Source organism: Chelonia mydas, chromosome 2 (genome assembly GCF_015237465.2).
Source record: "Chelonia mydas isolate rCheMyd1 chromosome 2, rCheMyd1.pri.v2, whole genome shotgun sequence".
NCBI lineage: Eukaryota > Metazoa > Chordata > Testudines > Cheloniidae > Chelonia > Chelonia mydas.
The window spans coordinates 136,805,443-136,927,338 of NC_057850.1; the positions used below are offsets into that span (position 1 = coordinate 136,805,443).

General features: G+C 44.2%; 1 protein-coding gene and 1 long non-coding RNA gene across 3 annotated transcripts; both read left to right on the forward strand.

Moving 5' to 3' along the window:
* The first annotated feature begins 14,059 nt into the window (after positions 1-14,059).
* LOC102942857 (death associated protein) lies at positions 14,060-103,105 on the forward strand. Of its 2 annotated transcripts, none has more exons than XM_037893333.2 (4): positions 14,060-14,225; positions 24,952-25,048; positions 94,673-94,715; positions 101,398-103,105. In XM_037893333.2, the coding sequence occupies exons 1-4, from the start codon at positions 14,171-14,173 to the stop codon at positions 101,515-101,517; spliced, it is 315 nt and encodes a 104-aa protein (XP_037749261.1). In that variant the 5' UTR covers positions 14,060-14,170; the 3' UTR covers positions 101,518-103,105. The 2 variants fall into 2 exon arrangements, with proteins under 2 accessions (XP_037749261.1, XP_043396192.1); XM_043540257.1 differs by lacking the exon at positions 14,060-14,225 and adding an exon at positions 24,044-24,125.
* LOC122464589 lies at positions 78,342-85,947 on the forward strand. Its single transcript, XR_006288770.1, has 2 exons — positions 78,342-78,732; positions 82,444-85,947. It is a non-coding gene; the product is annotated as an uncharacterized LOC122464589 (long non-coding RNA).
* Positions 103,106-121,896: the final 18,791 nt, after the last annotated feature.

Consider the following 121,896-nt stretch of genomic DNA (forward strand, 5'->3'; position numbering starts at 1 on the left):
CCTTGGGCTTCTGCTCTAGCCGCAGCTGTGAAGCTCTCCAAGGCTATTGTGTGCAGCACAATGACATATGGTGGTTCCAATGGACTCTGAGTAACCTCCCTGAGTTACTCCTTCGCCATCCCAGTGTGACCCGTTCAGTGCAGTGAAAAGGTTGTTACAGAATAGAACAGGGTCAAATAAAAGCTGGCCACTGTAATTTGCTCCATCACATAGCCCCACTTGTGCACCCCTTATTCTCCTAGTGCGTATGCTGACACACATAAGAAGGGCCATACTGAGTCAGACCAACGATCCATCTAGCCCAGTATCCTGTCTTCCGACAGTGGCTGATGCCAATTGCCCCAGAGGGAATGAACAGAACAGGTAATCATCAAGTGATCCATTCCTTCTTGCCCATTCCCAGCTTCTGGCAAACAGAGGCACCATCCCTGCCCATCCTAGCCAATAGCCATTGATGGACCTATCCTCCATGAATTCATCTAGTTCTTTTTTGAACTCTGTTTATAGTCTTGGCCTTCACAACATCCTCTGACAGGAGTTCCACAGGTTAACTGTGCATTGTGTTAAAAAATACTTCCATTTGTTTGTTTTAAACCTGCTGCCTATTAATTTCATTGGGTGACTCCTAGTTCTTGTGTTATGAGAAGGATTAAATAACACTTCCTTATTTACTTTCTCCACACCAGTCATGACTGTATAGACCTCTATCATATCCCCCCCTTAGTCGTCTCTTTTCAAAGCTGAAAAGTCCCAGTTTTATTAATCTGTCCTCATATGGCAGATGCTCCATGCCCCAAATCATTTGTGTTGCACTCATGTATCCCCTTCTCCCATAACCCAGGCTGTGCCTCATGTCCCTAGCCCCCTGCACACTCTCCCCTCATGGTACCCCCTGCCCTCCAGCCCATCTCCTATCTCCAGTGGCTGCACCTAGGTCCCTGGGAACCAGCTGTGCAGCCCTTCCTCCTTCTTCCCTTCCTATCAGCCAGCACTCAGAGTCCTGCCCACCTTCGCCTGTCGTCCTTGCACTGGGGAGAGCCTGCTCCAGCCAGAGTCACTGGACCCATGATCCAGTGAGGTGTGTGTGTGGGGGTGGTTCTAAGCACTTTGGGCTTTGGCTGACGCTTCTGGGCCCGATCCTGCAGGGGGGCTAATGCTGCTGGGCCTGATCCTGTGCAGCTCCATTTTTGTACCCCTGCCGGCTCTGTGCCCGGGGCAGCTGCCCCTCTTATCCCACCCTAGTTATGGCCCTGCTCTTCAACCTGAAATTATTAGCAGAGGAGCGAAGGGAGTTTAAAAGTCAAGACAGTCTTTAGAAAAAGTGTATGCGTTTGTTTTTTAAATCTCAAGGTTTTAGGGGAGGATTTTTGATCTCTTCAGTTTAGCAATATGGCAGCATGCTGTTGTCATATATGGAACAGACAGTGCTGCCTATTATGGTTGCCCAACACTTCCCATTATTTTTTCAATTTTCAGTTCCTTATAACTTACCTAGAACAGTTTAAGGTTGGCAGAACTTTTCCATGTCGGGTGTCTGCCTCGGACTGTGTATATTCAGCCTTTTCTGAAATGAGATTAGGGAAAAAAACATTGTTTTACCATGTTAAAAAAACTGCTGAAGTTTCTTTCAGACGCTCCAGTACCCTCACGCTTTGCCTGTGCAACCTGAATTTGGCCCCTTTGTGCCTATATGTTCAGACTTTAATTACATGATCACATACTATTTTTTTCTCACGGGAACCCTGCCTCATTCAGGATGGCCCTATTCTGGAAATGAACCAGGGCTGTGTAGTGATGAGGCAGGGATTCTACAAACAAAGCCTCTATTTGTTGCAGGAGTTGGAAGGTGTGCAGTGAATCAGACAAAGGACTGCAGGCAGAAGAAGGACAATCCTGGTTAAGGCAGTTGAATGCTACCTTGAACTTGAATCAACCCCTTCCTCTGTCCCAGAGTTCTTTTGTGATATCAGGCAAGTCATTTAAATCAAACTTTTCACATATGGGTCATTAATTGTGTTCTTAACTTTTTGGGTACTTGACTTCAGACCCTGGGATCAGTCTAATTTGCAGAAATGCTGACCACTCACCACTGCAAAGTGAGACTAATAGGAGCTGTGATTTAAATATATACAGCACTATATAATGTGAAGGACTGCAATGATCAACGTAGACAGCACCTTCACCAATACATAGTGCTATATCTTTACCTTAGTGCTAAATTGCTCTTTTTGTTTTATATTATGTTGTTATATCTGATGGGGGAAGTGGGAGGGTTGGGAGGAAATTTTGAATCCTGGCTATGTGTACTGGAGTTGTTACTTAGTGTCCCAATAAATCCTTTGATTTCTATGAGCGACTATTACAGTATTCTGAGAAATCGGGTCCTAGACATCTCAAACTGGGCAACCAAAATTAGTGGATAACTTTGACTTTAATCTCTCTTTGCCTCTGTTCTCCATCTATAAAATGGGAATAATAAGGTATTTCACTGGGGTATTGTGAAAACAAATTATTTGTGAATCACTCAGACACTATAGTGATGAGAAAAGCCTGTGAGGAAATGAATAATTCTGTCTTCAGAGCAGGGTTTGAATAATGTGCAGTAAATAAAGGATAGGGTCATGCATTGAACTATGAGGATTGCGGTGGGGTGTTCACCCCACACCAGTACTGAAGGGATTAAGGTGGCAAAAGAGGCCAATTAGCCATAGGCTGCACCTGCTGGGGATCTAAGGAGCAATGATGATAATTGAGAATGAAGTACACCAGGGGAGGAACAGGCAGGGCTTCTATAAAGCCTAGGAGTTGAGGCTAGGAAAAGCGTTGTAGTGAGGAAGTCTCACATTCTGGGAGAATAGATACCTGCAACAGGAGTATAGGAAGTAGCCCAGGGAAAGAGTAGTAAAGTCTGAGAGCATATAGACCTGCACAGCTGGTCTGAGGGTCCCTGAACTGGAACCCAGAATAGAGGGCAGACCTGGGTTCCCCTCCAGCCCACTAGAGGAGTGGAGTAGCCGGTGTAATAGATACAGAGATTGCCTGAGATTTTTCTGGAGAGAAAATCTGATGGGACCCTAGAAATGGAGGATGATTATGACTTGGCCAAAGGGGCTAAGCCCCAAAGGTGAGGTGCTGCATCTTCGGATTAGCAAAAGAGGGGAGGGACTGCAGAGTGGTTGACTCAGGTAATAGTCTACACAACCGCAGGTCAGAGTGCAGATAGCAGCAAGTTAATCCCCCAGATGCACTAAAAGAAGGTGCTGCCAAGCAGCGATTAGCAGACCCTGTTACAAGGATAAAACTCTGTTATTGAATAGTTGCTTCATTCAGTGAGCACGGTCCATTCTGTGCACTGAATGGAGCAGGGATCCTGTGGGAAAAAATAACATGTGATCATGTAATTAAAGCCTGCATCATAATGCATACGCACAAGGGGACCAAATTAAGGTTGCACTTGCGTCTTTAATTCTGCTACTTCCTAATTTTTTGAGAGCTCAACTTTGCAACCTTAATGTTTTTTTAATGAAGTGTTGTGTGTAAATTTCTCAGTTTTTTTTTTTTTTTTTTTAAAAAGCCAACTGAAATACCAGACATCCCATTTATATGGCGTCCTCTTGACACCCACATGGTTAATTAGCAGGGTCCACTGCATAGAGGTTTGATAGTTGAGGTAATGGAGAAACTGATAGCAGTAGTAGTTGTTATCCTCTGTGGACCAGCACTAAAGCAGGATGAAACACTACTAGTGAGTTTCACAGGTATTTGTTGATGATAGAGGCACGGTGAGACTGTAGAACAGGGGTGGCCAAAACTTACTGACCTTCAGAGCTGCAGATGACAATCTTCAGAAGCTCAAGAGCTGAGGCATGCCTGCTGGAGCTCTGGGCTTCAGCTCTGCAGGGAGGGAGAAGATCTCAGGGTTTCAGCCCTGCAGGAGGTGCCTGCCTGGGTTTAGGGCTTCAGCCCTGCTCCTGCTGAAGTGCCAAGCCCCAGCAGGCATGACCTGAGGGGCTGAAGCCCTGAGTCCCCTCTCCCCCCTGCTGGGCAGAAGCCAGCTTTGACGTATGGGGTCATGTCTTTCTCTTCCCCCCCCCCCCCCGATTTTTGCAGGATTTGCTGGCCCTACTCCAGTCCCGCTGCCTCCCCCCCCACCCCCCGCGGTGGCAGCTGCTGGAGCTGGCAAGCTGGGAGCTGTGGCCATGGGGAGAGGCAGCAGCAAACAGCTGGGAGCTGCAGGGAGGGGTCACTGAGGGTAGGAGTGTGTGCCAGGGGGGCAAAGCTTTAAATTTTGATGGGGGTGAAGCTTTGGTGGGCAGAGAATGGAGGGTGGGGGGGCTCTGCAAGCTGTACTTTATTATTATTATTATTTTATTTTTAAACACACAATTAAAGAGCTGCAGTTTGTCTATCCCTTGCTCTAGAATCTTACGTTCCATTCTAAGCTCTGGAGGGGAGTGTTCTCTTGTGGTCACAGACCCTTCTGCCCCATCCCCTTCAACCTGTCCTTGTTGTAGTCTGGTCCTAATCTCCACCCTTGGGCTTCCCATCAGAGTCCCAGTCTTCCCTTCCTAGCTCCTTCTCTGATCTTTCTCTCCATCCTCACAGTCAGTCACCCTCCACTGGCTCCTCTTCCCATCTCTTTACACCTCTGTTCCTTGTCCCAGTTTTTGCACAGCTAGTTCTAATTGTCATCCTGGTTCCTCATCTTTCTCCCCTCCCTGCAGCTTGTTCACCGCCACTCCTCTTCTTCTGTCCTCCCTGGTTTAGTCCCTCTGCATTAAATTCAGAAGGCTTTCTATTCCATGCTGCTGTGGCCAACCAGTGGGAAGACTGAGAGTACAGGGGGAGACAGTTTTCTTGCTTTTGGCTCTGGTGCTCCATGCCATTTGACCTTTTTGGCACCTGTGTCCCTGTGCTGAAGCATGTTCATTGCAGATCATAATCTTCAGAAAGTTTAGTCAATGACACAGTTGGGTGAATAATGGTTTTTTGTTTGTTTGTTTGTTTGTTTGTTTTGGTCCACTGGCAGTTGAAATTAATTTTTGGTTTGACCCCAAACTAATACTTTTTATAAGTTGAGTTGAAACAAAATGGATCATAGACTAATCATTGGCCTAAGTCTGATAAGTGAGGTTCTCCTTCTCCCCTCCTCTCCACCCAGCATTTTATGAATCTAGTCTTCCTTTGCTCTTGTCAAAATGCCCAAAATTAAAACAAAAAATTGAGTCAGTACCGGCAATGAAACTTTGCTTTAATCAAACAAACAAAATCAAAACAGGTGAATTCAGAAATTTGGCAAATCTGAAAATCCATGAACTGTTTTAGGTCAACTGATACTGCTTTTTGGTGGAAAATAAACTATTTGCTGGGGGGAGAAATAACCAACCCAAGTTGTGAAGCTCCAACAAGTCTCTTCACAGCATGTATTAATTTTGTTTGTTCAAAGACTCAAATTGGCCAAATTTGGGTAGTTCCTCCAGAGGATAGTAAAAGGCACATCCTGACACATATGCTGCCCTTGCCAAATTTTAAGTGTTTTTGCACCAAGGCATTAGAGAGGGGTGGAAGTGGCTACAACTTCTCAAAGAAAAGCTCACAATCTTTTTAATATGGTAAACTGTTAAATCATTATTGGACATAGCTGAATGGTTTTGTCTGAAACTTTCAAAGAAATTCAGCCTGAGGCAGACATCCAGAATGGAAAACTTCAACCCAAACGGTTAATTTGGTAAAGTTATAAGTGACCGAAAACACGTTCTTACCATGTGAACTGTCAGGCAGTCTTAATAGGCAGTGCTATCAGCTCTGCCTATACTAAGAGACAGTCCTAGTCTTGAAGAGCTCTTATAATCTAAATCAGTGGTTCTCAAACTGGGTCAGGACACCAAAGTGGGTCCTGACCCCATTTTAACGGGGTTGCCAAGGGCTGGCATTAGCCTTGCTGGGCCCAGGGCCGAAGCCCGAGCCCCATTGCCTGGGGCCAAAGGCTTCAGCCCTGAGTGTGTGTGGGGGCTCAGGTTACAGACCTCCTGCCTGGGGCTGAAGCCCTTGGAATTCAGCTTTCCCCCCCCCTTTTCCCGCCCCTCATCCTCGCCAAGAGCGGCGGGCCTCTGGCTTTGTCCCTGGTGTCCCTGCCTGGGGTGGCAGGGCTCAAATGGGCTCAGGCTTCGGTCCCCGCTCCTGGGGTCATGTAGCAATTTTTGTTGTCAGAAGGGGGTCACAGTGCAAAGAAGTTTGAGAACCCCTGATCTAAATAAACAAGACATACGGTGGGAGGGGAAGCAGAGGCCTAGAGAGTTAAAGTGACTACTTGCTCAAGGTCATACACAAGGTAAGTGGCAAAGATGGGTATAGAACCCCAGCTCTCCAGTAGCTTAGCTTGTTAAACCATGTCACCCTTTTTTAAAATCAAAACAAAAAAACCCCTGTATATATGAATTTGGATCTGCATAGTGGCCAAAGGCTAAACTTTAGTATAGTGTATTTGTATTTTCTTTCCCAAGTAAAATGTTATAGACAACTTTATTATAGTTATTAACATTTTGGTCTTTCACAAATTGTGACCATGTTTATTGTCAGAAATGTGGTATCACATGGATGCATGAAATCGCTTGTGATGTAACTTTAATGATACATGTGTTTTTGAATTACATTTGTAACTAGTATACCTTTACCTTTTGGTCAAGTGCTGGCCTTTCTCTGTGTCAAAATGTGAAAAGAAAACAGTATTTTGTAACCTTTTGTCCTGATACTGGTAATATCATTGAGCAAAATGTTAAAATTAATACAATGCATATTTTGTTCCTGTATTTTTCAAAAACACAAATTTGAAAAATCACTCTTAAAACTGATTATGTCAGCACTCTGTCTTCACGGGAAAAGTAAGCAAGGTGAGCATTGTATATATATCTTCCTAGAAGAGGGGTGGGCAAACTACGGCCCATGGACCGCATCCAGCCCTTCAGACGTTTTAATCCGGGGCTTGCCCCATTTCACATGTGCTGTGGGTCTGCGCAGATCCTGAAACCAGCAGCATGTCCCCCCTCCAGTTCCTATGCATAGGGGCAGAGAGGGGGCTCCACACACTTCCCCAACCCCAAGCACAGCCCCTGGAGCTCCCATTGGCCAGCAATTGTGGCCAATGGGAGATGCAGGGGTGGCGCCTGCAGACAGGGCAGTGCACAGAGCTGCCTTGCCGTGCCTCTGCATAGGAGCCAGAAGTGGACATGCTGCTGCCTCCGGGAGCAGCCCTTATCTGCCCTCCAAACCTCTCAGTCCCACCCTCCTGCACCTCAGAGCCCGCACCCCCAGCTGGAGCCCTCAGCCCCTCCACCCCCACCGCAACCCCCAGCCTGGAGCCACCTCCCACACCCCAATTTCGTGAGCATTCTTGGCCCGCCATACAATTTCCATACCCAGATGTGGCCCTTGGGCCAAAAAGTTTGCCCACCCCTGTTCTAGAAGAATGTGGGCGGTTTGGCAGAACAAAATAAAGCCAGAGTTGTGAATTGGCAATTAGATGTTAATGAAAGGTAATATCTGAATTATACAGGCACATGATTCAGAATCACATAACGGTGTACACAATTTTACTGTAACAGTTCCGTAAAGGCTTAGGCTGCATGCTATCCAAACATGATATCATACCAAATGAAGAAAAACAGTATTTTATAATTTTGGCTTGGCAGAATTCAATTTTTATTTTTTCTTGATGGAGAATATCTATCTTTTGAGAAGATAACTGACTTCCTAGACAAACGAAATACCGGTAGATCTAATCTACCTGGATTTCAGTAAAGCATTTGATACAGTTCTAGATGGGGAAATTATTGAATTGGAGAAAATGATGATTAATATGAGAATTGAAAGTTGGGTAAAGAACTGGTTGGGGGCTACAATGGGTCATGCTGAAAGGTGAACTGTCAGTTCCTCAAGGATCAATCTTGGGACCAATCTGATCAGTGTCTTTAATGGCCTTCACACAAAAAGTGGAAGTGTGCTAATAAAATGTGCAGATGACTATGTTGGGAGATTTCAGAGTAACAGCCGTGTTAGTCTGTATTCGCAAAAAGAAAAGGAGTACTTGTGGCACCTTAGAGACTAACCAATTTATTTGAGCATAAGCTTTCGTGAGCTACAGCTCACTTCATCGGATGCATACTGTGGAAAGTGTAGAAGATCTTTTTATACACACAAAGCATGAAAAAATACCCCCCCCCTCCTGCTGGTAATAGCTTATCTAAAGTGATCACTCTCCTTACAATGTATATGATAATCAGGGTGGGCCATTTCCAGCACAAATCCAGGGTTTAACAAGAACGTCTGGGGAGGTAGGAAAAAACAAGGGGAAATAGGTTACCTTGCATAATGACTTAGCCACTCCCAGTCTCTATTCAAGCCTAAGTTAATTGTATCCAATTTGCAAATGAATTCCAATTCAACAGTCTCTCGCTGGAGTCTGGTTTTGAAGTTTTTTTGTTATAATATCGCAACTTTCATGTCTGTAATCGCGTGACCAGAGAGATTGAAGTGTTCTCCGACTGGTTTATGAAAGTTATAATTCTTGACATCTGATTTCTGTCCATTTATTCTTTTACGTAGAGACTGTCCAGTTTGACCAATGTACATGGCAGAGGGGCATTGCTAGCACATGATGGCATATATCACATTGGTGGATGTGCAGGTGAACGAGCCTCTGATAGTGTGGCTGATGTTATTAGGCCCTGTGATGGTGTCCCCTGAATAGATATGTGGGCACAGCTGGCAACGGGCTTTGTTGCAAGGATAGGTTCCTGGGTTAGTGGTTCTGTTGTGTGGTATGTGGTTGCTGGTGAGTATTTGCTTCAGGTTGGGGGGCTGTCTGTAGGCAAGGACTGGCCTGTCTCCCAAGATTTTGAGACGTTCTTGTTAAACCCTGGATTTGTGCTGGAAATGGCCCACCTTGATTATCATACACATTGTAAGGAGAGTGATTCGCGGATGATACTAAACTAGAAGGAGTGGTAGATATGCTGGAGGGCAGAGATAGGATATAGAGGGACCTAGACAAGTTGGAGGATTGGGCCAAAAGAAATCTGATGAGGTTCAACAAGGATAAGTGCAGGGTCCTGCACTTAGGACGGAAGAACCCAATGCACCGCTACAGACTAGGGACTGAATGGCTAGGCAGCAGTTCTGCGGAAAAGAACCTAGGGGTGACAGTGGACGAGAAGCTGGATATGAGTCAACAGTGTGCCCTTGTTGCCAAGAAGGCCAATGGCATTTTGGGAGGTATAAATAGGGGCATAGCCAGCAGATCGAGGGATGTGATCGTTCCCCTCTATTCGACATTGGTGAGGCCTCATCTGGAGTACTGTGTCCAGTGTTGGGCCCCGCACTACAAGAAGGATGTGGATAAATTGGAGAGAGTCCAGCGAAGGGCAACAAAAATGATTAGGGGTCTGGAACACATGACTTATGAGGAGAGGCTGAGGGAACTGGGATTGTTTAGTCTGCAGAAGAGAAGAATGAGGGGGGGATTTGATAGCTGTTCTCAACTACCTGAGAGGTGGTTCCAAAGAGGATGGTTCTAGACCATTCTCAGTGGTAGAAGAGGACAGGACAAGGAATAATGGTCTCAAGTTGCAGTGGGGGAGGTTTAGGTTGGATATTAGGAAAAACTTTTTCACTAGGAGGGTGGTGAAACACTGGAATGCGTTACCTAGGGAGGTGGTAGAATCTCCTTCCTTAGAAGTTTTTAAGGTCAGGCTTGACAAAGCCCTGGCTGGGATGATTTAATTGGGGATTGGTCCTGCTTTGAGCAGGGGGTTGGACTAGATGACCTCCTGAGGTCCCTTCCAACCCTGATATTCTATGATTCTATGATCACTTTAGATAAGCTATTACCAACAGGAGAGTGGGTTTTGGGTGGGGGTGGGGGAGAAAACCTGGATTTGTGCTGGAAATGGCCCAACTTGATTATCATACACATTGTAAGGAGAGTGATCACTTTAGATAAGCTATTACCAGCCGGAGAGTGGGGTGGGGGCAGGTATTTTTTCATGCTTTGTGTGTATAAAGAGATCTTCTACACTTTCCACAGTATGCATCCGATGAAGTGAGCTGTAGCTCATGAAAGCTTATGCTCAAATAAACTGGTTAGTCTCTAAGGTGCCACAAGTACTCCTTTTCTTTTTATGTTGGGAGATATTGCCAATACAGAACAGGACCAGAATACCATACAAGAAGATTGGACAGCCTTGAAAACTGGATGGGGATGAAATTTAACAGTGCAGGTAATGCACAAAGGGACAAACAAAAATTTTTGCTATAAGCTGGGGAGGTATCAGTTGGAAGGGACAGGAGGAGAAAGACCTGGCTGTATTGGTCAATAGCAGGATGACTCTGAGCTGCCAGTATGATGTAGCTGTGAAAAAGGCTATTGCAATCCATGGGTGCATGGGGTGAGCTATTCACTATCTCTACTAGGAAAGTGTTATTACCATTATACAAGGCACTGGTGAGATCTCATTTGGAATAGTGTGTGCAATTCTGGTTTCCCATGTTTAAGATTGATTGATTCAGACAGGAACAGGTGCAGAGAAGGGCTACAAGGGTAAGAGGAATGGAGAAATTACCTTACAAGAGGAGACTTAAGGAGCTTGGCTTGCCTAACATATCAAAATGAAGGATGAGGGAAGATATGATTGATCTCTAAATACAACAGAGGGATAAACACCATGGAAGGAGAAGAGTTATTTAATGTTGGCACAAAACCAAAGGGATATAAACTGGCCATCAATACATTTAGACTTGAAATTAGACAAATTTTTCTAACCATCAGAGCACTCAAGTTCTGAAACAGCCTTCCAAGGGGAGTAGAGGGTGCAAAAAACGTAACTTGTTTTAAGACTGAACTTGATAAGTTTATGGAGGGGATGGTATGATGAGATGCCCTATACCGGCATTTTGCCCACATGCTCAAGGTCTAAATGATTGCCATATTTGGGGTTGGGAAGGAATATTCCCAAGGTCTCTGCCAATCTGATTCTTTTTTTTTTTTTTTTTTTTTTTTGCCTTCCTCAGCAGTGTGGGGCACTGGTCACTTGCTGGCTTGAAACTAGAGGAAATGATGGATTGTCATGAAATCACGATTTGTGGATTTCAATAACTCAGCCAGAGGTTATGGGCCTATTACAGGTGTGGGTGGGTTCTGTGGTCTGCATTATGCAGGAGGTCAGACTAATGATCATTATGGTCCCTTCTGGCCTTAAAATATGAGATGTTTATTTCTAAGCATTATTTCTATTTATTTTAAATGTTCAATTATTGTCAGCTCCCCCTAATTGTTTACTGTCATTAAATGGTGAGACTCACCTAGTTAAAGGGGAGGGATAGCTCAGTGGTTTGAGCATTGGCCTGCTAAACCCAGGGTTGTGAGTTCAACCCTTGAGAGGGCCTTTTAGGGATCTGGGGCAAAAACTGGGGATTGGTTAAGCAGGGGGTTGGACTAAACAACCTCCTGAGGTCCCTTCCAACCCTGATATTCTATGATTCTATGAAAGCTTTATAACTGTTAAGAAAAATCTGCTTGAGAACTTAGTACATATCCTTGAAACAAACTATGTCAACAACTTTTTCTTACTTTGCCTATCTGCAAATTTCAGTTATCAATGGAAATATATTAGGTTGGTGAGTACAATGAAATTGATTGATAAATGTAATCCTTTCAAGCTTATTCATATTACATGTTGTTAGAAGGGAGAAAATGTAGTGGTCAGAATAGTTGTTTAGCAAAACAATTAACACTGATATATTGCTAACATTTGACACTGGCAAAAAGATCACTGTTAGAGAAGTGGGGGAATCAAAATTGTGAAAAATTCCAATCTAATCTGAAAGTCACAGACAGACCTTGGCAGCTTCATGGCCTTTGGATCAAACAAGGGAGGGCTTCAGAGCAAAATGTGTCTACTTCCTGCCTTTCAAAGGAAGTCTGGTGTACAGAAAGGTGACTTAAGTACTGGGATACTGCCCTGCCTCAGGTTTAGTTCCTGAGTTCAATCCCTGCTCTGCCACAGGCTTCCTGTGTTAGACTGGGTCCAATCTAGGTTGACCGAACTACATGGCTGAGGGCTGTGAAAAATGTCTCATCCTGTGCAATTACAGGTCAATCTAACCCCCACTGTAGTTGCAGCTAGGTGATGCCTCTCAAGGGGGTTAGATTTACTACCGTAATGGGAAAAATTACTTCTGTCCCTGTACTGTCTATGCTACAGCAGCACAGCTGGAGTGCTGCAAGAGTGCTTGTAGTGTAGACATACCCTTAGGCTATATCTATTACTTAACTGAAGCAGGTTTCAGAGTAACAGCCATGTTAGTCTGTATTCGCAAAAAGAAAAGGAGTACTTGTGGCACCTTAGAGACTAACCAATTTATTTGAGCATAGCCCAACTTGATTATCATACACATTGTAAGGAGAGCGATCACTTTAGATAAGCTATTACCAGCAGGAGAGTGGGGTAGGGGGAGAGAAAACCTTTTGTAGTGGTAAACACCCATTTTTTCATGCTTTGTGTATATAAAAAGATCTTGTGTACTTTCCACAGTATGGATCCGATGAAGTGAGCTGTAGCTCACGAAAGCTTATGCTCAAATAAATTGGTTAGTCTCTAAGGTGCCACAAGTACTCCTGTTCTTTTAACTGAAGCACGTCAGTGTAGCCATTCACTGCAGCTGCAGAAGGGGGTCTCTCCCATCCCTGTAGTTAATCCATCTCCCTAAGAGGCAGTAACTAGGCCAGTGATTCTCAAACTTTTGTACTGGTGACCCCTTTCACATAGCAAGCCTCTGTCTGACCCCCCCTTATAAATTTTAAACACTTTTTTTACATATTTAACACCATTATAAATGCTGAATGCAAAGCGGGGTTTGGGGTGGAGGCTGACAGCTCGTGACCCCCCCCCCCACGTAATAACCCTGAGGGGTCCCAACCCCCAGTTTGAGAACCCCTTAGCTAGGCTGACAGAAAAATTCTTTGTGAGCCAGTGTAACACTGACAGACTGCGGGGGGAGGGGGGGGAGGAATTGATTAGTTTGTGAGTCTCTACTGCATGAGCTAAATGCCACACGGCCCTTAGCTAAGGCTGCAGCAGACTCAATCTCTAAGTGGCCTCCGTGCTACCAGAGGGGACAGAACACCACACCGAGGAGGTGTGGTGGGTTACATTAGCATGTGAGGGTTAGGTTCACTTACCTACATTGCTTCACATGCCTGAGTGCTGCTACTGATTAGTTTCAGAGTAGCAGCCCTGTTAGTCTGTATTCGCAAAAAGAAAAGGAGGACTTGTGGCACCTTAGAGACTAACAAATAAATGCTCAAATAAATTTGTTAGTCTCTAAGGTGCCACGCGTCCTCCTTTTCTTTTTACTGATTAGCGTAGCCTTGGCCTCGGCCTGTCTTCTGTAGGGGCCTTGAGGAGAAATCACATTAGACTGTGAGGCGCTCAGGCACCATACTCAGGGCACAAATTCAGCTGGAACGGGCCTGAGAGGAGCGTCAGTAAATATTGTCAAACCTGCAGGAGCCCTGGCAGCCCGCCCTGTAGGACTGAAGCTTGGACTGACTCCTGAATGTGGGAGGTATGAGGGGCGCTGGCAAATCTCTAAGCATTTAAACCCTGATCATACTCGGGGGGGGGGGGGGGGGCGGAGAGGGCGGCGCAGCGCATCCAATTAAAGAAAAATGTCGATCTGAATTGATCCCTCTACACAGTGTAGACAACACGCTTGGATCAAAACCGTACCTCCTGCTATGTAATCTCCACAGGGAAAACACCCGGCCCCCCACTCCACGCCTACCACTTAACCGCGTGTAACCAAGCCGGGGGCAGCAGCAGCTCAGGTACAGGAGCCGAGGCGTTAGGTGTAATTCTGCTTTGGATCCCCCCCCCCGTCCAGTCCAACCCCGCCACGTTGCCCGGTTCCCTGGCCCCCGCTCGACCCCCGCTGCCCCGCCGCGGCCGGGAGGAGGGGCCGGCGCGTGGGCCCGCACGGAGCTGGGGCGCGAGCCTCGCCCCGGGCGTCCTGACATCAGCGCCCGGCCACGCTGGCAGCGCGGGCGGTGGAGGGGGCGGGGCCCGCGGCAGCCAGTCCCCGGCCCTGCGCAGCCGGACGCGGGGCGCCGAGCACCATGTCTTCGCCTGACCAGGAGCGAGCCGAGACCCGGGCCGGACACCCCCCTGCCGGTACTGCGCCCCCCCCACCCCGGCTGCGGGGGGCAGAGGGAGGCTCGCCAGGCTCGCGGCGCTTGGCGGGGGGGTCGGGGGCTTGCGCGGGGCCGGCGCACGCCAGGCTCCTGCTGCCCGGGCCAGGGCCGAACCCTCCCGCTCGCCCCCGGCCCGGCCATTAGGTGGTTTTGGCCCAGCCGCGCCAACAGCCCGGGCCGGGCGGAGCGTGCAGCGACTCGCTGCCTTGCGACCGAGCCCCGCGGCTGCGGCGGCGGCTGGTGTGGCCGAGGTGGGACGTGGTAACGCCCGCGGCCACGTCGGCGCCGCTTGCCACTCGCTGCAAATCTGAAGGCGGCGTTTGTTCAGGCGCCAGGCGGCTGGAGGCTCTTTTTGGCCTTTCCGTGGGGATAAACGTGCAACCGTGTCAGCATGTTGGTTACTGTCCGCACAGGGATTTGGCAAAGTAGAGCCCCGTGCGGGTGCGGAGCAGCGGCCTCAGGGCTGGCTGGCTGCCCTGGTCCCGAGCCGCGATATGGCCAGGTGTAGCCGCCGCCGCCTTCTTCTTTTTTAAACATTCTTATCAGACTTAAACACTTGCTGTTCAAAACAAAGTCTGAATCGACTCCTCTTGCTCAGTGCAATTACCGAGCAGACGTGCCCAACCCCCGTTCAGATCTTCAGTTCTAGCTTGTGCTCTCATTACACTTCTTTTTTTTTCCCTGAGCAGTCTGCGCTAGAAAAAAAACCCTACATTTCTGAGTCCAACGTGCCTCACTTTCTTCCCTTTTCCCAGATAAGTTTTGTACGGGCAGGTAATGCCTGGCTTGGTGCATGTTGTTTGGCTTTCCGGTTTAGTTGCTGAGCATGGATCAGCTTTATCTCTGTTTTTTCCTGTTGAGGACCCAAGAAACAGTCTTCGAGTGTTGCCCTCATCATGTGCCCCCTTCATGGGGAAGGGACAAAATGAGAAGCTGGAAACACAGGGCCTAATGCTTTTGCCATTCGCACCAGTGTGACTTGAATGTAAAACACTGCATTGTTGTGATTTAGTAGTGCTTTTACACATTTTTACACAGGTGTACATGACAATACAGATTTTAAGGCAGCAGAGAATCAGACCCAGTGTTTCTAGCCATAATAAATTGTGGAGATTAGAGGGGGGGAAAAGGGCTGTGATAATACACATTAAAAAAGGGCTGCTTTATTGCTAGGTCACAAGACTCTTCTATTGGTGTTGGCACAACAATGCCTGTTTGGGGATAAACGGGGCAGAAATTAAAATAATTTTTAGGAGCAGCATTAACCCCTACGCTACATGTCTGTGGGGTTCCTACACAATCATGCAGTGTGGCTACATCTGAGCACCATTGCATCCCCTGCAGAGCCCCACTCTGCGTAGTGGGCTTTTATTGTCACCCACAACAAGCAATTCTTCCTGCTGTCCTCACCGAGCTATCTCTCAAAGGGGTGCTTTGGATCCTAGGTGAGCAGCAACCTTAAGAACGACTTCTTCCTATGTCTTTTTTCAGAGGGAGAGGGTTTTGTGTTTTTGGTTTTTGGTTTTTTTTTTTTTAAGATGGTACTAAAGTTTCAGCTCTGTTCCTTTTATTCGCTGGGTTGGTTTAATAATTCTGTCTTCTAGCCAGTAGGAATAAAATTATAATTTTAGAGTCTTACAGCACCATTATTGCTATGGTTTAAGATTTTGTCACAGGAATTTTTTCATCAGAGTCACAGACTGGTTATGGGCAATAAACATTCATGGAATCCCATGACCTGGCCATAGAGACATCGCGGGGGGGCAGGACTGACAGTCCAAGCCCTGCTGCTGCGGGGAGCTGAAGCCGAAGAAGTCACAAAGGTCCATTAAAGTCACAGAGTCCATGATCTCAGTGACAAAATTGAATCCTTAATTATTGTATAAAGACATTATGTCTCATAGGTAAATGGCAATGAATTTAAGCAAATTTGGGTTCTATTTTGCAGCTTTATGATGTACACAGAGTCTGAAAAGTGAATGTTCATGTGTCATTTTTTTGTAAAATACAAACAAAACATCAGAAATTCAAATTATACATTGTATGGAAGATGCTGACTAGAGAATTAGTAAAATGAAAACATCAAGGAGCCAAGAGAGTAAAAAGTTGAACCGTGGAAGAAATTTTTGGTCAGACTGTTTGATGGTTTGGTTTTGCTAACACTGTGTCCAAGGTATTAATAAAAAAAAAAAAAAGTGGGGTGAAGGATAGGTTTTTCCAAAATTAGTTTTAAAAATCTATATTTAGGCATGTAAATAAGGGACCTGTTTTTCAGAAGTGTTAATTGAGCACCCAGCTACTCCCATTGGAAACAAGCAACGTATATGATACAATGACAAATTAAGTACAATACATGTTTCAGCTGACTGGCTGGCATTAAATGTTTTTACTGTAATACCTGTGGAAGGTGTGAGTGACAGCACAGAGACTTGACTTGTATTTTAACCTCTCTCTATCCCTAGGACAGCTACAACACAGACATTGGGAGTGTAAGCTTCCCCTGATCTTGCTGACATGGTGCTTTAACTTTTTTTGATTTGTTTTTTGAGGCACCTACTCTAGAGGTGAAGAGGCTGTTTAATCATTGTGCCTATTCAGATTATTGCAAATCTCAATAGAGATGCCAAAATGTAATTGCTATATGGACATCTGTCTACTGTGCCTTGGAATTAGACCACTGGTTCATTCTGTCTGAGCCCGTGAACAGTTGTCTGCTTACAGACTTAGAAGTGACTCAAACAGAGGATGCTTTTGAACCATTGACAGAGGTGAGAGGCTGCGAGCTGTATTTCCATCTCTTCTAACACTGGAGAAAATCCACAGTAATTCCATTGACTCTAGTGGACGTCCATTAGATTGTCAGTGGTGTACCTGATATCAGGACCTAATTCTCTAAATGCTGAGCTATCTAGTTTCATGATTAAAAAAAATATTTAAGTGGTAATTTACAAACTAACACTAATAAAATGGAGATTTGTGGTTTTAACAAGAGACTGTCAGAGACCAGGACATGGGTGGTCATGTCTAGTGCTGACATTACTCTGAAGTCTTTCATTTAAAAAAAAAAAAACAAAAACAAAAAAAAACCTGTTTAGATTTCAAGTTGAGGTCTCTATATATCTGGATATCTGTTGGTAAGTTTAGTGTATCTATATTATATTTGAAGCTGTGTTGGTTAGTACATCTAACACTCGCTGTAAAGAGCGTAATTATATTTACTCGGTTCTTTTAACATCGGCAGGGTGAGTGAAGAATTGTGGGTGTGTGGACAGTGTATTTTTGAAACTGCACTAAGACATTTTTTTAATTCCAACTGCCTGCTAGAATACTGACAGGAAAAAGTATATTTAGTCAACAATGAAGGAGTATCTAGTAACATTTTCATACGTTTCCAAACCTTTCATTTTTCTCTCAATATTAACTTAATAAATGCTGACCCAAAAACATACAAAGTAAGAGTATATTTAATGAACTTTTAATAGGATACATTTCTTTTCCTCATGTCGGTACAATTTAACATTGGGCTGGAATCATTACCATATAGTTTGTGTAAAATTAATTTTAAATACATAGCATAAATATTCAAGGTTACGTGCAAAGAAAACTGTCAAATGCTAAGACTTTGGGGCCTACATTAGAGTTCCTGGGCACGTAGTGACTTCATTCAGACTTGTGGGTGCCCGGTGAATACAAGATTAACCCCAGACTTGACATATCAACAATCTAAATGTACTAAGCTGTGAATAGTAATGGAGCTGAGATGACTGGGGAGCCTCTGGTAGATATCAAGAAGAAGAATCAAATATATTAGCATGATATCTCTCAGACTTCAACAAACGGCCTACAGCTACAAAACAAGCCCATCCACTGGTGAACAAAACTAGAATCTCTACTGGTTCCAGATCTCCAACTAGCATCCCTACTTTAGAGCAGTGCCTAAACAATCCAACAGGATATTTGGAACAATCTTGCTTGTCAAGGAACATACAACAGTCCTTGCCCTGTATTAAAAAAACATCTTTCCTGCCTTTCGGGGAGAGCACAAGGAATAGCAGTTAAAATCAAATCAGGCTCTTACTCCAGAACCTGAACAAATGAAACCCTGCTTTTTTTTTCTGAAGGCTTCATAAGGGGCTATTGGACTTTCCTAGCTTATGTCACACTAGAACTAGGTGGCCTCCCTTGCTGATCCTCTCTTTGCAGCTTGAGGCAGATTCCAAAAAAAGTAGTAATACAAGGAAACTGAGTTTAGAGATTGGGTCCGAAAGTTACGTAAGATTTTGGGACACAAAAAAATGACTGTTTTTAAACTTAAAATCTTGGAAGTACATAGAGAATCAAATGCCATAGTAGTTTCTTCCACACTGACAAAACTTACTACACTAGCGAGAACACAAAATGATGGGGGTTTTTTTTGTTTGTTTTTGTTGTCTGAATATTCCCAGTAATAAACCAGCAGAGAACAGTGACCAATAGCTTGACTGTGTAATAAAAGTGGAGCAAGACCCTGACCCAACCAAATTTAGGGGTAACTTGATCTTTTGTGTCCTATTTGGTGAAAAGAATGGTGTGGAAATAGACATCATAGTGAATGCTTGTAACCTGACAAGTAGGGAAGTGAGCCTTCCCTAAAAGTATAGTAACTTGAAATTGATCCTACTACAGCTTCTTTACACTTGTGAATTAAGGTAAATAAAAAAATTAAGTTCAATAGAGCTATTCATCTGAGTAAAGACTACTCATGTGAGTAAGAATTGTGGGACTGACCTTATATCTTTGTGCTATTTTCTTTCAGGTGGGGATTTAAAAAAAACATCTTTTAGTTTGTCCCAGTTTTTGCTGGTAGATATGTTTACTTTTGTGCTTCTACACTGTTATAGACAGAAAAAAACATACAAAGCAATAAGCTTTGATAATATTTGTTTTAATCTCAAATAAAAAAGTCATGCTTCCTGTTCTGTGGTTCCTCAAACAACTTATCTTCCATAACCTAGATTTTGTTTTTATTGCACCTTTTTTCTATCTGTATTGATTCCTACCTCCAAGCCCATTGTGGGAGGTATTAATGGGGCTAATTGTCTTTATAAGCAAAGGTAAATGGAGATATTAATGCTGGATGGTGTTTTGTAGGCCATGACGTTATTTGCTAATGCAAACAGTGTCTTTAATAGTTTGCATCATGAAAGATTAGCAGGAGTTTGTCATGACATTTCTTTGCACTCACTAGTAAAATCCTCTTTATATCTGATATAAACAGTGTTCACTATTGTAGGATTTTATGTTTTAAAGATAATCCAAGAATTCTTCATATAAATTTTGAGAAATAGTAAACTGCTAGATTTTTTTAAAAATATGTTGCCAAGCATGATTGCTTTAGTTTTGCCTTGTAACTGTCCCTGAAATTGTTCTCCATTGTTAAATTAGGGTACATTTTAAAGGTTTTGATTGTTTTAATATTTTAAGGAAAAAAATCTAGTTAAAAATCAACCAAATAAATCCTGTAATCAAACTGCTGTTGCCTTGTCAGGATAAATTTTTAAAAACTAACAATTTTGCATTGCTCTCCCAGACACATGGTCTATAGCAGAGGTGGGCAAACTATGGCCTGTGGGCCATATCCGGCCTGCGGGACCATTCTGCCTGGCCCCTGAGCTCCAGGCCGGGGAGCCTAGTCCCCAGCCCCTCCCCCGCTGTCCCCCCTTCCCTGCAGCCTCAGCTTGCTGCGATGCCTGCACTCTGGCCCACCGCTCTGGCAGCATGGCTGGCTCCAGCATGGAGCAGTGGCGTCCTGGGGGGCAGTCAGGGGATGGAGCAGGGGGCAGAGGTTGTGGGAGGTGGGACAGTCAGGAGATGGGGAACGGGGGGGTGGTTGGATAGGCGTGGGAGTCCCAGGGAGCCTGTCGGGGGGCAGGGGTGTGGATAGGGGGCGGGGCAGTCAAGGAGCGGGGGGGTTGGATAGGGTGTGTGGTCCTGGGGGGACAGTAGGGGTGGGGGTTCCTGGGAGTGGGGGGTTGGAACAAGGGGGGGGGTTGGAACAAGGGGGGGGGGGGTTGGATAGGTGTGGAAGTCCCAGGGAGCCTGTCGGGGGCAGGGGTGTGGATAAGGGGCGGGGCAGTCAAGGGGGGGGGGGGTTGGATAGGGTGTGTGGTCCTGGGGGGATAGTTAGGGGTGGGGGTTCTTGGGAGTGGGGGGTTGGAACAAGGAGCGGGGGGGGTTGGATGGGGAAGGTTCTGAGGGGGGCAGTTGGGGGTGGGGGGGCCAGGCTGTTTGGGGAGGTACAGCCTTCCCTACCCGGCCCTCCATACGGTTTTGCAACCTCGATGTGGCCCTTGGGCCAAAAAGTTTGCCCACCGCTGCTCTATAGGGACAACACGGAAATTTTTTTTTTTTTTTCCACAATTCTAACTTGTGAAAAGCTCTGTTCATCCACAGGCCCTTTGGTTTATTTCCAGAATTCAGAGATCAGCATTCCTTGCTATGATACAAACTTCTCCTTAACGTCCCTGTCCCCCAGAATAAATACAACATAGATATTAGCAGTGTGTACTTGTCTTCAGAATGTTGACAATCTCTCAGGTTGATGTGATTGTTCATTCATTTTGTTGTTCAGGTTGTGGCTTCTCTGAAACATCCAGTGAGCTCTTTCATAGTAGCAATATCAACTTGAAACACAAACGAAAAAGTTTGATGTGACTCTTTGTGCTTGCATAGAGTTTTGCATTCTCTGTCCCTTCAATGACTTTCTAATGGAACTACTGATTGTAACACAATTTGAAACCTGTTTCCTTCAGGGACATGGTTGCAATAAGGTACAAGAATTTTAAGGTGATGACCAAGTAGATTTTTACCAGTTATTAATGTCACCACACAATGGTAAAACTGAAAATTTAAAAAAAAAATAAAAATCAATTTTACTACTTTGTTCTTTTAGGCCCGAAGTCAGGGAACCACTTGAGTTGTCCTGATTATAGAACCAGAGTTTAGTTTCTGTCTTACAGTTCTCAAGATGAACAGTGAACTGAGTTTCACTTTCAAAGAGAATGTTTGGGTTGGTCTACACTGACCAGAGTTTCAGACCTGGCAGTTACAGTGCCGCTCAGAGAGCGCTGAAAAGAAACTGCTGTTGTGTGTTCACACTGTCAGCTGCCTGCCCAATAGCGTGTTCACACTTGCAGCACTTGCTGCGGTATTTGGAGCAGTGCACTCTGGAGAGCTATCCCACAGAGCATCTCTTCCTCTTCTGCTGCTAAGAGTTGCGGGAAGGCGGAGGGGGTCGCAGGGCATCCTAAGTCCTGTCCCAGTGCCCCATGATGCTTCACCAAAGGCAGGTCATGCCTGGCCAACGTTATTGCCTTCTCTGATGAGATAACTGGCTCTGTGGATATGGGGAAAGTGGTGGATGTGTTATATCTTGACTTTAGCAAAGCTTTTGATACGGTCTCCCACAGTATTATTGCCAGCAAGTTAAAGAGGTATGGATTGATGAATGGACTATAAGGTGGATAGAAAGTTGGCTAGATTGTTGGGCTCAATGGGTAGTGATCAATGGCTCCATGTCTAGTTGGCAGCCGGTATCAAGCGGAGTGCCCCAAGGGTTGGTCCTTGGGCCGGTTTTGTTCAATATCTTCATTAATGATCTGGAGGATGGCATGGACTGAACCCTCAACAAGTTTGCAGATGACACTAAGCTGGGGGGAGAGGTAGATACAATGGAGGGTAGGGATAGGGTCCAGAGTGACCTAGAAAAATTTGAGAATTGGACCAAAAGAAATATGCGGTTCCAACAAGGACAAGTGTAGAGTTCTGCACTTAGGAAGGAAGAATCCCATGCACCACTATATGCCTCTGGGCTAAGCATCAGTTCTGCGGAAAAGGACCTAGGGGTTACAGTGGACGAGAAGCTGGATATGAGTCAGCAGTGTGCCCTTGTTGCCAAGAAGCCAATGGCATATTAGGCTGTATTAGTAGGAGCATTGCCAGCAGATTGAGGGAAGTGATTATTCCCCTCTATTCGGCACTGGTGAGGCCACACCTGGAGTATTGTGTCCAGTTTTGGTCCCCCCACTACAGAAGGGATGTGGACAAATTGGAGAGAGTCCAGCGGAGGGCAACAAAAATGATTAGGGGGCTCGGGCACATGACTTATGAGGAGGGGCTGAGGGAACTGGGGTTATTTAGTCTGCAGAAGAGAAGAGTGAGAGGGGATTTGATAGCATCTTTCAATTACCTGAAGGGGAGTTCCAAAGAGGATGGAGCTAGGCTGTTCTCAGTGGTGGCATATGACAGAACAAGAAGAAATGGTCTCAAGTTGCAGTGGGGGAGGTCTAGGTTGGATATTAGGAAACTCTATTTCATTAGGAGAGTCGTGAAGCACTGGAATGGGTTACCTAGGGAGGTGGTGGAATCTCCATCCGTAGAGGTTTTTAAGGCCCGGGTTGACAAAGCCTTGGCTGGGATGATTTAGTTGGTGTTGGTCCAGCTTTGAGCAGGGGATTGGACTAAAGGACCTCCTGACGCCTTCCATCCCTAATATTCTGTGATTCTAAAGTTACTGTTAATGGGCCAAGAAACAAAGCAGGTCTGCCAAAGAACCTGTAGCAGCGGATTGTCCCGTGAATCTATGAGAGTTTCCTGGAGATCTCTGAGGCAGATTCCCGTGAAGTGAGGGAGTCAATCAACAGCCTGTTCCGCCGGTTAGACTAGGCATGTGGTGGTATGTGCATCATACAGACACAAGCATGCTTTCTGCAACCCTCCTGCCCCCAACCACTCACTTCAGCGATTCCCAAAATCAAATCCACTTACCAGAGGCTTCCTCTCCTGTTTGCGTTTCGCCAAGATCTGGCAGCTGTGACTGGCTAGCCTTCTCCGGGGTAGGAATGAACTGCTGGCTGCATGCATCTCTGACCTCTGAATTGTCCTCTGCCTCTGGGTCACCCTCCACATCCTCATCCAAGATTTCCTCCTCCTGGCTTGGTCCTCTCTTGACTGGCACGTGAGCCACTGAAGTATCCACGGTGGTCTTCACAGAGGAGGTGTGGTCGCCGCCGAGTATCGCGTCCAGCTCTTTGTAGAACTGGCAGCTTGTGGGCACAGCACCAGAGCAGCAGTTTGCCTCCCATAGCTTGTAGGCTTTACACAGCTCCTTCACTTTGACTCTGCACTGCAGTGTGTCCCGGTCATGGCCCCTTTCTGTCATGCATCGTGAAATCTGTGTGTAAGTATCATAATTCCTACAGCTGGAGCGCAGCTGGGACTGGACAGCCTCCTCTCCCCAAATGCTGATGAGGTCCAGTAGCTCAGCATTGCTCCAAGTGTGGAGTCACTTGGTGCATGGAGCAGGCCGGGCCATCTGGAAGGTTTTGCTGAGACCACTGCATGCATCACCGAGCAAACAGGAAGGGGACTTTCAAAATTCCAAAGGAATTTACGGGGTGAGGATGATAGCTGGTCACCTGAGGGCAGGGCAGTAGAGTTCAAAATGATGATTATAGAGGCGAGAACAGGCATTGTGGGACATGTCCTGGAGGCCAGTCGCAGCTCTGTAATTGCCCAGGGTGTCTACGCTGGCACCGTGACGCTGTACCCCCAGCGCAGAAAGCTGTATGCCTCTCATTGGGGTGTATGGGGTGGGTGTATGTGTGTGATGTTTTTGTTTTTTGTGTTACAGCGCTGTAAGTACACAGTTTCTGAGCACTAAATGGCTTGGCAGTGTGTACATCTCAGGAGCTACAATGCAGAAAGCTGCTTTACTGCGCAGAAACTTGCCAGTGTAGACAAGGCCTTTATTTCTATTTGGACTAAAAGTAAATCATGAGAGAACTTCTGTTGGGTTTGAGGTTTGGTAATCAGCATTGCCAACTTCAAGAGATCAAAAATTGTAAGTTTTTTTTTTTTAATTGTTTTTTAGGTCAGTCTCTTGTTTGTTTTTTTGTTTTGTGTTTTTGTTTTTTAACTCCTCCTGCCCATCCCCAGGGTGTGTGCATGTGACTATTAGTGTTGCCTACTCTCCCACATGTATTGACAGTGCTGTTGAGAGTTCTATTGCGAGATCATAAGTGAGGCTTAATTTTACTTAGATATCTCATCTCTCATGATAAATTTGTAAGAGTTGGTATGTCTGGGTAATGCTTGTATTTTACAAACACAAACGTTTGCACCAAAGGTGAATGGATAGTGTCTTTAAACTTTTTTTGGTAATGCTATTTTTAAAAAAAAAATTTTTTTTGAAGTTGATTTTTGTGTTTTACTAGTACTATAGTATTAGTAGTACTAGTACTATAGTTTCAGTATTTATTTACTGTTACTATTATACGAAAATAAACTTCTGTGTGTGCTGTTTTGCAAAAGAGACTGCTTTTATGTTACTCAGTTGGATAATCCCAGACTTCCTTGGTCTCCTCTCATTGCCAGAAATTAATGGAGACAGATGTTGAAGTAAGAGTCTAACATTCTAAGGAGATACGGAAATAATAAGATGTACATTGAGTGGCCAACTTGGAAGGCTATATAAGGCAGTATAACATGCCTAGGAGTGAGACGCAACAGCTACTGCTCAGATCTTCCACCTGCAAATATTCTCATGCTCTCACTGAGTTGTACAACCTGATTCTTAAATTTGGTTTTTGGAAATGGATCCTTGTTTTTACTAGTTTTCTCTCCTTTGGTTATATTGATTTGATTTGTTTTTCTTATTTTCATTCCAGTGAAAGCTGGTGGGATGAGGATTGTGCAGAAACACCCGCACACTCCAGATGCCAAAGAGGAGAAAGATAAGGATGACCAAGAGTGGGAAAGCAGCAGGTGAGCAGTCTGAAGTCTATACGTGATTTTATGCATATAGTACAGCTAATTCTATCTCTTTGAACATTAGCATGAGTTTGTTTACCTTGGTGATAAGTTTAGGTGAAACATGTTTATTTGGGTAAGGCCTTTATGCTGTCTGCAGTTGCTTGTAATCTGCCTTTGTTTTTGTATTCCAGCTCAAAATAGAAACACAGAATCAGATTATATATGAGGGTTGGGAAAATAGCAATTTACACCTTGCTGAGCTGTCTGTAAATCATCTTGCCAGGTGAATGCGGCCCCTTTCTGCTCTGATTCCCCTCTCTCCTTTCAAGTAAACCTGAGACAAGGCCCTTCTAATCCACTGTTTTCCTAAAATCTGTTGGAAAATCCTGCCAGCTGTGAGGTATCTGTAGAGGCCAGGGAAGTCTGGACTCAGGCCCACTGCTTCTGAATTGTTCCCCAGGTCACTAAGGGTATGTCTATAGTAGGTAGGCAGTTAAACCCCTGCAGCTGATTCGGGCTTATGGGGCTCGGGCTAAAGGGGCTGTTTACTTGGGGTGTAGATGTTTGGGCTCCAACTGAGCTCTGGGACCTTCCTACCTCACAGGGTCGTAGAGCCTGGGCGCCATCCCGAACTCTGTCTACATCATAATTAAACAGCCCCTTAGCCTGAATCAGTTAGCATGGGCCAGCCATGGGCTTTAATTGCAGTGTAAACATGCCCTCTGCCCCCAGAGTTCCAAGTTATGCTCTTGTGATTTCCTTCCATGTCTGGCCTATTCCACTCTCCCTTGCAGGGATTTGAGTGAGGAGCAAGGGGTCAATTTAAAATAATACAGACAATGTTTGCCTGGTTATTTTAGAAGGGGGAAACAGCTTGGATTTGGAGGGGGATTATGCCATACACTGCAGCTGTTTTCTGGTTCCTTTCCCCATCCACCCAGTTGCCAAAAACACAGAGCCCCAAATGTGAGAAAAAACAAACCTCTGGGCTTTTGTGATGTGAGTGATGCTGTACTGGTTCAAATTCCCTGCTTTTTAATTCAATGTACGCCAAGCCCACTGGTTTTGTGTTTTTTCATTCCTCCTTGGGACGATATGGCTGACAATACCACCTGTTTATTAGTGTCCTGGGCTGAGGGGGGAGAGACAGCAAATGTTTGAGGATGTGTGAGCTTCTGAATGACTTCTTGTTTTGAAGCTGGACTCACCTGCTGGGAGACTGTGCAAAACAGTAGTGTATTTTTCCATATTTACTGGACTCCTTGCCTCATTCTGCTGAAAAATCAGTAAAAAAGGTTTCATTATTGTATGTCAAAAATATTAAAAGTAACTTTAACACAAACAGTATTTAAGATTGATTTATTTTTATTTGGCATTCAAGTTTGAAAGCTGTAGTGGCTTCTTATGCTTGAAATATGTAAAATAAACATGTATGGTGCCAGCTGTTTCTCCTTTATAACTAAGCCCAATTTTACCCAAATCCTATTTATGCTGATTGACCTCACTGCTCCCAGTATTTAGTAAAGGCGCCAAAAAAAAAAAAAGGTGGAGAGCTACTTTCTTCTGTGCTGTTCTTAACACTGTTTTAGCTACAACAAGCTGCATTGTCTTCAGGAGTAAAAACAGCCATGAACTTTTTTCTTTCCACTGATCACTGCCACTTGAAATAAAGAATTTGTGTGTGGAGAAAGAGTTTTAATTAGTATGTCTGGATGAAAAGCTGGAAGAATTGAACAGCCCACCTTCTACCAGATTAGTCATCTCTAAAATCTGTCTGGAGAAAAGCAAGTTGGAGCAGAGAATTTTTTTTTTTTGGGGGGGGGGGGATTCTTTCATCCTCTTTGCCAAATGTTTATTGGCTTTGGAAGGCGTATACTTCCTTTGAGGTGCGTAACGTGCTGTTCATTTTACTTTATTCTCTGTACTGTGTCACCCTGAAACCATTGTAGGATGGTCCTGTCTGTTCCAGATCCAAATGAGAAGTTTTGCTGTGCCATTTTGATAATGGTGACCTCTGAGCCTCTGGTTTGATGTAGCTGTCTCTGATTTGTTGAAACAGGGTTGCCTCCAGTGTTTCCCTTTCATAGCAAAACAGTACTGTGAAAAGCAATAAATATAACTAGAATTATCTTACTATTGTAAAGCAGGGCACAAAGGAATTTTTTTTGACTTAGAGGATAAAAGTATAACAACCTATAGAACTTTCATCTTAAGTAAGGGGAGGAAAGCACTTATGTCTCGCAAGATCAGTTGTTTCAGCTTGCTGACCACTTTATCTCTGGAAGTACCCACTTGGTGCAGACTCTTCACGCTTGTCTTTCTGTAAACTATGTTGATCTTGTGCTTTTGACCTCACAGAGGTGTTGAGGTAAAGTTAGTTTCAAAATTGTTTTGGAATTCAATAAATATCCGTTTGAATTTCCTTTTAATCAGATAGAGCCCTACTGTGGTAACGCTAGCAGGAAGGGTATCGTTAAACAGGAAGCAATGTGAGTTAGTGTCTGGAATTGTATGGCATTAACCTGAGCGGGTAGGTGCTGTTCCTGGTTTGCTTGTCTGGAGAGGAAGGGAGAGAGGGAGGGGGAAAGAGCCGCCCCCTCCCCCAATCATAGGCTAGTAGTGCTGTAGCCCCTAGTGTAACAGGGCAGGGCATATGGACTCAAGCAGCAGGTCATTTAGCTGCAGCTGGGCAGGGTGGAGTTGATTTAAATCACTAGTCAGGAAGACTTGATTTAACCATGGATTTCGACATAAAAGTGCATTCTTGTTGGTTGTTATAGCCTTAGTACGTATTCTTCACAACTCAGAGATAGATGTAGGTTTCATTTTTAGAAGGTTCACACTATACATTTTTTAAGTGATTTGTTTTAAAAACTTTTCAGATTAGTTTTACGGCTATATCAGAAAATGAATGATTGGTTATTTCATTTACCAAAGGTAATTGAAGCAGATATTTATGAAGTCATTGGGAGGTGAACTATCTCCAATTCAACAGGTTAATCATTAATATTTGGAGGATTTTCTTGCCATGCTGTATAAGGAGGAGGACATCACCAGACAGACATTTAAATTGTTTTATTTAACTAAAACAACAACGTTATGTATTCAACAACAAACGTATTTTAACAAAACAAAACAAGCATATGAATTTTTGAATTTTTAGTTAAACATTTAAGTTTTCTAAAATCAGGTTTGTTTTTGTTAAAATTGTTTAACTAAAATAGTTAAATGAAATTAAAAAAAAAAAAAAGACTGTCAGCCAAGTCAACATGAGAAACTTAAAATATTGGCTTCTGCAACTAACTCAGTCGTCTTCACCTTCATTTTCCCGTTTGTTCATAATCTGGAAAAGAAAAACAAGCTTTCCTGCTTTTTCAGCTCCCAAATGATTTCTCACTTTGGAGTCAATTAGTTCAAAGGAAGAAAATATTCTTTCTACACCGGCAGAAGAAGCTACTGCTGTTAAGTGAGATTATCACTTCAGCAGTCTCTGAATCCAAGTGCTTAAGTGACTGGTGTGACTTTCTTTAAAACATCATCAGCAAACATATTTCTTGAATGCTTCACCCTTAGTTCTGAAGTTTATTATAGTTGGCATTATGGAGGGATGATTGTTGGATGTGCATGTCATAGCCAACTCCTCTTCTTCAGCCGTTAAGGTTTGACCCTGGTACCGAGTATTGAGAATATTTGCAAGAAAATAAGCTGGAGATAGTGCTTGTCCCATTCGTTTTTTTTAATGCTTGTAATTTAACTCTGTCATTGCATATTTCTCTCTTTAAGATCTCACTCAGTTCCTTGCAAATTTCAACAGCGTCAGCAATAAAACACCTATTTCCCTGCATTTTGCTCAAGGCTACAGAAATAGGCTTCAGGGTACTCGGCATGTGTTCAGTGTTTCTCTTAAGCTCAATGTTGAGAACTTTGGCTGTGACAGTGCCACCTATTTTTTCACAATTGTGTTCACAAACTGCCATCAGATTAGGCCAGTTCTTGACATAGTGCTCAAAACAGTCCACTACTGAGTTCCATCGCACGTCTTGTGGGAGAGTTAACTTGGTTCCTCCCACTTTTTTCAGAGCAGCTGCTGCGAAGTGGTTGTTCTGGAAGTATTTTGCAATTTCAACAACATTAGCCTTTATTTCTGGAACACTGAAGTCTTTGGCTAGGAGGTGCATCAAATGAGCACTGCAACCATATGTTATTTGCTTGGGACGCTCTTGTAAATTTTTTCTCACGTTGGATACATTTGCAGCATTGTCTGTGACCAGGCTGTGTACTAGACATTTGAATTTTTTTTCACAGTTTGTTATAGCTTTTACTGCTGCTACTTGTAAGTATTCTGCTATGTGTGCATTTCCTGATGTATCAATTGTTTCTGTAAGGAAGATGTTCCCTTCTTCTGTTGTCACACAAGCACATACAACAGGATCATTGTGGACATTGCTCCACCCATCAAGACTCAAGTTAACAATTTTACCCTGGGGTTGGCAACCTATGGCATACGTGCCAAAGATGGCACGCGAGCCGATTTTTAATGGCACGCTGCTGCCTGCCGGGCCCTTGGGGAAGGGGGGTGGAATCAGGGCATATCCCCTCCAGCCCCCTGCCGTGAGCCGCTCAGGGCAAGGGGCTGGGTGCACCCCCACGACCCCAGCCCACACCCCAAGCCCTCTGCCCTGACCCCTGCAGCCCCCTCACGACCCCAGCCCTCTGCCCTGACCCCTGCACCCCCCACACATACCAAGCCCCCCCATGCCCTGATTCCTGCACCCTCCTCACACACCCTGCCCTGATTCCTGCACCCTCCTCACACACCCCAGCCTCTTGCCCTGACCCCTCTATCCCCCCACAACCCCAGCCCTGACTCCTGCACCCTCCTCACACACCCCTAGCCCCCTTCCCTGACTCCTGCACCCCCACACATACCTAGCCCCCCCACACCCTGTGCCCTGACTCTTGCACCTCCCACATTCCCACCCTCAGCACCAAACGGGAGCTCCTGCACACCCATTCCCACCTGCACCCTCGCTCTAAATGGGAGCTGCCCAGGTAAGCACTCCACACCCAAACCTCCTCCCCCAACCCTAAGTCCCCTCCCTCATTCTAGCTCCTGGCCAGACTTTACCCCCCAACCCCAGCCTGCTCCTTCACCCCCAGCCCTGTGCTCAGTGCAGAGAGAGAGGAAGAGAATGGGCTAGAACCAGGGAGAAGGTAGTTACCCACTCTGTATGGGCAGGGCCGGGATCCCAGACTGGCAGCGGGCTGAGTGGGGCCAGTAGCTGGGACCCTGGCTGGCAGGAGCCAGCAGCCGGGACCACAGACGGGCAGCGGGCTGAGTGGGGCCGGTAGCTGGGACCCTGGCTGGCAGGAGCCAGCGGCCGGGACCACAGACGGGCAGTGGGCTGAGTGGCAACGGGCTGAGCCGCTCAGCCCGCTGCCGGTCTGGGGTCCCAGCCGCTGGCCCACGTTCGGCCCACGTTCAACCCACTGCCTGTCTGGGGTTCTGACTGCTGGCCCCTTGCCAGACCCCACTCAGCCTGCTGCCGGCCTAGGTGAACGGAACCCCAGGCTGGCAGCGGGCTGAGCGGGCCGGCGGTGTAAGATTAGCATTTTAATTTAATTTTAAATGAAGCTTCTTAAACATTTTGAAAACCTTGTTTACTTTACAAATGACAATAGTTTAGTTATATAATATATAGACTTTATAGAGAGAGACCTTCTAAAAAACTTTAAAATGTATTACTGACACGCAAAACCTTAAATTAAACTGAATAAATGAAGACTCGGCACACCACTTCTGAAAGGTTGCCAACCCCTGCTCTAGACCTTTTTCACACTGTCCAATTTCTCTTTCATACAGTTTATCCAGCAATTTGCCTTCGACATCTGCTATGTTGGGTGGACTATATCCTGGTCTTAATGACTGAACCATGTTAATGAAGTGTGGGTTCTTAATCATATGGAAAGGAGAGTTTGCTGCATAAACAAACCAGGCAATTTTTTCATCAATTACCTCTTTTTGTAATCTGCTGGTTCTTATCACAAATTTATCTATGGTTGTTTCTGGATGATGGAGATTTTTTTCTTTTTGCTACACGTGATAGCCACAGTATATGTGATCCACATGATTTGACTGAAACACTATCATTAGCAGATAACTCTGAAACTACAGAAAATGTTGGTGACCTTGAAGGTGGAGAGTCTTCAGAATCCTGTATGTTGAGGATGGATTCTCCTAAACAAAATAAGTCAATGCAGTTATTTAATTGTTAATTACCATATTGCTCATTTAGTATTATTCATTGCATTCACTAACACTCAGTACTATTTTAAAGGTGAAATTGTAAAAGGAAGATCTGCCTATTTCAGCTATTTATTTTTTATCCGAACTGCATTTAAAATGGTAGTACCATAGAGTAACAACTATATTTTTTTGCTCAAACATGAGAATTCAAGAATAGTCTAGAAGGACTTAATTAAAACTATCTTTAGGTAGGTTTTTTCCTCAGAAAGCATTTTATCAAAACTATCCAATTTAAATAAAAATAAATCTGACTTTTTTTTTTAATTTAATTGTATTTATTTATTTTTATCCACCCTGCAGCTGGGTAGCAAAAGCAGACATGACACTAGATGTAAAATTGTTGCTGCCTCAGTCAGAATTAAATTACCAGTTGTATATCTGCTAATTTGCTAGAGGATGCTGCTCCTTTGAGTGACTCGTCCCTCCATTCCAGCCAATCCATGCTCTCCTGCTAAAACTTGTGGGCTGCTGATGTCCATGTAGAGGGGCTTCCATGTGTTCAGGGGGGAGAGGAAATGATGCCACTGAAGCTGCTCTTCTCTCTTCCCCAGTCATCAATGTGCTTACCAATCCCTGCTGGTTGCCATTTTTGCTCTCCATATCTAGAAACTGAGGGGGATGTTTTTGCCCTGAATAAGCCCCATCACTTTTCTTCCGTTCAACTTAAGTTATTCTTCAGTCATCAGATGAGTGACTTGATTTACTTTTATTCATGGTTCACTGTCCTAGAACCATGTTATTAATGATGCTGAAATTAATAATGTTTCCATGAGCACTAGAGTCAGGTAGGCACTGATGAGCAAATATATGAGGAAGAATATGGAAAACTAATGTATTTTGCGGAAACATGAATTATGTATATAGTGAAGACTTTAATTTTAAAATCAGATTTGCATTTCAAAATAGACCTTAATATCTGTAACTGATCATGAACAGAATAAGAGCTATTAAGCATTTTTTAAAATGCAATTTTAATTTATAGGTAACTTTTAGGGTTTTTTTGCAAAGCAGAGAGACTTTGTTTAAGCTTTTCTTTTTATGTTTTTTGTTTTGGCCACATTGCCACCATAAACCGTCCTGACGTTCTTTATATGATATCTCTACTTTTTTGCATTCATAGTTAAACATTTCAGGGAACTTTGTCAGCTGACAATGGCAGCTGATAATGAAGTAAGGGAAAAATGATACAGAAAATATTAACTTCTGTGTATTTAAAAGGGCGGCCTGAAAGATCTGGTGTGCTGGTGACTTTATCATCTCATTTTAGGTCCAGTTTCACACAAAAATAGTGAGGGATAATACTGGAGCTGGTGATGGACACAGAACAAACCCACATGCAGTGTGTATTTCCTTCTGTTTTCAGAACTCTCCTAGGCTGGTGGTGGTAGAGTTGGTGGGATTGCACCACTGCAAGTAGCAAGGGTACAGTGTGTCCACATGGTATTTCAGGTGCAGTTTTAGCCTTTGCCTATACCACTTGCATTGTACTACACCATTACTGTTGCACTGCCATTTTAGATGTTTATTCCACAGTTTCTGGTATAGCTCTTTGAAGCAGTGATTTCTGGGAGATTTCAAAAGGGTGCTTGGAGCCCACTAGGATTGTCGCAGAAGTGGTCAAACTCCCATAATTAGAAATTCCAGAACATGTTCCATTTCTTAGACCTCTCCTCAAAATGACAGTAAGGCAAGATGAATGGCTGGCTTTTAATGCTCCTCAAGAAAGCTTTCTTCTAGAGTTCTTGCAAATAAGTTGAGGCATCTGAAGTAGCTGCAACGAGGCAGTGGGGTTGTTCCAGCAGCACCTGTAGAGGGCCAGACCCAAAACCAGGAGTTTAGTGTTATCACAACGATGCTGCTGCAGACAGGGGCCCTTGGAGTAGCCAGCTTTGTCCATTACTTACTCCTGGGGGACTTCTGCACCACTGCACATGTGTAGAATTTATGTACCCCGCAGATTTCTTTGCTTCCCTGCAGAAAAATGACTTTCTGACGGGAAAGCCATAAGAGCGGTCATGCAGCCCTCCCCAGTAGTATGTTTCGGATGCCCAGGGCAGCCGGCAGAGAGATAAATCACTGTCGGGCAGGAGCTGGGACTGGAGAAGACCCAGCTCATGCCTCCTACCCTGCAGCGGGCTCAGCTGCTAGTCCCGGCTGGACTAGGGAGGACGGGCGTTCCTCTTCCCCTGCACGGCATCCAGGGCCATGTTAGACCCACCCTCAGATTTCTCCCCCAGCTGTACGAAGCTCTGAACACTCTTTCTCCCCCCTACTTCCTGCACCCATTGGTTCTTCGCTTCGCTGGGAGGGATCACTGTATAAGGAGCTGCTTCCTCATCTACCCACCCCCTGTGCATCCAGACCTTCCCGCTGAGCCTCACCCCCCCATACTCAGAATCACCCCGTCCCCCCATGAGTCCCTCTCCCCCTGCACCTGGACTTCCCCAACAAGCCACCTGCACCTGGATCCCCACCCCAATGAATCACATTCCCCCAGCATCTGAACCCCCCTGCTGAGTCCCCCACACCTAGACTCCTCTGCCAAGCTCTATCCTCCCCACACCCAGCAACCCCCCCCCCCCCCCACTGGCCCCAACCACCTTCATCTGGACCCCCTGCAGAGTCCCATTACCACTGCACCCAGAACCCCCCAACAAGCTCCTGTGCATCCAGATCCGATCTCTTCCCATCCCCCTGGGCGCTCGGATCCCTCACTGAGCCACCCGTACCCAGATTGCCCCACACAGAACCCTTTCACCCCACATCTGGATTTTCCCACCCCCACACTAAGCCCCTTCACATTTGGATCCTGCTTTGCTGAGCCTGCCTGCCCACACAGAGGAGCAGGGCCCTGGAGTGTTCCTGGGGCAGGCCCGGTCCTTGCGCTGTGTCAGGGTTGGGTGCAGCCTCACTGCTGAATCTGTGTCCTGGGGGGAGCTGCATAGTGATCTCCCATCTCTGTGCAGCCAGCGGCCTATGCTCCCCAGTGCCATGCTGGAGCCTCCACATTTATATGACAAATAAACTTAGCAGAATTTTAAAACGTGTGCAGAATTTTTAATGTTTTGGTGCAAAATTTCCCTACTATTTCTTTCCCTTTCCCTCAAGGTAGCTCTTCAGTAACTTGATTCAGAGTGACAGCAGTGTTAGTCTGTATTCGCAAAAAGAAAAGGAGTACTTGAGGCACCTTAGAGACTAACCAATTTATTTGAGCATAAGCTTTCGTGAGCTACAGCTCACTTCATCGGATGCATACTGTGGAAAGTGTAGAAGATCTTTTTATACACACAAAGCATGAAAAAATACCTCCCCCCACCCCAGTCTCCTGCTGGTAATAGCTTATCTAAAGTGATCACTCTCCTTACAATGTGTATGATAATCAAGGTGGGCCATTTCCAGCACAAATCCAGGGTTTAACAAGAATGTCGGGTGGGGGGGTTAGAAAAAAACAAGGGGAAATAGGTTACCTTGCATAATAACTTAGCCACTCCCAGTCTCTATTCAAGCCTAAGTTAATTGTATCCAATTTGCAAATGAATTCCAATTCAACAGTCTCTCGCTGGAGTCCGGATTTGAAGTTTTTTGTTGTAATATCGCAACTTCCATGTCTGTAATCGCGTGACCAGAGAGATTGAAGTGTTCTCCGACTGGTTTATGAATGTTATAATTCTTGACATCTGATTTGTGTCCATTTATTCTTTTACGTAGAGACTGTCCAGTTTGACCAATGTACATGGCAGAGGGGCATTGCTGGCACATGATGGCATATATCACATTGGTGGATGTGCAGGTGAACGAGTCTCTGATAGTGTAGCTGATGTTATTAGGCCCTGTGATGGTGTCCCCTGAATAGATATGTGGGCACAGTTGGCAACAGGCTTTATTGCAAGGATAGGTTCCTGGGTTAGTGGTTCTGTGGTGTGGTATGTGGTTGCTGGTGAGTATTTGCTTCAGGTTGGGGGGCTGTCTGTAGGCAAGGACTGGCCTGTTTCCCAAGATTTGTGAGAGTGTTGGGTCATCCTTCAGGATAGGTTGTAGATCCTTAATAATGCGTTGGAGGGGTTTTAGTTGGGGGCTGAAGGTGACGGCTAGTGGCGTTCTGTTATTTTCTTTGTTAGGCCTGTCCTGTAGTAGGTGACTTCTGGGAACTCTTCTGGCTCTATCAATCTGTTTCTTCACTTCCGCAGGTGGGTATTGTAGTTGTAAGAATGCTTGATAGAGATCTTGTAGGTGTTTGTCTCTGTCTGAGGGGTTGGAGCAAATGCGGTTGTATCGCAGAGCTTGGCTGTAGACAATGGATCGTGTGATGTGGTCAGGGTGAAAGCTGGAGGCATGTAGGTAGGAATAGCGGTCAGTAGGTTTCCGGTATAGTGTGGTGTTTATGTGACCATCGTTTATTAGCACTGTAGTGTCCAGGAAGTGGATCTCTTGTGTGGACTGGACCAGGCTGAGGTTGATGGTGGGATGGAAATTGTTGAAATCACGGTGGAATTCCTCAAGGGCTTCTTTTCCATGGGTCCAGATGATGAAGATGTCATCAGCGTAGCGCAAGTAGAGTAGGTGCATTAGGGGACGAGAGCTGAGGAAGCGTTGTTCTAAGTCAGCCATAAAAATGTTGGCCTACTGTGGGGCCATGCGGGTACCCATAGCAGTGCCACTGATTTGAAGGTATACGTTGTCCCCAAAATGTAAAATAGTTATGGGTAAGGACAAAGTCACAAAGTTCAGCCACCAGGTTAGCCGTGACATTAGCGGGGATAGTGTTCTTGACGGCTTGTAGTCCATCTTTGTGTGGAATGTTGGTGTAGAGGGCTTCTACATCCATAGTGGCCAGGATGGTGTTATCAGGAAGATCACCGATGGATTGTAGTTTCCTCAGGAAGTCAGTGGTGTCTCGAAGGTAGCTGGGAGTGCTTGTAGCGTAGGGCCTGAGGAGGGAGTCTACATAGCCAGACAATCCTGCTGTCAGGGTGCCAATGCCTGAGATGATAGGGCGCCCAGGATTTCCAGGTTTATGGATCTTGGGTAGTAGATAGAATATCCCAGGTCGGGGTTCCAGGGGTGTGTCTGTACGGATTTGATCTTGTGCTTTTTCAGGGAGTTTCTTGAGCAAATGCTGTAGTTTCTTTTGGTAACTCTCAGTGGGATCAGAGGGTATGGCTTGTAGAAAGTGGTGTTGGAGAGCTGCCGAGCAGCCTCTTGTTCATATTCCGACCTATTCATGATGACAACAGCACCTCCTTTGTCAGCCTTTTTGATTATGATGTCAAAGTTGTTTCTGAGGCTGTGGATGGCATTGTGTTCCGCACGGCTGAGGTTATGGGGCAAGTGATGCTGCTTTTCCACTATTTCAGCCCATGCACGTCAGCGGAAGCACTCTGTGTAGAAGTCCAGTCTGCTGTCTCGACCTTCAGGAAGAGTCCACCTAGAATCCTTCTTTTTGTAGTGTTGGTAGGGAGATCTCTGTGGATTAGTATGTTGTTCAGAGGTATGTTGGAAAGGAGAGTGGAGTGGGGGGAGGTATTTTTTCATGCTTTGTGTGTATAAAAAGATCTTCTACACTTTCCACAGTATGCATCCGATGAAGTGAGCTGTAGCTCACAAAAGCTTATGCTCAGATAAATTGGTTAGTCTCTGAGGTGCCACAAGTACTCCTTTTCTTCAGTAACTTGTGATCCAATCTCGTTGGTTTTCTCTGGAAAGTTCATTGTGCAACATTACTCTTAAAATACAAAATATCAAGTGACAGAGGGTCCCCTCCCTTTGGCTGACAAGCAGTAAAAGTAATTTCTGTTCAGTTTAGAATTCCAGTGTTTTTCCTCCAAACCACTCAGTCCTGGGTATAGGAATGGTAGGGACATAACATTAGACAATAAGACTTAGAATTCAGTGGTTGGAATGGGTTATTGAGGGGAATGAGATCAGTGTAAGAGGAAGGAAGGATTTGTGTGGTTCAGTTAATTTGAATGCGCAAAGGTGTATGTATGTATGACTCGCAAAACCAGAGCCTGAATAACCTCTCTGTGCAGAGGTTCCTAGTAAGACACAAATCAATGAAAATATTTTAAATCCTTTGAGAAATAGTTATCTGATCTTACTTAATCAGATCTGCAGTACCAACACTTATTTCACGCATAAGATGTAGTATATCTAACATCAAGTGTAGCATATTATTGTAATAGCTGGTACATCCTGTAGTTTGCAGCTGAAGCTTGGAGTTGCCAGGAGTTGGACTCTCCCAAATTGGTCTTTTCCATCTCTAATTATTTGGATTCTGTATTAGTTGTCTTTGCACGTGAAAATAATTGCAATAATATTTTGATAAGTGATGCTTTCTATAATTCTACAGATTTCATTTGTTTCATCTTGCTGTATGGTTGAGGTTTTGATTGGAAATCATATCCATTGCTGCTGCCTGTTTTTTGTGGCATATTTAGGAAGACCAAGAGCTTTAATTATAACTTGGATTAGGAATTCCAGAGAGTGCAAGATGGTATATCGTAAACAGTTTTTGTTATCACAGAAACTACATGGTCTGGGTGGTATATTTTAAACTGCTTAGGAGAAAAGGTTCATAACCATGGCACTGAACCCCATACAAATGCATGCTTGGCTGAGGCATGGGATTTCACGCTAACTTACATGCCAACATCTTAAATTTTAATGCAATAAATGCTTCTGAAGGACAGACCATTTGAAATGATAGCAACTTGTTCAGTTTTGCCTAAGCGTTTCATTAGCTATTGTTGTAGGACACCAATAAGTGGAAACGACAATCAGATTTTGGTACTCGGTTCTTAGCAGTAACTGCTACGTTTTGTCCTTGAACCAAACAGAGTAAACAGTGAAGACTTCTGGGACTAAATACTCTGATTTGTTCTTTCTCCTTAGTTATATCTGCAGTAGGAAGGGGGCTATTGCAGAATTACCAAGCATTAATATGGGTAGTTTTTAGGTAGAGGGGTGTGTGTGTGTATATAAACAGATTTGATGGAAAAGTTCCCCCCAGTAGTATGTCAGATCAGTCCATTTTACATAGAATATTTTTGAGATACACAATCTCCATTGATTTAAGGGCAGACCTGCCTTGGAATTGTGACTCTAGTGTTTTCTTTAATTTCTCCTTGTGCATTAGAAAGTATGAATTGTGCAGCATTGATTTTAATTCAGTTTAAGATCTGGAAATTGGCCATGATTCTATTGATCTTGCAAAATGAAACTACTTCAAAGGATGGTTTAAAATCTGTCAGGTAGTGAATTAAAAGCATAGGCACACAATGAAGCATATGCCTGTCCATATGTCAGAAGTGCCTGGCACTGTGCTTGTTCAATTCTGGGGTGAGAGGAATTGCTTAAGGCACCCTGGCATCCTTCAGTTGTCTGTCAACAAAACTTGCTAAATCTCAATACTGTAATTATAGTACATCAGCTGTCGCGGTTCAGAAGCAGTGCAGAAAGCAGGTGTGATTTCCCTTCTCCCCTCCCCCCCTCCCTTTCAAAATGCAGAATATTCATGCACGTTCAGAAGTCAGTTTCTTTTTCTTCTCCCCCCTTCCCCTTCCTTCCACTTCAGTTCGTTAGAACTGGTAGGGAGTAAATGGAAGTAAAGCCAGCATCTTTTCTTTTGCTACTAGTGATTGCCAGATACCATTGCAGTGTATTCAGTTTCTGCATTCTAAAGTACCTTCTTGTTTTTTATCTCTGCTCAAGCGGTTGTGCTAGTGAGGTATTAGAATAAGTGTATGCATGTCAGTTTATTTCTGAACTACTTGTATCAGTATATAAATGTATATAGTATTAATTTAGTGGTTAAATCATTTGAAACTGTATGTATGTGGATAAACACTTTCAGTATTGCCACCACAAATGTTGAAAGTTGTGAAACTGTCTAATCATGAGTAAGGCTAAGTTTTTGTCACAGGTATTTTTAGTAAAACTCTTGGACAGGTCACAGGCAGTAAACAAAAATTCTGGCCTGTGACCTGTCCATGACTTGTACTATATACCTCTGACTAAATCTTGGGGGCAGGGGTGCTGTGGGGGTGGGGGCAGTTGGCGGGGCTGGCAAGCTCCCTCTCTGGCTCCGCACCTCCCCGGAAGCGATGGCATCCCCCTCCCTCAGCTCCTAGGTGGAGGTATGGCCAGGCAGCTCCACGCACTTCCTCTGCCCCGAGCCCTGGCTCCGCAGTTCCCATTGGCCTATAACCATGGTCAATGGGAGCTGCGGGGGCAGTGCCTGCAGGTGGAGGCAGTATGTGGAGCTGCCTGGCCACGCTTCTGCCTAGGAGCTGAGGGATGTTGCCGCTTCCAGGGAGCCCCCCTCCCCTGAGGTAAGTGCTGCCCTGAGCCCTCACCCTCTCCTGCTCCCAGCCCTGAGAGCTCCCCTCCTGTGGCATTATCACCCCATATTCTTCATAGTAATATTACTCTGATATGATTATGGCATAACAATGGTGTATTTTGTGAAAGATGAGGCATTTGAAGTATTGAAATGGTTATAATTTACTGAATATGATTATCCTATTTATATGCATGTATCTTTTTGGTATCTGAAATTAGGAATATTGTTTATTACAAAAGTGTTTACACCTGGGGAACGCCCACTGGGTAGAATGCAATCAGTCTACATGGCTGGCTTGGGAGGGCCAGTAGGGAGAACAATAGGTTTTAGAAGATGCTAATCTCCCACCAGGGAGCCTTCCTGAGGATGGTACAAACAGCCTCTGAGTCATGGCTGCTGAGTCCCTACTGGGGTCTGTTAGCAAGTCACCTGGTACTGGACTCCATCATAGAATACCAGTTTTTTTCCACTGAAAGGCATGAGAGCTAAAGTTGGAGACAAAGAGTTCCCGCCATATGCAAAAGCTATTTAAGGCAGGGGAGTGACATCATCGTGGTTCTTCATTGAATCCCTGTCCAAAGAAGATGCTTGGAAACACCTGAGAAACGCTGGACTAGGAGAGAAGGGCTGAACCCAGGCTAGAGAGATTTCTAGCTTGTGAAAGGAATACCTGGAGTTTTGAGCTGCAAGCAAGTGGAGCTTGCCCTTAAGAATCTCTGCAAACTGCCTAAAACAACAATTAGGGTGAGAATTTGCTACTCATATCCAATTTTTTTAGTATGTTAAGCTTCAATTGCGTTTTTGTTTTATTTGCTAGGTAATCTGCTTTGATCTGTGTGCTATACCTTATAACCACTTAACATCTATCTTTTGTAGTTAATAAACTTGTTTTTGTTTTGTCTAAAACCAGTGTGTGGAAATCATAACTGGGGGCAGAAAGCTGTTGCGTATTTTTTTCCACTTTGAGGGAGGGGGTGAATTTCATGAGCTTACGCTGTACAGTTCTCTGTGCAGTGCAGGATGGTATAATTTAGGACAGGGATCTCAAACTCAAATCACGACAAGGGCCAAATGAGGACTAGTACATTGGCCAGAGTACATTGACGAGTACATTAGCTGGCAGCGTTTTGCATCAACCAGAGCATCAGTGTTTGGTTTGGTTTCGTCTCAGGATATCAATCTCTGTGTTGCTTGCAAATGTTCATCAGTGAACCTTGACCTTAACACACATTTGTTAATCTTCAAGGAAGAGAAAAACTGTTCACATATATATGTACTTCCAAACATTACCATTTACCCTTGCAGAAGCAGAGAATAACATGGGAAATCTTTCTTGTGACAGAAACTGGTAGAATTCTGGAATTCCAACATCTGTATACTTCTGATTCAAAGTGGTATCACACTGAAGCTCCACTACTTCCATCTGCATTTCCTCTGCAACATTGTCAATTTCCACAGCAAATGGTGTGGAAAGAAGTTGAAAATGTGGTTCAAATACCTTGAAATTTTTAAACCGCACATCAAACTATTTGTGTAAGTTAGAAATGATAGTTGCATATTCTTTCAAGGATTTGGGTTCAACTTTTCCTAAGGAATTCAGAGTGGAGAAATGGACCAAATTGCCAGCAGTCAGCTGTTTTCCCCCACAAAGTAAGCTTGACTTTGAATGACTTAACACTGTCATATATCTGTGTTATCACGTGTTTTTTCTACCCTGAAGCTTCAAGTTCAGTGCGTTCAGGTGGTTAGTTACATTTGTTAGAAAAGCAAGATTGCAGATAAAAGTGGAATCAGCAAGCTGTGGAACCTCTTTGTTCTTCGAGTGATTGCTCATATGTATTCCACAATAGGTGTGCGTGCTCTCTACGTGCACCGGTGCTGGAAGTTTTTCCCCTAGCAGTACCTGTAGGGTGGGAATGCCCCCTGTGACTCCCGGAGTGGCGCCTGCCTGGCACGGTATAAGGTGAGCTGTGCGCTCCCCCCCACCCTCAGTTACTTCTTGCACAGTGCTGCTTCTGAACTGTGTACTGAAGTAACTACTTCACAGTTACTTCAGTGAAGGTGCGTTGGAATGACTCTGCTCCAGCTTTGCTGTAGCTCAATTTCCAGTACTGTTCGTTCGTTCAGTGTTAGTACCTGGAGTTAGTTAGCTGTTTAGTTAGTTTAGTTAGTGAGCCCGGGCCGGGGCATGCCCTGCGCCCTGGGGTTTAAGTTGTGCGGCTCTTGTAGGTGTTCTATGCCAAGAAGTGATCCGCACGCAGTCTTTGCGCTGTTTGGGAGAAACCCATATCAGCGAAAGGTGCAAGATTTGCAAGTCGTTTAAGCCTCGGACCAAAAGAGAAAGTGACAGGCTCCGGGCCATCCTGATGGAGTGGCACTGACCCTGACTCCGGCATGTTGCTCCGAACCAGTACCCGGCACCACGGTGTTGGTACACGGCGACCTTCTGGTGCCGTTGACCAGTTGGCACCGCTCCCCGTTCACGGGGCACACCAAGAGGGCCGGGAAGGCTCCCCCTTCGCAGCAGCACCGAGGGAAATCTGGGACAGAGGCTAGACCCATGTCGGGCAGTGCTTTCGTTCGTCGGTCCGGGACTCTCGGCACCGCTCGTCCTCAAGGAGCGATTATCGACGGGACCACAGCAGGCGCTGCCAATGGTCCTCATCTCGGAGGGGGTACCGCAGCCGGTCACAGCATGGTCGTCGACACCATTCCCGCTTGGACTCCTGCTCCACGTCTCTGCCAAGACATCGCAGCCCCGGTCATCGATCACCAGCGTCTCACCATTGTGGGTCCGCCTGTCGAGGCCGCTTGCGGAGCAGCTGCTACCGTTGGTACCAGGTCGCGGTCCTGTGGCCAACGGCGATCTCAGCACCGCCGCTCCTCCCAGTCCAGAGGCAGCAGCAGATCGTACGCCAGCCCGGCCTCCATTCGTAGCCGTCTTTCAATGGGCCAGGCCAGCCAAGCCGAACAGCTGGCCCTGCCAGTGCCGCAGCAGGTGCAGTGGCATCAAGGGTCGTGGCCAGCCCAATGGTACCAGTGGGCACCGAGGTCTCCCGCGCAGCCCCCAGTGGGGGCTCGCTCGGTGGCCGGAGCTTTAGAAGCACCATCAGCATCGCTCTCCAGACCCCCAAGGAAGGAGTCTGTGGGACATACATCCTTGGCACTGTTCCGGGGGTCCGACCAGGTGGAGGACCCTTTGGTGCTGGCTGATGCCCAGAGCACCACACTGGTCTCCTTGCCCCGCCCGGAGGAGGCGATTGCGGCCCCGCCCCGCAGGAGGACTTCAGGGCCCATCAAGAACTCTTAAAGAGGTGGCAGCAAGCCTCCATCTCCAGGCAGAGGAGATGGAGGAATCTTCAGACTCCCTGTTTTAACATGCTGTCCTCGTCAGTATCGGGTAGGGTAGCCTTGCCTCTCCATGAAGGGGTGGCTAAAATTTCAAATGCCCTATGGCAGACACTGGCCTTGTTGGCCCTTATCTCTAAGAAGGCGGAACGCAAGTACTTTGTACCCACCAAGGGGCATGAGTACTTGTATACCCACCCTTCGTTCAACTCCCTGGTGGTCAAGTTGGTCAACCACAGGGAACGGCAGGGTCAACCAGCCCCAACCCCAAAGAACAAAGACTCTTGGAGACTGGACTCTTTTTTGGAAGGAAAATGTATTAGTCTTCGAGCTTCCAGTTGCGAGTGGCAAATCATCAGGCTTTCCTGGGCCGGTATGAATTCAGTCTGTGGGGCTCCCTGCCCAAGTTTGAGGACTCCCTCAAGGAGCGCGATAGAAAGGAGTTCAAGGTGCTAGTGGAGGAGGGGGCAGCGGCCGCTAAAGCATCCCTGCAGGCAGCCTCGGATGCTGCGGATACGGCTGCATGATCCATGGCCTCCACGATGTCCATGAGACGGGCGGCATGGCTCCTGCTTTCTGGGCTTTCCAGTGAGGCACAGTCCTCCATGCAGGATCTCCCATTTGACAGGAAAGCCCTGTTTGCGGAGGAGACAGATACAAGGCTGCACGGCATGAAAGACTCTCCCCCACAACCCTCCAGGCTCTGGGCCTATATGTACCGGTTCCTGCAAGACCTAAGTTCAAACTGCAGCAGATTCCCACCCAGGCTGCCCTAGACGTATGAGGCCACCCACAAGAAACAGCAGGACTATAAGAGACGCCCTCAGAGGCAGTCTCCACCGGCCCCCCAGCCTGGCTCCTCTAAGGGCAAGCAGGCGGGGAAAAGGCACTTTTGACGGGATGCTTGGGGGCACCCTGCCAGTCCTCATCAGGGAGCCGCCCTCAGTGAAGCTCCCCTTTTGCAACCGGTTGTGTGCTTTCCTCCTGGAATGGTCGTGGCTAACCTTGGACCAGTGGGTCCTCAACACCATCTCTTGGGGTTACACCCTCCAGTTTACTTCCTCCCTGCCCAACCACCCCCCATATTTGTCCCTATTTGGGGACCCCTCGCACGAGGCTCTGCTTGAGCAGGAGGTGGGGCGGCTCCCAGGACTAGGAGCGGTATAGGCAGTGCCCGAGGAGTTCATGGGCAAGGGTTATTACTCCCGATACTTCCTTATCCCGAAGGCCAAAGAGGGGCTCAGACCCCTCCTGGACCTGAGGTCTGAACCAGTACATGGTGAAACTCAAGTTCCGCATGGTTTCCCTGGCCTTCATCATCCCCTCCCTGGATCCCAGGGACTGGTATGCTGCCCTCGATCTGCAGGACACGTACTTCCACATATTCGAGGGGCACATATGCTTCCTCCGTTTCGTGGTGGGACAAACTCACTACCAATTCACGGTCCTCCCGTTTGCTTTGCCTGATGACCCCAGGGTGTTTACAAAATGCATGACAGTGGTAGCGGCCTACCTCAGACAGCAGGGGGGTCCAGATTTTTCCCTATCTGGACAATTGGCTGGTCAAGGGCACCTCCTGGTTGCAGCTGAGGGATCACGTGGCGCATAAGAGTTTATCGGGGCTCTCCTGGACACAGCTTCGGCCACAGCCTCTCTCCTGCCAGACAGATTTGAGACCCCGAGAGGTCTCATCGACTCGGTCTCAAAGTTCCCGGTGACAACGGCCAGGGTTTTCCTGCAGCTCTTGGGTCACGTCGGCGTGCACGTAGGTGGTCCGTCACGCCAGACTCAGGACGAGGCCCTCCAACTCTGGTTGGCCTCTAAGTTCTCCCAGGCCACGGACAGGATGGACAAGGTCCTCACCGTGCGGGACTCTGTGATCACCTCCTTACGGTGGTGGTCCACCCCAAACAACATGCTGCAAGGAGTCCCCTTTCAGGGACAGGGCCGCATCGTTGGAGCTGGTGTCAGATGCATCGGACCTGGGTTGGGGGACCCATGTGGGGAACTTTCAGACCCAAGACCTGTGGTCCTCCCAAGACCTGACCCTACATATAAACGTCAAGGAACTCAGGGCACTGCGGCTGGCGTGAATGGCCTTCCGCTCGCACCTGGAGGGCAGGGTAGTCAGGGTCCTCACGGACAACACGGCCTCTACGTTCTATATCAAAAGGCAAGGCGGGGCCCGATCCTCTGCCATGAAGCCCTCAGGCTGTAGGACTTCTGTATCGCCTACGACATCCACCTGAAGGCCTTCCACCTACCGGGTGCCCAGAATGAGAGAGCGGATTGCTTGAGCAGGGACTTTTCCTCGCAACACGAGTGGTCCCTCCACCCGAAAGTGGCCCACCGGCTCTTCCGAAGGTGGGGAACTCCCCAGGTGGACCTATTCTATTCGCGACTCAGCAGAACCGGTGATGTCCCCGGTTCTGCTCCAGGGGGGGCCTGGGGAAGGGGCGCTATCTTCGATGCCTTTATCCTGTCCTGGTCAGGCTGGCAGCTCTATGCCTTTTCCCCTGTTCTCTCTAATCAGCAGGGTCCTGGAGAAGATGAAGACAGACAAGGCCTGGGTCATCCTGATTGCCTTGGCGTGGCCCAGGCAGCATTGGTATGGGACCCTCACGGGCCTGGTGGTAGCTCTGCCATGGCTGTTGCCGCTCCGCCTGGACCTGCTCTCTCAGGACTAGGGCTGCCTCCTCCATCCCAATCTAGAGGCTCTTCATCTCACGGCGTTGCTGCTCAGTGGTTAGGCGGAGAGGAGAGGACGTGCTCAGAACAGGTTCAGCGCATCCTCCTTGAAAGTAGACGGCCCTCCACTTGCCGTCCTTATTTGGCGAAGTCCCATTTTTCTAGATGGGCGGCGGACCACGGTGTCTCTCCCTTGACCGCCCTGATCCAGGTTATACTTGACTACCTCCTCCACCTGAGAGCCCAGGGCCTGGTGCCTTTGTCAGTCAAGGTGCACCTGGCAGCCATATCAGCCTTCTGTCCTGGTGCAGGGACACACGGTATTTTCCCATGCTATGACTGGCCGGTTCCTCAAGGGGTTGGACCATCTTTTTTTGTATTCTAGACCCCTAGTCCCACAATGGGACCTAAACCTGGTGTTGGCTCGTCTCATGGGGCCCCTGTTTGAATCACTGGCCACGTGCTCCTAGTTTCACCTCCCGTGGAAGGTGGCCTTTCTGGTTGCAATCACGTCGGCCAGGTGAGCCTTGGACCTCAGTGCCCTGACCTCCGAGCCACCGTACATGCTTTTTCATAAAGATAAGGTCCAGCTCTGCCCACACCCTGCATTCCTCCTGAAGGTGGTCTCTGGTTACCACATGGGTCAGGACATCTTTCTTCCGGTCCTCTGCCCCAAGTCCCACGCGTCCAGTGAGGAGCGCCGTCTCCACATGCTCGATGTGCGACGGGCTCCGGCTTTCTACCTCGAGCGTTCAGAAAGTCCTCGCAACTATTTGTCGCCTCGGCTGAGCACGTGAGGGGCCAGCCGATTTCCATTCAGCGGCTTTCCAATCAGATCACTTCATGCATCCATACCTGTTATGAGCTGGCGGGTGTTCCCCTGCCACTCATTGTGAGGGCACACTCGACTTGGGCGCAGGCCTCATTGGCTGCCTTCGTGGCTCACGTCCCCATTCAGGACATCTGTAGGGCCGCCACGTGGTCTTCGGTTCACACGTTCACCTCGCACTATGCGATCGTCTCCCAAACCAGGGATGACACCAGGTTCGGCAGGGCTGTTCTTCATCCTGGGAACTTGTGAACTCCCACCCACCTCCAACAGATATAGCTTGGAATCGCCTATTGTGGAATACACATGAGCAATTACTCGAAGAAAAAGAGACCGTTAACTTTTCCGTAACTGGTGTTCTTCGAGATGTGTTGCTCATGGCTATTCCACATCCCGCCCTCCTTCCCCTCTGTCGGAGTTGTCTGGCAAGAAGGACCTGAGGGTGGGAGGAGCGCGTAGCTCCCCTTATACCGCGCCAGGCAGGCGCCGCTCCTACAGGTACTGCTAGGGGAAAAGCTTCCGGTACCAGTGCACGTGACGAGCACATACACCTATTGTGAAATAGACATGAGCAACACATCTCGAAGAACACCAGTTACAGAAAAGGTAACTATCTGATTCCTTCATGAAAATGGAAAAAAAAAAAAAAATTTTCCTCTCTAAGTGCAAAAAAATGCTTCAAAACGTTTCCACAACTCAGCCATCTAACTTCAGTGTGATACAGAATTTCCCCGTATTCGCTGTCCATACTTGCTAAAAAGAAGTGAACTGTCTGTCATTCAGCCCTCGTGCACATATAAAACGGTTTTAACAACTACATCCATAACTTCCTTCATTTGTAGACTTTTACTACACAGGGCTTCTTGGTGCAAAATGCAATGTGTACTGGTGAAGCTAATTCCTGGTATATTGAGGCTGTTCAGTTTGGTCTTCAGTTATCCAACCACACCAACGTTTTCAGAGCACATTGATGGCGCACCATCTGTAGCCAAAGATACGAGTTTGTTTCATGGCAGCACAACTTTTTCAGTGCACTCTTCCAGCCCTTGAAATATGTCACGTCCTATTGTGTTACCCTTCAGTGGCATTAAGTCTAGCAATTCTTCAGTTATATTCAAATTACAATCCACACCTCTAACGAACACTGCACATTGTGCGGTATCTGATACATCTGGACTCTCATCAAGAGCAATTGAAAATTCTACAAAGTTTTTTGCCATTTGAATCAATTGTTTTTGCCCATTATCTGCTAAATCCGTTATCCTGCAGGCAAGTGTATTGGCAGAGAAGCTTGTGCCTTCAAAAACTTTCTTCTTATCAGGACATAAAATTTCGCTGGCCTTCACAAGACGTTCTTTTACAAATAGGCCTTCTATAGAAGGTCACAATGATTTCGCTATCATTTAGGTTATCACAAAACTTGTTCTTACTGAATCTTCGCTAGACTTGTTAATCTCTGAAAATAAATTTCTTTGCTTGGCAAATGCTGCTTTAAGTTGCCGAACTTTTTCCTCTCGGATTTTTCCGGTGAATGTATCTCATTTTTCACGGTGCATCGTGTTGTACTGCGGAGGCACGTTATGCTCCTTGGAAACAGCAATCATTTGCTGACAATAAGGCATTAAATTTTATCTTTTACCTCTGTGAAAAAAATATAAATTCTCCCTTTTGTCTTGAAAAAACTTTTTCTCTCTTCCATGAGTGTTTTCTTTTTTTGACGCCGAGGTCATTTCTGAGGGCTTTTAATAAAATATAAACAGTCAGTAATGCACCTCCACTCAAATGACAAAACATGCATTTACTTTTAGAATTACTTCAGTTAACCCCCCCCCCCCCCGACTATTCCCCCAGCCTTCCCTCACTCCACCCCTTCCATGAGGCCCCACCACTTCCCCGCCTTTTCCCACCCCTTCCCCACATCCTCACCCCGGCCTCGCCGCTTCCTCACCTCCTCCCCTAAGTGCGCCGCGTCCCCGCTCCTCCCCCCTCCCTTCTGGAAAGTCCTAAGCACTGCCAAACAGCTGTTTGGCAGCCGGAAGACTGGGAGGTACACAGAGAAGCGGGGATGCGGTGTGCTTGGGGGAGGGGGCAAAGGAGGAGGGGGTGAGGGGAGCTTGGCTGCCTGTGGGTGCAGAGCACCCACAAATTTTTCCCTGTGGGTGCTCCAGCCCCGGAGCACCCACGGAGTTGGCGCCGATGGCAGGCCGCAGGAAATAACTTCACGGGCCATGTGTTTGAGATCCCTGATTTAGGGCTTACCCTTCAGAAGGGGTGTGCACCTGTGAAGCTGGTTAGTGCCCTAGCTGTATAGCCTTCCTATGCAGGGGCTGGTCAGAAAACCTGTCTGCATGTTACAGCTGGGTGAGTCCCTACCTGTGTGGTGGTGAAAGTGAGGGACCGGGAGCATGTCTGCAGCTTGTCACAGCATTATAGGGTGAGTGGGAGCCCAGGCTGGTGGGTTGGCGGGCTCAATGGTATCCCAGTTCCAGGTGGCACCCTGGTGGGGGGGTACCCATCACTCCTCCCACACCCAAACTCCTGCTGCTGCTGGGTGTCCTGAGACCTCCCCAGCAGCAGCCAGCTACACCAACCGCTGCAGAAATCATGGAGGTCCCAGAAAGTCACGGAATCCGTGACACACTCTCAGCCTTAATCACAAGGTGTTAAATATTTATTTATAGCTCTTTTAAAGTTTTGTTTAGTTTTGCGTTTGGGTTTTTTTTCTTTTGTTTTGTTTTTTTTCCTTTAGAGAGAAGCTACCCACCCCAAAGTGTGAGATTTCCCAAGGCAAAATGCACATACAAATATGTGGACATTGGCACTCTCCCTCTGCACCCCCTCTGCTGACATTACTGTCTCTTTCCCCTTTCCATCTCCCTCTTAGCTCACCCAGTCTTCTGTATAGATAGAACTATAAAAAGAGCAGTGTTGGAAAAGTTACTGGACTTTGGATTAGACCCTTAAATGTTCAAGCTAAATAAAACACAGCTAGAGCGAACTTGGTTCCCACTTCCCCCAATTCAGAATCCAGCTGTCCCATTGGTGGATTTATGTCATTAGCTGTAATTGTCTAGTTTAACTTGCAAAAATGGTCATTTAATTATTCATGTGTTTGAGATTCACTTTTGTATATCTGAGCTCTGCTTTCTCCCTAGATTTATTTTTACACTTGGAATATTTTTGGATCAATCTCTCTTATTATTATTTATCTTTTAGAAAAGAATTGTTAATCAAAGCATAAGGATTGCCATACTAGGAATGTTGATCTGTTGTTCATCCAGTCAAATGTCCTGTTTCGGACAGTAGCTAATGTCATATTCTTAAAAGGGTGGAAACAGTCACATTCCATATTTAGCTGTGCCATTCTTTTTATATGATTTGATTTAAGTTTCTTTGGGTGAGGACCGTGTCTTGCTTTATGCATATAAAGCACCATGTACACTTACTCTATGGGACCATATAAATTTTGTAATATTGGGTATTTCCTTTGTTTCCCAGCTTGTGATCTGGTTATACCGTGAAACATAAGCCTTAATGAATGGCCTTTAAATAGCTTCCTGCTAGCTATAGAACAGCAGGTGCTACTCTTTTTATATAGTGTCATTTTTCCTAATGTACCTCATTATGGGAAACGTAGATTAAATAGGGTCTTCCAACCCTGGGTTTAAATAGTCAGAAAGGGAGGGTAACAGAAGGTTGGAAGACCCAAAACTGGATGGATGGATGTTCAACAAAAGGATTTCAGTAACTGGGGTTTACAAGGAACTGCTTTAAGACAGAATAGAATGGAAGAGAGAAACTCAGAGCTGACCCCAGATAGATGTCCTAAGACAGGAGTAGTCAATAGACTGACCACCAGAAGCTTTTGAATGGACTGCAAAAAATTTTATTTACTTGTTGTTGCCATGTATAGATTCCAGAGAAACATTTTTCACCTTGACCAAGAAATTTGGACCTTAACAAAAAATAGACCCCTGATCTAAGGCTAAGAAGAGTAGATTAAGAAGGAGAACTTGATCAGCATTCTTTATATTTACTCTCTCATATAACTTTTTTTCTAAACCAAATTGACTTTGATCATATTGAATATTTGTGTAGTGATTTGAAAGTGTAAACTGGATATGTAAATACTAAGCATGTAAATAATTCCTCCTGTAGAAGCCATAGTTGACTCACTGTTTCCCATCACTTTTTGTTCCTCCTCTTGGGACCGTTTCAATTTCTGTTATGTCTCTTTTGAGCTGAGTTAACCCAAAGTGAATGCAGAGTTCACAGTGGGGTGCATATTCCCATTATATGTTTGGCTCTATTAACACTGAAATTCTTAACTGAATGGGTATGATGAATATATACCCGGAGGGTTGACTCCAACGCTCTGCTCCTGCAGAGCCCAAAGTCCTTGGGAGCTAACTGGCCTTGGGGAAGATGGAGTTCTCTCTCATTGTGGGGAAGTAGCCTAGAAGGCTTTGAAGCCCATGCTTGGGTTTCCCTGGTAGGACTGCAGACTTTAAAGGCTACTGGACTGTCTCCCTCAGTTACCCCAACATTTTTGGAATTCTCTGAGACCTCTGAATAATTGGGATTATGAAGGTCTGTAATGGCATAGTATGTCCCCTATACCAAATCATGCACTTCTTACTTAAGCACAATTCCCATTGATTTCAAAGACAGTTCTGCTAGCCTAAGGACTGCAGGATTTTGTCTCATGTTATTCTGCATTCTGTAGTCTTAATACAGCCAAATGTCTTATGTTGTTTTTTTACCACAACTGCACACTGAGGTTTTCTGTGTGTACAATTAGCTGTAACTGTTTATACCTATCTGCATTACTTTGCACTTATGTTAATCTGTACAATTTCCCGTCAGACATTTTTCGTAGTCCTCCCTAACATATAACAACATAAAACATTGCCTCCTCACAGGTTTTCCCATCTCACTATTCATCGCCTCTTCAGAATCATTCATATATAGCTATTACATTAATAAACATAAAGATTAACTTTGTTATAATGATATTTTGAGTAATGACTATTGAGCTCAACTTTTTAGATAAGTGGGTCTGTAAATTAATTTTATCCCACTGATCAGAAAAAATGTAATCAGAATGTTAAGAGTGCAACCTTTGTGGGGAGGGATAGCTCAGTGGTTTGAGCATTGACCTAGGGTTGTGAGTTCAATCCTTGAGGGGGCCATTTAGGGATCTGGGGCAAAAATTGGGGCTTGGTCCTGCTTTGAGCAGGGGGTTGGACTAGATGACCTCCTGAGGTCCCTTCCAACCCTGATATTCTATGAATACCCTGACTTCCCCATAAAGTATAGCTCTACATAGAGAGTAACTTTAAGTAATTACTGTGACTTACAATTCAATCATAACAAATACTAATCTTGCTCTTGATCTATCCATAAGAAAAGGAAAGTAGACTGAAATATTGACTTAAATACAGAGCTTCTGTAAACCGAGAGTGAGGAAGTTATGAATAGGTGAGTTTAAAAGAGAGAATGTTCAGGAATGGATGTGAGACAGAGAGAAGATGTTTGCTAGAGGAAGCTTTTCAGAGAACTACCCACTATGACTCTAAGATCTCTTTTTTGGGAGGTAACAACTAATTTAAAACTCAGCAGTATGCATGTATAATCAGAATTATTTTTTCCAATTTCCATCACTTTGCACTTAATCAGTGCTGAATTTCATCTGCCATTTTGTTACCCAGTTACCCAATTTTGTGAGATCCCTCTAACTCCTTGCAGTCTACTTTGGATTTAACTATCTTGATAATTGTGTATTGTCTGCAAATTTTGCCACTTAATTGAACAGTACATGTCCCAGCACAGAGCCTTGAGGGACACCACCTCGCTCTAGTGTGAAAACTGTTTCCTATCTTCCAAGCAGTTACCAATCACTGAGTAGTACATACTTCCTTTCTTCCACCACTGAAGTGGGGAGGGCTTCAGTGTAAGCTGAAGAGTCTACACTGCAATTTTTAGCCCTGCAGCCCAAGCCAAGAGAGCCCAAGTCAACTGACCTGGGCTCTAAGACTTTGGTGCAGGTTTTTTGTTTTTTTTTTTAAATTGAAGTGTAGATGTACCCTCAGACCCAACTGCTCTAGGGCACCCTTCACAGGATTGTGTGTGGGGCAGAAGGGTAGAGCAGGGTTGGCACACCCAACCAAGCAGATACCCAGCAACCAGGGTGTAAGTACTGAGGGTCCTTTGCTGCCATTCCTGCTTCTCTCAGGCTCGGAAAAGGGAACCCTGCTGCTTGCAAGAGATTAGAGTGCATGGTCTGCAGAATATAATAGTAATGGGAATAGAAAGTTGTGTGCCTATTTTGTGCAGGATTGTCACAGTGATCTGTTACAATGATGAATCACTGAGTACCAGCTAGTGGGATGCGGGACTTTTTTAGCACCAATTCCCTGGATTACAATGGCACCTGAATGAACCACTTCCATTATCCCCAGCTGCTGTCTATCGTAAGAATTGGTGTCACTGGTTCAGTAAAGTGGGGATTTGGGAATCCGTTAGAAACTCTGGTTCTTTGAATTTATCAGTTATGGGAATGGAGAACAAAGAATGGGACACTGACTTCTGCCAGTGGATATGATAGGGTGATTTGAGGAGGGGTAACAGAAATGGGTTTTATATGAACACTGGTTCATTGAAGCATCTCTGTGCATACAGAGAGGAGTGTCGGTGAACAGGAGTGATTTAAAGGCTGGAGAAGAATTTCTGGGCAGGGGGATGGGCACGTGGGGGTGATGAGAGCCCCCACTTTAAGAACTGGCACTAGCTGCTGCAGTGCCTCCAAAGGGAAAGGAAAAACTAGCCCTAGGAAACAAAGGTAAACAAATAACTGAGCCAAATTGTTAGTTTGAAATTTGAAATAAAAAGTTGACATTTCCCTCAGAAAAATTTGCAGCACAGAGTTCTGGCTGAACTGCAAGCAGCTGTGGTGGCAGATCAAAATGGAGGAAATTTCTGGAGGCAGGGCATTTCCCTGCTGCCACTGAATGACGGGTCTGGTCCTTCTGCAAGCTCCAAGCAGCTGAAGTACCCATTGTAATGGATCTGGGGACCTTTAGCATGAGGAAGAAATAATTCTTTATAAAGATTTTTGTAAGAATGTAACAAAAGCTTAGAAAATGCTTCAACGTGGATATTTTGTTTAAACAAACCTAAGCTTGAGACATTTAAAAGTGCAAGTTTTGTTTCACTTGTTAAAAACATATGAAGTTATCCTTCTGGTATCTTTGAAACTTTTTGGCCATGTCATAAGCTAGAACACAGAAAAGGAACCATGGTGGTTTGTGATCATATGTTCATTTACTCAGAAAAGCTTAACCATAGGCAGAACAAAACTCAAAGATAACCAACACAGGTTTGAGACAGTTGTCTACACAGCCAGCACTTAATCCAGGATGATGTCTGAAGTCTTAACTTCATTAGAAACATTGACATTCAAAGCCCACATCACTCTGGTGTTCTGGCAGTCTTCATATTATCTTGCTCTGAACGCAGAGCATTCTGTTACTACTGAAGTACAGTAGTAACGTCTAAGATCACTAGTTTGAAGTGATATCAATGAAATTTAGATGATTCACAGAACTAGTCCTTGTTATCGGTGTCAACTTCCAATCAGTTCCCTTCAGCCTTTGCTTTGATCAAAAGAGGTGACCCTACTGTCCTTTTAATACCTAGTGCAAAATAAGCTTGCAATTAATACTTTAAAGTTCAAGTGATTCTGATACAATCTCATTTGACAAAACATATAAATTAATCCTTCAGTTCTAAATCTTGATCAGTTAGGGAGTTAGTACAGTTCTCTGTTGCAGATACATCACAGAAGCTAGAGTGTTTAACAAGGATGGAAGAATACATAAGCATGAACAGAATTTTAGTGGTAAGCATTCTATCACATCACTGTAAGTAACAATATTTGTATATTTGCAGAATTAACAAGGATTATAGAGTGCAAAAGTAGGCACTCGACTTCAGCCCTTTTTTAAAAATTCATTTGACAAAAAAAGCATAAAAAGCTCATTATTTCTACTTAAAAATAATTCAGGGCTGGTGGTTCTTAAAAAAAAGACTATTAGCATACACATCTCAGCACCCATCCACCATTAAATCAAACAACAGTAAGATATTTAGAGCAAGAATGACTTCTTCACCAATGTATTTATCAGCTTCCCAGTTCCCAGCCTGTCAGATGTAACAATTAGTTTCATGATTTCAAATTAGACCTGACAGGCAGTCCCTTGATAAAAGAACATGTTTTACAGACTCCTTTTTCTTCAAAAAACCCCTCTCACCAAGTACACACATGTTTCTAGCCTCCTACCCTTGCCAGCTGTTCATCTCTTCCTGTCTGTATAAGAATCTTTACTATGAACACAACCAATATGGATGATGATGAGACATGAGAAGAAATAAAAGATGCCTCCCCACCCCCGCCCCAAGTAGCTGTTAATCCTGTATTGCAATACAGAATGGAAGAAGCGAAGGAGTTGACAATTGCTGTCATGCAGATGAGAACAACGTCCTTTGAGAACATCTGGCATCTAACAAATATGATATTTGCTACCTCCACCACCATCCTGAGACACAGATTCCACACCCGCTCCATGCAGAATTATCAATATTTGCAACCCCTTTAGGTCTGTAGATTGCAGAGTGCCCATAGTACCAAATATCAATCACAGATGCTGCACGGCTAGGGCAGCCAATGTTCAATGTACCAAAAAATTCTCTTACACGTCTTCATGCTTCTAACCATTGCTGCAGGAAATTTCTTGCTAAGGGAAGGATAGCTGTCTTTCAGCAATCCATGTCCTTGAATGAAATGTCATTGTCAAAGAAATGCAGACAGATGTGGCTTGCACATCTAACTCCTCACTTTCACAGGAATTGCCATACTACATCAGGCCAGTGGTCCATCTTGTCGCATGTCTCTGATAGTGGCCAGCACAAGATGCCTCAAAGAAAGGTACAGGGAGCTCAGTAGTAATCAGTTGTGGAATAATCTGACGAGGGGAAATTTTTCCTGATCTGTCTGTTGGTGATTGGCTTATACCCTGAAGAGGAAGAGGGGTGGGATGTATGGGTGTGTGTTAGAAAAGTGAAATTATGGATATTATTATAATCTTGTAATCATTCTAAGATCTTCGACTCAACGATATCATGCCGTGATTAGTTCTCAGGTCACCTACGTTTTGTTTAAGTATTTTGTTTTTCTTTGATTTGCTGAAAATACAATCATCCAGTGGTTTGGATGCTTATCCAGTACATTTAAAAAACAACCATATAAACAAAGGGCTGCCCATAAACTCACTCTCTCTTCCTTTGCTTTAGAGAAGAAAGGGAAATGATGGGCCTTCCTGCACGTTTCAAAGATTAACAAATCTGGGCTCTGGCTGATCAAGGGAGAGGGAGCAAATTCCAAAACCAAAGCTGCTCAGAGTGCCCTTCTGGCAGCTCCCTCATTTATATTGAGGGATTTCCACCTCAAATGCCTCTGCTGCTGTCAAGTTTGGCAGTATGTCAGATAATCAAATGTCCAAAACCAGTTAGGGCTTTACAGGCTATAAACAAAACATGGAATTCCACGTGGAACCTTATAAGAAGCTAATGCAGATCACAGAGCACTGGTGTAATCGGGCTCCCAATACACAACTCCACTTAGCACCCTGCACTAGGTTCAGCCTCCAAATGGTCTCAAGGTGTAACCATAGGCGTGCGCAGCACATTTCATTAGGGTTTGCACCCAGGCAATTATTTTTTTTTTTAAAGGTGAACATTTATTGAATATTCAGCCATAAAGGACATTATTTTTATTCATCAAACAAAGTAAAAAAACTAAAACTTAACAATTTTTTTTTAATTAACAACTAAAACTTTACTTAAAAAATGAGACACAAAATACCAAATTTTTGCTGTAGTGATAACCAAGCATATACAAAGATACAGTCAATTTTCATGATCTTTATCTTTAACCAGATAATGAGCTAATCCCAATTGACCAAAACAGATTAAGGTTTCTTCATCTTCCTGTCCTAGAGAATGAGATGTCGCTCACCAGGTGTTATGGACTTAAATTCCTCAATCACATCATTGTAATTAACTGACAAAGCCAATTTTGTTCAATGTACAAAATCATAGACTATCAGGGTTGGAAGGGACCTCAGGAGGTCATCTAGTCCAACCCCCCCTGCTCAAAACAGGAGTAATCCCCAGTTTTTTCCCCAGATCGCTAAATAGCCCCGTCAAGGATTGAACTCACAACCCTGGGTTTAGCAGGCCAATGCTCAAACCACTGAGCTATTCCCTCCCCCCCCGAGCGAGTTGAGGCGCTGTTGGGACATTGTACTTCTTTGTTTGTTTTTTACATGTGCTAGTTTTGAAAAGGCTCTTTCACATAAACAGCTTGTAACAGGTAAGACTGGAAAGCATTGAATAGATTTGTAAAAGGCCTGGAACATGGAAGACCGATCCGATTTCTTTAGCCAATCAAGCCACTCTCTGGTGGTGTTCATAGTGCTACCTTTAGGAACAGATCCGTCATAACCCCTGTCAAGTTTCCTTCCCCACTCTGAACTCTAGTGTTCAGGTGTGGGCACCCGCATGAAAGACCCCCCCCAAGCTTATTCTTACCAGCTTAGGTTAAAACTTCCCCAAGGCACAGATTTCTTTCTTGCCTTGGGAACCAGCTTAGGTTAAAACCTGGTACATTGCTACCACCAAGCGCTTTAACGAAGAATTCGGGAAGAGACCACTTGGAGACGTCTTCCCCCAAAATATCCCCCCACGCCGTTACACCCCATTTCCTGGGGAGGCTTGACAACAAACAAGATGAGCACAAACCAGCCTTGGATTTTTAAGACCCCCAAAACCCAATCAGATTCTTAAAAAACAGAACTTTATTAGAAGAACAAAACAAAGATAAAAGAAACACTCTGTAAAATAAGAATGGAAGATAATCTCACGTGCAGTCAGATTCAAAACACAGAGAATCCCTCTAGGCAAAACCTTAAGTTACAAAAAGACACAAAAACAGGAATACACATTTCCTCCAGCACAGCAAATTTCACAAGCCAAAACAAAGAAAACCTAAAGCATTTTCTTGCTAGATTACTTACTAACTTTACAGGAGTTGGAGGGCTTGCATCCTTGATCTGCTCCCAGCAAAGGTAGCACACAGACAGACAAAAGCCTTTTTCCCCCCCTCCAGATTTGAAAGTATCTTGTCCCCTCTTTGGTTATTTTGGGTCAGGTGCCAGCGAGGTTCCCTTAGCTTCCTAACCCTTTACAGGTGAAAGGATTTTGCCTCTGACCAGGAGGGATTTTATAGCACTGTATACAGAAAGGTGGTTACCCTTCCCTTTATTTTTATGACGACCCCGAAGCAACCTGACTTCAGCTTCCAGCTCATCCAAGGACTCTTTAAATTTGTTGGCCATGATTCTCATAACGTACCTGCCAATGTCCAAGCTCAGCAGTTTTCCCATTGCAGTCACAATTTTACAAGTCTCCTGTTCAAATCGCTGGTCAATGCCAGTAATCATTGAGTCTAGGAGTGGAAAAATGAAGTTATGCTCCCCTGCTCCTCTTCTGTATGAAAGTGATGCTGGGACTCAAATGCGTCATCAATACAAGTGGACGTTTTTCTCTTCTTAACTGAAGGAATCGATATATCATTCTCTACACACATTTTCACACTGTCATTGAAAATAGATTGAAAATATTCTGGGCCACTTCTCATCGCAGCCAAAGAGTTACACAAGCTTTTCACCCCTGTCATTGCAGTAAGTAAATTAAGATCTGGAGCTTGAAGAGCCTTACTCACTTTTACCACCATCTGGAGAATAGGGTGCATCACGGGAAGGGCAAAGATGAAATTGAGTGAATTTAGTTCATGGATAAGGCCCCTGGCTTTTATTTTAGCATCAGTAAGGCGAGTTGTTTCAATAATCTCTTGTAAAGGTTGTAAAATGATAGAGTAGTTTTGTTTTACAGTAGCCACTGCTTCTGCTCTGCATGCCCATCTTGTGTTTGACAGGGACTTCAAGGTTTTCCTACTTCTTGTGAAATCTTCCCCATTACTGCATGTCGCACAGGACTGCCCTTCATGAAGGCATAAAGAGTCTGAATAACCCTAAAAAAAATCAAAGGAAGTTCTGTTTTGTTTACTTGAAGAGCATGCATCTACTAGGACGAGGTTCAAGCAATGCGCATAGCAGCGTACATAGAGAATTTCACTGATTCTTTCTTTACATTCCATTTGAACTCCTGTAGTACATCCAGACATAGTAGATGCGCCATCAAAACAGACAGACATCACTGATGACCAGTCAATTTTAAGAATGCCAAGGACATCATTTAACTGGTCAAAAATAGACTGAGCATCAACTGTTAATAGTCTCTGAACAGACACAAAATGTTCAACTGGACTATGTTTTTCATTGTCAAAATACCGCACCACAATGGACATCGTCGGCAATTATTAAGACCATTTTTCCATTTAGTGAAGACACAATCTTTTGTTGTACAACTTTGTGCAAGGCTACAATTAAATCATTTTGGATGCGATTACTCAGATAGGTAGCATTTCGAGGAGATTGTCGCACATGCTTTGCCATTATGGGATCATATTTTTGGAGCATATTGACAAGATTTAGAAATAAACCATTTTCAAAACTGTCAGCTTTTTCTTTGTGACCCCTGAATGGTCTCCCACCTTTCGCCAAACACAGAACAATCTCAGTCAGTCGCTCCATTACACTTTGGTTATGGCACTGTTCTTCTTCTTGTTTAGAGAGATAAGCCTGCTTGCCCTCATCCAACAATACATGAATAGATTTCCCTTCATTAAAATTTGACCATGAAGAACAGCTCAACACATAAGATTTTGACAGTTGGTGGTTTTCAAAACATTCGTTAGCCCTATGCCAGTTTCTGAATCCCTTATCAATAAATGCTGGATCAGTGTGACCTTTGTTTGCTGCATCATTAGAGGAGAAAAAATGGCAGTAAAAGCAAAATGCTACGACCTTTGATGGGCTATATTCTAACCACCTACACTGTTCATACCAATCGCACTGAAAACTTCTTTGTTTATTCCCTATTTTACTTCTAGGAAACATGCTCAATCTAGGCTGATAAGGACCTCTAGATCACCGAGACTGGCGTTCTAATCTATTTTTTGGAATATCACAGACTGGTCATCAGATGGAATGTTTGATGGCTTTGAATAGGAACTACACTGACCTGAACTAAGAAACAAAGTCTGTTTCTGTTGGTCATTACTCAGTTTATTGCAGGCACTGGAACTGGTGGTGGCATTATCTTCATGTAAGTTCTTAACTGAGGAGTCCGAGGTATTTGCACTACTATCAGCACATTCATTATAATTCAGTTTGTCTGCTCCTTTTCTTAACAACGAACCGATCCGTATTTTAAAATTAAAAGTGGGTATCATACGATTGAATTAAAACATAAAGCCATGGGCTTGTTATGCTATTTCAGTAGAGCACACGTGACAAAGATTACAAACACTGTAGACACTGCGCTGGGCACGCCTGATGCGTCTGCTTATATAGGTCAAAGAATTTTCTAGAATAGTAGTCAGAGGGGGAGGGGAGGACCAATGGTAATGCAGTACCGCAGTAGTGGGGACTCATGCTGCGAGTGAACGCGGGCTTTCTATACATTTCTACAACATCTATACTATGCAGTTCGGCACTTATTGCATAATACAACAATCCATACTTTAAAACTAAAAGAGGGAATCATACGATTAAATTAAAACGCGAAGCCACTTTTTTTTTTTTTTTTTTGAGACATTAGGGCAGGGGTCGGCAACCTTTCAGAAGTGGTGTGCTGAGTCTTCATTTATTCACTTTAATTTAAGGTTTTGCGTGCCAGTAATACATTTTAATGTTTTTTAGAAGCTCTCTCTCTGTAAGTCTATAGATTATATAATTAAACTATTATCGTATGTAAAGTAAACAAGGTTTTCAAAATGTTTAAGAAGCTTCATTTAAAATAAAATTAAAATGCTCATTTTATGCTGCCGGCCAGGGTCCCAGCTGCTGGCCCCGCTCAGCCCGCTGCCAGTCTGGGCTCCCGGCCCTGCCCACATAGAGTACCTACCTTCTCCCTGGTTCTAGCTCATTCTCTTCCTCTCTCTCTCTGCACTGAGCTGAGAGTGGGAGTGCACGGAGCACAGGGCTGGGGGTGAAGGAGCAGACTGGGGGTTGGGGTGTAGGGTCTGGCCAGGAGCTAGAATGAGGGAGGGGGCTCAGGGTTGGAGTTTGGGTGTGGAGTGTAGAGTGCTTACCTGGGGAGCTCCTATTTGGTGCGAGGGGTGCAGGTGGAATGGAGGGGGGTACAGGAGCTCCCGTTTGGTGCTCAGGGTGGGGGTGCGAATGTGGGGGGTGCAAGAATCAGGGCTTGGGGTGTGGGGAGGTGCAGGAGTCAGGGCAGAGGGCTGAGTGTGTGTGGGGGGGTGCAGGGTAGAGGGCTGGGAGTGTGGGCTAGGGTCGTGGGGGTGCTCCCAGCCCCCTGCCCAGAGCGCCTCACGGCAGGGGGCTGGTGGGGATATGCCCCGTCTCCACCTCTTCTCCGCCTCCTCCCTGGAGCAGCAAGTGTGCTGCGGCTCTGCTTCTCCCCCTCCCTCACAAAGGCCATCAGCTGATTGGCGGCAGGGAGGGAGAGGAGGAGGGGCAGGAACCCAGCATGCTGGGGGAAGAGGCAGGGGAGCCGGGGGAGCTTGCCTGCCCTGCAGCAGCTGGCAGGACCAAACTTTTTCACCCTGCCCCTGCGGGGAAGGGGGGAGGTGCAGCGCGGAGAAGAGCGGGCTGGGGCGGGCAGGATTTTTAATGGCACGCCGCTGCCTGCTGGGGGTCCCAGATGTCGGCTCCGCTCAGCTCACTGCTGGCCTGGGTTTGGCAGCGGGCTGAGCAGGGCCGGCAGCTGGGACCCCGGCAGGCAGCAGCGTGCCATTAAAAATCAGCTCACGTGCCGTCTTTGACACGTGTGCCATAGGTTGCTGACCCCCTGCTTTAGGGTGTGCCTGGGCACACCCGGCAGACCCTGTATGCACGCCTGTGGGTGTAACCCCGTGGGGAACACGGTACAGCAATCTAATCTTGTGGTGATTAAGGCATGGATATTTGTGGCAATGTCCCTTCATTGGGGAGAAAAGGAAACACTTGTCTTGCCAGACGCAGAGGGAATAAAAACACTCTTGGCTTCAGCAGCAACCAGGGCATCCAGGAGAAGCTCAGAATCTAATGCCACCAATACACAGACCTGTTTTATATATGGTCACACTCCCTGAATGAGGCACGCAGGTACAAGTCCCGGCAGCTCTTCTGGCTGCTTCCCTCAGCCCACCAACATTCTCATCTGGACTGAGTCACAGCCAGCTAACTGTCATTCAAAACCTAGTCTAGTCACTAAGTTATTTGTTTCACTGTTCTGGCTGGGTCAGACTTGGAGACTGACAAACTGGGAAAATATTACTTTTCATAAATGTTTGTGCCACTCAGTTTCCCTGTTCAATTTTGTATTGCATGCCTGAATGCATTGGGCTAAATAAAAGGAGGCTGAAAAATGAGTTGTTAAAAAACCCAGGAGAGGTAAAACAATGACACAGATAAGACCCTCTCAGGTTCACAACTTCAAAGGAATTAAGATAACAATGGCTAGGCCATCAATTGTGGGCAAATGTTACCTACCTGGCTCCATCCACTCTAGGTTGTTTTACTCTTCCCAAATCTAAGTCTGGAATCAAAGGACACCTAATATCTCAAAGACCTTAGAAAAGAGGGTGTTGTTGGGGTAAGCTGAGAACTAGTGAGTGTGCTTAAAGAAACCAGGAAGACCCAAAGGTGCTTTTCATCTGGTGACTGTGCCACTACTACAAAAAGAAAAAAGAAGAAAAAACTTCAACAGAAAAATTCAACTCAGTAAACATAGGAGGCAGTAAGGATTCAACATGGTGTCAACTACTCAGAACAGTTCTATTGTGTCAGACTGCAGACACCATGGTGGAAATGAAGAAACCTTTGCTTCCAGCACTGCCATGACATATGGTCTTAAAAATGCTGTACACAGTCAGTCAGACTTTGTATGAGATTTCTGCCACCAATTCTGGAGACATCTTTGCTTCCTTCATCCGTCATGGGTCACACGGTGTTTCCTTTTTATCATTTTTAAGTGGATAGTCTTTCAATTTAATTGAGTGTCTCATTCCTGTATTGGGAAAAAGGATAAATAGGACCAACCCACTTACCTTCACCATACCATTTGTTAGTCTGTATACAGTAACTCACTTAAAGTCGTCCTGGTTAACGTTGTTTCGTTGCTGATCAATTAGAGAACATGCTCATTTAAAGTTGCGCAGCGCTCCCTTATAATGTTGTTTGACAGCTGCCTCTTTGTCCACTGCTTGCAGAAAGAGCAGCCCGTTGGAGCCAGCTGGTGGGGGTTTGGAACTCATGCTGTTGTTCAGGAACCTCCTCCAGTTAATTCTTAATTCACTGGCCATTCTTTTGAAAAGGTCTTGAAATTTTGAAAAGTCATCTGAAGATGATAAGGAAGGAGGAAGCAGGGCTTCATCAGGCATAACAACTGGGTCTACTGGGTTAGAGACAGGTCGTGCCTGATTCTGCACTTGTGATGGTGCTGTCTGGTGACTGGCATCAGTGGCAGGTTTGTGAGCTTTTGGTGCTGGGCCGGTGTCGGGCCTGGTTGAGGTGGCATAGCGAGTGTGGTCTCGAGGATAGGATGCCCACGGAACCCAATATTGCCACTGTGGTGCCATCCAGGGGTTTACACACCACGGGGCACAATCCTGAGAGTAGGATGAGGTGATGTTTCTAGACCTCTATTAATTGGGGTCTGAGGATGAGAGACTTCATATGGTGAAAAATCCTCCTGGAGACCAGCGTTCTCCTCACTGGAGGAAGGCTGTTCGGACGCTGGCTGAGCATTTGGCGAGAAGTAGGCATTCAGTGCGGGTGACTGCAGAATGGGTAACACAAGCAGGTCACTTGACTGCATAAATTGGAGTGCTGAAGCTCCTCTGTGTGGTGAGGGCTGTGCGAGAGGAATCTGCTGCGACAAAATGTTCCTTGCACCGGTGTCTTTAAAGTTGTTTGGCTGCCGGCCAGCTCAGTGGGTGTCGCTGCCGGTGCCGGGAGAGCGGTGATAGCCTGCGGGGGGTCAGGCCCATCCACATGTGTCAGCACCGCTTCCACCACAGTGCCGAAAGGTGCCACCTGAGAGGCAGGCACCTGGAAGCCTGAAGCTTCAGCACCGGAGCCTTGTGTTACTGCCGCAGCCGCAGGCGGGTTTCGCCCCGCGTGTCAAAACTGCTCAGCCAGGGGAGCGCTGGGAGGGAGGCGGTAGACCTGCCGGGAGAAGTCTTCTCCGGCGAAGTTCGCTTTGCAGGTGACAGAAGGTGATTTTTTTTGAAGTTTTCTTCATCTTCTTAGAGGCAGGGAGGCTGTGGTGTGGAGCAGAGCCGGAATCAGCACCTAGGTCTGAAGCTGATCCTAAGGATTTTTGCAGCAGGAGCAGCTTTAGCCTCAACTCCCTGTCCTTTCGTGCCCTAGACTTAAGTTTGCTGCAGTGGGCACATTTTTGGGGGATGTGGGACTCCCCAAACATTTTATGCGTTTTGAATGGCCACCTGACAGAGGGGCGGCATCCTTACAATTAGTGCAGCGCTTAAAACCTGGGAGCCAGACATGTCAGAAGCGGCTGCACTACGAGAATTTTTTTTAATTTTTTTTTTTAAAGAGAAAAAAACACACACTACTGGTAACACACTATCTAAAAGGGAGAAAAAGTTTTCTAACGAGTCTGCTGAGCTCCGTCTCAGGCCAGGGACGGTAGAGAAGGAACTGAGGAGAGCGGTCGCGCGCTGTTAAGGTACACTCAGAGCAGGGGGCAAGCTCTGCGCGTGCGTGACCGGGACGCGTACTGCTGTAAAAATCTCCGAGCGAAGTGGCCTAGAGTGGAGCACCCACAGGGACAGCTCTCGAAGAACTTAGAGGAGCGGGGACCTGATACGGGGGCTGCTGGTCCACACTGGTCCCCACCACCTAGCTCCAACGGGCTGCTCTTTCTGCAAGCAGTGGACAAAGCAGGTGCCTGCCAAATGACGTTATAAGGGAGCATTGTGCAACTTTAAATGAGAATGTTCTCTAATTGATCAGCAACCTAACAAAGAAACAATGTTAACCAGGACAACTTTAAGTGATGAGCTACTGTATTTGCTTCTTCTCAAATACCTATTCTTTGCTAAATAAATTTATTCTCTTTTCACTATAAATGTATCTAAATGCTTGTGTTAAGCAGAGCAGTGGAAGCGATAAGCTGGTTTGTACTATTTTGTTGGCAGTAGCCGATCTGTGAATTCTGTAAGTATTCAGTGGATCAGGGGCTGGGCATTCTAGAAAGATGTTTGGAGGACTCAGAGGCTGGAGTGTGCCCATCACTAACCCAAAAGAGGGACAGCGGAGCTTGCATATTCTAAGAGGCAGACACTTCTGCTGCCTGTAGCTGATCTCTTGCAGCCACAGACAAGGCTATCTCATGCTTAGTGAAAGGGGCTGCACAATCATGGATACCCGTTAAGTGTCACAGAATGGCTCATTACTGAGTGTGAAAAAAAATCAAGAGGGTGGAGTGCCAGATAGTGAACTACCAAAACCACATCCTGTATTGGGTTTTCTTGAGGGGGGGCTTCTATCCAGTGAAACATCACATCTTCCTTTGAATTATAGGGACATAAAATGAAAGAATAATTTCAGGATGTCAAGAACCAAGATTAAACTTTTAAATTAACAAACATTTGCTTCTTGCCTTCTATCCAAATATTGACTAGCCTCAAAGTAGAACTAGAGGCTATGTTAATAATCCAACATGTGGTATTTCAATTTATTTTCATTTTCTGAATCCTGCATTGAAAGAAAAAGGCATATACACGAAATCCTCCTTTCATATACTTCAACTGTAGCAGAATCCGTTTTTCAGCACACACTGCATTTCCTTCCTTTTCTGTATTTGAAAAGTTACAATGTCTTTTTTTCCTCTCAGATACATAATGAATTTGGCAAGTGATGAATCATCAATTAACAGTGCAACTCCCCATTTCCTTTTATCTTAACTTTTTCAGTTGGATTTCCTTTTCTTCAAACCATCTTTAAGAGACTTTATTAATCTGGGCCACTTAACTCAATTTCATTCTCTTCCCCGTGCTTTAGACATATTTTTTTATTCTTTTCCTCTGAGTCTTATTTTTACTCAGAGTCTTATTTTTCAAGCTCAATCCAAATACATACTCGTGCCCCAAATATACAGAAGCCATAAAAGATTTAATCATACCCAATTTATGCTACACATTGAGATAATGGACAATTTAATCTAGTGCCAATAGTTAAAATGTTTACACATGTATTGCTGTTCATGCCACACTCAGATTCTAGGAATGATTTCTTAAGCACTCACACATTACAAAAAAATCAGGTTCAAGTAGAACTTTACAGTTCCAATTACCACTGACTGTTAATTTGAAGGTGCATGAGGCATGACTTTTCTCCCACCTGAAGTAGTATTAAACCTGTAGAAACAAAACATCTTAGGACTGGTTTGTTTCCTATGACAGATATTGTTGGTGGGGGGTAATTTTCTAATTCAAGAGTATGTCTTTAATTTCTTTTTAGGTCTACCTTTCAGAAACCAAGCCTAGAGAGCTTTCTTTAGGGAACTGTAAACCACAGTGTGTCAGGGGTGTGTCAGAGGGATTAGATTTATCCTTTTCTTCAGGGAAGCTATTAATAACATATACAATAGTTTGTGACTCTAGAGAGTGGAAAACACTAATGTCTACTACTGAATTTTCCCTTCAATTTGTCACAATCTCCTAATGTCCCTGGTAGGTTGAAGAGGCCTAACAACAGAGGGCCAGATCTCCACCTAGTAGACAACTGATACCAGCAGAGCTGTGCTCTCTCACACCAGCTGAGGATTTGGCCTGGAAACCACACTTACAGCAGATCCAGATGATAAATTGTTTAGTGTACCACTAGCTGGCTCTTATATGTGTTTCCAGCTCTATAAACTCCTTTAATGGACTAAAGATGTTTTTCAGCCCATCTTAGAAGGATCTGAAACTACTGCAGAAGTAGTTCGCTGCAGGCTCATCCGGGCTCATTTCCATAACAACTGCAATGTCAGAACAAGAACTTCTGAAGAGCATCATAGAATATCAGGGTTGGAAGGGACCTCAGGAGGTCATCTAGTCCACCCCCTGCTCAAAGCAGGACCAATCCCCAACTAAATCATCCCAGCCAGGGCTTTGTCAAGCCTGACCTTAAAAATATCTAAGGAAGGAGATTCCACCACCTCCCTAGGTAACGCATTCCAGTGCTTCACCACCCTCCTAGTGAAAAAGTTTTTCCTAATATCCAACCTAAACCTCCCCCACTGCAACTTGAGACCATTACTCCTTGTTCTGTCATCAGCTACCACTAAGAACAGTCTAGATCCATCCTCTTTGGAACCCCCTTTCAGGTAGTTGAAAGCAGCTATCAAATCCCTCCTCATTCTTCTCTTCTGCCGACTAAACAATCCCAGTTCCCTCAGCCTCTCCTCATAAGTCATGTGTTCCAGTCCCCTAATCATTTTTGTTGCCCTCCGCTGGACTCTTTCCAATTTTTCCACATCCTTCTTGTAGTGTGGGGCCCAAAACTGGACACAGTACTCCAGATGAGGCCTCACCAATGTTGAATAGAGGGGAACGATCACGTCCCTCAATCTGCTGGCAGTGCCCCTACGTATACATCCCAAAATGCCATTGGCCTTCTTGGCAACAATTCATATCCAGCTTCTCGTCCACTGTAACCCCTAGGTCCTTTTCTGCAGAACTGCTGCCGAGCCATTCGGTCCCTAGTCTGTAGCGGTGCATGGGGTTCTTCCATCCTAAGTGCAGGACTCTGCCCTTGTCCTTGTTGAACCTCATCAGATTTCTTTTGGCCCAATCCTCTAATTTGTCTAGGGCCCTCTGTATCCTATCCCTACCCTCCAGAGTATCTACCTCTCCTCCCAGTTTCGTGTCATCTGCAGACTTGCTGAGGGTGCAATCCACACCATCCTCCAGATCATTTATGAAGATATTGAACAAAACCGGCCCCAGGACCGACCCTTGGGGCACTCCACTTGATACCGGCTGCCAATTAGACAAGGGAGCCATTGATCACTACCCGTTGAGCCCGACAATCTAGCCAACTTTCTATCCACCTTATAGTCCATTCATCCAGCCCATACTTCTTTAGCTTGCTGGCAAGAATACTGTGGGAGACCGTGTCAAAAGCTTTGCTAAAGTCAAGGAACAACACGTCCACCGCTTTCCGCTCATCCACAGAGCCAGTTATCTTGTCATAGAAGGCAATTAGATTAGTCAGGCATGACTTGCCCTTGGTGAATCCATGCTGACTGTTCCTGATCACTTTCCTCTCCTCTAAGTGCTTCAGAATTGATTCCTTGAGGACCTGCTCCATGATTTTTTCCAGGGACTGAGGTGGGGCTGACTGGCCTGTAGTTCACAGGATCCTCCTTCTTCCCTTTTTTAAAGATTGGCACTACGTTAGCCTTTTTCCAGTCGTCTGGGGCTTCCCCGGATCGCCATGAGTTTAGCCAATGGCTCTGCAATCACATCTGCCAACTCCTTTAGCACACTCGGATGCAGCGCATCCGGCCCCATGGACTTGTGCTCGTCCAGCTTTTCTAAATAGTCCCGAACCACTTCTTTCTCCACAGAGGGCTGGTCACCCCCTCCCCATGCTGTGCTGCCCAGTGCAGCAGTCTGGGAGCTGGTCTTGTTCATGAAGACAGAGGTAAAAAAAGCATTGAGGACTTTAGCTTTTTCCACATCCTCTGTCACTAGGTTGCCTCCCTCATTTAGTAAGGGGCCTGCGCTTTCCTTGACTTTCTTCTTGTTGCTACCATACCTGAAGAAACCCTTCTTGTTACTCTTAACATCTCTTGCTAGCTGCAACTCCAGGTGAGATTTGGCCTTCCTGCATCCCCGAGCAATATTTTTATACTCTTCCCTGGTCATATGTCCAATCTTCCACTTCTTGTAAGCTTCTTTTTTGTGTTCAAGATCAGCAAGGATTTCACTGTTAAGCCAAGCTGGTCGCCTGCCATATTTACTATTCTTTCTACACATCGGGATGGTTTGTCCCTGTAACCTTAATAAAGATTCTTTAAAATACAGCCAGCTCTCCTGGACTCCTTTCCCCCTCATGTTATTCTCCCAGAGGATCCTCCCCATCAGTTCCCTGAGGGAGTCAAAGTCTGCTTTTCTGAAGTCCAGGGTCCGTATTCTGCTGCTCTCCTTTCTTCCCTGTGTCAGGATCCTGAACTCGACCATCTCATGGTCACTGCCTCCCAGGTTCCCATCCACTTTAGCTTCCCCTACTAATTCTTCCCGGTTTGTGAGCAGTAGGTCAAGAAGAGCTCTGCCCCTAGTTGGTTCCTCCAGCACTTGCACCAGGAAATTGTCCCCTACCCTTTCCAAAAACTTCTTGGATTGTCTCCTGCCCATCATCCATATCTATAGAATCTTCTATGGGATCTCCACTTCCTCTGAACAGACATGCTGTTTGTGTATTCCTGAGACTAGAGAAAAGTCTCACTGGGTATAAAATCTGCTGCCAGGTGTAGTGTGAAGTGCTTACAAGGGGGTTTTGAATTCTCAATGAGTATAATTAAGGAGTACTTTCTGAACTTGAGCATTCAAAGTCTACTGTAACCAAAATAATCAGGGTGTTGCCCCTAGCCCATCTCCACACAAAAGCTTGTAACCGAGTTTAATGGTGCTTTCAATCCAGGCTAACTGGCATGGATGAGGGTATGTTTTGTACAGCATCGAGTACATTATCAGCACTTAAAGTATGCTAGGAGGCACATGCACTCAGCAATGGGTTTCTTTAAAATATTTGAAATACAGCATAAAACTGCTCCAGCCAACCATAGCTCTTGAGATGTATACCATGAATCTGAGCTGTACAGTATGAAAAAGTAAGCCCTTCATTGCAAGATTTGGAACATTTTATTTCTATTCAGAAAGAAAGCCTTAGCCTGGGGTCGGGAAGGAGTGACGAACGTTCAAATTTATAGAATATAGGAAAAACGCTCTGGTCTTAGTATAGTTGTGTGTATTTTTACTGTTCCTGTGTGAGTAGCATTTAAAATTCGAGACCCACGCCTTCATAAACATCCTCAAAGATGTCTAGTTTAAGGCCTAATCCTATGCTCCTCGCCCAGGCAGAACCCCCATTGAAGAGAACAGAAATTTTGCCTGAGTGAGGAGTGCAGGATTAGTGCAGGCCTTACTTATGGAGTAGTCCCCTCACCCCTGGCCCCATATAATAAAACTGAAGGAATCACTGTATGTGGTAATACTTACATTCAAAGTACATTGGAGAACAGAACACAGATGGCCTGATTCTGATCTCACATTAGTTGTACACTAAGATAACATGACTAACTTTAATGGAGCTAATCCTTATCTACACCAGTGTAAATGTAATCACATTCAGGCTCATAGTGCTTAAAACTTAAATAACCACCTAATGAAGAGGACAATCAATCACAATACTGAATGCCAGTTTTTTCATTTTTAACCAATATGTTCAGTATTATCCCCACAATACTAATTTTTTTCAAATCCTTAAATAATTCCAATATTATTTATTCTCGTTTCTAGTACTGGTGGCCTGAAGCAGCCACAGAGAGTTCTCCCCTTTCTGGTCAGCAATCAATCAATACAGAAGCAAACAAGGTTTTTAATCTGCATTTTCACTCTGTGGTCCCCTACTTCAAAGTCCAAATTCAGTGTTTACGACTCAGGGCTTGTTAGCACTTAAAATGCTGATGTGGTAAAGCTGCTTTGGTTGCTATTGCGCGTCAGTGAAGATGCTGCTTATGCTGAGGGGAGGGCTTCTTCCATTGGAGTAGTTAATCCACCTCCCCAAGAGGCAGTAGCTACGTCGACAACAGAAGCCCTTCTGTCTACACAGCACTGTCTACACCAGGAGTAAGGTCAGTGTAAATGCATCACTGAGAGGTGTGGATTTTCCACACGCCTGAGCAACAGTTATACTGATATAAAATGCTAGTATAGGTCAAGTCTCAGTCAAATTAGGACAGAGTAAATCTAACAAGAAGGAAGCAAAAAGAGCTACATGAATTAACAGATCCCTTTAGAAGCCCAAAGTGTCAGTTGCAAGTCCCTTCTACTCCCTCTTAGTTCATGGCAATTTTTATTAAAAATAAAAATAGCAGCATCTGGTTCTTTGGCATCCATTTCAAGTACATATTCATACACACAGCTTTGGAAGAGCCTCCAGAGTTGCAGAATGTTTAGATAATGAAGATTTTGGCTTGGTTTATTCATTTGGATGCCATTTTGTTATACTTTGGATTTGGAGAATTTTGTGTATTATAGTAAGTCTGTAAATCTCAGAGAAGCATTTGTTTATAGCATTTTCTTCTGTCCCTAAACTGGCACAGAGACCCTTATCATATGTACTCTAAAATGGAGTAGTGGTAAACAGAAGTACATTGCAAAAGATTTGAGTATCAAGCCATAAAACTGGGCATTTTATTATTTGTATGAACAAGGGCATGCAATTTCTCAGTAAACAAGGTCTGCCACTGCCTCCTTGTGCTCCCTTCTTTTACTTGTCTTTTCTTTTTTCCTCTTGCTCTTCTCTAAAAGAAAAATAAGGCTTAAAATCAAGTATTTGTTTTGAGTGTAATCATTCTTATTCCAACTTGACATCAGTCTTCCAGCTAATTTCACGTAGTACTCTATATTGCTTAAGGGCGTAATTCAGTTCCTACTCAAGTCAATGGAAAAACTTCTTTTGACTTCAGTGGGTGAAAAGTTGGACCCTTATTCTTTAAGTTCTTTTCACACATGCCTATGACATACAGTTCTTGGGGACAAGAAAAGGTGCTACCTGAAAGCCATATTCAGTATCTACCTTGATGGAGTTCTTTACTGTCTTGTCCGTTTGATTTGTTGTAATTATTCAGAAAGACTTATCACACTTTCAGTACTTCCATATGCGCTCATTCTTCTTATATTACAGTTCCCCATTTTTAATGTGTAAAAGGGGTCAAAAAGGCTAACATTATGTTAGGAACGGGATAGAAAATAAGACATAAAATACCATAATGCAACTGTAAAAATCCAGAGTGCACCCACACCTTGAATAGTATGTCCAGTTCTGGTCATGCCATCTTTAAAAGGATATAGTAGAACTGGTACGGGTTTGGAAGAAGGGCAACAAAGTTGATCAACGATATGGAACGGCTTCCATACAAGGAGAGACTAAAAAAGATTAGGGCTTTTCAGCTTAAAAAAGAGACTAAGGGTCTGACCTCGTATGGCAGCTCTTGTGTTCTTATGTACTATAGAGCAGGGGTTCTCAAACTTCATTGCACCGCAACCCCCTTCTGACAACAAAAATTACTAAATGACCCCAGGAGCTGGGACTGAAGCCTGAGCCCGCCCAAGCCCTACCACTTCAAGGTGGCGGGGCGGAAAGCCAAAGCCCCATCTCTGCAGGCCAGGGGACCAAAGCCCAGGGGCTTCCACGCCAGGCAGGGGCCCTGTAACCTGAGCCCTGCTGCCCAGGGCTGAAGCCCTCGGGCTTTGGCCCCGGGCCCCAGCAAGTCTAAGCTAGTCCTGGTGACGCCATTAAAACAGGGTTATGACCCACTTTGGGGTCCCAACCCACAGTTTTGAGACCCACTGCTGTAGAGAATTGCTATTTCATTTTGTCAGAGAAGAAAAATAAATGCTAATACATATTTGTGTATTATAAAGCACAAAAGCACAGATGACTGTGGGTGCTGTCATCACGTCAAGGGTTCATAGTGCAGTAATTATCCATTTTTATTACTGCAGCGTGAATACAGCATAAAATAATTTATACTTCTCTTGACTTTAACAGTTTTAACTTCTTTAGTCCTTTATTCTGCACTGTAAAGATGCAGTTCTACTAAACTAAAAAAAATAGTAAACCAATTTGTCAAATTTTAAATGAAAAAGACAGTGTCTTTTGAAGGAAGAAACAACCACACACAGTTTTGATAATTCAGTACCACATTTACAGCAGCATTTTAATTTCTTGATGCTCATGATACAAAGCCCATATGGACTAAAAATTTTCTTTGTTTCAAAACAAAAAGGAAAGAAGGAAACATCTCAAATTTGAGTGCCATGAGGACTTGCTGTGTAAATCCAGTCCATTTAAAATAAGAATCTTGTAACTTTAGGCTTTATAATTATGTAGTCATTTCATAATGAGCTGTTTCCTCAGTAGTCTGCCAAATGCTTTAAAGAAAATACAAATAAACTATTTACGATTTTTCTGAAAGTTTGTGACTTTGACAGCTTTTTTCTTCCCACCCTGCAAAATAGATTGTAGATTCCTTGAGGACTGATTTGATTATGAACTGTGTAAATAGTGGTGGACATGCAGTTACAAGGCTAAAACCCCAAATTTCCAGCCCTTAGGTCTGAATAGCTTTGCAGGAAGGATAAAGAGTCATTTGACTCAAGATATCCAGTTCAAATCCATCCAGAGGCATAATGACTGTGGTGTTGTTACCTGTGGTCTAATGACTGTTTGTCCAAACTGCAATTGAAGTATTAGCCTGGGAGTCAAAGGAATTGCCCTGTCACTCCAGAGAAGGTTCTTGAGTCCAAGTCAGGGTTGATAAGCGACAGCACTGCTATTTGAGTTGGCCTACACTTTTGATGCCTATTCCATGGATAAATAGCGGACTTTAGTTCCTTGGGTTGTCATGCCTGCAACTTACACCAATATTACATTCACTTCAAAAACATTCAGTAATCAGATAGTCCAATTTACACAATCACTGTTGTTGTCAATAGACTAGAAACAACCAGCCCTTGCTTCTATTCCTTCTTGATCATCTTTATAGAGTAGAGGACATGTTTTTTAACAAAAAAATCTTGTAGTGATTTAAACCAAATTCTGTGATCCTGTTTTGAACCTATACAGCTCCCAAGCATTGGAATTAATTCGCTTGAGCAGTCTCACTATGTGCCCTTAATTTTTTTCTCACAAACATTTGACACCAATTAGTATGTGTCCGAGTGAATAAAGAAAATTTTTCCTTTTTTTTTTTTTTTCCTGAGATGGAGCATAACTTTTATTTTGCCAAGAAAAACATTCTCCTAATCAAGATGGTAGCTCTTAAGTGAATACTGATGAATGACAAGACTGTATGGTTAACCCCCAGTTTTCAGTAGATGTAATGCCACTGATTTTCTTGTAGCTGTGCTCAGTTTTCATTTTAATCTGTTCTGGTGTTTTCCACTGAGGGACCACGTGTGTGTGAGAGAGACCCTTTTACTCTGTTAAAATTGGAATCACTAAATGACAGCAAACACTGCCATTTTTTCCCATCAGAAGCAGCTTTGGAATCAGCTCTTGTAGCTCTCATATTGGGAAATGATGACTTTGATACTTTGACATCACTTTTTAAAGACACAGTACATTGTCTGTTTGATGGTTGGGGCTATATCCCAAAACTCGCTGGAAAACCTGATTCCCCTATATCTGAGAATTTCTGCTTCTGAACTATTCAAATATTCTGCTGCAGCAATTTGGACTGTTATTTCCTCTTCCCTTTTAAAATTGAGATGCCATTTTAGATCCAGCTTTGCCTTGTTCATTTTTATTAAGCAACACTTCTGCAATTTTCAGAGATTTTTTTCATTGTTCAACAAAGTCAGTCGGGAGTAAATGTGGGGAGTAAGCACACATATCTTGTCAAAAAATAGCCAGTTTATACACGGATGACCTCTCATTCACACTTTGTACTTCACCCTCAAGGGTCTATTATAGAAATGAATAAATACAGTCAAGAGTACTTCTGGGGTACAGAAGAATCCTTTCATTGCTTATAGGATATGTTGGTGAGAGAAACACAAAGGGAAGCTGAGCACCTATATCATGAATGAAAAGGTGTTACCGGTGTTATAGATTGCATTTTAAAATAAAAAAGAACTAGAAATGGTTTAGAGATGGGCAAGCAGATGAATAGAGACATGGAGAGATGTCTGAGAGTCCCAGTCTTTTCACTCTAAGAGGTGAGAGAGAAGGTAAGCCAGTGGGTCATAATAAAGCTATACTAAACAATAAATGATGCCGAGAAAATGGATTGAATACTGCTATTTACCCTTCCTCATAATACAAAATGAGAGGATAGTCGATGAAATTGAAAGGCAACAGACTTGATACTAATAAAAAGGAATGATGTCTTACTCACAGGGTTAGGTCGTGTAAGTCACTGCCAGAAGATACTATTGAGGAGAGGAGCATAGTTCTCAAGTTCATAAGAGGACTAGACATCTATATGAGAAAATCCAGTTATATTAGATAAAATAATATTTTATTAGAAAAGGTGTAAACCCTCATGCTTCGTGGCATAAGGCAACTACTATCTGACATGATTTGGAAGAAACTTTTCCTGTGTGTTGGCTATTCCATAATTGTCCATTGTAGAGGTCCTTACATCTTTCTCTGAACCATGTGAACTGACTACTTTCAAAAAAGCTCAGTCCTGCAAGGGACTTGCATTCTGGCCTTGATCCAGTAAAACAGTTAAGTACATGATTATCTTTCAGCACAAGTAGTCACAATGACTTCAGTGAGACTACTCACTGGTTTAAAGTTAAGCACCTACGTGCTTCACTGGATCAGAGCTAGGGTGCTCACTCAGCATCTAACAGGATCAAGCTCCATGACAGGACACTAAGCTAGATGAGCCATGAGTCTAATCTGGCATTGCAATTGCTTTCTGTGTATATATGTCTTTTTTATGAATTTTTCTCTGTTAATTTTGATAGCAGTTTTGCTATTCTTAAAATAAACAAGTTTTAAGATAAGGAAGGTGGATAAACATAATAATATTAAAAAAACCTTAAAATTGCTTGTCTTTTTTTAAATTTAAATTGGAGTTTTTATTTACATGCTGCTCGTTCTTTACTTTCTTCCCATTTTATGGTCTTATTGTTAAAGTGGATGTTCTGGACATTTCTTTTTAGTTTCCTAATTTTTTGTAGAATTTCAGGTGTTGCATAATGGTTTTTTCTAATAAGTTTCATACTTCACATTTTCACATATGCTGAAAGACCAACCCACTTTCTCAGGGTATGTCTTTACTACCCACCGGATCGGCGTGCAGTGATCGATCCAGCGGGGATCAATTTATCGCGTCTAGACTAGACACGGTAAATTGACCCCCCAAGCGCTTTCCCATCGACTCCTATGCTCTAGCGCCGCGAGAGACGCAGGCAGAGTCGACGGGGGAGCGGCAGCAGTCGACTCACTGCGGTGAAGACACCACAGTAAGTCGATCTAAGTATGTCAACATCAGCTATGTTATTCACGTAGCTGAAGTTGCGTAACTTAAATCGGTCCCCCCCCATTGTAGACCAGGGCTCAGTAACCTCCATACTGTGCAAATAATAGAAACTAAAATGTTAAATACTCCCATGTAGTATTTGCAACCAACACTACTTTCCAATAAACAAAGCTATCACAAGTGAAGAAAGCAGGTATGTTTCAATCAAACTTCACTCCTCCAAAAGTGTTTGCAGTTTGAAAGCAATGGGGCTTGTACTCTGAAATCATGTAGATGCTTTGGAAACTCCCACCTTTAGGTGCCTCAGAAGAGACTTACAAGTAGACCTAAGCAAAAATTGGAATTTCTAGTTCATGGGAAATTTTTACATTTCAAAATTTGTTTTTTTTTCTTATTTGGACCAAAACCATACACACTGAAACATGGTATTTTGGAAACAATATATGCTCTCTGGGATCCAGGCAACTGCTGGGTGAAATTGACATGATTCTTGTCAGTTTTACTGCCACCCAACTGCTATAAAGTAACTCCTCGCTTAATGTTGTCCCAGTTAACGATTTTTCATTGTTACATTGCTGATCAATTAGAAAACATGCTTGTTTAAAGTTGCGCAACGTTCCCTTTTAACATTGTTTGACAGCCGCCTGCTTTGTCCACTGCTTGCAGAAAGAGCAGCCCATAGGAGCTAGCTGATGGGGGCTTGGAACCAGGGTGGACCTGCAGCCCCCCTAAGTTCCCTGTGCAGCAGCTACCCAGCAGACTATTAATTGCCGGACAGTTCAGCTGTCCCTCCCCCCACTGCCCTGTGCTGCTCCTGCCCTCTGCCTTGGAGCTGCTCCTGGGAGCCTCCTCCTTGCTGTGCAGAAGGGGGGGGAGAGGGGTGCAAATGTCAGGGTGTCCCCCTCCCCCCGCTCCTTTCCCCTGCTCCTTTACCCCATCTCCACAGAGCGAGGGGGGTACAAGACAGGGCTCAGGAGTAGGGAGTTTGCTGGCAGCAGCTGCTGTCTCAACTTGCTGATCTACTTAAAAAGGCAGTGTACTTAGAGTGGGGTTAGCGTACTTAAAGGGGAAATGCACGTCTCTCTCTCTATTTCACACACGGGGTGTGTGTGTGTGTGTGTGTGTGTGTGTCACACACATACACACACACACACACATACACAATGTGTGTCTCTGTTTCTCTCTCTCTCACACACACACATGGTGTGTGTCTCTGTCTCTCTCTGCCATGGTGTCTCCTCCCTCCATTTGTGTTGCCTTGTAGAGTGTGAGGCTACATTAATCTTTAATGTAACCCTTGAGGGCTCAGCCAAGTGCTAGTTCATCATTTAGCTGTAAGGCATTCCCTGGGAAATATCCCACCCTCTGACTCCACCGCCTTAACCAAGCTTCACAATCATCATTGCTGTGTACAGTATTCAATTGTTTGTTTAAAACTTATACTCTGTGTGTGTGTGTGTGTGTGTGTATATATATATATATTTAATAGTCTTTTGTCTGGCGAAAAAAAATTCCCTGGGATCTAACACCCCCCACTGCCCCCCCCATTTACATTAATTCTTAGGGGGAGATTGGATTCGCTTAACATCGTTTCGCTTAAAGTAGCATTTTTCAGGAGCATAACTCCAATGTTAAGCGAGGAGTTACATTGTAGGTCTGCCCTGGAGCTGGAAGCCCAGGCTCCACAGCAGCCTGCCAGGAAAGCTGACAGAGGAGGCAGAGAGTTCTGATGGAAGCCTGCCTGGCAAGAAGGGTTCTGTAGGAACCTGGTCTGCAGTTCCACAAAAATTGATTGACCCGGAACTGTTTTTGACCAGCTGTAGTTGGTATACACTCCTGTTTTTGAAAATGATGGCCTGTATATAAAAAAAGTTTCACAGAAAGTTTATTAATGTAGTGAAAGTCTAAATTACTGTTTAACTCTGAAGCAGTATGTTTTTGAAGTAACAATTTTAATGCTAGGTGTTTTTAATAAATAATACAATTTTAGCCCCCTGATGCTGCAAACATTTATGCACATGCTTAACTTTAAGCACATGAGAAATCCTGTTAAAATCAATAGATTACTCATGTCAGTAAAGTTGTATTTCTGCTTTAGTAGTTGCAGGGTCAGGGCCTTCATTTTCAATATTGTTTTTTTGCCTATTGCAGTTTCGTAAAAGTGTCAATTGATATACTTACCAATAATGGCACTTAAAAATAGCATTTGTAATTTTCTTCATAATAAATTTAATACTAATGTTGCAGCAGCACAAATTTAAAAATCAGTTTTACAAAGTCTTGACCTATATTTTTCTAAATCAGGTGATTCAGATCACTCCGTCCTGGAGCCAAGGGCATCATACCTAAATATAAGGGAATACCTGCCAGTGAAGCTGCCTCATGTCCTGAGAATTGCAGTGAGATGATATTCAACAAAATGAGAGTGGAGGATTCTGGATCTTCATTGGCTAATGAGAAGGAAAGAATAAACCTCCTGCCAATCCCTGAACTCTCTGTAGAGTCCCAGGAGCTAATTTAGGAGGCAACTGCTGTACAGTTCAGTTGGACATCTGCACAATCACATAGTGTCAAATCCTGAGGCCTTTACTCAGGGCTGTATTCTGCCCCTATGTGTTAATACCAGGTAAGGGGCAGGAAACTCCCTGACGTTCCTCTTGCAGAGTTTCCTCCTGAAGTATGTTCTGCTGTGAGAGGTGAGAAAGTGGGAGTCTGGCCTATAAACCTTGTAGATCACCAGCAATCTGTGTGGCTCTTGGGTTTCTGTGGGTCCATACGGAAGCCCTCTGTTGGCTGGCACTTTGGTGTCCTTTAGTGGAGCTGCAGTGCCGGGACTTCCCCAGCAATACCACCCTTAAAGGGGAATTCCCTAACATGGAGAGAGGGTTCATCTCACCTTGCCTGCTCCCTCTTATCCCTCTACCCCTGCACAGATCTCAAAACTCTTCATGGGGCCTGACGAGGGAGGAGAAGGCTGCTGTATATATAGCTGACCTCCCTTTCTGGGTGGGAGAATGCGGGAGAGTTCTCCCTTTGCACAGATTTGAAGGTCATGATTGGGCCTTTGATCTTACTCGCTTATTTGATCAGGCAAATTGCTGTAAGGAATGAGAACAAACTGAGGACCTCAAGATTGCACTAACAAGACTTTGCATGTCTATAGCAATTTCCATCTATAGAACTCAAAGCTCTTTACAAGCATTAATGTATACCTTATAGGGATACTGTAAGATGTAAAGTACTAGCTCACCCATTTTACGAGGGGTAAACAGACACATTAAATGTCTAGGATCACACAGCAAGTCAGTGACACAGCTGTGAATAGAATCCAGGAGTTACCCCCTGGTATCCTGCTCTAACCGTCCTGCAATATGTTTGTGGGTGAACCAATACATTGTGTTTTACATGTAAAACAATTTCCATGCTTTGTGATGTCTTTGACACAAAGTACAGATGGGTTAAGTAATACTCAGAATTTGCTGTGTGAAACTGAACAAATTCCATAACGGTTTAGCAGCACGATCACAAGCAAACGTGTCATTCAGCTCATCGTACAATTCTCTGCAGATTATTGCTCTTGTCAGTCACTACCTGAAGCCATAAAAAATGTTGATAGTGGACTCTGCAGAACCTGAAGCTACACATTTAGGATACAGCAATCTTAATGTAATCTGAGACCTGGTAGATGATTCTTCTACAGGTTCAGACACACGCTTAAAGCCCAGTGTATTATGAATGCAAATGAAGAGCCAACATGTGTAGTTTCTCAAACCTTTAAATAAAGTAATTGAATGTTTCTTCACATCTCTTTATGAGTTGGCTAGACAACACCCTAGAGGTCCAAGGCACACTGAAATCCTCATTTGCAAGTTTGTGGCAAAACTAACGTTGGATATATGTTGCTGCTGTTCTGGCTGTAAGCATATATACTTGTGGTGTTGGATATTTAATGAGTGGTACTGTGCTGTATAGCTGATGTAGGCGCTCTTGGTATCTGCCGAAGAGTTAAATCTGGCTAGGGATTAGAGGAATTTTGTGTCTTTCAATGCCGCCTCACATTTTTAAATGAAGCCATGTGGGAGAATCCTGTAGCAGAAGTTTTGAATGGTACATCTGCACATGCTACATCCCCAGTGGTGCCAGCAGCAGCAAAGTGAAATGAGCGTTGGCCTTTCACTCCCCCACACAGAATAACTTGACAGCATGATGTAAAACCACCCTCAGCCCCAGGAGGGAGGAAGCACGTGCATTGTTCCCTAGTAGTTTTCTCCCACTTTTCAGACTTAGTAGAGATGTGTGTCAGTGGGATCAAGAGAACTTGCTTGTCATTGAGATATGAGACTATTGAGAGTAGTGGAAATGGAAAACTGGAAACTTCATTGGTCCCTCCGAGGATTCTGACACAAAAAGGATGGAGAAGGAAATGCATATAAATAAATGGGCAAGTGCCAACAATAACAGTGAGTGGAAGAAACAGAAAAATCCAACAATGAGACAGACAGATAGACACACCATACCAATGGCTTCCATAATTTATGGTGGATATTTGAATGGTGTCATTATGTATAACTAGCTCAGTCATCCAAAAGCCATTCATTGTAGGTAGGCAGCCAGGTCAAATGCTTACCTCACAAGTGCTTTGCAAACACACTTGTCCTTGATCAGGCAAAAACTGAATGTTGCTGGTAGGAATTAATGCCTCTGATGTTGTACATAGTTTCACCTTCCAGAGGTGGTAATATGGTCAAGTGAATTTAAAAAATCAATAGATGAAGGCCTCCCACCCTGAATAGCTGTATTACGTAATTTGGGGTCACTTTGCCCCCTCCTGTGGGAAAGGATTAAAGGGGAAGATAACCCCACAGAAAGTCCCTCATGGAATTTCTCACTTTGTTTTCTTGGGGGGTAATGAGAGTTTGTCATCCTGTGAAATATGCTCCAAGACCACACAGATCATAGGGAATCTGAAGGAGGCCACCAGATCTGGGTCTCTTACCCTTCTCCCACCTTCCACTCCCTGGTTGCATTACTTCATTGAAGCTGTGCTACTAGGGCCTACTTTAAAGGCATGTGTTCCACTGCAGAGGCAGAGCTACAGAAAAGCAGTACAACCTGGGGTTATATTGCCTTTACCAGGGGAACTAAAGAAACTGAGGCCACAGAGAGCCCTTTGTGGCCCTGGGAAAAGAGGAGTGATGGTACAAGAGACATAGCTAACTCTTCCCATTTTCACTCAGAGATAAAGCTTCAAGACTGAACTAGCCATTAAACTATAGATTTCCCTGTGGATTTTCTAAACCCCTAGTTTTCCTCCATGTACCATTGTGTCACCAAAGCCCCTTGCACTTTCCAGCTGTGCTTTAGAAAAAGTTTTCATCCCCAGTGACTCGTAATTTGAAATATGAATTTTTACTTTTTTCAGCTAATGCCGGGGCATCCTAAAAATGCCACACTTACTTGAAATGTTACAGTAATCAAAGGAAACACAGAACTAAACATTTGCTTGTAAAATTTGTGTAAATTCCCCTCATTCCCTGCATTTGTGTGTGATTTGAGGAGAGCCCCCCGATAGATAAAAATGAAATTAAACCTTAGTGTGCAGATGGCTGTTGTGTTGCAGCGATAGTGTTGCTGTCATCTGGGTGCCTAGAGTACATCTCCATGGGCTTCTTTTCTATAAAGATTTTAAATAAATATGACAGGAAGCCAATACCCTTCTGTCAATTCTAATGTCATAACAGCGAGTATTCAGAGCAAGTATACACAAGAGGTCTGCCTTCTCCTTTGAATGTACTGTGAATAATAGGAATGCCATATTGGTTAATATAAAATTGTGCCATGAAAATAGAGGGTGAAAATCAGAAAATGGTTTCAGTCTTTTATTAAATTAGGAGTGTCCTCTTTACACCTGGTCTTTTTTCCCCTTTACTGGTGAAGAGAACTTATCTATCCATTCATTAGCTGTATATTTGATTTGGCCAACTTGCCTGCTGGTAGAATGATTCCTAAATACCAGATCCAAAAATGCGATCTCAAAAAGAATATGGAAGAAGGATTATAATTACTGGTGAATCCAAGTGGAAAAAATATAAAAGCTCTTGTATATCATTTTTGTATTTGTCCTATATGCCTGTAGTGTCCTAACATAAGATTTGTTCAGTCTTAAAAGGGGGCTAGATTTTCTCACCATTTTGTAAATGTTATGGTGGCTTTATGTTGAGCTTTGCTACTAATTGTTTTAAAATTTGTTTCATCTTAATCCATGTAATAATGTCTGATTTGGTTAAATGAACAAGCAATTTATTTCATCCGTTCCTTTTTAAGATTTATTTTATATATTGTAAAATAGGTCATTTAGGGAGCACAAACCTTTTCTCAGAGATGATGGTTTCCTTTTCCTTCCACAGGTGTAATTTCTCTCGTCTGTGACCCTAGAATTCGTCACGTTCTCTCAGGATACTCTCTTCCTTATCCATTTGTGTTAGCCATTTGCCTCTTCTCTCAATATCCCATAATATTGGGATTGCTTTTATCCAAGGGCAATACCAATGTGCAGGGAATATTGGCAGTGTCTATACAGATTTGTCCAGTCTCCCAACTCAGATTTTGTCTCCCCTCAAAAAAATAAAAATGGATGGAGGAAGAAAGGTGTGATCCCACATAGACAGGATTTTTGCAAAGGATTTTGGTAGTTGTTTTCTAAGACCATATGATTTCACTAGGCAAAAACCTCTGCTATACCAGCAAGCGCCTGCCATCTCACATTCAGTTGTGCATTTTCGAACCTGCAATGAAACTTAGGCTGCTCCTCATACCAACCTCATAATCTGAAATTTTAATACCGGTTGATGATTCTGCAAGTTACAAGGATGGTTATTCAGGAATACTAAGTAGTCTGACTGGGAACACTGATTGTCTAAAGCCTCGTTCTCATTGGCCAAATGGACCTTTTGATGATAATACACCAACTTCAAGTGGGCAGAGCTGGGGTAATGTCACTGGAAGAGCAAAACACCTTCTGCCTATTGTTAAATGGGATGGATAGGAGTGTACGTAGGAAGGCAGTTAAAGGAGAAGGATATTAGAAGCAGCTAGTGGGGAGCAGGGGAGGGTAGAGAGGAGGATCAGTTTTTAAAAATGTATTTTTTTTTCAGTTTCCCTTGTCACCCCCTTCAAAGTGTTGAGCTCCCCTTTCAGAAGTAGTATAAGACCTCCAGCCACTTGGTTTTGCAAAAGCTAAAACTAAACTGGAACTGTTCAGTACTGCGTTCTGACTATAAATAGCAACTCTAAAGAGGCTTTTGAGCTAGGGCAGGGGTGTGCAAACTTTTCCAGTTGTACCCCACTCCTCTTACCATTAATAGAATCTGTCCGTGCGCACCCCTCACCCCATTACTGCACAGCCAAGACTTCCTCAGCAGCCGAGCTTGGGCTGAAGGCAGAGCTGGAGGCGGAACTGAGGATGGGGGAAATATCTGGGGCTAGAGGCGGAGCTGGTCTGGGAGTGGAGAGAGAATGAGGGCATTGCTGGGCAGGGGGCGGAGTGGAGGTGGGGATGGGGGCAGAGCGTGATTGGGAGTGGAGTTGGACCTAGAGGCAGAGCAGGACTGGAGGCTGAACAGGGTTAAGGGAGGAGCAGGGCTGGAAGCATGGCGGTCCCTCCCTACCCCCTGTGGGGGCTAGCCCGAGTCACACTGCACGCCCCCTGAACTGTCCTCTGTGTCCCCCTACGGGGGCATGCCCCACAGTTTGGGGACCACTGAGCTAGGGTTCCTGACAGTTCTTCTTACCCTAATAGGGAAAGACACATAGTTTAATCAAACATACTAAAAAATAGGGAAAGCATATTTAACATTTTAAGAATTATCATAGTGGAAGGATTCATTATGTTTATAATTGTTTTTTCAAAAAGTGAAATGTAAATTCTCAAGCCCTGTTCTGCCATCAGTAAATAATGCCAGATTGTGTAGACGTGCTCACAGATTAGTGGAGCCATACACCAGCACCTTTGTGAATGCACACAGCCTGTGTGCTTTATTGCTATATATTCACTTATTATGACAAGTAGTATTTCCATTTTTTAATCGCTTTACTATCTATATTTATGATTCTTAATGTTCTATAGCTCAATTACTCTTTGATGTACTGGAACTCCATTACACAGATAAACTGTGCTGAGTACAAATGATCTACTGTACCAGGAGGGATCTCTGCATTTGCATATTAATGACATTCTATAAAAGTGATGGCTTAGACCATTAGAAAATAGAACTATTAAAATGTATGGAACAGAGTTTATATGTCTAATTGCACATCAGATGAAAGGGAAGTCCTTTTGAGCTAAACAAGGAAACCAGGATAGCTTCTTAAAAGAACTATTGCTAATCTAAACTTACTAGATGCTGGGAAACAAGAAAAAGAGAACAATGCATTTGTAGATTGTCCCTGATTTCAAAGCTTAGGATATGAAGGACATCTTAAATCAAATGCTACTATGTATTTGTTATATTTCCCCATCAAAGGCTAGATGTACTAGAACTAAGCCAGTGTTTAGGCTGACTACATATTCTTGCTGGGGAAATATCACAGCTGACACCTCAGAAACACCACTTCAGGTTGCTCTGTAGTCAAGAAAGACTGTACTACCATGTGGGCGATGAGGTAAAATCTATGATTTTATCTGGAATTTAAATATAAGTATCCTGTGAGGACTGTTCCATTACTTCTCCCTTTCAGGCATTTCATATACATGATCCTTTTTATTTCTGTTCCCTCCCTTCAGTAAACTACTAATAAATACTCCTGTTGTTTATCTGAGGTTAAATTAGGTTTTGACTGCTTGGACTGGGAAACATTACTGACTTGCACTCCTGAAAGGAACTCATCTGCTTGCTCCAAGTAGACAGAGAAGAGTGAACATAAGAGCCTGTAAATGGGTCAGTAACATGTAATCTGCTAGCAGTGTCAGCCAGGGGCCTAGGAGAGATGGGTAAGAGAGTGAACTCAAGAAAACCAAATGCCCTAAGGGTACAAAGTTCCACTGTATATATTAAAGTGAACTATCAGCCTCAGTCGCCTCTGGAAAAAGTAACATCCATTCAAATAAACATAATGCTGGAATATGACATATAATGCAGCTAAACTTCACTAGAAAATTTAGCAAGTTTTTGTTGCAGCAATTAGCAGTAAAAAGACTAACGTTATTGACATTGAAGTGATCATAATTGATATTGATTTTAATACCTATTGAAGTAAATAAGTGGTGTTGCCTCACTATCCTCAGACTCGGCAGGAGAGCTATCCCTTATCTATTGTCACAGCTTTCATAAACAGTTAAGGGGCTAGAAACTTTTTTCACCCCAGTTAGAAGCTTATTCTCTGAAGACTTCTGTTAAAATCCTCTGAATGTTCATGTTTTAAATCTCATTACTGCAGATTTCTATTCTTCTGGTATTTCCATTTATATTTTTAATGTCATGCTTTCTAAATGCCAAATCCTTGTCCCACTGGAATCAGTGGAAGTTTTGCAGTTGATTTTAATACCAAATTTTGGCCCTATATATTAAACCCAGGGGAGTAGTAGAAAAGACGAAAGTGACCCAGTGTTATGCTGTTAGGAATATTAGATATTTCTGGTTGGGAAAGGAATCTACCTCTTGCAGCTGCAGCCTGCAGCCTGGGTGATGGAAGGAGAGAGGAAGGTTTCTGCTTTCCATTGTCGATCTGAGCTCTTCTACTCCAAGTAGAAATTGAAAACTAGCCTGTGTTGAGAAACAGTCACTTAAACAAAGTCCTGATGTTATCAGAATCTCTTTTTAAAGACTCTGTGCCATGTCCTTTGTTACATTAAAATATTTTTGACTGAACAACTCTGGTAAAGGTGAATGATAAAGTAAAAGAATATTTTTGAATTTGGCTTTCTGGTTCCTTAATGATCTATAAATACAGACTTATGTGTAAAATGAATGTTCTGTGTGTTTTCTGCATTTGACATACAAGGAATTTCAGGTAATAAGCCTTATCAGCCCTTGACGCCTCTGTTAATGGAAACAGGCATTGTAGCCCAGAGTGCAGCTGTATGCACTATGCAAATCCTGCTAACATCTTGGCAAAGACCGTAAGGAAAGAGAGAGAAGCCAGAACCTGCTGTTTTGTATGTGGAAAACAAGCATGAACATGCATGCTTTATGGAGGGAAAACTGTAAGACAATCTTTAATATATTAAGGAAGAAAGGAAGAAAAAGTCATTAAACCTTTACCCCTCCAGAAAGTCCACTGACAAGTTGGAAACTTTCTCTGGAGAGTAGGGTGCAGTATAAGCCACAAAAATTAAATTCTGGGCATGTATGGGTTTCAGAGATACCTTTTGAATGTGAACTAATGCAAGTCTGTCTTCCTGACTCTGCAGACAGCTCAATGCCTTTACTGCTTCCCAGAGCTAACAGTAGTACAGTGGAATTTACAAGAATATAGTTACTTTACATTTGTGTTGGTTTCACTCCACAGTTGCTGTAGAAAGCTTTGAGCAACAGCAGAGGTATGCATTGGAGCTATGCACAGACAGGCAACTATACAAAACATGGAGGATGTTAGAAAGTTAAACTAGTGGAGACTTCTCTTCATAACAGTCAGGAATCTCCAATATTTGAGGCAAGGATATAGAGTGAAAAGGAAGAACTTCACATTCCATTGCTCAAAGGAGTAGGAGGGTATAAGATGTAAACTTATCAAATGCCTATTGGTCAGAGGGTGAGGTTCAAGTAGGAATCTGAGTAGATAATGGCGCAGTTGGTATTGACCGAGAATCTCACTGCTACCCAGCTGCCCTATCTGTTCCAATATCTGTGGCTAGTTCTCTGGCTGATAAGCATTTTACTTCCATAAATTAGATTTTCCTTTGAATGTTGTCACCTTTTAAATAAAATTTACTTTTAGCATGTTTAAAACATTTGTCACTTTTTGCACATAAGTGGCTACAGACATTAAATGTACATAACAAAACACATATTACAGCTGTTGCCTGTGCACACTTCATCACTGAATCCCCTGGGAATCACTTGTATGTTAGAATGACCAGGCTGAGCCCTAATTGATGAATCAGCAGCTGGACTATATACAAATACCGTGGATCTATAGAAAAGGCGAAATACTTAATTCCTTCTGTTCACAAAACAAAGGCTTAACAAACTCTGTTTATAGTTCCATATACTCCAATGTTAGTGTTTGCTAAACAATGTGTGGGAAGTGGGGGATGGAGGGGAATATTCCCTAAAATGGTTTTCTCCTAAGGATACAGAGCATTAAGAAAGGTAGATGAAAGAGAGAACGTCTTTAAAAATTTGTATCCAGGCTATGCACCCCAATAGGCTGATACTGCATATCAGCAAGACGAATATCAGTCAGTTGCTATTAAATTTAATTAAATTAGAACACCCCATTTATTTGTATATGAATAACAAAACTAGTTATTGTTAATATATGTATATATAGGATGTTTGACTACTTCTTAAGACTTGTGAAATTGCATTCATTTGCTGTACAGAAAAGGGAGACAATTTGGAAGTGTTGAAGCTTTCATATGGGATTTATTCAAATTCAGACCGGTACATGGAACAATGAAATTGTTTCCCACAGATAGTATAATGTGCGTGCGTGCGTGTGTGTACGTACATACATATGTACTCTGTGCTGCCTGTTTTTTGTTAGTGGAAGCATTATCTGCAACTTTTTTTTAACTTAGCTTTTAATATTTGCCAAAGTTCCTGAATTTGTCTCAGGTTGTCTTGTTGTTATAGTACACAAGACTGGGAGGTTCAACAGTGCCATCTTGTGGATCATCTTGCAGGTTTCAAAACATGGTTTTGGTTGGCATACAAACAACCTCGACAGCATAGCATGTGGTAGAATCTCAGATACGGAATGTCTGTGTGCAATCAAGCAGAATATTTCCCTCTGGTAGCCAGCCAGGCTAATTATTACTTTTGTGTCCTGAAAATTAATAACCCAAATATATTATAAGCAAATCAGAAAGTCTTTCAGGCCAACTGATGAGCAGTGTGCTTGTTGTTATTCTTACTTAGTTTGCTGGGAAATGTGTTTTTAATCATCTCAGTGTGTGTTTAATCATCTCAATTTATTTTCATAGACAATGTCAGAATCAAAGGCAACCAGGTACACTCAAACATCTCTGTGAAGTTGTATATAGGAGACCTTCAAAATGGCACTAAACTAAAATTGAAAACAGTTAACTCTTGTTTTGTAACAATGACATACAAATTCCCAAATAACTTCGAAGGCTAAGCTGGATGGGTTGAATGTCTCACCAGTTGTTGTTTTGTTTTATTTATTTTTTTTAATTCCAGAAGGCTAAGGGCAGGATTGAGGTCTGAAGTTTTGCCCACTGAAATCAGTGACCACAGCTGTACTCCGGGCTGGAAGGTTTAGAGAACCTTAGGGGTTCTCACAACAAATTTGTTGATGGCCTCAATGCAGCCACCAACTCTTCCTGGTTGCCACTCTGACAATTTTTCCTAAAATACTTAATTAACCTTGGAAAAACATATAAATATGCACATATACATGTCCAAATAATTGTAATTCATTTATGTAGTGGTTTATTTGCAGACTCAATAATAAAAATAATGTACAGTTGTCTCTATTCTTTACTGGACCTAAACAGAATAGAAACACAAATCAGATGCTTTGCATGTTGTCTTGTTTCTTGGGGTTTTTTTGCTTTTTTGGTTGCCTTTTCTTTTTTAAGACTTGATAGCTACTAAGTTTGCTATCAAAAAGTGATACTAACATACAACAGATACCACTTTTCATAGCAGACTTAGTCAGCCTTGGCAAGCCTGGGGACAAATTAAGTCCTGAATGAGGAAGTGGGTATGGAGGCAGTGGGGTTCAGGGGCAATGGGGCACTGGGGGAGGTAGTGGGGGCCAGGAGTGTGATGCGGGGGGAGACGAGTTCGAGGCTAGAGCCTGCCACTGTGAGGCAGGGGAACAGCGCCCAAAGCCAGTGGCTGGGGCCTGCCATCCACCACCCCAAGGCTGAAACCCCTTCCTCACCACCCCCAGGGAAGGTGGGGAAATCACTGGCTGCCTGCTCCTCCAGCTTTTCTGTCTCCAGAGGGGGCCCAACCACTGCTGGAGGCCTAGGGGGAGGGGCTGCTGCTTTATTTCCCCCCCGTCCCACTCACCCCCCCCATCACTGCCCAGGAGGTTGTGGCCGCAAGAAAAGCCCCCGGTGGCCACATTTGAGAAATGCTCATGAACCTTATTGCTGGCTTTCCGATGGGTGAGATCAGTTACATACTAACTGCATACTGTAACACAAATACAGAATAGCCATCAAAATAGGAACTATAATACGTGCTTATAGATGGGCAGTTGGAGATCAATGGATAATTAGCATCATGATACAATTGATCCTTTCCAATTTGTTTGCCCTCGCCTATTGTCCAGGAGAGAGTGAATGATCTCTCATTGGAAGTCAAGCATGAAAATTGGATAGTGACATCATAAAAAGCCCTGTCCCTTCTCCAGCAACTCCCTACCCACCTGCTCTGGAGGGCGGGGGGAAGGAAGTGATTGTTATAACAGGTGCACAGTGCCTGTCTACTGCTGTGTACCCAAGCCCAAGGTCCAGGTATCCCCCAGAGGTATATATTGAGTTCGTACTGCGCCTTGTGTCCCTCTTCAGCCACACAGCCCAAGACAGAATCTAGCCTTTAACAGGGGCCAGTATTTGTTCTTCTGATTCTGTAATTGGAGAGCCCAGTTAATAGTCACAAGACATAGTACTGGGAGATTCAAGAAGAGACGGACATCTCTAAGTACTTCTATCGCTTTTTGGAACTAAAAGGCAGGATCTTGTGTATTTCTGTAGTTCCTGGCCCCTTAGCAGCGCCTTCAACTAGTAAATGTTTTTCTCTCACTTATATTAGAGTTTAATTGGCTCCATAAATAGCCCTGCTGTAGGTTAATGTGGATGGTGCTTACCAGGGTCAAGGCAAGCAAAGAACTATGGCCCAGATTCACAAAGGGACTTAGGTACATAGGAAATCACAGGTACAACACTGGCATCTACAAAGCCTGAGTTGGGTGCCTTGGTTCCCTGTACAATGCATGGGGAGAGAGGGGCCTGAGAATGAGATCCCGAAAAGCCAGGAGCCACATCAGCTAGGCCATGAAAAATGCATTGCGGACCATGAAATCTGGTCTTTTGTGTGATTTTACCCTATACTATACAGATTTCACTGGGGAGACCAATGAACTTGGTCTAAAATTGGGGGTCCTGACCCAAAAGGGAGTTGTAGGGGGGTCGCAGTATTGCCACCCTTACTTCTCCACTGCCTTCAGACCTGGTGGCTGGAGAGCGGCAGCTGTTGGCTGGGCGCCCAGCTCTGAAGGCGATGCCTCACCAGCAGCAGCGCAAAAAGAAAGGTGGCAATGCCATACCATGCCATTCTTCTGCACTGCTGCTACCTTCAGACCTGGGCGGCTGGAAATAAGGGTAGCAATACAACACCATGCCATCCTTCTGCACTGCTGCTGGCGGCGGGTTTGCCTTCAGAGCTGGGATCCTGATCCACAGCCGCTGCTGTCCAGCTGCCCAGCTCTAAAGGCAGCACCGCCACCACCAGCAGCAGCGTAGAATTAAGGATAACAGTACTGCAACCCCCGCCCCCTATAACCTTGTGACCCCACCCCAATTGTAGGACTTCTACAATTACGACACTGTGAAATTTCAGATTTAAATAGCTGAAATCATGGAAATTACTATTTACAAAATCCTATGACTGTGAAATTGACCAAAATGGACCCTTAATTTGGTAGGGCCCTACCCGTGGGAGATGCCCTGCCCCTCTCATGTAGTTCAGCCCTTAAGTCTGGGATGCAGGGAGGTGCCTACTCTGCTTGCAATCCAAGCCAGGAACCCTGTCCTGGAGTCAGGTGACTAAGCTGTTTCTTGTGAGAATGAGTTATGCAGGTGCCTAACTCCACACAAGATGGCCCAGTGGCCCCGCTCATAACCTGCACCAGAGTGGTTAGGAAACTCACCAAGAGTGTGAGTGAGAGCCTAGTTCAAATCCCTTTTCTGCTTGATGAAGAGAAGGGATTTGAACAGGGAATCTGCCATCTCTCAGGTATGCATTCTGACCACTAGACTGGAGGTTATACAGCGAGTTTTGTACACTTATACAATTATTTAAAGTGGACCAGCTTCAACAGGATAGTTTGAGAAAGACCCACATCAGAATATCTCATAGCCCAGTGGTTAGGGCATTCACCCAAGAAATGTAGTTGATCTTTCCCTGTTCAAGTCCCACCTTATCAGACAGAAGTGACACTAAAACCTGGGTCTGCCTTGTCCCAGCTGAGCACCCAAACCACTGGATGAAAGGTTATGAGGGAGGTCATCTGTCTCCTGCTCTTTTGTGTGGAGTTGGGACTGCTCACAGAGGGAGACAGCAGTGTGCATGCCCAGACTCAGAAATGTAGGTTTCTAGGGAATTTTCACAGCAGGAACTTAGGTACCGAGTTTTGGCACCTACCGGGTTAGGCGCAGCTGAGCAGGGGTTTTGTAGATCACTCAGGAGCCTAGAAATTGGATTTCAAGACCTAAAACTGGGGTTTAGGTACCTAAGTCCCTTTGTAGGTTTGGCTCTACCTCCCTTCTCTAAGGGGAGAACACCTGTGTGCCTATCATCCCTGTTTAGGAGAGAGCACCCTCTTGTTTAGTAAAATATTTATCATTTTCCCATTTGTCTCAAACTCTCTTAGTCCAGTAAAAAGGTGTGTGCTTATATTTCTCTCCAAGTGTCCTCCTTGAGGTCTGACGACTTGATTCAATGTTGGCAGACTGGAAATCTTTTGAGAACTCTGCTTCTACTCAGACACATAGTACTGCGTGGTTTTAGATGGTTCAAGTATACTAGAAAATAGTGTTTCGGTTTAACCCAGGAAGGACAATGACGTGAAAGTGTAACCTACCTGACCACAGAGGAAGTTTCTTCCTAGCCTCCTAGTTAAGAGGTTAATTTGTGCCCTAGAGCATGAGGGTTCATAGACTTTTTACATTTTTTTAATCCTAACTGATGTGATTATGGATGCATTCAAGTCATATAAATGTCTAATTCTGCTTTTGAATCATACTAAACTCCTTGCCTCAATAATATCTTGTTGCAGTAAGAGCTGTACATTAATTATGCGCTCTTTAAAAAGTATTTCCTTTCATCAGTTTTAAATGTGCTGCCTCAATCTCTAACATGGAAAGCCCTCCATGCTTCTGATCCTTTCCCTTGCCCGTCTCTGTACGCTTTCTATTTCATCTGTCTGTCTCGTTATGGAGTGGCCAGGATTGAATGCAATATTCTAAACAAGGGTTATAATTAACATTTTCAGTATTGTTTCTATTCCCTTCTTTATTCATCCTAACATTTTTGTTTGGTTTTCTAACTACCAGTGCACAATATATGAGTAGTTCAAATGATTCCTTCTGGTGTGCAGGGCTTTGCATTAGTCTGCACTGAATTTCATCTATCACTGTGCTTCTCCATCATCTAGCTCTGTGAGGTCAGTGGCGAATTTCTCACAATTTTTTTCTAATCTTGACTTCCCAAAGTAATTGTGTTAGCTGCTGAATTTTACCATCTCACAGTTTATCCCCTTTTCCACAGCACTGATAAAGATATGAAACAACACTGGTCCTAGTATGGAAAGTTGAAGTTCTGCCATGTTGGAAGTTAGCAATTTATTCCTTTGTTTTCTGTTTCTTGCATTTTTTTCTTCATGCTCCTATCTCCCAACTAATTAACTCCATAAAGACAATGAGCATTGTCAATGTGTACTACAGGGTTCAGATACTGAACTATGCAGTCTCTCCCTTTAAAATAATGTAATATTATGTGTTCTCTAGGGACTTTCATATTATTAATTTTTAACCCTAGCATATGGTCATTCTTTACAGTATATCTGTGAGACTTGAACTCACAGATTTAAAACCACTGCAGAATGAAGACATAAGCTTTTAGTATTCATAATACCTTATTTCATCTAGTTTAATTTTCAAGTATTCTGTCTTCTCTGTGATTTTCTTGTAATGTCAGTAAACACCTTGTTTAAGCTTCAGTACTGTGAAATAATAGAACTCTCTATCTTACTTGGATACTTTCAGTGCAAATGAACATAGTAACATTTGTGATGTTTAAAAGGTGCAATTTTTGACAGTACTGCACATATAAAATTGGAATAAGTGCTTTGTACATTCAAATCTTAAATGTGGGCTTTTTCTCCACATGTTATAATAAAACTAGAATTCCTTATGAAAGTATTTTCATGAACTTTAAACAATCCTGGCAAATTTAGCTTTGTATTCCTTAAATAAGACCTACTTTACCTTTTATTTAAACTTAAATAAATGTGTCTATCAAATATAAAATAGTAAAAGCATGTATAAGAATTTTATTTTAGTAATAATAGTAGTTTTTTTCACTTTTTTGTTTACTAAAGCCTAGAGAAAGTAATGTTGCATCTTCAAAACAACATCTGTCAAACCGATTTTCATCAGATTAACTATATCCTCAAAGCAACCATCACAGGTTATAAAATACTAGAAATGTAGGTTGTACTTAACATAAAACACCAATAGAATTTAAAGCACTTGAAAGTGTGTTACAAGTGTAGCAATGATAGCCTGCTCTTTTCTTGGGGTCTGCTGACATGCTCATATCCCCCAACCCCTATTTTTAGCAGGTGTTTCTCAGCAACAGTAGTGTATGTTGGACTACTGCAAACACAGTAAATGTCTCAGTGCAGTGGTTCTAAAACTGTAGTCTCTGGGACTGGTCTAATGGTTCACAGAATTAAACATTCTGAGAATGAAGCAGTAGGGTTCGGGATGGAAGGTGCATTTGTAAGACGATCTCTCATAAAGTTGTCCTGTGAATTAGAGTGAGAGAACTACTGATTCAGTGTACCATGTCCTTTTCTTATCCTTTGAAATCTGCATTGGCACATGTCATAGTTAGTCAGATCTTCAAAGAGAAAGCTGAGGATCTTGATTTACAAAGATCTTTGGGGGACAAAGAGGTCTAGCAGAAATGGACAGGAGAATCAGTGGATTTAATGTAGCATACAAACATTATCCTGTAACCCAATAGTTTATATCTATGTCTAGGTTTCCTTTTTTTCTGCTAAAGAAGAAATAGGATATGATTGTGCACTTACTGACAGGTTGCTGTCCCTTTCACTGCGGGAAGGGGTTGGAATGGGGGCAGGGAAGGGGTAGGAAGAGGCAGGGCAGGGGCGGGGCCTCATGGAAGGTGGACTGGGGGCGGCGGGTGGGGGGGTGTCAGTGATGCGGCCCTCAGGCCAATGTACTAGTCCTCATGTGGCCTTTGTGATCATTTGAGTTTGAGACCCCTGGGCTAATTAGTCTAGCAAAACAAGGTTGAAGGGAGAATTTATCTTTTCTATTTCAAGCATCCATTAATTGCCAAGAATATCCAGAGTCATCTTACATTAGGTTGACAAAGTCTTACTTCTGCTGTACCTGTGTTTTTTTTTTCCTCGAGGGTGAGTAAAGTTGAACAAATCAATTAAATAACTATAATCTTTCTTATTTTTCAGCCCACCTAAACCAACGGTGTTCATCTCCGGTGTCATTGCAAGAGTGAGTTTACATGTTAATTTCTTTTCAGTCATTTGATTAAGAGGCCTTTTCACTTCATCACTGATTAGAGAAAGATTCTTAATTTTGATCTTTTCCCTTCCCTGTCATATTTGACTTCATTGGGGTTTATATTTATATTTTATTTAAGCCTCCTTGAGTATTTTTTATTTTATTAGGTTTTGGGTGAATAGATATTTTGAAATTGTTTCTACTGTTTCAGTTTCAGAGTAGTAGCCGTGTTAGTCTGTATTCGCAAAAAGAAAAGGAGTACTAGTGGCACCTTAGAGACTAACCAGTTTATTTGAGCATAAGCTTTCGTGAGCTATAGCTCACTTCAGCAGTTTGTGAGTTTAAAAATGTGAAGCTATTGGGCTTTGTCCTGTATCCTTGATGCTACTGCATCCACTTTTTTCAAAACTTGTTACAATACGGGCCATCTCCAGTAGCTTGATCCGTGTGGGTAGACACCTGCTGAACTCAAATGGGCACCACACAAGCATAAGGGTCCAGCCACACAGATCCAACTGCATGATCTAACTCTGTGTGTGTGATGTGATAGAAGCACTTGCATCCTTATTGCATCTCAGACATAAGCGTCTCATTAAAATTATACTGGGGAGATGCATAAATGTAATCAAGTAATGAGAATTCTGAAATCTGAGCTTAGCCGTGCAATTGCCTACATTAACATTATTAGCTCCATCACAATGCACATATTTGGACTACATGTGCAACCCTTACTCACAAATGTGAGCACCTGTTCATGTAAATAGTCCATTAAAGTCAATGGATTACTTTTGGGCATACTGATGTAAGCGTTTCATAGTCTAGTTTCTTGTGGATGAACTTTTTTCTGTTTTGTAGTAGACTAAGCTCCTTGTGGGGGGTAACGACTGTCAGTGCTCAAAAATGATAAATATGTGTTTTCGTTGCTTCCTATAATTATAATAGAGCTAAGGCATGAATATCAACATGATGTGATTAACATTAATTTGCCATGAATTTAATAATAATTCATGCCCAAGCTCACTATAATTGTCAGTGTATGGAATATAACATCACCTCCCTATATACTCAAAATGAATTACCCAAACTTGGGTCAACCATATTACCACCAGTTGGTGAGGTGAAACTAAGCTAAGCGTGAGTTAAATGAGTGTAAATAAATTTGTTACAGTTATGTTTTGTTTGACCCAGACCCCACACCCTTACTAGACTGCAGTGTTCAGTTGGTAAGTTTCATTTATTTTGTGGGGCTGGAGCCAGAGGACCATTTAATCAGTGGTCAAGCTGCTGTGAATAGTCTTGTCAGAATCAGTTAGGAAAAATTTGCACCCTTGTATGTGCCCGGCCACCACAATGTCCTCTGCAAGACTTAAGTCCTGTATTGGAACTGTAGTGGGTGCCAGTGGAGAGGCGAAGCCCACACTCCCTGTGAACTGTGAAAGGTTTCCATGCCAACCCAACCTGATGGTGGTAATTGGGATAGGCCATAGATCCACACGGGGGAAGTGGTATAGCCACAAGATCTGACATGCCAAGAAAAGGCTGCTGCCATTTGCTCAAGCCCTTGAGCTGGAGTAGCAGAGACTTGCTGGCCTCAGAATGAGACTGGGTGTGTATTTCACCAACATAGTTGTGCTGGTCTTCCCCTGCATAAAGCTCAGCATTACTGTGCCTTTGAGGATTTCATCCTGAGATGTTTTGGGGGGTTTGTTTGTTCGTTTGTTTTTTACAGCCAAAGACATTTGCAGTACAATTTAGAAGCTTTAGTCTCACTTTGTTACCTCTAAAATGGTGACATTTTGCCTTGGTGACATACAAACATCCTTCACGTTGCTGAGCATAAAAAAAAGGGACCTGGACTTTACAAGGTCCAGGCCTAGAGAAAATAGAAGGGAAGCCCTTTCCTTAGTTACCTTCGAACTTTTCCTTCCTCTAGCTTGTATCTTGCTCTATAGGAAACACTTCACTCCTTGGTAGGTTACTATGGTGACCTGCAGCATGCTTGCAGCCAGTGGTCTGCACTCCATAGCTCGGGCAGGCAGTACTGCACCTCCAGGCTCTACTGTGGCTGCCTTTATCTGATGAAGTGAGCTGTAGCTCACGAAAGCTTATGCTCAAATAAATTTGTTAGTCTCTAAGGTGCCACAAGTACTCCTTTTCTTTTTGTGGATACAGACTAACATGGCTGCTACTCTGAAATTTATCCTCAAACTTTGTCAGTTCACCACCACCAAACAAACCCAGTGTTTGAACTAGGAGCCACTTTGGCAACCACATCCTTCAGCCGGACACAGAGGGTTCTCTTCATGGCGGAGAAACATTTCTGGAGGACAGTGATAGACCCACTTTGGCAACTGGTTGCCTTCTAAAACACTCACCAGTCACATTTAGTGTGTTAACAATACCTGCATTCAGCCCGCCATCTCAAGCATATGTGAGAGGGGTGTAGGAGAGGGTACACAAAAAAAAAATCAATGACAGCAGAGGAGAAAAAAGAGGGGAAAATATCACTTCAGAGAAGAAAATATCTTCAAAGAAGAGAAAGATTTAGTGCGGAGAGGGATTAAATGAAGCAATTTAATGGTGAAAGTTATAGTTAGCCTGATGTTTGCAGTGTTGTTGTAGCTGTGTTGGTCCCAGGATATTAGAGAGACAAGGTGGGTTAGGTAATGTCTTTCATTGGATCAACTTCTGTTGGTGAAAGAGACAAGATTTCGAACTACACAGAGCACTTCAGGTCTAGGAAAGGTACTCAGAGTGTCACAACTAAATACAAGTTGGAGCAGATTGTTTAGCATAAGTAGTTAACACATGTTCTAAGAGACCATTCAAGGTGAAGTGGCCTGAGAGCACCTCCCTAGTCTTTGGCCAAAAAAGGGGGAGGTTAGTGAGTTACAGATTGTTGTAATAAGCCATAAATCCAGTGTCTTTATTAAGACCATGAGTTTTAGTGTCTAGAAGAGTTATGAATTTAAATTCCCAGACTCATCTTCTACAGGTATTGTGCAGGTTTCCTTTGAGGATGAGGACTGAGAGGTCAGATATCGTGTGATTGTTTTGTGAAAAGTGTTCACCCACCGGTGATATAGTGTTTTTGCCTTTTATCATTTTTCTGTGAGAATTCATGTGAGAGCTCAGTTGTTGTCTGGTTTCACCCACATAGAATCATCTGACTGGACACCTAACAGTAGACAAAAACAACACGCTTGATGATTACATTGATAGCTTCAGGAAAAAAATTGACTGAAATCCTTAAACATCCCATTCACCACAGTCTCTCCACTGCTGAGAACACGGCAACACTGTTCCTGAAATCCACCCATCAGATAGTGATCAAACCAGCAGACAAAAGGTGCACCATTCTAGTCTTCAGCTGTGATGACTATATCAGTGAGATCAACCGCCAACTCTCTGACACCACCTACTATAAAGAACTCAAAGACCCCCACACACACACCACAGTTCATCCAGGAATTTAAGGATATCATCAAATCCTTCCCCAAACAACTCCAAGAAAATCTCTACAACCTCATCCCCCATGAACTGCCCCACCAGAGACCTTCTACGTGCTTCCCAAGATACATAAACAGGGGAACCCAGGCAGACCCATCATATCTGGGCATGGCACTTTTATTGAAGGAATATCAGGACTCATAGAAACCATCCTCAAACCACTCACCACACAAAGGGACAGCTTCCTCCATGACACAAACAACTTCCTCCACAAACTCTGCAACATTACAACCTCCCTCAGAACACTATCCTTGACACCAAGGATATCAATCTCTCTACACCAACATCCCTCACAATGATGGCATCGCTGCCTGCCTTGAATATCTACAAGACAAAGGACAACACTCAGATATCCAGCCAAAACACATCACCAAACTCATCCATTTCATCGTCACCCATAACAATTTTACGTGCAACAACAAACACTTTGTCCAAGCCATGGAAACAGCTGTGGGTACTAGAATGGCTCCCAATATGCCAACCTGTTCATGCGCCCCCATGAGGAAGAATTTCTGGACAAATGCACCACAAAACCAATGATATACCTGAGATACATTGATGATATTTTCATCCTCTGGACAGATAACCTAAACTCCCTCACAGATTTCCACCACAACTTCAGCAACCACCACCTGTCCATTAAATTCTCTTTAGAACACTCCCACACCAGCCTCAACTTCCTGGACACGATGATCAACTTCAACAGTGAAACCCTTCAGACAACTATATACAAGAAACCCATGGATCACCACACCCATTTTCAGAGATCCAGTTACCAACCCAAACACACCAAGAAATCTGTTATCTACAGTCAGGCCCTCGGATTCCACAGAATATGCTCAGAGGAGAAACTGCAAGATACACACCTTAACGCACTAAAAACTGCCTTTGTCAAACAAGGACACTCCACCAGAGAAGTAGATCACATAATGGAATAGGCCATCCAAATTCCACAAGAGAACCCACTTCAATACAGGAAAAAAAAACCCTTCAACCCCACACCAGTAGTTGTCACCTGCCACCCAACACTGTAACCCATATAAGGTATCAGTAAACAATTACAGCCCATACTCAATGGGGACCTGAAAGAAATATTTCCCAAACCCCTTCTTCTGGCCTTCAAACAATCCCCTGATCTCAGTAAGCTCATCAGAAACAAGAGCCCGACAACCAGGACACACCAACACAAAGCAGCACCGGACCCTGTCAGATCAACAGATGCAAAACTTACCTACCTATTTCCACTGCTACATTGACCAGTACCTCGCACAACACACCTTTCAAGATCCATGGCTCCTACATATGCCTATTGCACCTTGTGGTGTACCTCATCCAGTGCACTAAATATACCAACAACTATGTGAGTGAAACCAGACAATTACTATGCTCTCAAATGAAGTCACATAGAAAAGTGATAAAAGACAAACACCATATCACTCATGGGCCAACACTTTCACTAAATGTCATTTCATATCTGACCTCTCAGTCTTTGTCCTAAGGGAAATCTGCACAACACTTTCAAAAGACAAACAAATTCATAACTTTGCTAGACATTAAATATCACAGTCTAACTAAAAACTGGATTCATGGCTTGTTACAACAATATGTAACTCACTAACTTCCCCTTTTTTGTCCTATGACTGAAGAGGTGTGAATAGGCCACTTCTCCTTGAATGGTGTCATAGAATAGACTAGGTAGGTGAGTTATATCTTTTATTGGACCAACTTCTGTTGGTGAAAGAGACTAGCTTTCAAGCCACACAGAGCTCTCCTTCTTAGAATGTGTTTACTTATGTTAAGCAATCTGTTTCACCGTGTATTTAGTTGTGACACTGAGTACCTTTTCCAGACCTGAAGAGAAGCTCTCTGTAGCTCGAAAGTTTGTCTTTCAGCAATAGAAATAGGTCCAATAAAATATATCACCTCTCCCACCTTGTCTCTCTAATGAACAATACGGCACTGAAACAGCAAAGGCAAACTTGACAAGATATAGAGGGGACATTAGGGTAAAATGGAGGGAAAGTAAAGCAGACATAAGATTTCTGTTTTGTATAAAATCACTTCTTACAACATTGTCAATCTGCCAGTAAGCAGAAGTTAAAGTGTTTCTGGCCTAAACATAAGAAAATTAGATTCTTCCCCAGCGTTTAGACAGGGATATTGTGATGTTCCCTCTCTAGTCCCTGCCCCTTTGGATGCTAATGATTGTCCTCCATTGCTTTTTGAAGGGTTGACAGGGATGACTTCACAGACAGAAATAAGCAGCTGCCTGATTCCTTGCTGATTTTACAGCAAATACATACTACTGCAATTGACCTGGTTTTGCAGAGTAGGCGTTAGGTGATGATGGCACAGGTGGGACCAATGCTTCTTTAAAAGGGACATTTTAAACTTGAAATCTAAGCCAGGTTTATACTTCTGAGTTAAAAGCAGTTTGGGTATGCAGCTCCCCTGGTGGAATTCTATTTATTTGTGTGGTTTAACAAACTACTTTCTCCTGTTTTTAAAATGTTTTCCCCTCCCTTGCTGCTGTGTGAAAAAATTGTCACAAATATGGAAACTGAGCATAATGAACCAGTGAAACTGAGGCCATGTCTACACGTACAGCTGCGCCACTGCAGCGCATCTGGTGAAGACGCCATGTGCCGATGTGAGAGAGCTCTCCCATCAGCATAAAATCACCTCAGTGAGTGGAAGTCTCCCGCCAACAGTGCTGTTCACATAAGCACTTATGTCAGTGTAACTTATGTCGCTTAGGGGGCGTTTTATTCACACCCCGAGCGACATACATTTTCCCAACGTAGATTGTAGTGTAGAAATAGCCTGACTTTACACAAAGTGCTGACACTTTGGCAGAAATCAAAAACAGAAAAATGTTCTCTCTCCAATCTGTAAGATACAGTCATTTTAGGTGCTCCTTGGAACAACAGTAGGTGAAAATTTTCAGACAGAAGTGTGATTTTTTTTGAAGTTGACAAAATCCCTGTTAAATATGCCAACATAGAGTGCATGCAGTGTGTGTGCAAAGGAAGAAAGGAATTAGAGGGACCCACAATGTTTTTCATATGGTCTTTATGCTTTAATAAAAAAAAAATACTATCAGTTTGAACTGGTTGGCATGTTTTTTCAATGTTTGTGTTTTTACTGGTGTGTTCTTTAACAGGGTGATAAAGACTTCCCTCCAGCTGCCGCTCAGGTGGCTCACCAAAAACCTCATCCCTCTGTGGAAAAGCTTCCTCATCCACAACACGTCAATCAGCACATCCACCAGCCTCGCAAGTGAGCCCTCTGTCAAAAAGCCAGCCAAACTGCATCAGTGAATACATTGTAGAAAGAAGAGATTAGAGTTTTTAGGATTCACGCTACCAAATCAATAAAACTGGCCTTTAAAAATGATATATGTTGCTTTTGCCTTAATTCTCCATGGTTTAATAAAAATGGAGACTTCATTAGATTCTGTTACTCCAGATGGAAAACATGCTGCTTCGCTGCTGTGTGTTTGCTGATCAAGAGCATTACTCAGTTTTTCCAGTTCATTTTTGCTTAGCATTGTAATATATCTGTTATTGCCAAGACCAAACTTGAACATAAATAATTAATCTGTTGAATGGATTTAGATACAGGATTGCCATAGCCAATAGCAGAGGTAGCTTTAATGTTAAACCTGTTGGGGATCATATAAGATTTTGTGTTTGGTTTATTTGATGTGGGGAGGATGTTTTTTGTATTTGTTTGGGAGGTTTGTAATACGTGGGAGTCTGATTTTTAAAGAATCTTGCAGTCTGGACTATATTTGTAATCTAGAATATAAAAAAGAATGTTACTAAAGTTTTTATGCTTTAGATTCTCTCCTTTGAATTTAGCCATGGCAGAGAAGAATTGACCAGAAACCATGCTCAAATGAGGTGTGGGGGGAGGAATCTAGTTGATCCTTCATGACACATGTTCCACTTACACCACCTCTTCCATGTAGACGTTGCACATATGAAGTGCTGTAGCTTCAGGTGGGAGGAAGATGTCAAAATACGGGGAAGCCTGTTCTATGCAGTGTCATTCCTCAGCTCAGCTGTTGAATTTGTGAGACTTCAGGACCCTGTGAAGCCTTTCTAAATAAAGTGAGTAATAAGGCATAATGGTGTGTAGTAAATCAGTGAGGTGCAAGCAGTCCAATACTGTGAAGAAGTGAGCTCCCTTACTTCCCACTGAGAGAGTTGACGGAACTCAGCATCTCACAGAATTGGGCCCAGAATAGAAGGGTAAATCCCTTTAACTTAAATACAGTATATGGTTACTGTTCTAAAATATGGACTATCTGTAACTGTAAATGTGGATAACATCATCATGCATGGTCTGTTATATACCATGTCTGATGTTTTTGCTAATCTTTTACCATAGGCAAGCAAATGATGATACAGATAAGATATACCATTTTAACTAACATAATCTGATTAGTCAAGGTTATGTCTGGCCATGTGTATAAATCTTTTTATGCTTGCACAGTTTAAAATAACTAGCTCTATCAAAATCAGTACCCCCATCAAATGCCTCCCACATCTAATCTCTATACACCCATGAAAAAATTTTAAAAACACGTAGCCTATATTTTTTAATATGTACTGGAATTTTTAAAGGAATATAAATACACTACAGGCTTTAGTACCCTGCAGGATTATAGAACTTCACTTCAGGGAATGCGGCCACTTGGACCAACAGTGAAGTCACTCATCTGGCAAACCCTGGGAGCTCTGGGCCGCTCAGGGCTTTGGTGGTGCATTTAGGGTTAAAATCAAATAGCATGAAAAAGTAGTGAGAGGAGAGCTTTAAAAATACTATTTAAAACCATGCTAAATAAAGTCATGATTATTCTCTGAGTGGCTGATTATTGTAAACTGAAATAGAAAAACCAGTGGTATTTTCTAAATGGGATAATTTAGTTCACTGTGGGTAAGATTTACCCCTGTGCAGAGGCCCTGCACAAGGGCTGTGCGTCACTTGGTGAGGATCCTCTACACAGAGAAATTAACTTCACCCTGTGTGCATTCATGTACATCTGCAGACCAACAAAAAGTATAGTCTGGCTATGCAATCCTTTTGTAAATGAAATAAGATTGTGAATTTCTTGGGTTTCTGGGAAAATATTCAAATTTAATAAAAATGTATGCAGGGATATTTTCTTGTCAGCTGTCTTCACCGTTGTGTCAGCTTAAGAGACTTGTGAACTGTACTTGCCTTAAGGATGGAGCATCCGCTCAAATTAAAATGTGCGTATTCAGCATTTGAAAAAACCATACTGAAACACACAGCACAGGCCACTTCTCTAAGGGCACAGTCTTGTAATCCCTTCCACTGTGGTTTTGTTAAAGCCAATGGCATTACTTACCTGAGTGAGTTGACTTGCGTTTTGGGGCAGTCACTGTCTACTCCTCTTTTTGTACAGTGGCTACTGCAATGGGGCCTCATGCTTCGTTTGCCTTTAGGCACTATTGTAAAACATGGCTCATACTAATAATACTTGCTTGTTGGCAGGATTCAGCCCTAAAGCATTGCTGATACACTAATGGTCCAGTCAACAGTTGGCACTGTCCTGCACCAATACATCTTCCTCAGTTATTTAGTGGTATGTGGGTACTGGCTTTGGAATTTACTTGTGTCTAGCAATAGGAGATGACACTGCATGCTTCCACTGATATGTTACTTACTTATTACAGTGACCATCAAACTTATTGTTAAAAGCTAGGCACATGGATAGTTACACAGTTCTGAACTCCTATTGCTGGTTGTCGGTGGAATAAATACAGTATATATAGACAACCTTTGCAGCATCCATTAGTCTAGACAGCTGTAGGGGTGTGCAGCAGAAAATTTCTCAGATAGTTTTAGCGATTTTCAAGATGGTGAGAATTACTATAAGCTTAGAGGGACTCGCTCTGTATAGACATAGTATAGAAACTGTTCGATATCCATGTTTGCACACATAGCACCACCTTGTCCAAAATAAAAAAATCTGAGCCAGGGGATGGATTGGATGCTGCTGCTGCAGGATATATTTTAATTAAATAATTGCATTTTAACAGCCTTTAAGTGCGATATAAAGTATCCGGATGTTCAGCTGTTAACCTGAAATGAATGTTTGACGTTTCCGGGAACAGAATTGTCAGCATGGTAATGTAACGATAAAAATGGCTCCTGTGGTATATATTTGTGTACCTCTCCGTAGGTGCAATACATCTGAACTGTTATTTGATTCTTACTCAAAATGTTAAGCAACGATTCGACATTTGAACTAGTGACATTTATTGAGGTTGCTTGGCACAAGATACGGGAAGTTTTAAATAGATTCTCATCCTGTGAAGTATTCCTGGATCATTTAAAATAAATCTAGCTGCTGTCTACTAGACTGTTGGTTGCTAATGCTAGTTATGAAACCGACAATCCGGGGATCCCCAGACGTTCTTCATGTAGAACAGATGTAGAAGCTGGGGAAACTAGGTACAGCAGTTTGTCTTAAATTGATATGGTAAAGGAAATGGTACTTAACATTTTAATGTAGTACTTGTTTCAGTTCTGTTCTCTCTCAATGCAAAAGGTTTTATAATCAGCATAGTAGTAAACTTCTCAAACTCCTTTAACACGATGTATAGGTTTGTAGCACCCTTTGTAACAAGCTAGTTTAAAAAAACTAAGATCACAATATTTTTGGAGACTTACTGGTAGTAGTAATTTATTATTATTACTACTGACATAGCACTATAAATGTGCGTGGTGCTTCACAGTACACCTACAGATGGATTCCCTGCTCTGAGGAGTTTACTGTCTAAAGCTCTGATGCTGCAAACATGTACACGTGTTTAACTTTACAGACATGACTTGTTCTATGAACTTCATTGGGACAAATCGCATGCATAACAGACAGCTTGCCCATTCTAGAATTCACAAACCTGAAGTGGTGGGATATTAAGCCTAATAAAGATGGAGTGAAATTTTCACTGTTTGTGAATACTTTGGGGTTGTCTCTTAGCACTGGAGGTTGCCTTTTTCATTTACAGGTGGTGTCTTGTGCAGGTTTTACTGTAATTGAGAGGGTGCAAGGAATCTACATTAACGAAAAAAAATTTCCTCAAACCATTGTTTGATGGGGTCATATAATAAGTACCCTCTCAGAAAACCTTGGTAACTCCACATGGTCGCTGTGTGACTTTTTAACTATTCCTGCCCTCAGGCTGTAGTTGTGGATCATGCAGGCGGCGGGCTACCTACTCTGAAGATATGGGTGGGAAGGGGCTGTAGTTCTGTGGATGGACTGAGGACTCCATGGAATGTTAGCTGCTCTGAGGTTTTTTTCTAGGCCCCCTGCTCCCTGGTAATGTGAGACTACATACCCACGGGCCATTCATTCCAATAGCTGCATAAATGACAGATTCTCTAGGGAAGCGGGTTGGGGGGTGATACTGGGGCACATGTTATTGCTATTTAGTACAACATTACCTGTGGATATCTGCCATCTCCTGAGGGGAGAAGGCTCCTGAGCCCTAGCTGTAATGCGTTAAGGTGGAGAAGCCTCCAGGGGCTTGGAAGGGATAGAAAGCATGAAGTGGAGACATTGCTTCTTTTTTCTGTATGCCTGAAAGCCTCTCAGGAATTTGTTTCTCCTGATTCCTCTCAGCCCACATCAATTGACAGAGAGTATCTGGCGAATGGTATTTTCCTTCACCTTTCTATAATATCCTGGGAAAAGCTTTGGGACTGGAAGGCTTGGAGAAGAGATGGAAAAGAATGTTTTGTACAGAGTGGTCCACAAAATGAAAAAAACTGAGGATTGCTATTTAAGACTTGTCCCTTTCCCTCTCCTGCAAGCTACTGAGCTGAGGCAGGAACAGGGGTACAACATTCTAAGCGGACTATTTATTACTGCTTGGAGGTGGCAGAGGTATTAAGATGTGATCATTTATGCAACCTGTACTGATCTCACAACACTTGCTAAGGGCCAGGTTTGAAATGCAGACACCAAGCCTATTACAAGATACACGCTTGCAAGCGATCTGGTAAGTAGCCCTGTAACACAATCCCTGCTGCCCAGCTTGTTTTTGAGGTATTTGTAGCAAACTGAAGTCCGTAGTATTCTACACTTACAGCATTAAAAAAAAAAAAAAGCTTTTGTAATCTATGATTTTCAGGATTCTAAAAGTTGCTTTGCGGTTAGTGAATGATGAATATAATACCACAGTGCCTACTGACGATAGTGAGGACACCTGTGTTACCTTGTAGTTCTCTCATTATTGTGTGTGTATACGTGAGCAAAAATTCTGTAGCAAAATGTTTTTACCCTTGCTTCTGGCTGATAATCAGGTGACTGTGTACAAAAGCAGGCAAAGTAACTTAATCCCAAGGCATTCTCAGTAAACCAAGCGATGTATGGTGTCAGTGGGAGTCAATATTTTTATAACAAATGATTCTGGAAGTTCAAAACCATTTCTTCATTTCAGGTTAAACTCAAGTGTTTTCTGCACTTAGTGGCAGCTTCAGAAGCTGGAATAACTTGCGGCTCACGGTATTTTGAATGTGACAGGAACCCCAGGCCATGTTTGAAATCTCACAAGGCAAGGTTCCTCCTCCACTGAGGGGAGACTGTACTTGGCTAACCAAACCATATATACCTTCTGAGGTTTGCCCATTACAAGAATAACAGAAATTAGGGCTAGAAAGATAATGTCTCAGGTCCAGGAAATAAATGTTCAGCCTTTCCTTGCCTCAGTTCCCCATCTGTAAAATGGGGAGAATCGCACTTCCCTATCTCACAGGGGTGTGATGAGGCTAAATACATTTAAAAATTACGAAATACTTTGAGGTTTAGTGATGAAAAGTGCTATATAAAAGCTAGGTATTATTACTGTAATGGAATTGAAATAAGAGCCTATTGTAGCATGACAGGAGAAGATATAGATTAGATTTAAAATGCTATATTGTGAAGAGGCTGTTACTACATGGATGGCAAAACCAAACCTTCCAATGCTAAGATGGGTTGAGGTACACGGGAACAGAATCTTTCAAGGAGGTGATCTACATGGTGAGGATATACAGCCTTAGGATCCACTGGCATAGAACCCTCTGCCTTTCCATTGCAGCTCAATGTACTACTCACATGAGTAAAGTTAGACTATGTGCAGGCTTTTGCAGGATCAGGCCGAAAGACAGATGAGTTAGCTCCATCTTTATTAAATTTATGGTTAAGCCCTGCTTAATTATTTTAAAGAAAAATATTTTAGCCTTTACCTTTTAAAGGACATTTAGGGCTTGTCTACACTGGCAACGTTAAAGCGTTAATAGTTGTCTCACCTGCACGAGGGGCGTGGCTCCCAGCGCTGGTGCACTGTCTACACTGCCATGTTACAGCGCTGAAACTTGCAGCGCTCGGCGTTGGGGAGTGTTTTTTCAAACCCCTGAGCGAGAAAGTTGCAGCGCTGTAAAGTGCCAGTGTAGACAAGCCCGTATTTAACCTTAGTTTTTTCTGTAATTTTAAAATTATTTATAACTCTTGCTCTCTAGTGATGCTTAGCGCTTGCCTCCATTTTGTACAATTAAACCTCACGCCTTTTTTAAAAAATCTGTTTTAACCCTTGCCTATTTCCATTGCTGACACAAAGCAGGCAGGCCAGGAAAAGCAAGTTATTGCTGAGGTAGTCTCAGTGCTTAACTGAGCAGAATGCAAGTGGCATCACAAGGGCAAAGTGCTGGGAGAATCTAGAGCCAGTGAAAGTGGTAGGCTTTCAACCTCTTCCCCCAACAGACCCCTGGAGATGGAGGTTGCATCAGGTGCAACTGCCCTAGAGCTAGTGGAAGGAAGGGAATGGGAGTAGGCCCTAGTCCAGGGGTGGACAAACTTTTTGGCCTGAGGGCCACATCTGGGTATGGAAATTGTATGGCGGGCCATGAATGCTCACGGAATTGGGGGTTGGGGGTGCAGCAGGGGGTGAGGGCTCTGAGGTGGGGCCAGATATGAGGAGTTCAGGGTGCAGGAGGGGACTCTGGGCTGGGTCAGGGGATTGGTGTGCAGGGGGAGGGGCAGAAAGGTGAGGGCTCCGGCTGGGGGTAAGGTGTTGGGGGTGCAGGAGGTTGCTCTGGGCTGGGATGGAGGGGTTCGGAGGGCGATCAGGGATGGGGCAGGTGCTTGGGTCGAGGATGGGGTCCAGGAGTCCAGGTTCTGGATGGCACTTACCTCAAGCAGCTCCCAGAAGCAGCAGCATATCCCCCCTCCAGCTCCTATGTGGAGGCACATCCAGGTGGCTTTGCATGTTGCCCTGTTCACAGATGCTGCCCCTGCAGCTCCCATTGGCCGCAGTTCCTGGCCAATGGGAGCTGCGGGGGCAGCGTGCGGAGCCCCCTGGCTGCCCCTACGTGTAGGAGCCAGAATGGGGACATCCTGCTGCTTCTGGGAGCTGCGTGGAGCGGGTCAAATCCCTGACCCAGCTCCCCGGCTGGAGCGGGGCAAGCGCTGGACCCTGCTCCCCGGCGGGAGCTCAAGGGCCGGGTTAAAACATCTGGAGGGCTGGATGCGGCGCCCGGGCTATAGTTTGCCCACCCCTGCCCTAGTCCCTTATGATCTCCACTGCTTCTGCCAGGTGCTGGGATAGCAGAGGTCTGTGAGGGACCCTTTTAAAAAAAAAGGGTAAGTGAATCTGCACCAGTTGAACTTGGTGGTGCTCAGTAAAAGTGACTTTCGTTAGAAAATTATATTGCAGACAAAATGGCCAGCTACAGTCCTGTACAGTCCCAGAGCTCTAAACTCCCATTGACTTGAATGGAAGGTGAGGGCATTCAGCAGCATCCGGCAGGATTTGGGCTCCATTCATAATTCAGTGATTTGTAAGTGTGCATGACTGTGAATCTTCTTCCAGGGCAAGGAGAGGGAAGAAATGTTTACATGTAAGGTTTAAAATTTTACAGGCTTCCAGTTATCTACAGGGCTCAGCCCAGGAAAACATATGTTAGTCATGTGTGCTACAATAAGCAGAACCGGTCATCTATTTTTATAGGCTGTGGAATCAAGACATAATTCAACTAAAACAGAGCCCTCAGATTCTATCTGATATTCTAATCCAGCCACCCACTGAGAGAAAGAGTAGTCAGTTTTAGAATCTGAGATCTGATATTTTATTCATCTCACGGAGATGGAGCAATGTGGGCTCAGACTTCAGTGAATACATTTATGAAATGAACACCTTTAATGTCCTTTACATTATAGTTTCTCAGTGTTGAATATTTAAATCTGAGCGGTTTGTTTTAAAAAAATAGTTTAAGTAGAAGCTGATTCTATGCTCAGTTCTTACTCTCATGAAAAACTGTAACAAATAGCCCAAGTGAGAACTTTTTTTCCATATAGTCTGATTTATCAACCAGAACAGGATAAACATTAGCCTACTGCTGATGTGACAAATGTGACAGCTGGAGGGGTCTGGAATGAATACAGAAACCTTAAATAAGCTTTTCAAATGAGCTCATTATGAGGACATTTGTTAAACACACAGCCTCTTCTTTTGCTGTGCCAAGCAGCTCTTAGCATATACACACTGGAAACCTATACTTTATAGCACAAGGGCTCCATGTTGCATGCTAATTCCTGGTTCACCATTAGCTGATTGTTTCTAAGTTAAATATTGATGAGAAATATAGACCGTGATCTGACTATTTATCATGGTTTTGAATAATCCTCTCTCCTGAGTTCATATATTTACTTCAATAGATGTTAGTGTATTAATATACACTTTTCTGAATGTTATTGTATGCAGTATCAATGACTGCTTTTGATGGTCAATCTTTTTATAACTGGTGTGATTTTATCCAGTGGCGGCAGGCGACAAAGTGCAGAACATTCCATCAGCCTTCTTGTGCAGGAATCTATATCAACAGAACTTAAGCAAAGTCTTCCTGGATTCCCTGCCAGATGTCAGCCGTCAAATCTTTTAGTGTAAGGAAATTTTACAGCATCTCTACTGTAGATGGCCCAGATCCTGCCAACAGAGTCTGCACATCCACGGCGTCCTGTTGAATTCAGTGGCCCTCCTCGTGGGTAGTATAAAGGTAATTACAGACTTTGGTTGCAGGAGGGAGGGATCTATTATCTGAGTTAAAGTAGTAATCTCCAGAAACGTACCCTCAGCAACTGTAAGATATCAACTTGAAAAATAGTAAAACAGGAGAATTAAGAGCGAGCTCCTGGACTGCAGCTAAGTGCTAATCCCTAGCATTATAGTGCTGCTTCAAAAATGCTATTACAGTGGACACTTGTTTGCATCAACACTTTATAAGAGCAACTGCCGCTTATGAGCAGCATTTCCCCGGGACCACGTTCTCTACTGTGAATGGTCAACACTCCCCATAACAGCCACAGCTGCTTAGGAGCAACGTAGCAAAAGGGCGTCTGATATGTTGCTACTAATGAGCAACTACTGTATTCTGAGCTGATACCATTGTTACATTCACCTTGCTCTGGTGTAAACAACTACACAGGAGCAGGGTCAACAATACATCAGGCCTGGAAGGCTCAGTTGTTCTGCACACTGAGGTGAGTGGGTCCCTTCTCCATTTCTCAAGACGGCGACTGGGGGTCGGGTCTCATTTACAATCCAATATCAGTTTAGTGTGCTAATCCTGTATGTACTTAAGGGTTGTTTCTCAGTAATTTCTCTTCTTGTTTCCAGCCAAATTAAGTTTTGCTTTTCTACTTCAGTGTATTGATTTATTTCCCATCACTCATATTAATCTCTGTACATGTAATAATAATAAACAAACTGGGACAGGAAGGAATTGAGTCAAACTTGACTGCCTTTAAGTCGTGCTGCTTGGCATTGTAAGAGGGATCAGGCCTTCAGCCCTGGAAAATGTATACACTTTGGCCCTGATCCTACAAGGAGACATTCAGGCAGACTCCTGCACCTGCACAGCCCCACTGACTGGAAGGGAAGGGAGCTGGAGTTCATGGGGGCTCAACAGAGGCACAGGGGGTTCACCTATGAACCTCTCCTTGCTAGACTGGGGACTTAAAATGGTGGCAGTAACTGTTTTTACTTTTTATTGGAAAGCTCCACCAACTGCTATTGTGTAAGGTGGTTTGTTGGCAAGCAGGAGCGGTCACTACTATGAAGCGGACATACCCATGCATATGCAACCCACACACCTCGTCGGTGTGGTGCTCTGTCCCAGCTTGTGGCACCAAGACCACTTCGAGATGAATGAGTCCGTTCTACAGCCTTAGCTAAGGACCACGTGGCCACAGGCAGTAGAGGCTTATGCATTTAGCTCCATAGGTCCCAGGTTCGATCTGCCTGCCGACAACCAGAGTCTGTCAGCATTACAAGAAGGGGCCTGTCCGGGATTTCAACTGGGAAGTCTCTGAAGCTCAGCACGCGCTTCCTCAGCTAGGGGAAGTATGTAACCCACACACCTCCTGGGTGTGGTGTTCTTTCCCATCTAGTGGCACCGAGACCACTTAGAGTTAAATGAGTCTGCTCTACAGCCTTAGCTAAGGGCCATATGGCTTCTAGCTCATGCACGAAGCTTCAGAGGTCCCACGTTCGATCCCACCCACCGATAACCAGAGTCTGTCAGCATTACACATACACACACTATATGACTCAGTATTCATTACCAGTAATAAATTCTGCTAAATGGGAGAAAATGCTCTGATTTTGCAAAGATTAATAAAAAAGCATATACAGTATTCATCAGCTAGAACATTTCCACCATGATGACACACACACTTCTATGGATCCTGCGTTAATTTACAGAAGTAATGACACTGTTACTGTTCTGCAATGGTTACTAAAAGGAGTCTAAGTTTATATACTACTGTTCTTGTTACCAAAAAGACGGCAAAGCACTTGGCAGAATGTCTGCTTTGCACAGAGATACTATTCAACTGTTAGTTTAAAAGAAGACATTGTTCTTAATGCAGCATTCTTTACAGCACTGAAAATCCAAATGTCCTTTGACTAACTTTTTGAAAGAGAAGAGGACACGGAATGAAAAGATTAAGACACAGTCCTTTGCATGCAAGCAAGCTGTCATAAATATAAAGGGAAGGGTAAACACCTTTAAAATCCCTCCTGGCCAGAGGAAAAACCCTTTCACCTGTGTAAGCAGTGTCAGGGTGAGCTCCACCCTGACATCTGGTGGTGAGGTGTGGCAAGTTGTGGAGAAGAACTTCAGGGGCCAATCTCATTTGCATAGGCACACCCACCCCGCCTAGAATGAGGCCATAGCTGCCCAAATGGTCACTTTGGCTGCTGTGGGATCCCCAGTGTCTCTGTTATTGGGGCAGGAAGAATAAATTGTTATTACCCTGATTATGGGATCTGTGCTTGGAATTGTACTTGGCCTTTTGTTATGATGGAGGGACTCACCATCAACTAAGTAGCACTCGCTAGGCAAGGGTCATGGGTTCCAAAACTCTGTGAATTGAGAGAGACTGGGGATAAGTATTAATACTTGGTGGTATGGGCCCCTTGGTGAGGGCCTTACATGCTAATTGCACTTCCTTCTCTCTCCACTGTGGAATATCAAAGCTAATTTTGATTTCATTAGGAGTCTAGTTACATGCTACTGAGCTCACTTTGGGCTAATGGTGCACCAGCACTGAGGCTCCTCTACTACAAGCTGAATTCACCAAAGAGCTGAACTGACTAAGAGCTGAAATCACTGAGTATTGTGTTAAGTAGCGGGGGAGCCTGAAGCTATATTGTGGAGCAGTTCATGGGACGGCAGGAGCTGCTGGTGGAACATGGAGCGGAGCAGTTCGTGGGACGGCGGGAGCTGCTTGTGGGCCGCGGAGCGGAGCTGAGCGAAGCAGTTCGTGGGGCGGCTGGTGGGGCGGAGCGGAGCGAAGGCCTATGGAGCTGTGGGGCGGTCAGCTTCAGATCATGTAAGGTGCCTTTTACCCCTGCCCCCATCTCCACCCAGGTTGGGAGGTAAAGCTCTGTAGATAAACTTTTGAACTCTGGGGCTGCCCTGACCAGGGACTTGGACTTTTGGGACTTTGGGTGATTTGGGGTTGCTGGACTCAAGAACCAAAGGGAAAGGGCATGCCCCAATTTGCTTGGGGTGGGTTTTTTTTGCTCATGGGTTGTGTTATGAATCCTGTTGGTGGTGTTTCCCTAACATAATGCCACATTGTTTCTCTCTGTTATTAAAAGGCTTTTTGCTACACTCAGACTAGGTGCTTGCGAGAGGGCAAGTATTGCCTCTGGGAGGCGCCCAGCAGGGGTGGTATATATTTGTCCCAGGTCACTGGGTGGGGGCTCGAGCCAGTTTGCATTGTGTTATTGGAATGGATCCCCTAGATGTTGAACCCGGCCCTTGTTGCTGCCAACTCTGACGGGCAGAAGGGTTACACCTGTAAAGTGTTAAGACGCTAGGATAACCTCGCTGGCACCTGACCAAAATGACCAATGAGGAGACAAGATACTTTCAAAGCAGGAAGGGGGGGAGAAACAAAGGTTCTCTCTGTCTGTGTGATGCTTTTGCCGGGAACAGAACAGGAATGGAGTCTTAGAACTTAGTAAGTAATCTAGCTAGATATGTGTTACGTTCTGTTTTGTTTAAATGGCTGAGAAAATAAGCTGTGGAGAATGGAATGTATATTCCTGTTTTTGTGTCTTTTTGTAACTTCAGGTGTATTGCCTAGAGGGATTCTCTATGTTTTGAATCTGATTACCCTGTAAGGTATTTACCATCTTGATTTTACAGAGGTGATTCTTTTACTTTTTCTTCTATTAAAATTCTTCTTTTAAGAACCTGATTGCTTTTTCATTGTTCTTAAGATCCAAGGGTTTGGGTCTGTGTTCACCTATGCAAATTGGTGAGGATTTTTATCAAGCCTTCCCCAGGAAAGGGGGTGTAGGGTTTGGGGAGGATTTTGGGGGGAAAGACTTTTCCAAGCGGGCTCTTTCCTGGTTATATATCTGTTAGACGCTAAGTGGTGGCAGCAATAAAGTCAAGGGAAAAAGGAAAATAGTTTGTACCTTGGGGACGTTTTAACCTAAGCTGGTAAAAATAAGCTTAGGGGGTTTTCATGCAGGTCCCCACATCTGTACCCTAGAATTCAGAGTGGGGAAGGAACCTTGACACAAGCAATAGAGACCACCTTCCCCCAGAAGTTATTTTCCCTCCTCAAAACTCTGCTTTAATGCCTACATAAAACTTGATAGTGGTTAGGCTGCTAGTGTGCCGAGGCCACTGCCTTTCATGCTCACCAATACTGTTGCATTGTTTCCTTGTATGCCCCCGTCTGGATCCATCTGTTCTCTCGTGTTTCATACTTGGCTTTTAAGCCCCTGGGATTGGACTGCCTTTTTGTTCTATGTTTGTACATTGCCTAACACAATGGGGGCCTGGTCCATGACAAAGCTCTGGCTGGGATGATTTAGTTGGGGATTGGTCCTGCTTTGAGCAGGGGGTTGGACTAGATGACCTCCTGAGGTCCCTTCCAACCCTGATATTCTATGAGGGCTTGTAGATGCTACTGTAATAAAAATAAATACTAATAAAATGAAGTTCTACCCAGAAAAGTGAGTATATGAAGATGGCACCTTGTTCATTGAGCCATTGCCTTACAGGCCTACAAAAGGTGCATCTATGCACTACCACTGGTGTGAGTGGAGAATTCAGGTTTGGTAGCATTTTGCAGTCACTTTGCAGAGAGGTATCAGTCTGTGTGTGTAGTCAATCATATCTGCTGACTTTAGTGACAGAAAACTGGTTTTGCCCCCCATTAGCTTTGCAGAGCCAGGAAAGTGGGGTGAGAGCAGAGCTGGGTTCTTTCTTATTGTGCGTCGTTAACAGAATTGCTTATTAAGCCCAATCATTTACACCTGTGCAGACCCACTGAAGTCTTTCAGTGAAGGCTTTCACTGATGTCAGTGCAGAGCATAATTTCAAGGCAATGTAATAAATGTAGATGTGAATGAGACCCTCATTTGGCCTCACAACCTTTGTTGGTAGATATGAGGTGCACGAAGGAAAGACACCAACTTCCCATTCTGACTGGTCAGGCTTGCAAGGCTAGTGGGAGAGGAAGGGGAAAAGAGAGGAAGTACTTTAAATGTGCCAGCTAGAGTGTATGGGAGCCAGTAAATATGGAGCCCCAAATTGTCATTTTTCATGGAGTCACTTTTCGATGAATAGCTGCATTTGAAGGGACTAGCCAGTACTAAACTTGGCAAGCAGTCAGGAACTTTTTCTTCCTTTCGTTTTGCTGGTCAGCCAACCATCTCTCCTTTCTTCATGTTCCCAGCCCAATGACTTCCCTTCTCCTCAGTCCTTACGTATTTCTGTTTTAAAGGAACAAGGAACTAATACATCCCTCAGTTGCAGCAGGAGCACAGGAGCGTTTGAGAGAGCATTAAAAAGCAGTGCAACAGGTAAACTGGTTGTATTAAACCCAGCATCAACCTGAGCCGTCATTTGTCACTCCAACTGACCTGAACTTTAAACCCTTGAGTAAGTTCAGCTAGGGGGGACCTTCTCCTCTTCCTGCATCACCTTTCCTGAAGAGATTTGCCAACATGGCTACTGCTTTCTCCAAGGATCCCGCTGACCCAGAAAGCGGGGATTGCTATATCCATCCAAGAGGTAGTGTCTCCAGTGGCCACACTGACCTGGTGAGTAGAGCATGGACGCAAGAGTTAGGAGACCTGGGTTGTCAGTCCATTTAGCAAAGGGTTGTCTGGTGGCTTTAATAAAGACCTGTTGTTTCCTTCCTCTTAAGTGTATGTGATTATTGTAAATGATTGGATAAATTTTGCTTGTGCAAATGGTGTGTCACAGATCTAGTTGGGGTCCCCTGCCATCTACCCACCAGATGGCTGGGAGGGGAGTCCAAGCCTCTGGCTCCCCAGATATTTTAAGCTTCCTGGAGCCTGACTGGAGTGCAGCTGCTAATCCAATCTTTTGGTCCTTCGGCACAGACCCTTTGTGTGACACCCTGTAGCGGAGTGGTCACCCCGCTCCGGTTTGGAAAGGGTTAAAGCCAACCCTTGGAGAGGGCTGGGGCTGAGAGAAAAGGCTAGGCTGATTGGGGAAGGCAGCCACAGCTGGGGCCACACCCCAATCAGGCCACAGCTGGCACTATAAAAGGGCTGTGAGCCAGGAGCTCAGACACAGACGCTCGCTCGCTCGCTTTTGAGAGAGAAGGACCTTGCTGCCTGGGAGAAAAGGGTACCTGGAGAGGAGAAGGGCTAGGGGAAGGCCAGAGGAGCTGGGGAGCTCCAGCCTGGAAAACCCCCAGGCTGCAGGCCTTGCTAAAGGCCAGGAAAGGTACTGGGGCTACAGCAGCGTAGCCTGGGAATAGGCAGAGGCAGCTGGTCCAACCCCCTTGCCGATGTTGAGTGGTTTACAGACTGTAGTCTGCCCACTAAGGCAAGGAGGGGATAGAGGGTTGGGGGTTCCCCGGGGAGGGGAGACCCAGAGTGTGGGGGCACTGCCAGGGGGTAGCACCCCAAGGTAAAGGGGCACCGGGTCTGGGAGGGACATGGTGGCCAGCGGCAGGCGAGACACCAGCCTGCAGAGGGTACTCCAGGCTGGAAGAGCTAATTCCCAGGATGACCAGAAGGAGGCGCCGCACTGGTGAGTCATTGCCTCGCTACACACCCCTTCCTAAGAGCCTTCTAATGGAGGGCTGACCCTTCAGACTCCTCATGCTCAAAAAAACAACCTCCCCCAAAGCTGAATGCCTTCTCATTACTGTTCAACTCTCTCAGGAAGCATGTCAGTTGTGAAGCGGATACCACATAAAGACAGCAACACACTTCCCAGAGAGTGACACTATTGCTCTTTTATACTTAACAGATAAAGCACAAGTGAGTGCAGATACTATAGAACACAACAAACGTCCTCAACACAATGCTCCTCGCTAGCTCACCCTTCCCTTAGAATCATAGAATATCAGGGTTGGAAGGGACCTCAGGAGGTCATCTAGTCCAACCCCCTGCTCAAAGCAGGACCAATCCCCAATTTTTGCCCCAGATCCCTAAATGGCCCCCTCAAGGATTGAACTCAACCCTGGGTTTAGCAAGCCAAGGCTCAAACCACTGAGCTATCCCTCCCCCCTTATCAATGCTTGAGGGACCACCTATGTTCAGGTAGGTGGACAGGGTCCCCTTCCTCATACAGGCTTGTCCTACATGGCGGGTGACCTTTCTCTCTCTCTCACCTTGAGTTGGAGACAAATAGCCAATAACCCCAAACACCTCAGCGCCTCTCCTTTTATAACCCTCCGGTCTCCTCTGTCAGGTGACTCCATGTTCCGCTTCCCCATGTGATCCCAGACCCCTACCAGGTGATTTCCTTGCCAATGCAACCTCTTCTCTGACAAACCAGTTCTCTTGATTAGAAGCCAGCTTGTTATTTATGGTTATTCTGTTTCAACGGGAGAGCATGTAACATCACTGACTCTTCGTTGTAATTCTTTTGCCACCAGCCTTTCAAATTCCAGCTCAGCACAGAGGAGAACAGACAAGACAGAAGGCAAAAGCCTGCACCTTCAAAATGGAGTTTTCAGTTTGGTAAAGGAGCACACTGCGTTCAGAATCTCGTGCAGAGCCATAGCAGGGTTCTTCTTAGAAACCCTAGTAAAGTTACAGGCAGCATCCAGGGTTCCACCGTTATGGATTTAGCTGCAAAATTCACCTTTTGCTGCAGAATTGTGCTACAGGATCTCAGCTATCTTGAAAAGAGTGTAACCAATACAGTGCTACATGAGCCTGCCGAAAGCCTAAAGTAATCCCTCTGAGAGATTGGCACCGTTGCATGCATTTCAGCGGACGGTTGACTTTGAAACCTAAGATGACAACCAGCAGTACCATGAAAATAGAAACTGGGAACAATGTCAAACAAATTAAAATTCATATTAAAATAGCCTGGGGCTACTGTGCTGATTGTATAATTTATATTTAATTCAGTAAAAACCTCAATTAAAAAAAAAAACAGACGTGAAATTGCTGCAGCACTTCCACCTGGCTGCCCTGGAATTCGAGGGTATTGCTGGAGAATTTAGGCTCACCTTGTGGTGGAGTCCCTGGGGCCTTGGTTACAGGTGCCGCTGCAGCCGGGCACGTGCACCCTGGGGATTCTCAATTCTTCTTAAAAGGTTTTCACAATGTCACCAAAAATCTGCCGTAGCCACATTGATGCATCCAGTCATAATTAACAAACCGAACGGAACTGAGAGCCATGGCAATGGCTGTACAAATCTTGCCTAACTGAGATGCAGCGAAAGCTCTGCTCGTTTTAAGACATGAGTCAAAGCATATTCCGTGCACCATACCATAACCTGATTATTTAAAAGCCTGACTAGCATTGGTACGTGGGATTCTATCCCTTGAAGGGGTAGGGTGGGGGGGCTGGTGAATGCGGTGGCAATATGAGACTGCTAGGCGAGAAAATAGAGAGTTTAGCGTATTACCGGTCTTTCATGAGCCAACAGCCACAGATCATATTTTGGGCTAGATCAGACCCTTAATTATGTAAGAAGATTCATCGTTTATGGTCATGTAAGTAATATGATTTGCAAAAAAACTCAACTGGAGATTATCCTAGAGTTAGAATCCTGCTTTGCTGGCCCGATTTCCCTGCTGCTGTCGGTGGCTGGGTGCCTCCTTTCCCCTCCCCTTCCAGTTGGTTAGTTAGTTGCCATTCTGTCTTCAGGACTTAGAATCATAGAATCATAGAATCATAGAATATCAGGGTTGGAAGGGACCCCAGAAGGTCATCTAGTCCAACCCCCTGCGCAAAGCAGGACCAAGTCCCAGTTAAATCATCCCAGCCAGGGCTTTGTCAAGCCTGACCTTAAAAACCTCTAAGGAAGGAGATTCTACCACCTCCCTAGGTAACGCATTCCAGTGTTTCACCACCCTCTTAGTGAAAAAGTTTTTCCTAATATCCAATCTAAACCTCCCCCATTGCAACTTGAGACCATTACTCCTCGTTCTGTCATCTGCTACCATTGAGAACAGTCTAGAGCCATCCTCTTTGGAACCCCCTTTCAGGTAGTTGAAAGCAGCTATCAAATCCCCCCTCATTCTTCTCTTCTGCAGACTAAACAATCCCAGCTCCCTCAGCCTCTCCTCATAAGTCATGTGCTCTAGACCCCTAATCATTTTTGTTGCCCTTCGCTGGACTCTTTCCAATTTATCCACATCCTTCTTGTAGTGTGGGGCCCAAAACTGGACACAGTACTCCAGATGAGGCCTCACCAGTGTCAAATAGAGGGGAACGATCACGTCCCTCGATCTGCTCGCTTCTCCCTTCCGGACTATTCATCCAGTCTCCTAAGAAGCATAATGGAATGTTCCATAATTTTGCCTTCTCTGGAAGGTACCAGGTATTTTGCAAAACATAGACTTACAATTTTTAGCCCTGTATTTATGCCAGAGTATTTGGTGTACGTTGTGCAAAAGAAATGCTGATTTAAGGCTTCTGTGTTTTTAAGGATGACATCTCACACAACTTGGACTGTAGGCAATAAAACAAAATCAACCAGTCCAGACGCTACAGTATGTTGTTACAACCACCTTCAAATGAAGTAAATGATTATTAATAAACAGTTTTCATCTCCAACAGTTTTACAGAACTTAACTAATCTTTATAGTGCCCCTTTGAGATAAGCAAATATTTCCATTTTATAGATGGGGAAACAGACCGTTGCTGTCCTCTATATAGCAATGATGTATAGGAGAGCTGCCCACCATCATAACCCTCAAGCTCTGTGATCCTCTCTCTCTCAGAGGAGTGCTGCGCTTTACTATGGTTGGTGTACAAACCGCCTGAGCCAACCCATTCTGTGCAGAGCAAAAGAATTGTGCAAACATTGCACTTTCCTCTGAGGTGGGTAAGCGAATAATGTTATCCCTCTTTCACATATGGGGGGTGTATACACGTCACAGGTTATGTACCTGGTGGAAAATGCTATAAAATCTGAGAAATTGAATACGTTTACAACTAGGTTAACTTTACAAGCACGTACAATTACAAACACGTAGCTCTAAATAATGATAATATTTTGATCTCAATGCACTTGAGAAAAATCAGTTAAGCCCTAAGTTAGCAAATCCATGCTGTATGGCAGAGGTGGGCGAACTATGGCCTGCAGGACTGTCATGCCCAGCCCTGGAGCTCCTGGCCGGGAAGGCTAGCCCCCCAGCCCCTCCCCTGCTGTTCCCCCTCCCCCGCAGCCTCAGCTTGCCGTGCTGCCACCATTCTGGGTGGCGAGCTCCTGCTGGGCAATGCAGTGGCATGGCTGGCTCCAGCCAGGCAGAGCGGCTGCCAGACATGCTGCTCGGAGCAGCATGGTAAGGGGGCAGGGAGCGGGGGGGTTGGATAAGGGGCAGGGGGTCGGGGGGGGAACGGGGAGCAGGGGGTGGTTGGATGGGGCAGAGGTTCTGTGGGTGGGGGGCAGTCAGGGGATGGGGAACAGGGGCGGTTGGATAGGCGTGGGAGTCCCGGGGGCCTGTCAGGGGGCAGGGGTGTGGATAGGTGTTGGGGCAGTCAGGGGACAGGGAGTGGGGGGGGTTGGATGGGTGGGGGCTTCTGAGGGGGGCAGTCGGGGGTGGGTAGTGGGAGGGGATAGATAGGGGGCAGGGGCCAGGCTGTTTGGGGAAGGCACAGCCTTCCCTACACAGCCCTCCATACAGTTTCGGAACCCCAATGTGGCCCTCGGGCCAAAAAGTTTGCCTACCGCCGCTGTATGGTATAACTATCCCATTCTACACAGGTGGGGAAAGGGAGGTACAAAGTGTACGAGGACCCCTGTGACCCCCACCAATCCCTTCAGCCACGTGGGCTGGAGAAGAAAAATCTCCAGTGATTCAAATTGGCAGGAGCAGTATCTTGCAGGCGTAGAGAAGTCCAGGTGGGATGCTCTGCTCCAACATCTCTTAGACCTAGAAGTGTGCGGGGTAGATCTCCCCTCAAGGAAAACCAGACCCTATGCACTTAGCCACAGAGGCTCATCCACGGAGGCAAGGCATTGGCAGCAAACAAAGGAGTTTCTGCTGCAGGCACCTTTGAGCCACTGGTTTACTGATGATGTCACGAATCCGTCTTTTCCCAGGGTTTACTCTCGACGTTCTCTCCCGTGCTGATTGGCTGTTTGTGCCCACTTCTCCCTCTGTCTCTTCACTTCAACCTCACTCCAGCTGCCCTTCCTGCTTCTCTCCCCTCCTCTCCCTTCCATCTCCCCACTCCTTTCTTTTGTCTTTCCACTTAGCTAATACCGCCCTAAACACCACTCACAAAAACCCACAAGTAGAACGAATGGGCACATGTGAACCCTCCCATTGTTCACTCTGCTGGTATGTTACAGACCTTCCGCCACTTTGCCTCTCATGTCTGTGTTGCCCCCTTACTAACACTCAGTGGGGTGTTTTAGTTGCTAGCTCCCAGTACCAAAAGAAAGGGGAAGGGTCGATGGGAAATCAGGACCCTGACACTCCCAAGGGGCAAGGGGGAGAGGCCAGTGCTCCAGGTCAGCGTGATTGACAGGGCGGGCAGGCCAATAAGAGAGTCAGGAGACCGGGGTCCCGGTGAGCTAAGGAGCGAGCAGGAGCCTGAGCTGAGCTGGGGAGCAGAGCTGTGCTGGCCAGAGCCGAGGGGCCGCCCAGGGGCTGTGCTGGAG

Bases quoted from the DNA above. Each gene is read 5' to 3' on its own strand.
- LOC102942857 (XM_043540257.1), top strand. From the start codon at position 24,059: ATGAGAGAACTTCTGTTGGGTTTGAGGTTTGGTAATCAGCATTGCCAA. The intron at 24,126-24,951 runs GTAAGTTTTTTT...TTTTCATTCCAG, and splicing joins ACTTCAAGAGATCAAAAATT to TGAAAGCTGGTGGGATGAGG. The intron at 25,049-94,672 runs GTGAGCAGTCTG...CTTATTTTTCAG, and splicing joins CAAGAGTGGGAAAGCAGCAG to CCCACCTAAACCAACGGTGT.